Source organism: Acanthochromis polyacanthus, chromosome 22, assembly GCF_021347895.1.
Source record: "Acanthochromis polyacanthus isolate Apoly-LR-REF ecotype Palm Island chromosome 22, KAUST_Apoly_ChrSc, whole genome shotgun sequence".
In the NCBI taxonomy this organism is placed as follows: Eukaryota; Metazoa; Chordata; class Actinopteri; family Pomacentridae; genus Acanthochromis; species Acanthochromis polyacanthus.
The window spans coordinates 19967106-20111284 of NC_067134.1; positions in this window are offsets into that span (position 1 = coordinate 19967106).

Sequence of the window (144179 nt, forward strand, 5' to 3'; positions counted from 1 at the left end):
TGTTTGAACTACTTATAAGCATTTTTGTCATTGTTTTGAGTGATTCTTTGTCTATTCTTAATCATTTAAAGTCTGTAATTGTTGTTCATTTTGAGTCTTGATTTTCTTTTGCATCTCTTTGCTCTATTTCTAGATTTTTTTTCTGTCTTTGCAGTTGTTTAGTCACCACTTTGTGGCTCACTGTGGTTATTTTGAGTCTTTCCTCTATTACTTCTAGTTGTTTTGAGTCTCGTTCTAATTATTTGACTTTGGCTCTGTGTTGCCTTTAAACACGACTGGGGTATGCCGAGTCCTGCACGGTGAAGCTGCATTTGGTTTATCTGCTCGCCCAACCCTCCCTCAAACCCCAGTTGAGTCTCCACATTAGGGCTTGTTTGACTGCACCAAAGGAAGAAGCAGGACCTCTGGACAGCTCGTCCTATTATCTGGGATGCCTCCATGCCTTTAACTCTTTGTCACATTGTCTATTCCCATTATAAGCCTTCAGGGAGCAGGAGGCTGCATCATAAGTGTATGTGCGCATACGCTGGTCTGTGGTTTTAACCCGACTTTCCCCACAGGCCTCTGGAAACACTTTGTCCATCTCCCTCCGTACACGCAGGAGTCATTTTTATTTATTATCTCCTCTGACAGCGGAGGGGAAGACGAGGAGTCAGAGAAAGTGTTTTGTCAGTTCTTAAGTGTCTGACAATCCAAATGAAGTTTAGCAAGAGGGCGTCCCCATATTTTTTATTTATTTCCCAACTTGATGGAAAGACGGGAAGGGCCGCAGAGAGATGGGAGTGACAAGGAGGAGGCTGAACCTCCTCTGTCAGCTAGAAAAGCCCGGCGTTGAGGTAATGGAGGGCCCGGATCGTCGCTGAGTTGACCCCGACCGCTCGTCCCCCAGCGGTCCCAGTGCCGGGAAAACGCAAGCGCAAAGTGATGAAACCCGTAGCCTGCCAATGTGACAGGAAAGCCATCTCAGGAGGGGATCAGTCTCAGAAACATGGCAACTCCTGGCCTGTCAGCCTCAGAGCCGCCCCTCGTCTGATCTTGTCATCGATTTTTGTCAAATAAGAACATCCGGTTGGACTCCCTGGTGGTTCAGCTGCAGCTTGATTAGTGCCGAAACACTTGCTGATTTTGAAATGGATTGATTTGAGATGAATTCACCATTATCCAACCAACACACCAAAATTTTGTTGTTTACAAAAAAAACAGCTCAGCCTCCTTGATTGCTAATAACAGTTAGACTGTAAAAAAATCATAAAAATGGCGGCTAAGATGCAACAAAAACGTTAAATAGTGGAATGCTGTAATGTTCAGAAATTGTAAAAACAGTAGAAATAAATCATAATGCATATTTTTTCTTTTAAATAACAATAAAACAGTATCTTTTGCTCATTTCAATGCAGTAAAACAAATTTTGAAATCACACATGAACATATTTCTTCCTTTTGTACGATCCACTTACAAATTAACATTTTTTTCTGATTACCAGACATTTCTTGTATCTAAACAAATTAAAAACTGTTTTAAGTTTTTGAAACCATTTTTTTTCCATCCTTCATATAAATATCTTTGTTTAAAATGAATAGCAATATTTTCTTATTTAAATACAGTGAGAATAGCATAATTTTATGGTTAAATGTAGGAAAGGAATGAATTACCGTTTGTAAAAATAAAGCCTTAGATATGGACATTAGTCACAGTGCTGGTCTGTTTTTTTAGTTAGATTTTTTTGTAGGTTTAAACATAACTCAGATGTTTTTTATGTGTCTATCTGCTATACTTATGAAGTTATGAAGCTCAGAAATTGTGAAAAAGTACCCCTTTTGTACTTTAAGGGCTTGTTTCTCTGAAAATATTCAAAACACTAAGGTAAAATTAAATACACTATGATTATTGTACATTTACAAAAATAAGCCGAGTTTGAGGAGGTCCGGTGGGAGGGACTGACTGATATTTCATTTAACATTTGCTCATTGTGACTGCATTTGGTGGTTTCCTTTGCATAGCTAAAAACATGTGGACCATAAATTGAGGCAGAAAAGGCACAAATTCACCAGAAATCAGGATATTAAGTGTTTGAGGCTCAAAATTTCAAACATTTCAATGTTCACATGACATCTGTGCCCATGAAGGTGGTTGTAAAGTACATAAATATATGTAAGAATTTGCCTTTTCTGCCCATTTATATCATTGCACATCAACTTTCGGGGGATTTTCCACTCTCTGGCCTCTCTTAGTTAGAAAAAATCAGCAATTTTTGTGGATATTTTTTCTTCGGATCTCTTTTTTTTGATCTCTGAGGAACCCCTGAGTCTTATAGGTGGTATTTGTTTGTTTTGAGGACACATTCGGCTCTGAGGACACATCTGTCCACGGAAATGTTTAGTTACGACCTCGGTCTGAATTCCCAGGTGTGAGCTCACGCCGAGTCCGAGGCCCTGAGTGCCGTCAGGACGCCGCGGTGGGCATCTTCAAACCAGCATGTCATTTTTCAAATTGGGATCAGGGTGATGCAAGTTGGTGATTTATTAAGATAGAAAGAGTTGATAGTCCACTTTGCGTTTAGAAATGAGTGGTTTTCTGCAGGAAACGTGTAGGATATTTGCAAAAACATGCAGAAATGGAATCCTACTCTTGAACCTGAGGACCAGAAACTGTATTTATTGTGAGTATTTGAGAGTTTCAGGTTTATACATGTGATGCATCTTTATGTACGGTGGTGGAAGCAGACTTCACTCGCCTCAGCAGTTACATAAATGCAGTCTTCTCTGTTGTAATTTGTGGCCTCAGTGGGTTTTTTTGTGTTTTTTTTCTCTCCATCTCTCTCTCTTTTTTTAATGCGATGTTTATCCCTGCAAACACAGCAAACAGATTCTGTGAGAGCGACGACAGCCGTGAAAAGCATCGGCGAGCACAGCAGGTACTCCTGAGCTCCGCTGTAACAAATACCTCTTAAAGACTCTTATTTAAATGCCCCATCTGCTTTGACAGGTGCTGTTTGAAATCTAACCCCACGGGGGACAACCTTGTAACTTTTTTACGCGCCTCTTTGTAACCGCGCGAGGAAAAACAACGGGGAGCGTTCTCTTTAGTCAACCCGTCGCACTTTGAAAGAAAAAAAAAAGAAAGAAATGAAAATCCACTGTAGAAAAGGAGCCTTGCGTGTGTGTGTGCGTTGTTTGTGTTGAAGGGGGGTGAAAACTTTAACTCAAAGATTTCTCTCCATGTGGCGACTTTTTCCACTCTTTCTCTCACACAGACCTCGAGGGAGTATAATGGCGAGCGTCGGGTTTTTTTTGTATGTTTTTCAATCCTGATTTGATAAAAAAAAGGCATTATGACAAACAAACGGGCGCCTACCTGCTCCCCTCATGAAGATGAATTACCCGTTTAATAAACACCGACACGCGGAGCAGCAATGACAATTACCTGACTTATTTTTCATTCGGGCGTTTGGATGGAAGACACCTTACGCTGTCATGGATGGCGGAGCGTAAACTGCACGCTTTAAGCTTTAATTACCTTGTTGTTTTTTTTCCCCCTCGTCCCCTTTCGACACGCTGGCCCCTGCACTCAATCACAGCGCTGCCAGCCAACGCTCCACTCCAGAGACCCCCTCAGTCCACCGCAACACATTAAGAACAGATTAATAAACAACATTAATATCTTTTTTTTCACCCTCCTCCTTGTCTTTGTCCCGTTTTTTAAATCCTTTTGTTCTCTCCTCGTCGCCGGGCTTTGTTAAAGGTTCACCAAATACACAAAAAAAAGGCATTTAATTGCCCGCCACCCTTGATTGCGAGCTTGTCACTTTGTGTGCACGAGAGGCCGCCGCCATTAGAGCCTCCTGAAGGATAATTGCTATCAGTGTAATGATCACAGCGCTTTTCATGTATCGGGCTCCTCCATCTCCCAGATATGTGCCATTAAGAGCAAGGTTGTCTTTGTTGCAGCTCATGCTTGGACATAGGCCAACCTCCCCATACAACATATTTCTGATATGCCAAGATATTCTCCTTGGGGGGGAGAAAACGGAGAAAACAGAGACCACGGTTGTGTTTTATCCCATCATCGGCGCTCATCATCAAGGTAACATAAATCTACGCCGTCATCTTCTAGAATCAAACCCTGAGCTCAGGTAGCGCGTTTGGAACTTTGCACGAGAGTAGGGAAGTCTTAATTGTGTTATTTTTCCAACATTAAGAATGCAAGAGGTCTTGGAGAAAACAAAAGCGAGCAAAGAGGAGGAAGACAAAAAAAAAAAAGCACTAGCCAGACATCTTGGCATCTGTTACCATTAATTTACTGCTCACTGCTTTCAATGTGATTTCCTCCCATATGTTTCAGATGTGTCTTTGCCTTCGCCCCCTGAAAACAAACGGCTTTTTCTCTGAATTATTCACTGCAGCTCCACCACACACACCCCCCAATAACACACACAGACACACACTCAGAAACACACAGTAAAAGCACCATAAACAATTCATCCGCGGCTTTATCATTAAAAGATGTCACGCTGACTTTTCATGAGAGACACTCTTGGATTTTGGTCCACATGTCGCATTCGGTTTTGTAAAGAAAATGAAAGTACAAACACACATGACAGGGACAATCGCTCGCCAGCACGAGTACGGGGCTCGACATGCGGCGCTCGGAAAACACCATTTTCCCATCAGATAAGCCTCAGGTGTGTCTTCTTACGCCCCTAATATGTTTAGTCTGAGCTCGCCGCTGAACACAATCCCCTCCGCCGGACCACAATGAGGCAGGAACCGTCCCCGGCTGATAACAGTCTCCGCTGTAATGGCTCCACATTGTTGTCGGAACACAATGAAGCTGCAGCCGTGCCACCCTGACAGCCCGGTCTGACCGGCCTTTGAAGTTTCCACGTCGGGCTCAGATGCCCTCTCGTGCCACCGGCTCCGGCCGAATGATTGATGACGCAGCTCAGGGAGGTCACAGCGAGGGAAATATAGATTTAAGAGTCAGAGACAGACCTGGAGAGTCAGTAATCTTAACAATGTTGCCAAAGTTTATCATAAAAAGAAACATACTATGACAGTTTTGTTGGAAAATGATACAAATCTCAGCTTAAAATCATGATATTTCATCAAAACTCACCAAATTCTGCTTGTCTTAATTTAAAATTCGGCAAAACCAAATCCCCTGCACTAACCAGATTCTGTCAAAAGCCAAAAATTCTGCAGTCCTCTGTGCAAATGTGAATCCACGATTAAATCAGCTGCATCCATCAGTCACATGAGAAAAATTCAGGAAATTTTCGGTTGAGCTGTAGGATGTTTCTACAGAGAAACAAATTCAAATAGCACATAGTCATGAATATTTTTTCCTGTATTTTTAACACCTGTGGACACTTTGAAATATGTTGCACATGTTTGAGCCATGTCATTTGTTGGAAAAATGATCCAAATCTAAGTTTCAAATCATAATATTTCATCCACACAACTTTATTCAACATGTCTTTTTTAGAAATTTGCTAAAAATAAACATTTTGCAATAACCAGATTCTGTATAAAACCAAAAAATTCCACATTTTTGATGCAAACATGAATCCGTAACTGAATAAGCTGCAATCAACAGTCACATGACAGAAATTCAGGAAGTTTTTGGTTGAACTGTAGGATGTGTTTACACATGTCACATAGGACATGAGGATGGAAACAATTAAAATTTGAACATTTTCCAAATGTTCAAAGTGAATATTTTGCTATTTAGATTAGTATTTGCTTCCTTCCTTCTCTCCTATTTGCTCAGTATAAACGCAGCCTGTAGTTCTCCTGAGAAATACTTATATTTTGTTCCATAGCTGAGACACTTGAGGCCTTTCAGTTGCACGCAGAAGTGTAGAATTTAAGTAGTTTTTACACTTGACCCTGTAATCTGCTTTGTGTAAACACTGCCTGCAGTTCAGTTGAAAAATGTCCAAATTTTTGTCATGTGACTGCGCAGAATTTTTAGTTTTTACCACTCTTTTTCATGCAAAGGGTTTGTTTGTTGGCAATTTTAATATCAGACATGTCAAATATGTGGATGAAATGTCACCATTTGAAGATTTGTATCATTTTTGAAAGCAAATTATATATTACAAAAGCGCAAACATATAGAACATTTTTCCAAGTGCTCAAAAATATTGGTGTCTCCACAGGCTGTAGATATTTAATGATTTAAAAACGTCATTTGTGTGAACACTGCCTGCAGTTCAGCTGAGAAATCCCAGAGTTTTTGGTAGCTGTCGGTTGCAGCTGCTTCAGTTACAGTTAATTGGCTTTTTTTCAAGCTGTTGAAAAAAAGTGATGGACATGTCAAGCGTTCAACACAAAAAACAATTAAATTTCATACAGCACAGACAAAGTAAACTTTCCCTTTGTTTTTATAAAGTTTAACCCTTTGGCTGATGTTCCAAATAAACAAAATGTGTTATCGCAAGCTTATGTTAGCTGCACATGAACAGAGAAATAGTTGATCAAGACACACGAAATGAAGAAACTGATAACGAACACATAAAAGAACGACGAGCTGCAAATTACCTGAATCCTTTGCAGCCACTTCCAGTTTTCTTCTACCTGTTTGCCTAATTAGTTTCCTGCATTTGGTGAGATTAATTCAAAGGACAGCAACATGCTGGTGGAGTCAAAATCCTCCAAGTTTGTCACAGTGAGGAAAAATCAAACCCTCCCGCTGGGTAATTTGCTCCAGGTTTGCTCCGAGTCACAGACTCCTGCTGTTTTCAAAAATACATGAAAAAGAAGCTCACAAACACTCAGCCTCGCAGGCTGACAGCTGACGGCTAATGAGCTCGACCATCATCGGCAGAGAAAACCGGACAGCCTCCACATTTCTGCTCCGTTGGACAGAACAGAAAAGGCTTCGGTCGCATGAAATAATGTGCACATCATCAGCATGCACTAAAACGTGACAGATTATCTCTTAATTCTGATGATGCAGCCAAACTTTTAATTCTAAAACTGAACTTTCTGCTGCTGATCCTGTCGGCACGAATATATTTCTTAATATTTTTTGGAGCTGCTACTTTTTAGGGATTTATTCAGATCACATGTTGATACGAAACTATCCTCTAACAATATTTAGATGTACACGATGCACCGTGAATAATGACGAAGCCTCAAAGCACCATTGTTGCTGAAAAGAGGGACAGTTGCAATCACTCACGAGAAATTAAGACGCCATGACAGAGAAAATTTAATTAACACCACTTCCTTCAACATTAGAACTGATAATTCAAGTTGTTGTGTATATATTTTATCATATTTCAAAAAAAGTTCCGATTAATGTATAAAAGAACCAAAAGGCATGACTTTTGTAACAAAGACTGTATTTCGGTAAATTCATCATTGAGAGTTATAGGAGTCATTGTAAGCTTAAGACTACCATGATATCCATGGATTTTACAAGTGTATATAAACTTTGTTCATCTATAATAAATATTCTATGAAAATCAGTTTATCTGTGCACTTTGCCACAGAGGAGTCACCAGCTGTCGTCAATTATAATCACTTAGGACAGGTAATGATGCCATTCCATTCAGAAAATTTGATTAACACAACTTCCTTTGTCAACAAAACTGATAATTCCAGTTGCTGTATGTATATTTTTGACCCCACAGAGAAGACCTATACTGTGTCATCTTTCTATAGTGTATATTCAGTAGTAATCTGTTGTTTTTAACTGTGTACTCGGTGCAGAGAGTGCGTTGTCACTAGTTTGCAGCATATTTTGAAGTTTCTGTCTCCACAGACAAACTGTCCCCAGTGTTCATCCAGACAGCCCTAATGGGAAAAATAGGCATTTCTTTCTTTCTTTCCTCCCTCCTCCTTTGTTTTTTTTTTTTTTTTTTTTTTGGCCACCGATGTGACAGCAGAGACGTCTGGGGCACAGATGATGTCATTTATTGATAAGCTGACGGCCTATCATGCGACAGAATGGCCATGTCACCGTTTTATTTATTTATTTATTTTTTTTGCCCCAACTTATCCGCCCATTTACCGTCAGTGCTCGCAGCCTTATCAAACAAATGGAGATGTATGGAGAAACGAAGACGCAGATCTGATTCTGTTCGATTGGAAACAGAGCGTTTTCGGCGCAGTGAGTCATCGCACTTCCTTTTGATGTGCGGCGGCAGAAATGATACAAATTGCATTTGGTCCTCTGTGAAATACAATAAGCGGTTGGCGTGATGGAGAACATATTCATTTGTGAACATGGAGCTTTAAGCGAAGGGCTCCCGTCCTTATCTGGAGAGACTCATCAGCTTCCTTTTTTTTTGATTTAAAAGAAACAAGGGAAAAAGGGCAGAATCACCGGCAGCGATGGCGATCCGTCAGCAACTCAAAGTGCTCTAATTTACAGATTCACTGATTCCACCAAGATGTGGATTAATTCAGGAAATAAGATTGAAGAAATGGAGCGATACACAGAATTTTAACTGATATATATATATATATATATATATATATATGAGAGAGAGAGAGAGATTTTACTGTGGAGAATAACTGATTTTCCCGTCTATTGAAGTTGTTCGAATTTAGCTTGAAGGAGTTTGACCAGAACTTTATTTATTTTAAGACTCGTGCAAATATAATGAAATAATTTATCCTAACATTGTCCAGCTGTGCTCAGAAAGCTAAAATAAGTGTAATCGGTGGGCTCAACAAAAACATATTAACAGTTTGCATTAATCTTCTTGAGTTATGAGAACTTCTACCAGTTTATTTTTGACCATGTTATTTTTAAAAAAACGGTCATATGTTGTTCAGACATGTTAAGATCGGAGAGGAAACTTTAAATTTTAAACTCAAGCTGAAGAAAATTTTAGTTATAAGGCAATTTCATTAAGTGTCCTCAACTTGAATTTAGTTTTAATTCAACAACTGCAAAAAATTTGAGTTTAGATTACAAAATATTTTACATTAACCCAAAAAATCACGATTGTATGATTAAAATTTGTTTAAATTAGTAAATTTGATTTTTAAATCTTTAATCAAGTGGTAGGAAGACAGCCCTTAAATTTAGTTTTTGAATGTAGAACCATATCAAACTTAATGCAACTTTGCACTTTGCAATAAAACTATGCAAAAATGTGCAAACAGAGCACACATAGCAACCAGATATGTGCACAAAAAATAACTAAAATGCTTGAATAAGTGTATAAACATGCAAAAATATGACAAGCAGTACAAACTGTCCACCGTAGAAGTATTTCCTCTTCAATTTTGAGCTGTTTTCAGTTGTAAACTTTGTGTGTCTGCTGAAAACCTATATCGTGAGGAAACATTTCTCTTTCATGTTGCAGGTTTTTTGTCGTATTTTTTTTCCGAAATGGACAGTAGCATCAGTGGAATTGCAAAAGCAAGCTGTGAGTTTAAATGTCTAATGTAAGATAGAAAATGGAAATGTTAACTGTTACTTCTGAGATATTTGTATAGTTACAGGAGTTTTCACAACAAAATATTGAACAAATGCATTTTTATCTGTATATAATATATATTCCATTACTATTCCCATTGATAATACAGTTTTCATTGTCATATATACAAGTCACAACATAATCTTGTGTAAAGTTAAGGCTGTAAAATGCATTTTTATTTACTTTTGTTTAACTTTTAGCTTTCTAAAGTGCAAAACTGTTGTCAGACGTTTTTTTTTTTTTAAATTTCAGAACTACTTGTGAGACATTTCCTCAAGAGAAAACAGCGTATTGTAGCCATAAACTAGTTGAATTCTCACTGGAAATGCATGTCAACAAATTGATTTGAGTCCATATTATGAAGCAGCAGCAGAAAAGCGGCTGCGGTTCCTGCTGGCGGGTTAATTTTGTGAAGGGCGTGAACTTGTTGACAGTTGCAGGCGTCACCCCGACTTTTCCTCGGCTTTCAAAAGCTTCCCGTTCACTAATCGCGGAGGCATTTAAAGTTCCAATCAATTACATCCTCCACTTTTTATTGCTTTGTTTGTCTAAGGTCATTAATTACAAACAAATTAGGAGAAAAGTCATCGCTGACCCGAAATGGCTTCGCTCCTCGGTCAGTGAACAGCAGAAAAAAAAAAAAAAGGGTTTTGGCTTCAACTTTTCACCTTTTTGACTCTGAACTTGTTTAAGGTTCACAGACTTCAGTAAACTGCTGCGAACTTTAAGCTAAAAATTCAGTCTGTTAATGTGGATTTACTATAGGAATGAGGCTGTAAATGAAACTATAACATCACTTTATCTGATTTCAATTATAGAACGCAATGAGAACAGTGGAACTTTTAGACATCCAGAGCAGATAAAAGTCAGTTTTTTAGCAAGCATGTGTTGCAAAATTGACTCATATTTTACATTTAACACCGGATTTAAAGTGCTATTGCTGTTTTGCAGAGTTGGAGCCTGCATACTTGTAAATAAACAGACTGCAAGTCACACTTTTTTTGATTATTACAGAACCTGTTCCTAAGACAGAGTGTAGTGAGATCATTTTTTAGTCTAACTGTGTAGCTCATTGTTTTTTGGGCTAATATTTACACCCCCTGTCAACAGTTTTGAGACGGGTTCTAATTTATTTGAATGAGAAAGTGTCTCAAAACTTTTGACGGGGGGGGGGTAATTTCTCAGTATTCAGATTTCAGCTGCAGAACAAAGCTGTCTCTTCACATCCATGCCTTAATGTAAAACATGGGTCAGTTTTCAGACTCATGACACTAACAGCAGCGTTTTACTCCCACCGGGGCCCGAGCTCACTCAAATGTGATTTTCTTTGGAAGCTTGGAAACAGGTACGGCAGCAGAGAGTCACTTAAACACATCTGGCCTCGGCGCTTCACGGAGCAGCGACCAAAACAGACGCCTGAATGACCTCATCGAGCCGGAGAAGCTGTTGGATTGACGGATGGGCAGATGGATAGATAGAGCTAGGAGCCACTGCAGTCACTTTGACCCAAGGTAAATATAATGTGACAGGCCAGGGCTTCCCTGGAGATTGTGTAATTGTATTTTCACGTTGGCGCGTCAGAGCCGAGCAGATTCCCCCGGAGCGTCCACACACAGATGGGCAGTGCTGCATATTTTAAAGGTGACAAAACTCAATCTCTCAACATTTTGCAGTATATTTCTATTTCTGTGGATGGAGATTGGCAGCAGCCCATCCCCGTCCACTTTCTGCAGCGTTTTGTGGTTCAGTTGTGTTTCCACGTGGAGCTGCAGATCTTATCTTTTCGTGCAACACAAAGATTACTGCACGTCATTCTTGAAAAATATGATTTCTTCCCCTTTAATTGAATCATTTGAGATGCAGCGTGATGTGGCGTAACTGAACACTTCAGAGACGAAAGAGGAAAAAAGTCTGGGAAACATAAAGTCCTTTTTTTTTATCCATCAGGTCATCACTAGAGCTAGTTACACACAGATAGTGTTCATATAATAAACTGAAATAAAGAAAGATTGTTCTGTAGATAAATGTAAAAATCTGGCACCAAGGATGTTCAGAGAAGGAGAGGAGTATATTCAGGAAGCTGGAAGAAAATGGTGAAAATAGCAGGACAACTTTTTAAAATTATTCTATTTTTAGTTCATTTAACAGTGTAATTTTACAGTCAAACATTGTAAGACAACAGATTACTGTTTTTGAATACACAGATTTTTTTATGCAATTTTACTCATTAAAATGATATCATAGTTTAGAAAATTATCGTTTTTTATTATTTAATATACATAATTTTTTTTCTTTAAATAACTGCAAACATCTAATTTTTTTAAAAATTTAAGTACTGTAAAAAATAGGGTAATTTTGTTCAGTCAAATGTTGTCAAAGTACATCGTCTGCAAAAATGCAATTATTTACTTTTTACACTTTTAGTTGTTTTTAACTAGTTATGTAAATAAATACTTTTGTGATTTTACTCGGTAATATTTGTATTTTAGTTAGCTAATTGCTTTTTTTTTTTTTTTTTACCATTTTAATAAGAGCAAATATTTGTAAAATTATTAAATTTTCCACAGATTCAAATGCGGTAGAAATGATGTAGTTTTACAGTAAAATGTAAAATTTGTAAAAATGTGGATGTTTTGGCAGGTTATTAATATACTTTTTCTGTGATTTTGCAAAATAATATTTGTAATTTAACACAAAGAAAAAATTGTAGAATATTTGTAAAAACATTTATTCACTTAATATTAAAGTTTATACACGGTTAAAAAAAGTGTTTTTTTTTCCCTGCGATTTTAATACTTATATTTAACTTAAAACAGGGGAAATCTTTAAACTAACTGTACATGGTAAAAACATAAATACAGTAAATAACTACTTCATTTGTTTGCCAGTGTGGAATATAATTGAAAACAATGAATTTGGGCTGTTTTTCTGTGCATTTTATCTTTTAAAAAAGGGCGCCACATACCCGTAGACCTTTAAATGTCCAAAAAATACACTAAAAATTCCTCATATGAGATTTTCAAGTGACAAAATCTACAGAAGAGTTGCTTAATCATCACTGAAGATAGAATATTTGACTTTTTAGCACTCTGAAGCATCCGTTTATCATGTTCTCCAATCCAACATAAGGCCACTGTGTACATGAGTCATCCGACACTCAACTTATTGCCTTTTTTCCTCCCTTCATTTTGGGAAATGGTCTGACGGGAATCCATTTGGACAGAAAACCCTGTAATTAAGTGCATTGGTTTGCCCTCTTGCTAAGCTAATGGCTTTATTTTGACAGTGTTAATTGTCATAATTGTCAGAATGGTACCTCTGACACTCTGCTCGGAGATGTCGGGCGAAGAATTGTTGCGCGTTGATGAAAGCGTTGTCATACATACTTCATCTCAACGAGCTAATGCGGCCTGCGTCTTCGCCTCTCCCCGTCGAGCCTTATGGGACGCTACAGCATCGGCTTTCTAATTGCCTCTAATGAAACGCCAGCGAGGGAGGTGATCTACTCCTATTTAGATCTCGCTCTTTAAAGGGAGATGGAGAGACAGATGGAAGCCAATGGATGGAAGTGCAGTGAGAGCTGAGGCAGATTGAAAGTAAAGTCAAAGAAATGCAGGAAGAAGCAAGAGGCCTCTTTTTTTTATTATTTATTTATTTCAGATATGTCTTCATAACGAATGCATGCTAATTAAGGCTTAACCCCCTCGCAAACTGGTGAAACTTGACACAGTGATATGATTTCTCAGTGCACTGCTGCAGGGCTGCCTGGATGCCGGCGCTTGTTAGCAATGGTTGGTGCTGCAATGGAGGCGTTGGGGCAGCAGATGGTGCTGTGCACGGCCCTGCAGATGCATCACAGAGCGGATGGTGCATCACGAGAGCTGCCTGCAGAATGTTTACAACAGTTTGTGACACAACAGCATCCAACAGTGAGGAAAAAATGAGGAAATAGCAGCTGTGAAATGGAGAAATTACAGATTTTTAGTGATTCTGTCTCTAAACAATGGGGGAAAAAAAAGGAAAATTTACTTTAAAGGGACTTTCATGATCCCTTGTGCCACATATTGCTCATGAGATCTCCTTGTTTATCCCAGTTTAAGACATTTTATCTTGCAAAAACGCTTCTAACGGTGTGGAAAAGTGTGAACATAGCACGGAAAACATGGAAAAAAGATATTTTAGCTTAACTGTTGGGATAGGAGATGTTTGTGACACAAAAATGCTTCTAACAGTGGCTGAAAAGGATGGAGGTAGCAGCTGTGTAGTGGAGAAATTATTTGGTGTTTGTGATTCTGTCCAGATATTTTACATTAACTTTTAAAATTAAGATTCTTTTATAATCCTTCATGGCAGATATCCAAGTTTATGGCGCTAAGTCTTGCAAAAGATGCTTCGAACAGTGAGACAAAAGGTGGTGATAGAAAACCTGTAATTTGAGAAGTGACTGAGTTTAGAAATTATGCCTCTAAAAAGGGTATTTAATCTTAAAATTTAAGATAAGGAACTTTAATGATCACTTGTGAAACATATTGCTCCTGAGACCTCCTTGTAAAATGCTTATCCCACTTTGTGACACTTAGTTTTGCAAAAATGCATCTAACAGTAGGTAAAAAAGCAGGAGGATAGCAGCTATGTAACGGAGAAATTACAGATTTTAGTGATTCTGTCTTTTAGTGTGGGGGAAAAAAAGGACATTTTACCTTAACTTTTAGGGTAGGGACCCAAAATTTAGAAAAAATACTTGGACAATGGAAAAAACAGTGTGGAGATAGCAGATCTATAAGGGCGAAATGGCTAGTTTTAGTAATTCTAGCTCTTAGTATTGGGGGGGGAAACAAGATTCTACCTTCAATTTTAAAATAAAAGACTTTACTGATCCCTGGTGTTGCATTTTGCCCCAGTGTGTGACATAAAAATGCTTCTAACTGTGAGAATAAAAGCAGTACTGTGATGGAGAAATGTCTGATTTGTAGGGATTCTGTCTCTTAACCAGAGAAGAATGAATATTTTCTCTTAAATTTGAGGACAAGAGATGTTTATAATCCCTTGTGCCACATTTTGCTAGTTGGAGCTTCCTGTAAAAGGTTCAGGAGTCAAAAAGCTTCTAACAGTGGGATGAAAGTGGAGAGGTAGCAGATATATAATGGAGAAATGTCTCTTTTATGATCCTTTGTGGCACATATTGCTCAAAAATGGCAATAAATGCTGCTCCTCATAGAAACACAACAAGATATAAGTACGATACATTAATAAAAGCACAAATAAATGATAGAAAACTAATGATATTAAGACAAACTCATTGATCAGCAGCTGGATTGAAATGAGGCATAGAAGAGACAATAGAAGATATAATAAAACTCTGCGAAAAATAAGCATTCATATAAGATATAATGCATTTTGAGGATCCTTATCCAGTTGTAAAATGATGTAAAGCAGAATAACGCCCTTTATTTTGACATTTCTGTGCTTTGGATTGCGTGTTCAGCTAATGACTACATCTCCAGACTTTCCAAACACACCCAGAGGCCTGCAAAGGTGCAAAACACGAAGAAAAAACAAAAACGAGCCACGATTTGTCTGTTTTTTAATGAACGTAATTTACAGAATTCGGCGTGTCTCCATCTGCCTGGAGGTGGAGAAACTCGGCCGCGGATGGACTTCTTTTTTTTTTTTTTTTTTTCCCCTAATGAACTTGAAGTTACGGAAGAAAAACTGGCCGAGCAAACAATCGCAGAGGTGGATGGAAAAAAAACCCAGAGGAAGCGTCATCTCTGACTCGGCTGCAATAATCCGAGTGCAATTATTGCAGCAGCCGCAACAACAACCACACCAGCAGCGGCAGTGGCGGTGGGGTCACAGAACAGATAATATGTGAGTTCAAAGCCAGATGAAACCGTGCTGGTAAACAGCACCCGGATTATCCGGAGCAGCAAAATGGAAGGAGAGGCTAAACGAGACGTAGATGGAGAGCGTTCTCCTCGGAGAGCTCGACTCCCCTCAGCTCAGGTCCAGATAAGAGAATTAGAACACGGCGAGGAGAGTCGACGGAGCTCGCTAAGTCTGTTTATTAGCACTTCATTAGAAAAACCCAGATCGCTGCTGATAACCGGCGTCCTCTTCCTGCAACAGATCGACTTTTTTGGTCTCAGATTGTTCCTTAAACGTGCCACGAAAGTGTCAAGAGACGAAGAAAAAATACAGAAAAAAACACACCACTAAGGTTTTTTTTTTTCCTTTTTGAAAGATTGATAAATACGGTGGAATCTCAATTAGGCGTCGGGCACGAACGCAGATATTAAAAATTTGGTCAAGAATCTAATTAGCTGGAGGTAATTAAACAGTCTCACACAGGGTCATTAATCTTTCCCGTGGACCTTTGATGTTTTGCATACTGTCTTGCTAGTCATTAATAAAATTCATAACGCTTTTCTTTGTGGTGTTTTATCACGGCCATTTCTTTCTTCACCCCCTCTCTCTCCCTCTTTTTTCTCCCCCTGCATCCTCCCTCCTTCTTCTTCCACTCTTCCCAGTGCAAGTGTCAACACATCACAAGGGCCTCTCCTCTTGAGTTAATTTACTTTTTGTGCATATTACATTTTAAAGTTGCACGCACTGCGACCCCTCCCACCCCGGCGTGCCTCCTCCACCACCGATGCTCCTCTTCCTCCTCCTCTTCTTCTTCCTTCCTTCCTTTTTTTTTTTGAGAGCACAATTACAGCAGCAGATCAAATTAAATTCTTCTGCAAGCACAGCTCATTTGGAGTGTAAAACATTCCTCGGCAGTGTGCAGCCGAGTGTGCGGCGTGTCAGCGCCTCGCAAGAAGGGAAGAGAAGAAAAACAGAATTGTGTGGCCATTGTGTCCCCCGTAATTAAATCCCCACAATCAGTCCATCTTAAATCAGTCACGCTGTAAATATGAAAAGGGGCCGGGATGAGCTTGAGTACTTACTTGGCCGTCAACACAGCGGGGTAATATATGTTATGTAAATGTGTCGGAGATTATAAACGCCGCAGACGTAAATGTGACGCTTTAAAAAAAAAACCCTGAATAGGTGTGTGTGCAGGCAAACAAAGTCGCTGGCACACGGCGCCCTCCTATATATACCTTCTTGTGTGTTTGCTAACGCGTTTGAGCCACTGAGTGACGTTAATGTGTGGCTAAAGTGTAGCTGAACCCCAGGAGGACTCGTTTTAAACACTGACAGCTGCGAGTCGCTGCGAACAAAACAAAATGCATCAGGCAGGCCTGAGAGGAAAACAAATCCAGAAATAGAATTAAAGAAATGAAGTAAAAGACACAAATCTCAGGTCTCAGATGCTGGAAAATGTGGTTGAAAATGTCTGGTTGTAGATATGATGATATAACGTTGCTGTTAAATGCAGGCTGGGTGAGGTGACAAATTAAAGGAAAACACAAGATATTCACAGTTACAAAGACAATGGTGCAAAAATGTGTATAAAACAATAAATAAACGTACTGATGATATTGCACAAGGGTTAATAATATACCGAGTTGTTCCATAAGTAGAAAAATATTGATGTTGCACGGAATCTTCCACATGATAAAATAAATACAGAAATTAGAATCTTTAGAAAATAATTTATTTTGCTGATTTTTTTTTGGTCTTTTATTTGCAGATAACTTTTAAAATCACAAATGTTAATTACATGTTAAGTGTAAAAAAAACTGTAAAGAATTGTAAATATAAATATAAGAAGTGTTAGTTTGTTCTTTTCTAATGGTTGACTGCAATTTTTTTTATTACTTGCATTTTTTACTATTTGAAAATTTGCCATTTTTAGCTACAATTACATGAACAATAAACTGTTTTTTTTTTTTTTTTTTACAGATTTTCTCAGTTTTGTCTAGTTAAAATCACAGGAAAAAAAGTTATTTTAAACTGTAAAACATTTTTAAAAACAAGTATAAGTAGAAAGAAGAAATACACAAACTAATTAAAAATATTTTTTCTTATTTTACAGATTTTTTAAATCATAAAAATGTATATTAATTTCATGTTAAGTGTAAAACAATTATGTCAAAATCTGTGTTTGGAAAAAAGTTAATTTATTTTGTAATGTTTGATGACAAAATTATTTTATTACATTTTTATACAATTTAAAAATTCCATTAACTCCAGTTTTATGCTATTTTTCAAACAGATTTTCTCAATTTTGATGATTTCTTCTGTAAGGGTATTGATGTTGCAGAAAAACACAAACTGTAATTTAAAAATAAGAGTGATTTTTTTTACAGATTTTTTTTCTGTTTTATTTACAGATAGCTTTTAAAATTGCAAAACATATACTGTGTACATGTTAAGTGTAAAAAAAAAACTACTTAAACTGGAAATAATATAAATGCCAAACATCTGTAATTTTAAAAACTATGAAGTTGCTCTTTTGTTATATTTGACAGCAAAATTATTTTATTAATTTATTTGCAATAAAAAATACCATTATTGACTGCAATTTGATGGACAATTTCTGTTATTTTTACAGATTTTGTCAGCTATAGAATAATAGATGATTGTTTTTCATGATGGTTAGATGTTAAAGTTTCATGATATTTTAACGTATTTAAAACTGCAAAACATGTAGTATTTTATAGATATTTGCCTTAATTTGAAAAGTTGTAGATATTGAGGATTGAAAATGGTCAATAAATGTTTAAAATGTTATTTTACAGATATTCCCTGTTTGGGGGAAATGACAGAAAATATCTACTATAATGAATTTATATGTTGGCTGTAAAAGTCCAAACAAACAACAGAAAAAAGACCAATACTGTGTCCTAAAACATGTCTCCATTAAAAGTCTTTATTTCTACAAAGTTAATTTTGTTGAACGTTAATGAGCAAGTACGTCAAGTTGTAAGACAAAAACAAATTACTGGTAGATTATTGGCTTCAAAGTGCTTCTCCAAACAGGAATTAATTCAGAATAAGTTCCGACATATGTGGCTGAATTATTGTAGCTTCTCTTTTGTGTTGCATACAGTAGTTTTAGTGTTTTAACAGAGTTGGAAGTGGGTTATTTTTACAGGAAAAGACCTCTAAATATGCAACTTCAATACACAGAGCTGAATTTTTAAAGGGATTTTTAAAAAATGACTATACATCTATAGGCTCTTATTACTTTTTCCAAGTATATTACATAGATCTAGCTTAAAATAATCTAGTATGAAACAACAATGGTGCTATAAACGTTATCCTACTGAGTTTTAGGATATAAAGTTTCAGTTGAAGCTGGTTTCAAGAGGTGTTCATTAAATGTTCTGCTCATTTTAGAGACTGTATTTCCTGCTTCTTTTTGATTTCATCAGTATGAGGTGTTATTAAGACTCCAAATTATCCTTAAAACGGAAAGAAACTCTATTAGTTTGTTAAAAGTTTGGATCCTCATGGTGATCTCCTGTTCACACACTACAAACTAATAGTAGATGTTCACGAGAAGCGGCTTTGACAAGATTTGGTCCCAATTAAGCCTCACTGTGCACAAATTTAGCAGATGGAGGGGGGCAAAACTTTCATATTATACTTTGGCTCCGAGGTTTCTCTCTCATCGCCCCAGTCAAGAGAAATTTGGATGAGATGGAAAACTGTGCACCTAATTAGCCGAGGAAAATATCTCTGCGTCCATCGCTCATCACGTCCAAACACAAGAGAGGATTCATAGAATATTTATCATGTTTTACTAAAATGTGAGCAGAAAAGTCCTGGAAAGTATTTTTACTTTCTCTACACCGCTTTGAACCAAGAGTTTTATTCGTGTTTTTGCGAGTTACCAGCTCTTTATTTATCTGACGTGCGTTAGAGTTTTTTGATGAAGAAACCAATTTTATTATACAAATAACGGGCTTTCTGTCGCTGTTTCTTTCTCTCAAATTCTTGTTACAGAATGTCACAAATGAGTAGCTCAAGGACAGTCGGGAAATTCAAAATGCAACCATTTCCAGCTCTGAGAAATGATATAATTTTGCTGATATTGCACCAAATTTTGGAGTTCAGAGTTAATCAGCTCTTGAAACACTGAACCTTCTCTTGATAAGATTCGACAGCAATGCCAGACATGCCAGCTCCTCTTCCTCCTCCTCTTAGCCTCAGAGGTCATGCGAGGAGCAGCTGGGCATGGGAGAACTCCAGTCTGTAACCATTATATCATTTCCTGTCCTGTTTCCTGTCAAAGTCAGCTGCCAAAAGGGAGGGAAAAAAGTCCCTGTAATGGGGAACTTTCACCGGGCAGCAGGGGGAAACCAAGAGGGAGAGTTTACACTTTCTTTACTGGCTGGCATGATACAGGTAGGTTTTGTCTAAAGCGAGATTATCCCTGACTTTCTACCCAGCTGGTGTTCATGTGCCTCCCCAGGCCCTCTGTGTCATCCTCCCTCCTCTCCAGAGATGGAAAAGGAAGCGGCGTTTGGCTAAATATAAACCCGGTGGCGGCCCTCAAAGGCGCATTTCGTACGGGAGGGAGGTATTCGCTTACCTGATAAAACGCCGATTGTCTCGGCCCCCGAGAGCGCGGCGAGATAAAATTATTTTGAGTGGGAGCACAATGGCAGAGGTGCTTATGTTAATCCTGACACTTCTTTAAAAAAGGCGGCAAATAAGATAAGCCGCTGCCTCAAGGTAAAGAGAGGAGGAGGGGAAGGAGGAGGCCACCGTCGTCACCGCCGCCACCGTATTCCTCCTTCAGCCAACTCAATGCATCCTCATCCAAGTTTATGTCACAGGGTTTATTTGCATAATTCACACCTACTCCCTGCTGTAAACAATGTCCTCCCCCCCCGTCCCTGCAGGAGGAAAAACATGGCTGCAGGTTGGACTTTTATTTCTCAAAGGGAGGATTTACCTGGACCTCAGTGGGCGGAGCCTAAGAAGCATGTGATGTGGCACTCATCCCACGATTTTAAAACTTCTCATCAAATTCTTGATAGGGATTTGATATTTGGTTTGTTTATTTTATTATTATAGTTCTAACAGACATCCCCGCTTTAAATCATGTTATTTAATCAAAAATCACTTCATTACACACGCCTCATTTAAAATGTGGTTAAAAATGAACAGTTTGCACTGAACAGACTGTGAAAAATAACTATTAGAAATGTATTTGCAACTCAGACATGACCAACAGTCACAAGACAGAAATTAAAGTATTTTTTGAGCTGAACTGCAGGCAGTGTACAGAACTAAATTGATAGAATTTGTGGCTGCAGAGCTGCTTTGTCCCCTCTGAATTTTCCTTAAGTGTTGGTTTAAAAATCATATTTCACACAGGCACTGTCTTGTATCCATGTTTTTCACTCATTTTCATGAACTGCACTGATTTTAAGTTCTGTAAAAGAAAAAATTAAAGCAATTCAACTCTGTTTTTTCTTGTTTTATGATCTGTTGCATTCTAACTGTGTCATACTGCACAGAAACCTTTTAAAGTTCTCTCTCCTTCTAGTCATGGTTGTTCTGTTTCCACTGAGGTGCAGGACTTTACAGTGCAGTGACAAATCAGCAAAAAAAAAAAAGCGCTCAGAAACTGCTTGAAGTTGGCAGCTTTAATGACAAACTGAGCTTCTGAATTTGCAGGACTTGAAAGGCTGTGATTGCGCTGTGATCTTCTCCTCACCTTGTTTGTGAGCAGGTTATGTAACGCCGGGGGGATAATTCGTTTTGTGCTTTGAGACTCCTGACGTTGTGTTTTGTTTCCTGCTCTGCTGTCATGTTTTAGGAGACCCAGGAGAGCGTCTCTCCGGGGATCGACGGTAACTGAGAGCGCCGGCAGCCCGGCAGGTATTTCCCCACACAAACACTGTTTGTTTTGTTTCTCATGGACTATTTTTGTCTTTTCTTTTATTTCTCTCCCTGTTGTTTTCCCCCCTCTTAGTATTCCTGTTTGATTGTGTGTGTCACAATTTCCTTTTATTCTTATTTTCTCCTTTTCCTGCCCTCCTGTCTTCCTGCCTTTTTAATAAGACAGACTGGGTTTTTATTATTTTGTTTTGAGCAGTCTTGTAACCGGCGTAATTAAACGTGCTTGTTAACAATGGCGGCTAATGAGGAAGACAAAAAGTATTAACAATGGGAGCTGATTAGACAAAGACGGGCTGATAAAACTCACAGTTGGAGCTTCTCTACCTGAAGACACCTGTCCTCGCCACAAAGAAAGTATTTAGAGAACAATTGTGATAATTGGAGCCAAGTCATCACATCCTTTGTCTTCTGGAGCCAAGAATGAAGGAAAAGCAGCTTTTATACACTTGGAAGCTTCTCAGCAGTTCGTCAGAAGTTCTTATTTTTCAGTGTTTTCAGTCTGCTGCACGCAGTGATACAGTAAAACAAATGTTTTTATGCTGAAAATGAATAACCGAGATGTGAGTGAATATCAGAATCTCAATGTGTCACCAGCAGTCTGGAGGTATCTCACTCAGACTGACCTCTGGTTTAAATCTGAGAGGCTTCTTCAGGGTTTTCACCTGGGAGCTGCCCGGTAAAACTGCTGCAGGCTGCTGGGAGCTGAGCTGGAGCTATTTGGGAGCATTCAAGCATTTACCAACAGGCCTGTCATGTATGGATATGTTTGACACGGACAACAAACCGCCCTGGAAAACCAAAACGCAGCCGTGTAATGATGTACAGCAGCGACATGAGCAAACAGAAACACCCACAATGACTGCAAAATTCTGTTTTTCAACAATTTTTTAGAATTCATTATTTTTACAAATACAGGAATAATAGCAAACATTTATGGTGTTTTATTTGGATGAGGCCATTTCATGCATGCTTGGACACACAAAATATTCATGAATATGAAATTTTCGATTTTATCCACTGCATTGCAATGAAAAGACTGTAGGGAAAAAATGGGAAAATTTGGCAGCAGAGGTAAGAGAAATACAAACATTCAAAAAAGTAAAAGAACCAAAAAGTCTGTGAAAATAATGGCAAATATTTATAAAATCATTATATTGTTAGTGGATTTAAGTGCAGTAAATGTGTACTGTCACACATTGTAAATATGTTTTAATGTGGAGATTAGAGTTTTTTTTTAGAAAAAATTAGATTTCCATTTAACATGTAAATGAGTACTTTTTTCTGTGAGTTTGCAAGGTATTTGTAATTTGTAACAGGGAAAAATTAGTAAAAAATAAAATAAATAAAAATATTTACCATTTATGTTATCATCCCTTCAAATGATGGGTAAAAAAAAAATCTCTAAAACATTTTTTTTCCGGTTTAATACAGTAAATTAGTATAACTTTATGGATGAAAGTTGTTCAAGAAGAAATTACTACTTGAAAAAATACATTGTTCTTGTTTTACGTTTACCATGCAAAGTAATGCTTTGATCTATGATTTCAATAAATCGTCTGACACAAAACAGGGAAAATCTGTGAAATAACTGAAGATTTATTTACCTTTTTTCAATGCAGATAACTGCAAGTATCTGAAAATATACATCATTTGTTGCTATTTTAAATACAATCTAAAATGAGAATAATGAAAAAAATACTTTTATGAATATAGTGTGGCTGATGAAGGTCTTGCCACACAACATTGTCAATCAATGTATACATCCAAGTTAGACAACATGCACCTGAATGTAAAACCTCTGCATTTATCAGGATACAATACAAAAATCCTACATTTCATCATTGTAGTATTTTGCCTTCTGATCCTTTTTGAGCATAAGGAAAGATCAGATCAAGAGTTTCACATGTGTAACGATTAATTTTAATTCAGATTTGACTGAGTGGATCAAGGCTAGAGTGTTAACGATCGAGACATAAAAGGTTTGTGGCTTAAAATAAACCAATCAACTAATTTAATGATCAAGGTTAATATAAAAATGTATAATAAATGCAATGAATGCCAAGTCCACGTTGGTGAAGGTAGATTATAGCTGGAGCTAGTAGGAGTAATTTTGATTTTCCACTTTAGGGATACAGCAAACTTCAGTAAAAGGAAGCAGTGTTTGTCTATTGCAGGTGTTAGCTGGGAAATAAAACTGTCCAAAAGCAGCCAGAAAATGAAAAAACAGTGCAGCTTCTATATTATGTATACACGATCTTACAGACTAGTGATGGAGACCGAGAGTTTGATTTTAGAAGCACAACAAAAACAACTTTAGTTCATTACCAAAGAGATTTGCTAGATGAACTTATTGGTCGAACTTCTTCGATACAATACACGTTAAACTGCAGCTTAACTCTGTTTTATGCAGAATATTTGTGGATTTGAACCCAGGAGCTTGTGTAAGGCAAAGCGAGAAAGCCACTTAAATTCTATTATGCTGCAGTTTTCACACTGTGTATGTTAAACTTGGGGAAAAAAAAAAGAAAAGTGAAGCGGCCCTATAAAGGTTATTTACACCGTTAATTTTTTTTTGCCTCCCTGATATGGAGAGAAGAGACCTTTTGAGTGATACAATAGTGCATTTACACGGAGGAACAGCAACCTGACACACTGTAAAGTACTTGTGAAAAGCCCTCAAAATACACCAAGAGTCGGCGGGGAAATGAAGGAGGCTACAGATAAGAGTCGACTTGTAAAACATAATTATATTTCCGTCGCCGGGGCGCGTGGCGTTGAAAGGAATGCATTTAACCTGTGATTCATGCATGGCAAGAAGTTGTCGAGGGAGAAAAAAAGAACACCAGCTAAATTGTGGAGGTAAGAAGCCTTGAATAAAGTGTAGCTAAGGTCATACCATCTTATGAGAATAATTTGATTCGGTGCTAGTCTTCTCTCCTGCAGGCGTTTTCTACAGGGAAAAGGATTATATCTTCCTCTGCTCCCAGAGGATGGGGAAAGGTCTGCTGGTATTAAAATCCTGTGAGCAGGTTCGGGCCTGAATAACTCCACAAAGTAAAAAGCAAAAGGTTGTTTCGTGCCACAGCTCCCAAAACCTTTTCCTGCTTATTTCTTGATTGAAAATGGATTCATTCATTTGAAAATTGCTCCGCCGAAAGAGGTCAGTATCCTGTTGGCTCTTGTTTAAGTTAATTCACAAAGGCTTCGTTTGACTCGGGAGGAAAGTACAGATGAGTATCGACACTTTTGTGTATCGCATGAAAACAAGTCAGGCGTGTGTTATCAGATAAAAACCCGCAGATTTGAATTTTATCTGCTCCTCCCCGTACGTATTGCTTACCTCCTCGGTTTCCGTGTATTTTAGCGCAGCAGTAAACAAGAGTGTGGTGGAGGGGAAAAGGTTTCCCAGGCGCTCAAAAAAATCACATCCAGTTCCTTTTGTCCTGGCAGGATATCAAAGCAGGACATTAATACACATTCCTGCCTCTTCCTTCTCAATAGCTAGTCTGTTAATATCTGCTAGAAATTACTTTGTTTACGCATTTCAGGCGACGGCAGGTTGGATTTTGTCTGTAAAATCAGGATAATAGCAGTGAAATGTGCCCCAAAAAGGCTCTTTTTGTGGTACATAAAATAGAAAAAGTGAAATAAGGACTCTGCAGTAGGGCTTTTCTCCGCTCAGAGTAGATCTTTTTAAGGCTTCAAGTACGTAAGGGTAAAATCAATGAGAATTTTCGACATTTTTGGAAAAATGTCCGTTATCCTTGAGTAATTGCAGCCCCAATTAAAAAAAACTGGATTAAACAAGGCCCCCTTCTTCCAATACATACCTTAGAAGTTCCTCTCTAATCGTCTTTCTCATAACCTTTGCTCCCCTTAAAGGTTAAATGTAGTTTTTTCATTTTGGTGCAGAAGCTTTTCCTTTTGCGCTGTCTAAAACCCATAAAACCTTGAGAACAGGCATTTTTATTTGTATATCTTGCATATATTTTGATTAGCCACAACATGAAAAATGCTGATTTCAAGACAATTTAATATTTTTTCAGGTACATTTTCGGGTAATGTCAGGTAAAGTCACCCCTTCCTCCAGCAAATTGTTGTTAAAGCTGCATTTATACAGGATGCAACAGTGAGCTAGTTAGTACGCAGTAAGCAGACACAGCACAGGATATCTGGAGAATTTAGCACTTTTTACTGGATATCTGGAGAATGTGGTGTATTCCACAGGATAACTGGAGAATATAGTATTATTCACAGGATATCTGGACAGTTTTGTATTTTCGTCAATAGAAAGCATGTAAAAAAGTCCAGCTTCAATTCCAACTGTGTTTTGACAGAATACCAGTGCTTGAAGATATTGCACACTTATGAAATGAAAATTAATTGAAATTAAGTCAACATTTCTGTTGGGAAAAACATCAAACGTGATCTTTGGGCAAACAAATCAATAAAAAAAATTAACTACTTTTTGCCAACTTAAAAATATATTTACCAGCAAACCTCATACTCTCTCCTCACATTCTGGTTCGATATAGATTTTAACGGGCAGGTTTTTGAAGTTATTTTCAGGTAACGCGTCACAGCTGGACTCAATTTCCTCCAACAAACGTCTGAGTGCTTCCAATCAGGCAGATTTACAGTACTTGAACTGATACTCCATCTGGATCGCCTCCACTAAGCAGGTTGGCATCGTTTGAATCAGGGGGAGCTGCTACTGTCTGCCAATCTCCATACGCATTCAAATTTATTCACTGACTGACTTTATCAGCTAAAAATACATATCGGGAATAAAAAAGCGCATTGTTCTCATCAGGAGTCAAGAATATTGGGGGGGAAACCTTTGAAGTACATTTTGGTGTCTGTCAGTCTGTCCTGAAGAGATATTATTGGCACTGTCTGGTACAATATCTGTGAGCTAGATGTGAAAGATCAGAGCGATATCTAGCCTTGCGGGATTTTCCAACCCTGTCGGGACTTCAAATCGAGGTTAACCTCTAAAGCTGTCACCTTCATCTGTCCCCCTCCTCCTCCTCCTCCTCTTCTTCCTCCTCCCAGAGCTCTGAACTCTTGCTGCCAGAGAGTTTCTGCTTAAACTGCAGAGTGCCACCCAAGTTGGCCAAAGTGCGCCCGGATCAAAGTCGTTCATTCTTTGGCTCGGCGGCGTGCTGAAGGTGATAACGTTGCTCTGTTCGCACCCGCACCAGCCTCCCCAGTCGGAGGAGGCATCCTAAGCCCGGGCGCTGCATTTTCTTTTCTCCGAATTGTAATTAAAAGGGAATAATTATTTCTCAGCGGTCGCGGTCCAAACAAACAGACTGACAGCTCTCTTCTTTTTTTTTTTCTTTTTCCATTCGGCCCACAGTTGATATCTCCCTGGTGTCTCTTTTTTTTCCGCGGCTTTCTGAAGCTGCCACTTCTTGGTTGTATTATCTTTGTCTCCAGCCCTGGCCCTTCGTCCCTGTGCTGGCGCTGTTGGCACCGGCCTTGCCCCTGCCATCCCTCTGTTCGACGCTCAACTTTTTCTCGGCACATGAAAGTGGCTGCCCGCTGAGAGACCCGACCACGTGGCCTGGACCGTACCTTTCGCTCCCAAAACTTTCCTGACCTAATTAGCGCCTGAATTAAAAATCGGACAGGATGCATTCATTATTAATTTCCCCGGGTTGGAGAGGCGGGGGGGTGGAGGGGAGAGGAGAAGTCGGGGGTCTTGAAATAGACATTGGACATTAGAGAGAGTGTCAGAGTGCTGAGGTTTGAGTCTCACTTGAATTCAGTCAAAGCAACGCTGAGAGACAATGCAAGTTAATCAACGCACTTTGCATGCAACTCTGTTCCCCTTTTTTCTGTCTCTGCAGCTTTGGATGTGCAGCCTGCCAACAATAACAACAACAAAAAAAGACGGACAGAAAAAACCTCTTGCGTCTCCACATGAAGCTGCATGTTCAGTTTCATGTCTTTAAACAACAAGGTCGAGTTTAAGGAATCAAAAATCTGCTCAGTTAAATACAAAATGTGAATTCTGCCGTGTAGTCTGTGAAATTGATACATCAGGTGTTTGATATAGACCCTTGTAGAAAACAGTTTATGCCGTCTGCAGTTTCCTTTAACGCATATCTATAAAGTCTCAAGGAACCCTGCTGTTTTGGGGAACCTTTAGCACGTAAAATCAAAGATAAGGCTGCTGGAGGAACCTTTATTGACTCAAGAAGAGGCTCCTGGAAAAACTATAAAACTTGGTAATAAAAACTTGTAATATTGTAATACCAGAAAAGGTGTTAATTATGAAATCGCAACGAATAGTTACCACAAGTTCTCTATTCTTAAAATACATTTACATGCCAGTATGTATACAGACACATTATAATGAACTTGTGTGTATTAAAGAGATTTTTTTGTGTGAAATTATGGACAGATGTATTCAGTTTTTCTATGTACAAATATGAAATTTTCTCTTTATTCTCTCTTTATTCAGTTGCTAAGTTTTCATGTCATTTCTTCTTCTTCTTATTATTATTATAAAAGTAATTTTACTGGCAAAATACAGGAAAAATCTGTAAAATTATTTTTCTGTAGTCTTTTCATTTAACAAACAGTTCAATGTTTATAAATATATAATATATATATGTATATATATATATAACAGTTTTATTTCCTAGTAATATTATATATATTTATCTTAAATAAACAAAGGGGGTGCGACCCTAGCAATTTTGCTAGGGTCGCACCCCCTGCGACCCTAGCAAAATTGCAATAAATTTATGAATGTATTTTTGGTCTTGCAGTACCCAGAAAAATGTTTTTTTTTTCAAAAATGTAAATACTATGCCCATTCTGCTGCAGATTTTTACTGTTATTTTACATTACACATGTAAATTTAGTCTATTTTTTGCAATGTTATTTATATTTACGCATATTATAAAAGTTAAATTAAATTTTGCCAGACAGGAACATTTTTACATTTATTCAGCTGCAGGTTTTCAAAGTTATTTTACATTTGATGAATTAATTTACAGTTGATTTCTGTAATTTTAGTGATATTTTCAAGTATTCTAAAAATGTTATAACAGTTCAATTCTTCTAAAATTCTTCATTTTTAGGGTCAGTCAGTTACAGATTTTTTTATTTTATTTTACATTAGATGTGAAAATTCACCATACATTTTCTTTTTTTGAATTTCATGGACACTTTTGTATAAAATCAGGAGATGGCGCGATAATTGAAGTCCTGGATTCTCTTTGATGCTTTCTACCTCCTTTGCTAAGAACCCAGCAGCGGTTATCTTGGGTGCAAAAAGTAGAAAACAGAGGGGGCATCGACTGATTCTTTTATTATCTGACGGATCGAATGAGCTATTTTGAAACCTACGCTCTGTCTGCATGTTTACATGGAACAGTGTGAGTGTGTTTTGAGGAATTTTGAGGAACAGACGTCAAGCAGAGGAGGAGAGTGAAGGTCAAGAGCGCTTTGGCAGACTGAAGTCTAAACTAATTAAAAGCTCTTGAGTTTGAGCTGAAACACAAATGTAAATGACTGCACGCTGGGGTAGATTTAGACTTTGGAGATGTGGATAATTGATTGGACTCGACTTTGTAGTACACGGTGCATCCTGTGACTTCCATAACAGAGAAGATGATTCTCTGTAGTGTTAATCAGCGCATCAGAATCCCTGTTATGTTCATCTAGTCTTCATTCACTGCTCCGATTATTAATCAATCATCCGACCCTGTCAATAAAAAGGTGCAGCTCTTGGAAACTAAAACTGAGATCAAGCCAACTGAACAGTAAAAAGCCCCCAAAAATACAGTAAAATCAGAAAAATATGTAATTAAACTATGTTTTATAGTCTAATGTAGGCATGAAATCTGGTTTTATCTCTTTCTATCCTTGAATATTTAATCATTAAAGATAGCTAGATAGAACAATAAATGGTGTAAATAATGATAAAAACTGTTTTCTGATGGATTCAATTTAAAGATGTTATAAAAGTATGAAAAAATTGTGAAAATAATAGAAAAAAATCTGTAAAATAAAACAATATGACTACATTTTAAAGTCTTATGTCCTTTTTTATTCTTTAAATATTTAATTTAAAGATCTGTAAAATTACATTAGCTGTCATTAAGGGTAGCTAGATAGAATAATAAATGACGTATATAATAGAAAATAAAAGAATAAATCAGTAAAATTGCAGGAATTGAAGTATGTTTACTGTATTAAACTTGTATTTAATAAATGTACAAATGCATTTTAAATCTTTCCATGCCAAAATACTTCAATTATCTTGAAAAAATGGGAAATTTTATTATAATTCTTAGCTTAAATGTGTGTAGTTTTACATTTGGCAAGAACATTTAAAGTCTGTTTTTGTAAATTTATTATATTTTGGTACATTGTACATGTGGGGAAGACGCAAAGGAAGGAAAGGAAAAAAATCCATAAAATTATTTTTTTAAGCATAATCTTCTATGAACAATTAGATTTTAAATCACAGAACCAGTACTTCTTTTTCTGTTTATCGTCACTAATTGCATCAAATTAGATAATTTTGAATTTTGAAGTTTAATCTCTGAATTGAAAAAGAAATTTTATGATCCAGGTTTGTATCAGAAGTTATTTAGGGTTTTTTTTAAATGCTATTTTACATTTGACAAGTGAATTTACTATCAATCAATTATACGTACTTAAATAAATGACTGCTTTTTTTCCTTTTACGGTATTTTCTCCTTCTGCATCACATACCATAATGTCAATGATATTTTAAAGTACTAGGAAGCTAAAAAAAAAAGACAGAGAAGCAAACCAGGCATTTTCTTGCTTTGAAATGTGACAGCACTACAGTTAAACAAAACAAAAACTGCTCCTCTGTATCTAGCAAGCATCCCCTGCTCATTTTGTACCAGATCTGCTAATTTCCAGTCTGTTGCAGAAGTGAAATGTCTGAACAGAGGATAAAATCTTCCAACCTAACAAAGCTGCAGCGCGCCGAGCTTGTTGTACAACGGGCCTCCAGATGGTTTCATCTGCAAATGACGCACTAAATTCTTGCAGTTCATTTAGATAATGTTGCTTTGAGGATGTATTGTTGGTTTTCCTGTGTGATTTCAGCTCAGACACACGAGCTTGCGAAGGTTTCGGTTTGTTTATTCTGATCATATTGATATGCTGATTTAGATTCTACAGATACCTTGCTTTATTCTAATGCCCAATCCTTTTTGTCAGGCCTCTCTGAAACACCCCCGGAGATGGCGTGAAAAACGAGCACAAAGCAAACCTGAGAATTGACGTTTGTCGAACATCAACTCGCATTTTTCCCCCCGACGTTTTTTCTTTCTGAAACACTGCCGAACGCATCAAAGCGTCGGAGGTGTCACACAGGCTGAGAGGTGAAAAACATTCTCCAAGTCGTCAAATCAAGAGTTGGATTCAAACACGGTACACAGGCTGAAAATACCAAAAAAAAAAAACACAGAGCAGCAGAGACACAGGGAGCGATATGTAAAAGAGAAGAGATCAACCATACAGTCATGTCATAGCCCAAGGCAAAGAGCTGCAGATGTAACAAAGACAGGGCCTGCGATTGTCAAGAGGCATGGATAATGATAGCTTTGCATGTAGGGTACAAGGCAAACATCAAGGCCATGCACATCGCAGTGCAGGACTTTAAAGGCTATGGCGAGAAGGGGGCCATGGGAGCAAAAGATGGCCCCAATATGGCCCCCAGTGGCTCCCCGTCTGATGACAGAAGGGCAGGTAACTGGGAACAAAGCAAATTGGATGGGTGCAGCGTGGAGCCAGCGTCAGGGCTTTTCTGGTTTATTTTTCGAGTTTTTGTGTTAGAAAACTTTTGCCGTTTGATCCTCCCTGTCCCCTAGCATGCATCGTGTCTTCTGACTGGACCGTCTCTGCTGCATGCAGCTCTGCAAATGAACACGTGTGGAATATTTTCAAATAATTCTGCAAAAGGGCTTTGTATTGTGTTGTTAAAAAAACAAGCAGGTTTGAAACCCATGTTATTTTATAAAAACGGCACCAAAATTACACCATTTAGCAGAGCCAGAAACTATATAACTAGAAAGAATCATCAGATGTTCAACTTTCCATGAGTCCATGAGTCATGTCTGGCTTCCGTTTTTTTCTGGAGTGAAAATTCACAAAGTCTAACCTTAAAATTATGCTATTGTGATAAATCAAGTTATTTTTTAAAATAAGAAAAATGTAAAAGCATAAAGAACTATTATATTTTCAACTTGATTGCATCATGTTTTTTTCACTCTTGGCAGAAAACAACTAATTAAAGCTTAAAATTCAGTCAAAATTCACTTTATTCTACATGTCTATTTTAAAAATGTGCCAAAAACAAAATATTTGCTCGAACCATATTCTACAAAAATCTTTAAGTTCACCTTATTCTACACATCTCATTTAAATATGTTTACCAAATTAACGACTTGCTGGAACTGGATTCTAAAAAAATATTTGAATTCACTTGATTCCACATGTCACATTTAAAAAATTGCCAAAAATAAACAGTTTGCTGTAATCAGATTCTGTAAAAATAAATAAATTCTGTGCTCTTTGGAGCAGCTGTGAAGGCATTAATGACGAAGCTGCAACCAACAGTCATGTGACAAAGATTCAATGACTTTTCTGATGAACTGCAGGCTGTGTATTGTACAGAGCAGATAATAAACAAATATGAAAACAAGTTTATGATTTAAGTGTTGAAATGTCTTTAGCATGCAGAGACAACATTTTTGTAGTACTGGAATTTTAGTATCATGGAAACCTTGAAAAATGTTTTTAGTTGAAGCGGGTGAAACTAATCCGAAGATTTTTCAATGTTTCGAAAAGAAAGAATCAGAAATTGCATTTTTTTTAAAAATGATTTTTGGTATTGTAGCTGTGTCATAGTGCATAGAAGACATGTTTTCTGAGTTCTCTGTACTTCTTCATCGTTGTTCTGTTTCCATAGAGGTGCAGGACTTTATGTTGCAGAGTTAAAAATGAGCCAGCAGTGAGTTACAATGTGACAGGAGCAAAAAAACAACAACAAACAAAATGCGTAGTAATTGCTTGGGTTAACTCCAGTTAAAGAATATGTAGCTTACCATTGATTCTGATCTGATTTCTGATAGCTGCCACTTTTATGATCAGTTTACACGGTTTGCTGACCCGTCCATCCATCCAGAGCTCCTCCTTGGGAGATTTTGCCAATAACAACATATTATATAGTAATCGGTCACCCTGAGGTGAATCTAAACATAAATTAACATGAAAATATATGACAATAGCTGTGATTTTTCTGTCATTTTTTGATGGGAAATTCATCTCACATAGATTTTAGCTGGAGAAGAGTTTGCTGGAGTAAATTGATTAAAATTAGAATTAAAACCAGGAATGAATGTGTTCAGTTTCAGTATTCAGTGCTGCTGTGTGGAGGTATTTTGGATTCTACTCTGAAAATAATGAGCTGCAATATGCGACTCCACAAGACTCGAGTTGTGTTGGTTTTTGTTTAAAATTAATGCGATCATTTGAGTGTTGAGCTGTTTTTAAAAAAAAAGTTTTTTATAATAAGCAGTACTCGCTAAATGAATAATTAGAAAAATATATTTCTGTGATATCTTTCTGTTGGCGGCATTAACTCTACAAATGACACCGGATACAATATGACTGCACACATCCAGAATGGAAGTGTTTTTTTCCTCCCTGCACATTTGGCCCAGGAAATATGTTTGCTCTCTTCACAGTTGGTGCATTGCTCGCTATATCATAGACTTCAGGAGCAATTAATGAAATTATGATAGAGAGCTGGAGTTAGTTCAGGCAAGCGTGCAGCATTTCCCCTCTGAGTATTTATGTCTTGATTTTTGTGTGTATTTTGGTAAAGAGTGCAACTTTTCACTTGGCGGGACTCCTCTTAATGACCGTTGGCTGCCAAATGTTTCTTCAGAAGCCATAAACATCGTTTTTCCACAGCCTGTTCCTTGAATGTGCACAACAAAAATAAACTGTCTCAACTTTATTCGGCGTCCAATCCAATTAGGAATACTTTGAAAAGTTCATCATTAATTGCCAGACACTGCACTCTTCAGTTGGGGCCGCTGAAGGGCAAACAACGGCAGCTTTTTAAACACTTAGATGCAGAAAAACATGATATGCTAGCGAGCCCTGGGGATGATACAGTGCAGCATGTGACCCCCCGAAGCAAAACAATGCAATTATGGTGTTATAGTGCTCCAGCTATTTGTTTGTGTTGTATTTAATGAACGTGGATGTCATCGGTGATTCAGAATCAAACTTAAAAATGAGCAATTTCATAAGTAGATAAACACAAAGCTGATCTGCAACAGCTGAAAGTGCAACAAAAAGGCCAAGAAAGGAGACTAATGCGGGGATTTTTAGGTCAAAAGATGGGTCAAAGTTGGTCAAAAAGTTATTTTTAGGACTCTAGGTTACATGCAAGTATGTCAGCAATGTATACATAACTTTATTAGCATGCAGTTTGGGTCTTTTCATATTGTAATGCAGTTTTTCTGTGACTTGAACCTATTAAGAACACATTTTTAACCAAATTTAGCATTATTCTCTCAAATATAGTGGTGGAAAAAAATTTCAGACACCCTTCAAATTTTACACAGTCTCAAACATTATCGTAAAATATTTTGGGAAAAATCATTTTTGTGCTTCAAAAGGTGTGGCTGCGTTAGACAGACACGAATAAATACACATATGTATTTTTGTTCATTCTTTACAAGAAAAACTGTCAATCATAAATTCTTGACAGTTTAAATAAGTCAGTGCTCAACATTGTTGGTATCAGAGTCAACAAATAACAGAATGTGCTCTCGAATGAGCTCTAACCCTGGCTGGATGTTAACCACAAGCCTTTCACATTGTTTAGGGTTAATCTGGTCCAATCTTCTTGAATTACTGCTTTTAATTCTTCTAAATTCTTTGGTCTACAGTTAGAAACAGACCTTCTGATAATCAACAACAGACTTTCAGTGGGACTCATATCCAGGGATTGAGCTGGCCACTCTAAGACCTGGACACCGTGCTCCTGCAGCCAAGTTCTACTAATCCTGGATGTGTTCAGGGGCATTAAAAGGGGCATCAAAGCACATTATCTTACTGAAACATCCAGTTTTGACCTCGACAGAACAGTGCACATGCAGAAGGGAGCATGTGGGTTTGGAGAATGACGCAGTACTTGACAGATTTCAGTGTGAGATGACCAACATCAGCAGCACTCATGCATCCCAAACCATGATACTGCCTCCACCATGCTTGACAGTAGGTGCTGTCCAGGCTGGAGATAATGTTTCGTCTGGCCTTCTGCGTACCTCACATTAGCAGGAGGAAGATAAAGCTGGAAACTGGACTCTTCTGACCACAGAATCTTCTTCCACTTCCTGCCTGTCCAGTTCTTTGTGTTCTTGGACCCAGTGATGCCAGGCTAACCTCTGTCTCTCATTGGTCTGGGGCTTCTTGACAGCCTTGTAGAACCTTCAGCTATGATCTTGAAGTCGGCCACATACAGTGCAGGTGGAACACTGGACACCAGTTTGGTTTGACCACTGCTGCTGGAGCTCCTGTGATGTCTTTCGTTGGTTTTCCCTCCACATGCGGTTCAGGATGTGGTCATTTCTTGCTGAAGAAACCCTTGGTCACACAGATCTTGGTTTGTCTTCCAAACTGTTGGTTCGTCTGTATCTCTGCAGAGTGTATCCAGCTGCTGAAGGACTGCATGTGCACTTCCTGCTATTTGGCAGCAGCTGTACTTTCAGAATCAGAAAGAGTTTAATTGCTTACCTTACAGTTGCTTCCAATCAAAATCTTAGAAATGTAAGCAAGTGGAAAAAATTAAATAAAAGTAAGTTGAAAAATAAGTCCTACAAATATAACCCTAAGAAGTACAATATGTCCTGCAATTATGAATTTAAGTCAAAAAAATCTGTTGTAAAACTCTAAATATAAATGGTAAAATTATGTCCTGAAAGTATAAGTGGAAAAATATGTACTAAATATGAAAACATGTAGAAAAAATATGACCTAAAAATAAAAATACAGATATATCTTAAAAAAATAAATGTAAGTGGAAAAAATTTCCAAAAAATATAAATGGAAGTACGATAATACATCCAAAAATATAAACATAATTAGAAAAATAATGACTAAAAATATAAATTTAAGTAGAAAAATAGTTACTAAAAATAAGTCAGAAAATATGTCCTAAAAATAAAAGAATAAATAGAAAAGAATTGTCCTAAAAATATAAGGAGAAAAAATTGTCCTATAATATAAATGTAAGTAGAAAAATGTCCTAAAAATATAAATATAAGTTGAAAAATATGTCCTACAAATCTAAACATAAGCAGAACAAATATGTTGTAAAACTATAAACATCGGCAGGAAAATATCTCTTAAAAATATGAATATAAGTAGAAAAATATTGACTAAGTATATATGTAGAAACATACAAGCATCTAATTTAAAAAAATATCCATTGTACTCATAAAATCAAAATATCATTGTACAATGTAATAAATAATAGTTCTAATAGTGTTGTTGCACTTTAGTTAGCGTTGTCTCAGGAAGTAAATGTGAGTTAACTGCTGTTGTTCATGTTTTTGGCTCCAAGGAAGCCTGAAGTTTTCATTTTTAACCATATTTTGTAGAAACAGAGCACTACTGTTAGACTTTGGCAGTAATTTCTGACAGTGCTGGTTCAAGTGGTTGGTCTGAACTCCCTGGAGGAACCACAACGTCCCCGACACAGAAAGACGCCTGCTGCTGTTTCCCTCCTCGTCTGCAGGGGGATGAAGGCTACAGAGGCAGGAGGGGGTCTGGTGGTGCCCAGCATGGTTCCTGTACAGCCCCGGGCCCCGGTTCATCCGGCGACTGATGGTTGAAGCCGGAGTGACGACTGAGGCCTCGTCGAGACGTCTGGGCCAACAGGAATCGGCCTCACACATGTCTCGTTCAAAGGTTAAGCACGCTATTAAGGGTGTCTCTGAATCGGAGCCGGGCCGATGGCCTGTGGTGTTTTGTCCATGATTAGCCGACTGGCCCGTCTGACTGGCCCACTCATGAATGTTTGAGAGCTGAATGCCAACGAGGCTGTTAGCAGCAGCCGAGAATCAGAGTGGAGAACGCTGCAGCGGCTGTGGAGGTGAAACTGGTCCTGAAATGAGCCAAATCTGTCGCCGATTCACGTCATTTACAGGTGATGAAGAGCCGAATGTTACAGAAAATAATGACTTCTTCTCGCTTTAAGGAGCGCAGGAGGAGGATGGGAGTTTCTTCTTTCACTTTTCAGAAAAGTTTCATGAAAATTCAGTCTCCAATTACCCATCCAGATGTCTTAGACCAGGAATCTCACGGAGATTGTCAAATAGTTATTGTTTTTTGACTAATTTTGTAAATTAAGGATGCAAAATATAAATAATAGCTGTTATTTTAGAGCTTTTCTCAGTTTTTTTGGTAAAAGATAGAAAAATGTTTATAAAAGTTAAATTTATATGCTGTAAAAAAATCTGCAAAATATGAAAAATTCATAACATCCAGCTAATTTTTTTGCCAATAATAATCAATTGTTTTATAATGCAATTTTACACTGTTACATATTTTTTGCATATACTTCTTGTAAATTTTTGTTTTAACAGTTTTTCTTAATTGTTGCAGTATTCCAACATTTTTTTGAACAAATTAGTAAATCATAATGACCTGATCATTACTGAGCCATGTTTTTTTGTAGTTTTCTTATCAAAACAACACTTGAAGTATCTTAGTTCATGTCCTTTATATCGTTAAACAAAAGCCGATAACGTCGTTTAAAGCTGTTTTGATGTTTTTGTGGTCCAGTGATACCTGAAACTGTCTCAGACTCTTAGGTAAGCATGATTAACTCGGGCCTTTATGCTTTATTATTATGATTATTAAGATAAAATGTGCTGCACAGAAATGTGGTTTGAGTAATGATGGGCGTCGTGAGCTGCCGTCATCCTCCTTCAGACGCTGACGTTGACTCATCCTGAGCTTGGGTCTCGGTGTCCAGATCGGGAGCAGACGGCTTCGCTCTCCTCAGCCTCGGGCCAAATTAAAATCGAAACTCTTAATTACTCAGAGCGTTTGCTCCGGGCTGTCTGCGGACCCAAATGGTTTGCATCTCTGACACATTACTACTGGAGTCAGGCGGTCTTAATAAATGTACTTGGAGGCTTTACAGATTGTGTTTGGAGCCAGGTCTGGCATATAACTTGTGGCCAGCAGTCAGAAGCGGCATTGTTTGTCCGCATTCTTATTAGTCACAGAGTGAGTGAATTGACAGATGAGCTTTTTTTCTCTGATTTACATATCCAGTAACCTCTAATGTAGCAGCATTTAAATGCGTCGTTTGGGGCTTTATGTGGTGCTGAATGATAAACAGGCTTCAAACTAGGAAATCAGACACACTTAATGTATAGTCACGGAAGTTTTTAGCTGATTTGGAGTGGTTTTCTGCAGATTATTCAACACGTTTTTTGAGGAATTTCTCCTTGTTTTTATGTTGTGCTTTTATTATTTTCTTCTGCCATTTGCCACAACTCACTACAACTGAGTGAATAAGTTTTCTGTGTGAAAATAATCCACTCACATTGTGCTTGTGTGTAATACTGATTGATTTTACCCTTGCAGCAGTGGCTAATCTTCTATTAGGAGACATTTCAGTCACATTAACACATAATACACAATCAGTTTAAAGTGGAAAAGTGCATGTCTTTAATTTTTTGTTGAGATGTAGGCACTTACTGAACTCCTAGATAGCTTGTGGGCATTATTTTTTGTTTTTTTTTCTCATTTTTCCTCACTCTTGGTTCATTTTTCACTTCAATATAAAATCCTGCACCTCAATGGCCTGCAGTTCATCTGAAAAGTCCCTGAATTTTCATCATGTGACTGTTGGTCGCAGCTGAGTCATGGAAGGCTTCACAGTTGCACCGATAAATGCAGAATTTTTCGTTTTTTACAGAAATCTGATGGCACAAATGGTTTGTTTTTTTTGCAATTTTCCAAGTGACATATGTAGAATGAAGTAATTTGGGTGGAACGTCTCAAGTGTAAGCTTAGATTTTGGTTTATTTTCAAGCCTCACATGTTCGAAGACTGTCAGAAAGTTGAAAATCTCACAATTCATCTTGTTTTCACAGTTTTATGCACCACTAAAGTTGATCTCAGTGCTAGAAACAAACATGGTGATGCCACATATTATAGATAATTTATTATTTATGTTTTTAAATTTGTTCCTGCATTTATTTTCTACCAGCTCAGTGTAAACATGGCCTACAGTTAATCTGAAAAGTCCCTGAATTTTTATCATGTGACTGTTAGTCGCAGCTGAGTCACAAATGGCTTCACAGTTGCAACAGTAAGTACAGAATTTTTAGTTTTTTACAGAAATCTGGTCATGCAAATGGTTGACTTTATTTATTTATGTTTTTTTACAATTTTCCAAGCGGCACGTGGAATACAGTGATTTGGGTGAAAAATCAAAAGTTTAAGCTTGGATTTTGGTTTATTTTAATGCCTCGCGTGTTCAAAGACCGTCGGAAAGTAGAAAATGTCACAATTCATCATGTTTTCACATTTTCTTGCACCAATAAATGTGGCAATTTTGGCGATTTAAAGACAAACAAACATGTCTTTCAATAGAGACGTTTTCATCAGTGTGTCTTCCAGTTATTGATTATTGTACAGCAAAAGAAAAACAAATTTCTAGTTTATTGTCCCCAAATAACGCAACCAATATCAGTTTGACAGTTTCATGTATGATCCAGATTATGAATTAAGGTAATAAGAATTCATTATCCCCGCTTTTCACCAGATCTTGTTCATCTTCTCGCCGGAACCAAATAACCCAAACTCATTTAAATATTTGGCTAAACTGCGGAAATGTAATACATTTTCAGCACCCAAATTAACCCAAATTATCTCATGTTTTATAATTCCTCGCTGCGGCGGCCTCGGGTCCTGCGCTGTCTGCGAAGCATACATCATCGCCGCTCATTTTCCAAACAAATAGGGACAAAAAAATGCTGCATAATAAGGAAAGTTGCGCAGCGGCTAAGCGAGAGTTTACTCATGTGGGACTCGTGATGAAAGCGAGACGCATCTACACCCTGAATTTGTGACAGGACCCCTTGAAAGCGAGAGCCTTTTGTTTATCAATTTGCTTTTAACATCACAAAGACGAGGCGACGTGCGTTGCAGAGGAGCGGTTTGTTTTATCTCGCTTCAAAGCTCCCCCCCTCCACCCCTTCCCCTTTTTCCTCCATCACTTCTTTTTTTATTTTTTACATTCCAGCTCTTTTTTTTGTTCATTTCAAGTAAAGGTTTGCGTAAACATATGCAGAGCGTCGCCCCCTTGAAGAGAGAACAAGTCGCTGTATTCGCGCCTGATTCTTCATCCTGTCTCTTCTCCTTTTGAACGAAACATCCCTCAAGGCTTGTGTACACACTGAATAAGCCTGTTTTGACAAAGCAAGGTGGAAAAGCAACGTATGTAACAAGGCTCTTCTGTGTCTTCTTCTGTACTTCTCTGAGAGGCCCTTTCTTCCTCCGCCTTGACAGGGACAGCTCCCTGCACATTTGATGTCTGCTTGACGGTCAAGGATAATGGTGCGTCGTGGGACCGTTGTCATCCCTGTCAATAGGAGGGCCGAGGGGGAGGAGAGGCTCCCTGTGAAGCTACCTTTCTCTTTTTTTCACCGCACTGCTGCATTGTCTTCTCCGGACATTCCTGTTGGTCACTTTATTCCAGCTCGTCCTTGCAGCGGCGTCGTGCACAAACCTCAAATATGATAATCCCCTCTCTCTCTGTCTTCTTTCTGCACGACAAACTTCCCCCCTCCATCCACTTATTTTTACATTCACGTCTTCTCAATGTCAAACAAAGCCTTGAAAACTACTGATCATTTTTTTCTTTTTTCTTTTTTTGTTTGGATTGAATCTAACAAGGATCCCTTTTCTCTTTGATGTAATTAAGCTCCTGAGGCTTGATCTGGGCGTCAGAGTTAATTTTTTTTCCCGAGCATGGCGGGGAGCTATCAGAAGACTTCAGATGTCAGGCACTCTTTCAAGCTTCACGGCACCTCGTTTTTCCTCCACCTCGCATAAAAAGATGGGAAAAGAAGGGGAAAGGGAGGGAGCGCGGAGAAACAAACGCCCTCCTTCTTCTTTCCCTCGCTGCCCAGCACCTACACCGACACTGCCCGGGCTAATAGACCTCCTTATCTTGACGCGAGGATCCCCCAGGCTCCCCTTTTTGTGCAGACAAAATTGCCCACCTGTAGCCCGAGGACAGAAAAAGAGGGAGGAGGGCACTCGAGGATGCTCTTAATGGGAGTCGGTTTCTGTCGAGTGAGCAACCTGTGTCACCTCCAGCCCCCCGTCACTAATGACATGTCAGAGGACACCCATGGCGAGGCGTTTCTGCGTCCTCCGCTGCCGCCGTTGTGAAATTACCGACGGCGGTTTGTGTGGACGCTTCGGCGGTCGCAGGCAGGAAAGAAAGTGGCCTTCTGGGAGGTAGAACATGGAGGCCGGGTCATATGAGCCAATCTGTATCTGGCTTCTGTCCTCTGTAAAGTTCAGGATTAGGTTTAAGGAAAAGGCTTACAGCGATTTGGACATTTTTACTCACCGTGGGCTCATTTTTCACTGCAACATAAAGTCCTGCACCTCTGTGGGAACAGAACAACCATGAAGGAGAGAGAACTCAGAAATGTCTTCTGTGCAGCATGACACAGTCGTAATCATAAAGTTCTGGAACATTTATGTTAAAAAATTTGATAAAACGTGGACTCAGCATCAGTTTTTCCCTCCAAAACATGATGATTTTACATGCTAAAGACATTTTACTACTTAAGGTTTTGTTTTGTTTCTGTACTTGTCTCCTTTCTGCTTTGTGCGCACACAGCCTGCAGTTCAAACTAATTTTTTTGTCACGTGACTGCTTCAAAACTTCCCCAGAACCATAAAAAAGTTTAATTTCTTTGATTATTTATGTGGGAAATGTGACAAAACCGGGAATTAGCATAAATTTTTCACACAAGTGTTACCCACACTGTAAAAATAACAGATTATTCTACAAACTAATCATATTTAACGATTTAAAATTTTGATTTGTTTCTATACTTGTCTCCGATATGCTTTGTGTAAACACAGCCTGCAATTCAAACAAAAACAAAGCCTGTAGTTCAACCGAAATTTGCACAATGTCGTTGTGTAACTGTTCCTCAGTCCGGTTTGTGCGGACTCTTTAGTGTTTTATTATTATATCAGACATGTAGAATGCAATGATTTTGATTGATGATTCAGATTTTTGGCATGAATTTGGCAGTTTTTTGTGTTTTTGTGTGCAGTATGACAGCTATACTAAAGTTAAAGTTCTTTCTATCTTCAAAAAAAAAATTAAAACCAGAGATGTGCAACATATTACTAAAACCTACTGAAAAAATGGTGATTTCCCATGCAGTGTCTCCTGTCTGCTTTGTGTAAACACAACCTGCAGTTCAATCTAAAACACATCCTGCAGTTCAACCGAAATTTGACCTCGCAAGTGTTGTTCAAAGCTGCACCAGAACCAACACGTCGTATTTTTGACAGTCTGCTTTGTGCAAACTCTTTATTTTTTTAATTTTTAAAGGATGCGGTGCTTCCGGAGTCACAGCAGAAAGAACAGTGGCCTTCTGGGAAGTCCGAGGTAAAAGATGGAGGCTGGGGTCATCTGTATTTGCCGCCGAGACTCGCTATTGTCCTCAGTAAAGTTCAGGATTAGGTTTAAGGGAAAGGCTTAGAGACAAGGCAGCGATTTGTAGTTTTGAAAAAGTCTCCTCTCGCTTCCCCTTCAACTCGGCTGAGCTCGACCCCTCGGCTGACAGACGCTCAGCCCGGCGCTCAAAGCGTAATCTTCAACCTCTAGGTAGCGCCGCTCGAGCTTGAAAACAAAATCTCCATAAGAGAGACGGCAAGAGAGAGATGAGGAGGAGGAGGAGGAGGAGGAGGAAGGAAGGGAGGCTTGTTGGAATAAAGGCACATTAGACAGACAGCTCCTCTCAATTGCTGAAACAATAAGCCCTATTTATCGCCCATTTGAAAAAGGTTTGACGTGGCGCTGAAACAGAGGCGGCTTTCATCTCCCTGGCATATTAAACTGTCACAGTGCTTAACTTTAAATTAAGGTGACACGCCGCTGACTCGGGGATGTCACTAATAGTGCAATGGCGACCTGCTAATAGAAGTACAATATGACACGTTTGCTTTAACTAAAACCTCCGCTGTCAGATTACGGCGGTGACATCTTAAACTTTTCATACATTAACGTGACACTTGGAACAAATGCAATTTGGCGTCGAGAGCGGGACAAAAGAAAGGCGTGTGATTCAGAGCAGTATTGTCATGAGGTGTCTCGGGCATAAAAGGATGACATTTTCTCGTATTAGGTGAATGCAATAAATCACACGTGTGGTAAGCGCCGTGTGAGGAGCATGTGGCCTTGTTGTTGGAAAAGAGGTTTACAGGAGCGCCAGGAAGACGTTGCAGCTGAGAAAACAGCCAAACCAGGGTAAATATCAAGCACACGCTCTCAGATTGAGAGACTATCGCCATTTTTTCTACCCCTTTCCTTCCCTGCAGAGGAGTGATAACTGTGCCCAGAGTCAGGAGGCCTTAACCTTGGATTAGCTGACTTCTTCAAGTTCCCATTGTTTAAAATGTCACACAACATTTCTTGCATTTTAACGCCGTGAATACGTGTCAGCACCGCCGAGGGATTGTACATGCCATCGCTGTGATGAGTCTCATTGTTAACGAATGACGGGAACATGCATGTTTTGATGTATCTCGGAAAGCATATGGACTATAGACAGTTTTTTGTTCCTCTTTCCTCACTGTGGGCTCATTTTTCTATTGTAACATGAAGTCCTGCACCTCTATGGAAACATCACAACCATGACTAGAAGCAGAGAGAAATGAGAAATATCTTCTGTACAGTAAGATGCAGTTATAATACCACAGATCATATAAAGAGTTTAATTTCTTTGATGATGTTGAAAAATATGATAAAATCGACAATCGGTATGTATTTTTCAGCCAACAATGTATACACAGCCTGCAGTTCAACCGAAATGTGTACATTTTTTTTCCTTTGACTGTTCTTCAAAGCTGCACAAGAACCAATAAATTTCACATTTTCGAGTCAGGTTCGTTTAAACTCTTTAGTTTTTCAAATATTAAGTGAAATGCGTAGAATGAAGTGATTCTGATGAAAGGCTCTGACTTTTTTTGCATAAATTTGGCACTTTTATTGTGTTTTGTGCACTGTAACACAGCTATACTGCCATAAATCAAGGAAAAAATTACATTTCTGCCTTCAAATAACAGTATTAATCAAAAGTAGTAAGTTCAACACTTTCCCTATAAACGCTAGAAAACACGGCTTGTCCACATGCTATAGATATTTCACCATTTACTTTTTGCAACCTCTTCACACCAGTAGTTTTTCCTCACACACTACTCTGCACATCGACTTTGCAGACATGTTTCTCCATGCTGAATGTATCTTCCAACAACTTGCTCCTCTGTGTTGTGTTTGTGAACCATGCTGCATTTATATTATTGATCCACTCGGTTGTATTTTGCTCTCAATCTGTTAAGTCAACCTGCGTTTAAACAAAAATAATCCTTGAAATTTTGTCTTGTGACTGTTGGTCAGAGTTGAGTCACTAATAGCTCCATAGCTGCAGCAAGGAGTGCAGAATTTTTCATTTTTAACAGAACGTGGCTACCATAAACGGTTTATTTTTTGCGCATTTTTTAAAACGAGACATGTAGAATAAAGTGACTTTAATGAAACACTGGGATTTTGGGGTGAGATTTGATTGTCAGAAACATCAAAATTTGGATTTTTCATTGAAGTTACAGCGTAAATTCAAACTTTATTCTGTGATTATACAAGATATCTGTAATTTCATAAAGCGGGAAAAAAATCTTCAACATAACAGTAAATTGTCCCAAAAAATACAGTTAAAAACTTGATAGGCAACTGTTTTTTTGCAGTTCTGCTCAGCTGTGACTAGACACCATCTAACATTTGAGAATTTTGGCCTTTTTTTAAATGACATAAGAAGTTTCTGTTCATATTTATCAAAGGTGTGTACAAATATGGACGTTTTTGCTTGTGATTAGTGGATCAACACTAGTGGCGAGAACAAATAAAGCCATTTTGGAACAACAGAAAGAGCCACCGCATTAAAAAAATCTAACTATTCTTCCTGTTTTTACTGTTTCCACTGCTCATAAACGGTGTAATTTCAAGTCTCGCTGGCTGGTTTTGGGGTTCAAGAAGGTTAAAACTTGACTTTGTTGCTCTCAGGCGATGGTGTAAAGCAGGGGAAAAAAAGTGCCAATCATGACTGTTTCACCCGCCGTTGCTTTATCTATATTTTCACTTTCTCATGAATAAATTGGCTAACTGTTCAGTTTAGCAGCTGTTTGGTTGGGCTTATTACAGGAGCACTGGTTAAATGGTCCTGAATAAATTAGGATGAACTTCACTTCCAGTTGAAAACATGCTGTCATGAGTTAGCCATTGTGCCTGGCTCACTAATCCATTACTGCTGGAAAAGGAAAAAAAACAAATTTCCTCGTACTTTGTGTCCGTGGAGGTTATTTTTAGACGCCGCAGTTTCTTCCCACAGGGCTGGAAGGCGTCGCATAGCCTGATTGCACGGCCGTATGATACACTTTAAGGACTCGCCTCCCTCCCCTGATTTGACTCGTGTCCTTCACAACACTCTCTTTCAAACGATCCGCACAAATGGTGACGATTTCGGCCGCCTGCGATTGAAATTTACTTCAATATAGTCTCTTTAGTCTCAGAGACGGGATCCTGATTAGAGCCCTGACGCTGACTCAACAATCTAGGTTTCCAATTAACTGAAGGAGGCCTGGGACGACATGGGCCGCTGCTCTGTTCCCTGCAAACACACACTCGTAACGCACACACAGTTTTTTTTTTTAATATTTATTTTTCCTCACATGCAGCGCAGAAGCTCCCGCCCACACCCACATACATCTGTATTTACATCCACAGGAGCCAAACACCTAAAACATATCCACAATGCTTCGGGCCACCGAAACAATCGGCAGAAAAGGGTTTCGGAGAAGTCGGTTTACTGCAGTTTACAGCTTTCCATTGACCTAAATAAACAGGACGCGGTCAGGAATACGGAGAAGTCGAGAATCAGTGGAGATAATCACCTCACGGCAACAATGGACACTTTGTGAAATGCACAATTTAATATGTAAATATTTGATGCAGGAGAGGGTGTGGAGGGCAAAATAGAAAAGCTTTAAAATGGTTTTACATACACAAAGTTATGTGAAACTCTAAAGCACCGTACACTAAAAGTAGGAAAGTCTTTTTGGGTGGTAACTGCTCCTAATGAAAAAAAGCTCAACCAACCCACTGTAGCTTTTTCTACCACAATCAAAGGTATTTTTAATTACATTGTGATTAAGCTGGTTACTCATAGAACGGACATATTTCTACATAAATACTTGCTATTATCATAAATGCAGCTTTTCTGAGTAGGCAAAGTTCTTTCAATGTTCCTTCAATGTTAAGTAGGTACAAAAATGAAGTTATCAGGCCAATTTCATTTTGCTAAATCAACTTAAATTTAGTTTTAAATCAGAAAAGAAGCAATTGAAATTATACAATATTAAGCTGATGCAACATTGTCTTGTCATGCATTTCATTAAATGGTGGAAATTATTTCTAGCATCACCATTAATGCAACTCTGCACTTTGCTCTAAAACAATCCAAAAATATGAAAGTGGAGCATAAAGCGCCATCACAAATGTGCAAATATCGAACTAAAATGCTGAATTAAGTACACAAACATGCAAAATTTCAATTTTTTTGTTTACCTTTTAGCTGATTTAAATGCCTAACTGAGGAGCAGACCACTCCTTTCAACCAGAAATGTGCGAATATCTCCCTGAAATGCTGCAACAAGTATATGAACATGCAAAAATGTGGCAGGAAATGCAAACTTATGTTGAACTTTTAGCTAGTTTTAAGCATGAAGCTTTGATTGCCATGACTTCAGGCTACTTGTTTTTATTTCAGGTAACATGTCCTCAAGAAAATACTATATTTGTTAAAAAACAATGCTATAAGTGTGCAAATGGGGCACAATATGCAACCAGAAATGTGCATAAATATAACTAAAATGCTGCAACAAGTATATAAACACGTAAAAATGAGGATTTCTGTTTCAATTTCTGTCACTACTAAAAGAAAAATGCAAAAAAACATGCAAATAACCAACTAAAATGCTGCATTTACTATGTAAACATGCAAAAAATGGGACAAGAAATACAAGTTTGTTTAGCTTTTAGCTGTTTTAAGTGTGAAACTGTCACCATGATGTTAGATTACTTATGAGAAGATATCCTCAAGAAAACAGCCGTTAAATTACTTTATATAGACTATAAACATGTCAATAGTAATGCTTTTACAGTTTTGCATAAAAGAAATAAAAAAATGTTCAAATGAAGCACAATGTTGCTGCAAGAAGTATATAAATGTGTAAAAATGTGGCTTTCTGTGTAATTTTTCAGCCGTTTTAGGTGTGAAACTACAGTTGCCAATAAAACTAATGAAAAAAACCTACAAATAAGTAAAATGCTGAACACTAAAAGGATATAAATATGTAAAAATAGGGTTTCTGTTAACTTTTAGCTGTGAACAGCAGTCAACAAGCACGTACCTTCGAGTAAACATAGCTTTGGAATAACTTTTTAGAGTGTCTGAGCTGACTGATGAGGTAAATCCAGGTGCTAATTTAGATTTTTAGATGGGTTTTCAAGGTAATTCTTCAAAACAGGCCGCTAAAGTCTGACTAAATGTTGCAGGTTGTGTTTAATGCACTTCCAGACGAATCGACATGAATTTCTACCTGGCTACATGTGTATATTAAAAAAAAACCCTCAGCGGACTCATCCCCCTGCTTAGCCTAATTGGAAAAGGGGGGGAGGTTAAAGGAAGAAAAAAAGAAGAAGAAGAAACCCCAGTAAAATCCCCTAATTCCTGGATTATAATTTAAAATATTCCAAAATGCTAATCAGGGAATTGCAACCAACAAAGGGATAATAAGACGGTCATCCAATTACTGGCATTTTCTCCCCCCTGTTCGGAGGGGCCTGTGCAGACCTGGAGCCTGAACACCGCTCGCTTTCCTTTTTAACTGAAGACAGAGCGACGCTGCTCAAGCTGTGAGCAAACACGGCAGCTCCGGCTCGGCCCTCCCTGCGTCTGCCTGTCTCACAAATATGTTAATTAGGGTCCAGATATTCACACACTTAATTAGCCAGGGCCTAGGTTTGTTTCATTTTGATTGGGGGTGAGAAAAGGGAAAAGAAAAGGGGTGAGGAAGAGGGTTTTACTCCTCAATGGCGAATTTAAATATGGCCTCAAGGTGATGAGGAGGTATTGTTAACCACTGTACTCAAATGAACTTTTCTCCCCCGTTTTTTCCTTACGGCAGGAGGGCAAATCCGGCGTGGCCGAGATTAGGCTGTCATTTGCTGGCGAGCGTTTCCATTTGGAACATGAAGTGATTGTGCTAATTGAAGTGGCATTCATTACATTATAAAAAATGAGCCACGGCCGGCCCCTGCACCTACACGAGGAGATACCGACGAGGAGGAGGATGGAGGAGCTTCTAAGAAAATTGCACGCCGGCTGCCACAATAGGCATCATTAGACATGAAATTAGAAATTTTGCGGGATGAGCCGCTCACATAAAGGATTTGACACGAGCACTCTGACTTGTGTGATTTAGAAAAACCTGCTTTGCAGGGGAAAAATCACATGTAATGGAAAACAAGATCAACTTTTGGCCTTCAGTCAGAGGGTTTGTGCTTCTTATTTACAAGGAAAAAGTTGCTTTGACTCTAAAATGACAGAAAATAGTAGGTTGACGGAATGTTTTCCTATGAAATAACAACTTAAAAGGTTCACCTGAATGAGTAAATTACCATTTTAAGTGGTGGGAATTGCTTCCTTGAATTATTTGTCGCGCAGATGTGCGCTCAACTAAACAACAATGCAAAAAATATGTGCAAATGAAACATAAAGTGCAACCAGAAACCTGCAAATAACCAACTAAATGCTGCATTAAGTGTACGTGCATGCAAAAATGAAACGAGCAAAGCACAAATGGTGCAAATAAGTGACTAAAATGCTGCATTAAGTACACAAATATGCAAAATGGGACAAGAAATGCAAATTTCAGTTTAACTTTTAACTGATTTTGGAGTAAAACTGCTTGTTTTTACTTTAGTAGCACTTGTGAACACGTCTTCAACCTTAACCAACTAAATGCTGCATTAAGTGTACATGCATACAAAAACGGTACAAATAAATGACTAAACTGCTGCATTACGTGCATAAATACGCAAAAATGAGGCAAGAAATGCAAATTTCTGTTTAACTTTTACTTGATCTAGGTGTGAAACTGCAGTTACCATTATGTCAGACTGCTTCTTTTTATTGCAGTAATACTTGTGAGCTTATATCCTTTAGAAAATACAGCTCTTAAATTACTTTCTGAAGTGGCGAAACAGTTCAATGTTAATGCTCATGTACACTTTACTTAAAGACAAAGCAAAAAAGCTGCAAATGAGTGGCTAAAGTGCTGCATTAAGTCCATTAATATGCAGAAATGGGGTAAGAAATGCACATTTATGTTTAACTTTTAGCTGATTTAGGTCTGAAACAGCTTATTTTTATTTCAATTACACTTATGAGCATATATCTTCAAGAAATAATCCTCAGTTCCACAGAGTAGTAATGCGACTATGCACTGCACTGCACAACAATGCCAAAAATGTGCAAACAGAGCACAAAGTGCAGCCAGAAATGTGCATATAGCTAAATAAAATGCTGCATTTTGTGTATAAAATAGACATTTCTGTTTAACTTCCAGCTGCTTTGTGGGAAACTCTAGTCACCATGATTTCAGCCTGTTTGCTTTGACTCTAAAATAAACAAAATTCAATTAGTCAAAATGCATAATAGCGAATCTTTGCTCCACCCACCCTCAACTAAAAAAACCTACCAGAGGAGAGGAGAAATTCATTCCTACATTTGTGTTTTCAATTTTCTTATTTAGCTTCAATAGGGGGCAGTCCGTTATTCACTTCATCTCACACAAGAATATTATATTGCTCATGTAAATCTCTCTTTTCTTTAAGGAAAAAAGAGAGAAAGAAAGCAGCTTGGCATATTTATTGGCGAGTCGTGCTGAGCTTTACCCCCCTCCAAGATACCACCACCAGCCTCCCCCCCCGTCTCCCACCGCCCCGAATCCCTCACACAAATACAATGACCCAAATACAGTAGGAGGGATGGAGGGTCTAGACGTGGCTCCACATCACCCTCAGGTATTTAACATAAACATATTTCTGTCACTTCAGCTCATTGTCCCTCAGCTTTGTGGCTTTAATCTGATTTTATTATCCCCTACGACGCCGCACACCAAATCAAAAGCGATGTGGGGTTAGGTGAAACATATTGTACGTTTTTGACCCGTAAACAACCCCCTTAAAACACCTGCAGTCAAGCCCATTTGCATTCGTAGAGGTGGCTGGGATGCGAAATGAAATGTTTTCTCTTCTTTTTTTTTTTTTTTTGCAGCACACAGCTTTCTGCACAGTCTTTTAATGTGCTACCAAAACCGGAATACAAGCGTGTACTGTAACGCTGCTCTGCACTCGGAGCTGTATCTGACCCCGTGGCAGACATCCACTGCCATCCGAGCGCCGAGAAAGCCGAGATTCCCTGAATTTTTTGGAGGAATTTGACATTGGTCCAAAACCAATCCCTTGGCTTTGAGAGTATGTAAAACATGTTCTCTTTTTTTTCCCTCCCTCTTTCCCTTTACCTACAGCTGACTGGAGCACCAGCTGGTGGCGAGCAGCCAAGACTGCAAGGCATTTGCTTTTACTTGTAGGCTAACTGCACTGCTGAACTGTTCTGGGATTTACTCTGCATTATAGAAATGGGCTGCAGTATAGATTATTAACAGGACCAGTGTGTGGGCGCACCAGCAAGGGCCCCTTTTTCTCAGAGTTTGCGTAGCTCTCTGTCTTTTTCATCCCTTTGTTGTGTGTTAATTTGCATCTTGTTCACTCTCTGTGCAGCATTTAGTGACAGATCTCACCGTTTGTGCTGCTTAGATGCATTTAAATTGCCTTGAAAGTGAGTCGAACGTCAGATCTAAAAGCCACTAGACTAGACTGTGACAGTAGAAACCAGGAATTGCTCTAAATAGTGGATTTGAATCACTTCATGTGAAATTTAACATATTAGATTTAGACTTTCGTAGACTTTCTTGTTCTGTGATCAAAATTCAGTTTCAGTTATGATTCAGATTTAATTTACTGCACTGAATCTGAATTGCAACGTCAGAGAAATCACATTCAATTTCAGTCTGAGACATTCAGCTTCAGATTACATGATCTAAATGCAAATGTTCAAGTTAAACAGTACAAATTCACGTATAAATCATTCAAGTTTTTTTGAGTTTGGTTGCATTGTTCATCGCTTTGTTGTGCGTTAATTTGCATCTTGTTCACTCTCTGTGCAGCATTTAGTGACAGATGTCACCGTTTGTGCTTCTATGATGCATTTAAATTGCCTTGAAAGTGAGTTTAGCCTCAGATCTAAAAAGCCAACCTTAGATTTGTGCCTCGAACAACTGAATTTGACTTGTTTAATTTGAATAATTGTTTGAAAACCGTCAAGTTAAATCATTGAATTTAAAATTTACTGAAAGTTGAAACTGAATTCAGTTAAAATCCAACTCTCCATAGACTTCCTTAATATGTTATCAAAATTCAGCTACAGTTTGCATCATTCAAGTTCAATTAACTGCACTGAATTTGAGAATCAAATCAGAGACATTCAGCTTCAAATTACATGTTGTAATTCCAGTTTTTTAAATTCAAGATTCAGATATAGTACGGTAAAATAAATTTGAATCAACTCAACTCCATTTCAGTCTCAGACAGTATGTAAAGCAACAATATTATGTACTATACACTGCGTACAACTGTTCTGCATATGCAATATACTACATACAACAATACAAAGTAATGTATAAATCAGTCAAATTCAGTTTTTTTTCTGTTTGTGTGCACAATTAAGCCAATCTTTGGGTGCTAGACACTGAATTTGAATTGCTCAGTTTGAATAATTGTTTTTTAAAACATGGATTTTAAACATTTCATCTACAGTTAAATATATTACATTGAAATCGAATTTAGTGAAACTCCAACTTGCCTTAGCCTTCCATATTACGTTATCAAATTTAGTTTCAAAAGAATTTTCAGTAGTATGAGGTGAGTTTTCAATGACGGCCAATTAGCATTTAGCGGCATTTTGTGCTTCACAGATGCCTCTAAATCGCCTTGAAAGTGAAAATTGGAAGTTTGACATCAGATCTAAAAACCCAACCTTGAAAACTTCTGGTTCTTTTGGTGCCACAAGTTAAACCAAAACTAAATAAAATGACATCCAGGTGCTGAAACCGTTTTATGAAACCTGTTAAACATCCACGCGTTTCACCACTCACGCTGCAGTTTTACAGATTTTCGGTGTGTGTCGTCCTTTTAAACCTCCCAAATCTCTCAAATTGCAGTGAAATTGACCGTGTTTTGAATATATTCGATGACAAAGAACATGACTCTTTTTGAACTTTTTGAAATCTACGAGAGAGGAGCGCTGGCATCAGTTACCACTTCCCACTGTATCTGTACTGCAGCTTAAGAGCTCAACTATAATGAATGCAGCAGTTCAAAAAACAAAAAAACCAAACCAAACAGATATGGCAGCTGCTGTGCTGCAAGTCCAACCTCTGCACTGCAGATAAGATAAAAAAACAAGAATCAGGACGCAGGTTTGTTGTTGCTTCTGTAATTTGAAAAATTGACTTCTTTCCCTCCATCTTTTAGGTCGGGAATATGCGTGCGACGCGATTGGGTGGGATTTGTGTCCGTCAAGAGCGACCCGTTCTTGTCAAACCTCGAGCGTATTTATACTTTGATAGGGCGAGAAAAAAAAATCTCCTGTCAGCTATTCTTACATAAAATATTCTCATTGTTATGAAGAATTGCGCTGAGAAAGCTTAAGCCTCTTGACTTATGAATTTTAAAAGTATCCAAAGAACTAAGAGAGAGAGAGAGAGGGAGAAGAGCAGTCTTTTTTTATTTCCCCCCACTGACCTTAATCTTAAATAGGAGACAGGTAGAGTGATAAATGGACTAAAAGTGATTCCAGTTGAAAAGAATAGGAGCTAAGCCCACTTTTTCAGAGGGCTTGCATGGGCTCTTATCAGCAGCGGGCGACAAACAGCTCCAAACTCCAGGTTCCAGAGGAGTGTTTGGGGCGCTCGCTGCCAGCTGGGCTAATGCATAGATTAGTTTACAAGTTTGGCTCCAATGCCAATTGGATTAAGCCTCATCACGCGGCGGATATTTCCACATTGTTTGACAGTCTACATACGGTCAGGCGCGGAGCATGGCTGTGATGGACTTATGCTAAATCCGTCTTTTTTCTTCTTCTTTCTGTTTATCTAAATGCATTGTGACCGACGGTGTCAGTGGGGTTGAGCTGTTTTTTTTCTTCCCACCGTTGGTTTTACAGCGACACCTTCAGCTCTGATTGTAACCTTTTATTCCTCAGATCGGCCCATCTTTCGCCCTCGGGCTACGTCTTTAATATCAGGCCTCTCGTCACCCCGATCCCCCGCCTTCCTCCGGTTCAAGATCAAAATATCACTGACAGAGACCGTATCTAATGCCTCTACACTGAGCTGTAATCAGAGTAATCACTTTGAACTAGTTCACAGAAAGGCGCTTTATTTCCAAAGCAAAATTGGTTTGGTCTCCTTTAAGACTCTGAGGTTTATTTGATTAAGACCGGAGCCGAGCATGAGAATCAAGGAGGCGGACTTCAGTGGCAGTAATATTTATACGAATCCCTCGGCTTGTAAATCATTTATGCACTTCTTTCCCACTCACGTTTGACTTCCAAAACCTCGGCCGTGAATTAGGTCTTGCAATAATAAACTAACCTCCTGCTTAGGCTTTGTCTCTCAGGCAGATCAGAGGAGGAGGGTCAAGAGCAGCCGGACCTCTAGGGCGCCCCGGGGACTCCCCCCAAAACCCCCTAACAGCTCAGTGGTGGGACCGCCGCAGAGGCCTTTAATTGTTATTTCAGTGTCCGGGCAAACAGAACGGTCCTGATAGCTCCGTAATGAGAGGCAGCGTCCAGAGGGAGCCGGCTGGTGACTTCCAAATACATTGCCCTTGTTAGCGGTGTTTGGCGCACTGCTCCGTTGTTACAGATGTCGGTAATAGAGCGCTAATAGAGATCCATTACCCTCAGGTTGGTCGTGTGTGTGAGCCTCATAAGATTACTACACTCGTGGCTGACCTCTGCCTCGCTCCAAAACTGATTATTTCATTTTATCGAGCCCAAAGGTGGCGGCCGAGTCCGGCACCGACGATTCGATTATCCTCCGCCGTCGTCGCCGCCACACATTCAGGATTATAAGTCTGCTTTGTAATGGAAAATATTAGCGGCGAGGAAGCAGGGAAGGAGCGGAGAACAATAGAATAACAAATTGCATGTTGCCCTCAGGACAGAAGGTAGACAGAAACATTAAATTAATGAGCCCAGAAGAACTTTGTCACAAATGAATCGTGTAAATACATTGATCTTTTCTCCTTTTCTACTCTGTTTTCCTTCCTTTGCTCCCTCCTTGCCAGCACTAATGATTTCTTCCCCTACCATTTTTACATTGCAGAGGAAAGGGGAAAAAAAAACCTGTTCTGTTTTTCACCGGCGCTGCCTCTTGGTAAACACTCTTCTTCTTATCTGCACGCTGCCTTCTCCCTAGGCTATGGAGCAGATTTTTCATTTAGCTAAAAGCTCGGTAAGAGGTCTATGAGAATGATAATCCTACCACGGGCCGCAGCTGGCGTTTCCACTGCGTGGATGATTAGTCGGGAGCGTTTTGCATTCGACCTGGAGAAATTCTCTCAGTGGGAAGTTAGCATCCGCTTACTGTCTTTTTCAGTGGGGCCCCACTCATGGCCCTCACCCCTCCCTCTGCACTCTCTCAAGAGGAGGCTGTTATAATGGATGATGAGGGGGAGAAAATGCAGCATTTACCTCCCTCTCTGCCAGCTCTGCAAACACCGTCACTCCTGTCACTTTCCATGACGCTCGGTGACCTTCGTCAAACATATTTCTAATTGCTTCTGACGGTGAATTGGCTCCCTGCTGGTCCCCAGAGCGATGGAGGGGGATCCCACTTTCTGCAGGTATGCCGAGGGAAGCCCCTCAGACGGCATTAAGGCGGCGAACAGGAGGAACAGGTCATGAATGCACTTATCTCATTTGTCTGACAGGTTTAAACGTTTATTAAAGGCCTCAGCCCTAATTCCCTCAAGCAGGTGTAAGCTTCCGTCGAGGTGTGAATTATATCCAATCGAGCAGATACGCTCATAATATGATGAACGCCCGCTAAGCTTTTCCAGGTGGAAATTGAATAACTCATGGTTTCTGGGCGTAATCCATCCGTGCATTGTCAAAGACAAATAGAAGCATCGTTTCCACTGTCTTCGGCTTCGCTCGCCTTTGTGCAACACTCACCATAGCGGCTGTATTAATGGCATTACACGCCTCTTGAATTACACAAATAAAAGTGCAGGAAATCTAAACTCGGTACGGTTTTTGCGTGTAACGCGGCCTTGTAGGGAAATCCTCTTAAAAGAGCTCCTCTGTTTGCTCACGGGACAAAAAAGCCCAGCCGATGCACTGAGGGAACACATGGAGCTTTTTGCACTTTTGGAGCCCCAGGTCACATCACAACAGGCCCACAGTGGATGGACAATGTTCACCGATGCAACAAACACAAATGGGTATTTACTTTCCTTCCAGCACTATCTGCCACCTGGCTTTAGTTATTCATACGGACATCGCTATTCCTGAGAGGATCCATACAAACAACACACACATATATTCAACTTTTAATCAAGAATTTCTTCATTATCTTGCTCACTAATTTAATTTTAGACCGAAATGAAACGGTTTCTTTATGGAAAATGCTGTCAAAATGGTGAATTAACACTCGTATGGACAGTAAAATGCCTCTTTTGTCTCTGCTGTCCCTCCCCTGAGGTCATAGCCTCCCAATCCACAGATAGAAACAGCTGCATTTAAAATGTGTTATCTACTTTAAGCTGTCATCTTTGAACTTGAAAGAAAACGTCCTGTTCTGCAGAGCCGAATGTGTACACGCCATTGTTAGCCTCCAACTCTGCTCCGAGGCTGGTTTTTACTTACACTTCACAGTCATAAAAGAGGAGAATATAGCCCAATTAATGCAGTAATTACATGCGTAGTAGAGCTATATGTGGAAAAATCTGTGGTACACAATGTTTGAGTTTGTGTCTGAGCTATTTTAGGAGACAAATCAGCATCTGTTGTCAGCTCAGATGATTAAAACTGACCTTCAATTGGGATATTTCTTGTACAAATTGTGATCATTGTGTCTCAGAAGCAAAACTGAAATACAGTCGACACTTTCAGTCGACTCAAATAATTTTGAGGCCTCAACTATGTTATCTGTAGACTTGGCTGAACTGAAAACATGCTAGGATTTTCTGCAACTTGATGAATGTTGTGGAATAACTCGGCTCTGACCTGCAGGGGGAATACAGAAATGTAGCAGCATCAGACTGTTTCACATGTATTAGTTGGTTTAGACTGTCTAGACTTGGTTGTAAATAAAGACACCATTGTCAATCTTCCTTAAAGTGCATTACTCAAAGGCATAAAAGTAGTAGTTGACCTTTTACACAAAGTGCTGGTTAGGATGGTCAAGGTGTCTAGAATTTCGTATATTTCAAATATCCAATGGCGTATTTCAGCCAAAAAGTTTGTGAATTTTTGTCACTTGACTGTTGATTATAGGTGAGTCATTCACAGCTTGACAGTTAAGCCAATGAGTGCAGATTTTTTATTTTTACAGAATTTGATGAGAAGAAACATTTTATTTTTGCATAATTTTAAAGGACACATGTAGAATGCACTGATTGTGTTGAAATACTGTGATTTTAAGCTGACCTGTGGTTGATTTTCATTGAAAATCTCCTTTCAGTTTTTTGGAATTTTTAAAAACGGCAGGCCTTTCAAACTTGGCTTCAGTGTTCAGCTCAGACCAAAATATGAATGAACACAAATCAACAACATGTTCACACTTTTAAACCACCAAAACTTGGTTGTGAGCCGGTGTCTGTGCCTCGTTCTGCACCTCTGAACTGAAACGACTTGTGATCGGCGTAGCAAATGTTTAACTTGAGGGGGAAATTCTTAGGAGTTTCCCCACGACTGTAGCTCCATTGTCACGCCGGGTTAAAAAGCAGAGAAAAACATGCTGGATGAATACAATCATGTGACCAGAAGTAATGACAACCGTGACCCATTTGCACGATGATAATTAGCCATCCATAGCCACGGGGCGGTGACCTCCAAGCGCACATGAAAACAAACCCATTGATTTTAAAGCCCGCTTGTCGAGCAGGAGAACATCCTGACATTTATACCACAGTCTGCATTGTGTAGTAACTTTAAATACGTTGTGTGTATACATATGTGCGGCGTGAATAGCTTCCAGTGTGCGATCTGAAACGCCTCTTTAAGCCCTCCGCGGTGTCTGACCTTGACAAATTTCGAATCACCGCACCAATAAGTTTCCATCAGCTGTAACAGAATTAACCTTAAGGGGCCCTTTGTGATCAGATTGAACATCGGCGCAGTCTTAATTCAATAAAACAACATAAGGAGAACATTATGTCTACTTTTTGATTGCAGAATGATTTCAACTCTCCTCCGGGCGACATTTGAGACGCAACAGAAGATAAAGACTTGTGTCCTGCTCTGTTTTATGGCTGCACTTGTGTAATCTGTTTACGTTTCCGTCAGATATAATGTGAGCTCCTCATGAAGTCACATGAACTTATCAGGCTTCAAGATCGCTCCACCATTTACCACGACGATGTGAACCTTAACAAGCTTGTGTGATCCTTCAGTCTTATCATCTTTAGAATCCTGCTATTGAAATTGTGTTTTAATCAAGTGAAGCAGCAGATTAAAAAAGTCATTTCATTCTTTCATTTGAACATGTTTTTATCTCTGAAGACTTGCTGGCTGGATTTACCTACATTTTATTTGAGTTTAAATGTAAGATTATGCAGGAGTGGACATTTTCTGCAGCTGATTCAGTAAATTGCACAAAAGTATTATTGTTTATGCTTTAAATTGAGTTTCTATGAGTGGTGCAATGAGACGAAACAAGCTGAAGATTACTGAAGATCTATGTAGACGTCTATATTCAGAATCTGTGTGACTCAAATTTGGTTTCTTGCACTAAATTTGAATTTTGAAAGTCTAAATCAAAGTTAGTTGAGAGTGGCAATTTGAGTTTTAAATTTCAGTACAAGAAAATTCAATTTGAAACATTCAACTTCAGATTGCATGATCCAAATCCATCTCTTCAGGATAAACAGCACACAGAATTGAGACTCATTTGGACATTTTCATCTAAAAACATTCACCTGGTGGATATACAAACAGTTTTTTAGACTATACTTAAAAGGTTTTGTAGCTGTTGATGGAGGAATGTCAGTATTTTAAGCTTTACATGCAGATGGACACATTTTATTTCCATAAAACGCACAAAAATCTTCTTGTTTTTGCCCTGAGCTGCAGAAAAGCTTTAAATTACACATCTGTCAATGAGTTGAGAAGCTGTGTGATCTTGAGGTGACATCTCATAACCAGGCCACTTGCTGGGTGGATTTACCTGCAGTTTTTTTAAATATGCACGTCAGATTTTTGCATCTGGTGACCCAAGAGTGTCAGTTTTTTAAAGTTCTCCTGCAGATGTGCAAATTTTACTTCCATAAAGCACACAAAGCCATCCTTGTTCTTGATCTGAGCGCAGAAAAGCTTTAATTTGTGTATCTGTCAGGCGTCCAAACAGTCTTATCAGGCTTGTGTGAGGTTTCAGTCTTGTGAAATTCAGACTCCCAATATTGAAAGTGTAAATGTAAAAGTGCTGCCTTCTGTTTAGTTGAGTATGCTTGTAAGATTTGCAACTGCTGTCAGTTTTTTTAAACTTGTCCCTGCAGGTTAACATGTTTTATTTCCACAAAAACGCACCAAACACGATTGTTCTTGCATTTGAGAAGCTTTAAATCAGACGTCCGTCAGTCGTACAGTCGGCTCCTCTCGCTGCGAGGCCTGAACCATCCTGAACTCGCGGTGAAACATCTTGAAGTCACGTCTTGACTGAGAAGCGAGACGAGATTAGGGAGCAGAAAACCTGGCGCCGTGGCGGTGAGCTATAAGCGCCCCGGCTCGGCTTCCTCCGCTGTCTGCGCTGTAAGTCGCATCGCACCTACCAGGCAGATCGAAAATTCAAACACCGAGTGCCAAGATCTTTATGTGGATTCCCTACTTCCAAATAGCTTAGGATTATTCTCCGTCTAAGCTAATACCTGGTGAGGAAGTAAAGCCTGAAGGATGGATTATTTAATATGGCATTTTTAATGTGTGACACGCCTAATCACATCTCAGAACAGGAATACTTCAACCATTTAACTTTCGTCAAGGGAGGAGAGACGGTTTGGGGGAAGTAAGCCTTCAAAAGAGAGAGAATCCCCCCCTTTTCCCTGCTTCCACCTCACGGAAACCGGCAGCAAAAACCTCGATGACAATGACACATTGTCGAGCCTTAGAGGGGAGGGAGGACGCTGGAGTAACCTCGAGTGCAGGGAAGTTTTATTCCTCCTGTTGTGGTGAAACAGGCCTGGCACGGCGACATGGGAGCCTCTCCTAAGCATTACACATCAATCCCGGGCCGAGACGGCAGACAGATTACTCCTCTGTGTAGCCATAATGATTTCACAATCCTCACATACCGGCGTCTGAATCTCCCGTGGATTTGCAGGATAAAGCCGGAGTTTTCTTCCCCAAAGTTTAACAAGGTGAAGTCGATTCGGCCGACCAGCGCTGCTGAGGGGAAAGCTCGCTTTAGAAGCCGGCGTGGGTTTGACGGGGAGGGAAATGGGCGAGGAGGGTTCAGACGGGCTCGTCTCTCTATCTCCGTCATCTGTCTGTGATCATTAATGGTTAAACATCTGAAGCGTTGCTATTATATGAGCATGGAAAGTTATTAAACGCACGCACACACACTCACGCTGCCCTCGTGTCTTCTGTCTTTAAGGATGGCGCTCTGATAGCGGTGAGGAAATCAATGAAGGGGCCTGAGAGCAGCCGGTCTGGCAGACTTGACACGCAACAGAGGAAGGTAAATTATTGGAACTTTAATTACTTTGATCCGTCATGCATTGTAGCATTGTGTCAGGAAGTCATGCCATGACAGACGCTGAACAAAGGCCAGCGCCGCATTTTCATAACATCTTCACTCCCTTTTCCTAATGCCTGATTAAAGCCAGGGTGTCGAGGACCAGAAGCCCCCAGCCCCAGTTCCTTCCCTCCCTCTCCTCTGCCTCCATGCACTGATTTAGAAACTCATTTTGAAAGCTCTGTTTACCGAAGTCATTACTGAAGTCAGGGATTGAATGCTGGTCTATTATGGGCATCTGCACCACGGCTTTACAAACAAGCACAATGCACCGTGCTATCACCATTATCACATTGTTTGACCGTAATGTATCGCCTCTTCTTCTTCTTCGTTTTTTTTCCACCCATAAATATAAGTCCGTGTTTTCAGCTAAATTAAGAAGGATTTGCCTCCACAATGAAGCCTGTCCTTTTCTGAGTGGCCACACAAGAAAACAATGACAAAAAACCCACAAAGTAAATGAGCGAGAGTGAGAAATTCCTTTTTTTTTTTTAATCATCAAAGGGTGTACAAAATTACTCCTTTTTCCCTCGATTTCATGAATATTCTGCCACTTAGCGTTGGGATGAATCTGCAGGATTGTTCTCGGAGCTGATAAATGGCCAGCATGTGTGGTAATTTAGAAGTGCACATTAATCTCCAATCGTGGCCTAAGAAGGGAATAAATAGGAAGCAGGGAAAAAAGGTAATTGATATCTAGCAAATGGGCACCAAAAAAAAAGAAGTATGCAGATATAACTAAGGCGATCATGTGCGTTATTAATTGCTCAAACTGCAGCTGAACAGGAGAGAAAAGTGCTTTGTTTTAATTCCTCATTCACGCCTTAAGTACGATTAAGCAAAACTGTTGTTTTTGTCCAAACTGAAGGGAATGACGGCTCAGAGAAATTGTCAGCTGTCATCAAGAAAAGGAGGCGCTGCTCTTGACTGGAGCCTTAATTCATTAGTGGATCACGGATTTGCTAACTTCAGTCCTAATCATCCCCCAAGTATCCCACTGATGGTTTATATTTCTGTCTCTCAGCGATTTGTTTTGCATTGTGTTCTGCAGTTTGGGATAATCCCACACAATGTGACCAAATGAGACACTTTCTTGGTTGTAAAGGACAGTGAGGACGTTAGCTGTCGATGCACTGTAGGAGGAAGTGCATGTGCTTGTACATAAACGCTCTCTGTGCACATAAAAAATAGCTTTATTTTGCATAGATTTGATGATAAGAGATGATCTAAACTCATAACTTAGCTGCAGTGGATGGCAGCTGCACCATCAACCTCAGCTGGAACCATTTCTGGTTGCTCTACTGTAAGCATTTGACTGAATTATTCAATCAAATAAAACATGTCATGATATCATAAGGAATGAAGATACAAGTTATTAAAGGCATGCTATTCGTCAGATTTATCCGTTTGAGGATGGCTTTGTTGGAAAACTGACCAAAACCAAGCTAGAAATTGAGATATTTCATTAAAAAACATGCTAGTTTACATATAATGTAAGATAAACTATCAGCACTAACATTAAAAATTCTGTGCTTCTTGGTGCAACTGTGAAGCCATTAGTGACAGAGCTACAGCTAACAGTCACGTAACAAAAGATATAGGGATTCCTCGGCTTAACTTCAGGCAGTGTTTACACAGAGCAGATATGAGACGAGCAAAAATGTAAATCGTGAGATTCCTATAGTATGTAGAGACACTGTTTTGTTTTTAAGTGTTTGTAACACCTGTGGACACTTGGAAAAATGTTGTGCATGCTGATTCCAGTTTTTTCTAATCTTGAAAATGTAAATAATCAACAAATTGCAACTTAATGATTTATGGTATTCTAACTGCACAGAACACATTTCTGTCTTTCAACTCTCTTCTAGTCATGATTGCTTTGTTTCCATAGAGGTGCAGGGCTGTGAAAAATTAGCCCACAGTGATTAAAAATGTAGCAGGAACAAAAATGTGTGGAAGCTGATTAAGCTTGAGAGTGTTACTTTGATATTCTACACTGTCAGGTTTTTACAGATATGACCAAAAAAATTCACAGCAGGCACAATATCTATAGAGAACAAAAGAGCACTCAGAGAGGGCAGTACTCTGCCAAGGCTGTTCATTCCTCCATATGACATCATCAGAAATGCAGCATTTTGTTTTTAGAAATGCAGCATTTGCTTATTAGTTATTGATGATCAGAAAGTAAAAATGAGCCTACAGTGAGTGAAAATGAGCCCACAGTGAGTGAAAATGAGCCTACAGTGAGTAAAAATGAGCCTACAGTGAGTAAAAATGAGCCCACAGTGAGTAAAATGAGCCCACAGTGAGTGAAAATGAGCCTACAGTGAGTAAAAATGAGCCCACAGTGAGTAAAAATGAGCTCACAGTGAGTAAAAATGAGCCCAAAGTCAGTGAAAATGAGCCCACAGTGAGTAAAAATGAGCCCACAGTGAGTGAAAATGAGCCTACAGTGAGTAAAATGAGCCCACAGTGAGTAAAAATGAGCTCACAGTGAGTAAAAATGAGCCCAAAGTCAGTGAAAATAAGCCCACAGTGAGTAAAAATGAGCCCACAGTGAGTAAAAATGAGCCTACAGTGAGTAAAAATGAGCTCACAGTGAGTAAAAATGAGCTCACAGTGAGTGAAAATGAGCCTACAGTGAGTAAAAATGAGCCCACAGTGAGTAAAAATGAGCTCACAGTGAGTAAAAATGAGCCCAAAGTCAGTGAAAATGAGCCCACAGTGAGTAAAAATGAGCCCACAGTGAGTGAAATGAGCCTACAGTGAGTAAAAATGAGCCCACAGTGAGTAAAAATGAGCCTACAGTGAGTAAAAATGAGCTCACAGTGAGTAAAAATGAGCTCACAGTGAGTGAAAATGAGCCTACAGTGAGTAAAAATGAGCCCACAGTGAGTAAAAATGAGCTCACAGTGAGTAAAAATGAGCCCAAAGTCAGTGAAAATGAGCCCACAGTGAGTAAAAATGAGCCCACAGTGAGTGAAAATGAGCCTACAGTGAGTAAAAATGAGCTCACAGTGAGTAAAATGAGCTCACAGTGAGTAAAAATGAGCCCAAAGTCAGTGAAAATAAGCCCACAGTGAGTAAAAATGAGCCCACAGTGAGTAAAAATGAGCTCACAGTGAGTAAAAATGAGCCCACAGTGAGTAAAAATGAGCCCAAAATGAGTGAAAATGTGACAGAAGCAGAAAAAACTGCTTGGAGTACAGATAATTTAATATTCTACAGTTAGGGTGTCAAATTTGTTATATAAATAGACCTTTATTGAAAATTTTGTTAAGAATAAATGTTTTGTCTTTTTTGGCAAATACATTCCACATAAAGCGCGATCATCCTGTCTGTAAAGGTTAAACTGTCCAACACTGCAGTCAAAATTCTCAGATTTACATTTTATTTTGCAGATAAACATAAACTTCAACCCATATAATCTTTAAAGTAAAGAAGTCAGTCCCTGTTGAGAAAGTTTTGAACCGCTGCTGCACCGTGAAGCGAACATCAGCTCTCTGCGTTGAAAACTTCAAAATGTTAAGACCCTCAGAAAGAGGGGGAAAAAAAAAATCATACTTCTCTCTTAATTTGTATTGATGGCCTGGAAGAAACCAGCATGCTTTGCAGTTCTGTGAGGGGGGAAGATGTTTAAGTGGAGATTAATTCAAATTTCTGCTTGCTCAGTACTTGTAAAACTAAAGCAATTTATATTCCTTCTCTTAACGATCCCCCCTTTCTCTGATTGCGGTAATGTAATCTAATTGTAATTATGATACTATCTGAATCATGCAGACCTTAACATGATTGGAGCTACTCATTGCATTAAAAACTAATTTTTGAATAATGATGAAAGGAGCACTGGAAAATGTGGAAGTATTACATTTTTTCTTTATCTCTGTTTTGTAGGGGGGATCTTGTTCTCTCTCTCCCCCCTCCTCCGCCTCCTCACCCCTCCTGCCTCCCAGTCATAGTTCTGGTGTAAATGACAAGGATGGGAAACGGACCACCCCAATTAAATGTATCGGCCTCATCAGGATAGCGGCGAGGTTCACCGTCGTCCCACGAGGTTTTTTAGCTTATCGTGCACGCCTCCCACGCCACGCGATACTCCTCCCCCGTTCGCCTCACCCAACCGGGGGAGGCGAAGGAAGAGGGGAGCTCCTGATAAGAGTGAAGTAAAACAGTTGTACGAGCCGTTTGAAGCAGCAGCAGTGACAGTTTGAAGTGGAAATAAATATGATGAAAATGTCATTTTTTAGCTTCGACATAAGAAGAAGAGATTTGTCTTGATTTTCCCATCAATTACCTCACCTTTTCTTGGCATATTTCAAATTAATTCAAGATTAAATATTTTATTTTCCAGCCATTTTATAACTTACAAACATCAGCTGTCTTATTAAAAATCATTTGACTCTCAGTTTAGACTTGAAATTATGCACAACTGATAGTTTAATCAACTTGCGTCAAATTTTTATCTAAAATCTAAGAAAATCTTTTTGTGTTCAACCAACAACCTACACTGAGTTAGAATCAGCTTTTCCTCAGCAATTAAAGGTGTTTTTAATTAGAATTAATTTTTACATTGTTATTCTTTTTTTTTTTATAATTTTGCTCTATTATCAGTAATTTAACAAAATAAGAAAATTGTCCAATAATGATTAAGCATGTTTTTTATTTTTCATTTTAGTAAGCATATTTTATCTTTAGAATAACGGCCAACATCTGTCGATAAATATTTAAGATCTAGTACGATGGGATCATTTTACTGTTAGCTTTGTGAAAGGTTGAATTACTATTTATAAAACATAGATTTACAGTTTAGCCCCTTTTTTCTACGATTTTACTGGATGTCATCTGTTTAAATACTCGTTTAAAAGCGATGTATCATTTTCTAATCCATCTTTTTTTCCAAAATAATGGCAAATATCTAAATAAACTGGTAAAATGTGTAAAGTAACAGCAAGGTGTTGAAGAAATTACGCTTTAAACCATCTATCTTTACTTTAGCATTTGGTTTCAAACCCATTAGGACTGTGTATGAGGGCAGCTGAGGCCTCAACTTTATGATTTCTTCACATTTTCCCAGTCATCCAGCAACATTTCCAGCTCTTCGCTTCAGATTTCACTGCCGTTCTCTCATTTTCTAGCCGCTTTTCGTCGTTTTTATCCTTCAAATTAGTTCCAGTGGCATCGTTTCTACCTGTTAGTCGGAGTGCAGGTGAATGATCCTCCCCTGCATGGCTTTAAAACCCTCCTCTGCTGCCGTCACAGTGTCTCGGTGCCCATTCGTCGCCGCCACCTCTGCATTACCGCCTCATTTCATACGTTAACCTGTTTACCTCCAGGACTGTGAAAGCTGCCGGGTTATCTGTCCTTCCCTTCCCTCAGTCCTGCCTCCTCACCTCGGGCCTCGCGCCGCCTCTAAATAGGCTCGACGTCCACACTCGGCATGTTTTCGGCCCCTCAAAATGAGATTGCACAGGAGTGGCATTGTGATAAAAATGATCCTGAGGTTTACCGCTGGCAGGTGTGCCACCTTCCTCATCCCTTTAGTGCTGAAGCGCTGCTCGTGTTGCAGGAATTTACTGCATGTGTGGTGAAGCTGATGCAGCCAGCATCACTGTGTGTGCAAATAATATTAAAGTTATACAAGTAAACCTGACATGAGCAGTCTTGTCTGCTAAAAAAAAACAAAAAACAGATCTGACTCAATTTTCTTTCTTTTGCATTTTGTCTGTTTTTGGTTCTTTTGTCTTGTTTTTGTCGAACAGCAGTAAAATAATACCTGTGCATTTTGCATTCTATGTGTAAAAGGCCAGAAAAAATGACTAAAAAGAAAGCAAATAAGAAGAAATTATACGATTGGCCATTGCATGAAGTGAATCTAACATATTTTGTGAAAGAGTTTCCACCAGTGATGAATGTCACCGTGCATCACCTGAGTGACACCTGACTGTAGCATGACTACAGTCACGAATCCTCCTCCAACTCTCTTTAACATGGCCGAGGGGTATGTGATTCTGCCCCGTCTTTATTACCCCTCCTCCTCCAGCCCTAGAAGTCCATCTGTGCTTGTATTTTTTCCTTTCAGTTCGTTCAGCCGTAGAAAACTTGCACAGATCTGCAGCTCGTCTCCGTCTCCTGATGCCTCCTCGCTGCCACCTGGGTGCTCCAGTGGCTCCGAGGCGAAGATGTGCAGGATGTGGGCGAAACTCGGCTCGTCTGCTGAGGGCAACAGACATATTTTCACCAAAAACATGGAAAGACTGGAAGCAAACACACACACCGCCCCGCGTTGTACATAAACGTTGCATCTTGAAACTTCATCAGGAAGTTTATTGAGGGAAAACGTAGGAGTTTTTAAGTTGTATAATCACTATTAGATGTGAAAAATCTGTTTTAAAAAAGACTAAACTGTGGAAATCTGTGGAGTATTGTGACATTTAAATCAGTACAAACTGTAGAAACAACAGAAAATATCAGTGAAAAATGTCTTTTTACATTCACAAATTGCAAAAGAACAAAAACACATAAAATAGAAGTTTCAAAAATGATTTCCCAGTTTTCAAACCTTGATAAACTGAATTTTTATATCAAATATAAACAAAAAAAACATTTGCCTGCTGACTTACATGCAGTTATTGTGTTGTATATGTATATAGTAGTGTTTTCTATAATACTATTCTAAAATAACATATTTTTTTTACAGTTCACAAGTAAATTAATACTTTTTGAAAATTTTACTAATTATCTGTAATTGTAACAAAACTGTGAAAATCTGTAATATTCCCACACTATTAATTTCGCTGTATATTTTCTTCAAAAAGCACATTTTACATTTATGCTTATACTTTCCACTGATGCTCGTATTTTTAGGACATATTTTTCTATATATTTTGTACTTTTTTAGATTTCTAAGACTTTGAATATGAGCAACTGAAATGCTGACATTAATAAAATATTTCAGATTCTGAAAGCAGCAAAGAAGAAATACAGGTTAAAAATGTAATTTGGCAAATATTTTCTCATTATTAATAGAATAAGTTTAATACTGTAAATATCTTGCTACAATTAGACACAATTAGTTATTAATATAATAGAAATAAACATGTTGGTTCTGTAATTGTTCATAAATTTGTTTGTTAAATGATAGATTTTTTAAATAAATACACAATTTTTCACAACAGAAAGGGGAGTTAATGTTTTCATCGGTATATATTCCCTGTAAACATCAATACTGTGTCAAAATACAATTTTTATCTATATGTATATACATTATGGGTAATTTTCTTGTTTTCACACATAAATATCCACAATAAACACTTAAAAGGAAAAACAAAAAAAAATCCTCGTAAAATTTAGGCTAAAAAAATCTTTCATTTTCGGCTATTATGCAGAATTTTTTGGAACCTCAGTTTTGTATTTTTTCCAGTGTATCAAAGAAAAACTGGAAATGCATAACCTGCAAGTGTTTCTGCTTCAAATCAGGCCTCATTAACAGTCTCTCTGTGCGCCTTTTTAGCTCAAAGGTCATGTTTATTTGTCATTTTCCAGGTAAAATCAACTTACCGCCCCCTGACTGTTTGTGTAGCCGCCGGCTAATTCATCTCCTGCCGTGGCGAAATAATCCAGACTGAGAGAAAGGCTCTGAAGTGACCGGTGTAAAGGTCCTATTATGCTCTGATTGGAGGTGTGTCATCATGCCCTTAACATATGGACCCGAGCGTAATCTGCTGCCACCGTGAAGGAGCTTCCACTTGGAATCCAGACGGCGGTGCGGCGGCCGTAGGTGTAATTTACTGATGATACCAATCTGAGCTCATTGTATTTCCTTAAGTACCCGGGAATTAGTTTCCGAGGAGCCGTGGAGGGAGGTTTTATTCAGCGTGGAGGGGTCACAGGAGAGCCAGAGCCTTGATGAGACAGGATGATCAGGTTCTGTCTCTCTTAAGTCTCAAGGGTTTCCTCTCTTCTCACTATTAAAGACTCCCTGATTGGACTCTGGACACCCTGCAGATGTTACCAGCTGGCTGAAAAAAATAAAAAATAAAGTCACGTGGGTTCTCATTGCTTTAAAACTACTAATAAACTTGAGGCCCAGAGAGATGCGCAGGGATCTACATATGCGCAGGCCAATTATTCCACCGCTCACCAAAAGGCAGCCGGAATGATTAAAAGAATCTAAACTTCACTTTGCATGAAGAAACAATATTTGCAAGGAAAAAGAAGAAAAAAAACGGAGAGGAGAATGACATGAGAGAGCTCTGAGGAGGCCTGTTTGTACTTTTCTCTGGCCGGTGATGAAATAAAAACAATTAAAAGTGAGTCCGGGCGCCCCTTGAGTCAATTAATTTCACTCCGGCGGAGCAGTCGGGAGGCCACGCAGGAGGAGAGGTGGGATTGAAGCATTTAAAAAAACGCTGGTTCCTTAGCAACAGCATCCCCTTCCTCAACATGTCAGGAACCTTTGCCCCCCTTCGGCGCCAGGAAAGTTTCCTGAGGTGTCTTTTACGATTGGCCGAGGCCTTCAACTGGCTGTCAGACGCCTCCCTCAAGGGAAGATCTGCGGGAAAAAACACAGGGAGGAAAAAAAAAATCAATTTTAAGCTCACATGCCCCAGTGGGTGCTAAAGCCACTTCGGGGATACTGAAGGATGCCTGAGTTGACAGGATTTGACTTCCAGAGGTAGAGAGGTGACAAACTCCATCAGGCCTGGGAGGGCTAACCTGCCGCCGGATTGGACCGATCTGTCTCCCAGCAAAGGTACCACCGGGTGAGAAAGTTGGAAAAGAATAGCGAGAGGAGAGGAAGGGAGGGGGAAAGGGGGAAAAAAAGGAAAAAGTGGCAGAATTCAGGGGTGTAAATGATGAATTACTTTTCATCAAGTGAAGGGAAACATACTCCGGAACAATCCAGAAAACGGAGCAGGGAGACTCTGACCTCGTGCTTCAGAGCAGCCAATATCTTCATTCAAGAAGACAACCATGAAATTACACAGAAAATGGGATTGTCATGAGCGGGCCCTTGAAAATCTCGGTGTACAGTCATTACGGCGCTGCGGAGAGCCTTCATCCACACATCATACCCTGTAAGAGAAGGGAAGCAGGCTGTGCATCCGCAGGGACGGCCGCCGGGAAATGAGAGGGTCGGGGTTAGTTTAATGAAAAGAACCGTTCTGTATTTCCCTGTTTCTTAAGTTCACGTCCAAACATCATCATCTTGTAAACTGCATTTGTACGAGTCTGTCCTCGAAGGAGTGTTAACAAATGTTGGCTAGGCGGTGTAATTAAAGGGAGGCTGTTGTTTCTCTCCCTCTCTCTTTCTCCCTCTCTCAAAAATAAAAAAGAAAAAAGGTTTCACCAGCAGATGCACGCACGCCGAACACAGCGTCTAATGAGCAATCAAATAATAATTAGGAAAACCAAAGCGGAGGAAAAAGAGCCGGGCTCTGAATGCAAGATGTTCAGGTTCGCAAATAACTTTAAGCTTTGTTGAGATCAGTTAATGTAAGGTCACATTTCAACTTTGAACACTTCAGAGGAACACCAGAGCTTTCATAGGATTTCAAACTATACGTTAACAGTAAGATGTGCACATAAGGTCGCTAATTGTCCCCTCATTAATAGAGGGAGAATGTGGAGCTTCATTAGCATGACAAATTTACTCATTTATGTATATTTTTTAGCAAAAGACCCCGTAACCCTCCAAACTCAGAAGTATCTGGGTTTCTTTCAGCAATATAAAGTCCTGTACCTCTATGGAAACAGAGCAACCATGATTAGGAGGAGAGAGAAGTCAGAAATGTCTTCTGTGTAGGATAACAGTTAAAATGACACAAAGAGACAAAAACAACACAAAACCTTGTGTGACTAACACAAAGAGATAAGTTCCAGGTGTTTTTTTTTCTGCTTTTGTCTCATTTGTCCTCACTGTGGTTCATTTTACTCTCCAATCTAAAGTCTTGCACCTCTATGGAAACAGAACAACCATGAACACTCAGAAATGTCTTTTGTGCAAAGTAACAAATAGACAAAAACAGAAATTACACAAAATGACACAAAAATGACCAAAAAGGACACAAAAATGACACTAAAGGATGCTAAACTGACATATCATAAAAGTGCACAAAATAAAACAAAAGGATGCTTAAATAACGCAAAAATGACAAATAAGATTCAAAAATGAAGCTAAAAAGGTGCAAAAATAGAGATAAAAATGATACCAAATAAAATAACACAAAAATGACCCCAAAAAGACACAAAAATGACCACAAAGATGCAAAAAGGACATGAAAATGACACAAAAGGCAGAAAATTAAACAAAAAGGTGGTTTAATAACATAAAAACAAATAAGATTCAAATGTAGAGTTTTTAACTCTGATACAAGTGTAGCTTTGCAAACTTTTTAAAAAAATAGAATAACCTGCCTTTATAACCTGCTGTCAGGTTTTAGGATTCAGTGGGTTACAGTATTTAAAAAAAAAAAATTCAGTATCTTTTAGCTAGTAATTATACTGCAAACAATAAAAGAAAAACAAATTTACACCAGACTATTTTGAAAATAATGCAACTGTTATCACTTTGACGGTTTCATGCATGATAAAAATGATAAATTCTTGAAATAAGAATTAATTTTTTTCAGATCATTGTCCTCTTTTTACCAGGACAGAAGAACAAAACAACCTTCATAAAGCTGTGTTCAATAACACAGTTTATTAAATAAGTTTATTTTTGGAGATTTTTTTCATGAGACATGGAGAATGAAATCATTTTGATTAAATATTCTGATTTTTAACTTCGATTTAGTGAAGTTTCCTGACTGAACTTCACATTTACACACATAGAAAGTTGAAAAATTCTTGTTTTGACACTTTTTAGCTCTGACAAATGCTGTCATTTTGCACATTTTTATAAGAAAACACGCTTTTCATTCGATACACGGTAAAAATTCTGTATTGAGGGCGTAAGAGATACTTTTTCACTTCCATTGAAACTTGTCCTTGAACAAAATAACCTTCACGAAGCTAATTTCAATATTAACAGCCTGGTTTGGTGTATTTTTGGATGATTTTTAAATGAACCATGTAGAGTAAAGTGATTTTGATGAGATTAAGCATGAATTTAGTTAAGTTTCCTGCACATTACACATGGAGAAAGTTGAAAAGTTCTTGTCTTTTGTTTCTTGCTGTGATAAATGGAGTCATTTTGGTGATTTTTCAAAAAGATAACTTGCTTTTCACGGGGTTCAGAGGGTTAAAAGAGTAACATCATCCAGTTAGTAATCAGCTTTGCCTTGTTGAGGTCACTGTCCGTCATGTCGCTTCGAGGAGTCTGTTTCCTGTCACAGATTCTGGAAAGTATCATACGAAAAGTAGCGAGCAGAGGATCATCTCTCGACTGCATCTGAAACCATACTTTCTCTGCAAATTGTATTTACTCATTTGGAAGTTTCCCACTAAACAAGAGTAAAGATGGTTAAATTTAAACATACATGTTAGATTCTCTGCTCGCAGCTTCAATAAAGAAACAGTGGAGTCTTTGTAATGGTGAAATATAAAAGGATGTGAATGGACAGAAAGAGGCCGAGGACGGCGTGAGATATACGACGGCACATGAACATCACGCTCAAGTTATACATTGAGAACAAGAGACGCTCTGTTTCCTGTCTGACTGTGCTTCTCATTGGGGAAAAAGTTGAGGAGATTCCTGTTTACTATAGGAAAAAAGCCTCCAAATTCTTCTCTCAGAGCAGCGAATTAACGAGACGAAGAAAAAATAGAACGGCGGAGGAGAAGAAGAAGAAAAAGAAGCAGCAGCGATGTGTCCGTGGAAAGTATTTTGAAGGATCTGTAATTTTCAAAGTGCTCTGCATTTAAATGTCCCTTTTATTCCTAAACAGCCTTAAGACACTTTTCAAACTGCTCGATTCACATAATTAGATGGGGCCGACAGATGACTCTCTCACTGTGCCACACAGCCATTAGAAAAGGGGTCATTCTCTCCGCAGAATGGCTACTGTTCTCACTTGTCATTAATTTGCCACTTCAAAGCAGCGCGAGCATGTGACACCGCCGACAAATGAAATAAGTTACACTTATCTCAAACGGTCGCCATTACAGCCGCAAACTTTTCAACTCCAATCACACTCCACTTTTTAACAGTCTTTTCAAAGTGCGCTTTAAGATGTCAGAATGAAAGAAAAAAAAGAAAAGAAAAAAGCCTCTCTGGAAATCCTCTCTGCCGCTGGATGGGGTTTGTGAGAGCGTAAATTCTTTTTTCCTGCATCTTAGACTCATAATGTCACCATCAGGCTGTGTTTTTACGTATTTACAAGGTGGATTTTTGCAACTCAACTGGAGAAACTGGATTTAATGTAGAGCATTTCAGGATCTGGCTGCACAGTGGAGTAGTGGTTAGCACTTTCGCCTTGCAGCAAGAAGGTCCCCGGTTCAAATCCCGGCCTGTGCCTGGGATCTTTCTGCATGGAGTTTGCATGTTCTCCCTGTGCACGTGTGGGTTTTCTCCGGGCACTCCGGCTTCCTCCCACAGTCCAAAAATATGCTGAGGTTAATTGATCACTCTAAATTGCCCGTAGGTGTGAATGTGAGTGTGATTGTCTGTATATGTAGCTCTGTGACAGACTGGCGACCTGTCCAGGGTGTCCCCTGCCTTCGCCCGAGTCAGCTGGGATAGACTCCAGCACCCCCCGCGACCCTAGTGAGGATAAAGCGGTGTATAGAGAATGGATGGATGGATTTTAGGATCTCTATTTTAGCTCGACTACCTTTACAGAAGACACTTTATCTTTTAGCAGCAGCCATTAAAAATACAACAGAAAGCGTGCCTTAAACAACATAAAAGAACAAGTTATGAAAAGTTACATATTTTGAAAAAAAAAACAGCAAAAATGACACCATTTACCAGCACTAGATGCTGTAACAACAAGAATTTAAGCATGTGTGAGTCTCTTTAATTGGGGAAAACAACCAAATCAGAATCACTTTATATTAATGTCTATCGTTTAAAAAAATTGCCTGATTTATTACAGAAATTAAAATTCTGTTTTCCTTGATGCAACCAAGACGTCCCAGCTAACTTAGTCAGAATTAAAAACTGAAATAGTCCTTGAATTTTCAACTTTGCAGTCATTCTGTCCACAAAATGATCCAAATCCCAGCTGGAAACCACGACGTTTTGTTTAAATCACTTTGTTTTACATGTTTCAATTTGGAATGCACCAACAAATAAGGAACTCAACTATACTTTTGCATGTAAAGGTAACACAGAGGTTCTTCTTTTAAACACGAGTGAGTCAGTTTATTTGGGACAAACAACCAAATAATATTATGTTAGATGTCTTATTGGAAACAAAAATGCCAAAAATTAATCATTTGCAAACTGATGCAGGAAAGATTAAAAAATTCTGTGACTCAGAGCCAGAAAAATGTAAAAAATGCCAACAATGGACCATTTGCTCAGGAAAAAAAAAAAAAAAATTCTCTTATTCAGATCCAAATCTTGGTTAGAAATCATGATTTTTCATGAAAACCACTTTATTCTACATTTTTCAATTAAGAATTCACCAGAATTCTAAACCAGATTCTGTTCAAACACACTTTTCAGCTCCAATCACACTCCACTTTTCAACAGTCTTTTCAAATTGTGCTTTAAGATATCAGGAACAAAAAGCCTCTCTGGAAATCCTCTCTGTTGCTGCATAGGGTTTGCGAAAGCGTAAATTCTTAGTTTTTTCTTTCCTTAGACTGTGATTTTATGTATATACAGGTTGGATTTTTGCAGCGCAACAGGAAAAGCTGAATTTTTTCACCTTAAAAACCATGTTAAGGTAACAAAGAGGTGCATATTTTGTGCAGGTTTAAAGACAACACCGATTACATTGAAGTAGAACTCCACCACCTTTATAGAAGACACTTCATCCTTTGCCTCACTTCGTTTTATTGTCCCTTCAGGGGAAACTCGCCCTGCAGCAGCCATTAAAAATACAACAGAAGGCGTGCTTCAAACAACTTATGAGATTAAGCTGCTGAAGAACACTGTTGCTCATTACGCACTGATTAAAATTAGTTTATAGCTTCTTTTTCAGGGTATGTAACGTATGTTTTACAATGTATGTCAGTCTGGTCTAAATATTTAGATCCAAATATCGTTCATTTTTCATCTTGCCATCAATTATGATAATACTTAAACAGTCTGAGGTCCTGAAATGTTATATTTAAAAAGAGAAATGTCTATATTACACCATTTATCAGAGCTAGAAACTGTACATTTTCAACTTTTGAGCATGTGTGAATTTGTTTCATTGGTAAGAAACGACCAAATCAAAATTGCTACACAAAAAATGCAACAAATTAACCATTTGCTCAGACTTCACTCAGGAAAAAACTAAACATTTTGTGACTCGCAGCCAAAAACTTAAAAAACAGACAATTTTCATCTTTACTTTCAAGAAAATGATTTGAATGTCAGCTTACAATTGTGACTTTTAATCAAAATCACTTTATTCTACACATCTTTGTTAAAAATTTTCCCAAAATAAACCTGTCAACGCAAACCAGATTCTGTGAAAAACAAAAGAATTCTGCGGTATTTGATGCCATATGACTTTTTTGGGAAAAAAACTACCAAATTTAAGGTAAAAGTGTGCTATTTCTTCAAAATCACTTAATTCTCTGTGTCTCATTAAGAATATTTAGATTAAGCATTTGAAAATTATTGCTACTTGGTGCCATTAGTGACATTTTTGGTTGAACTGCAGGCTGTGTTTACACAAAGCAGAGAGGAGACAAATAAGTAAACTCATTAGAAATGTAAGCAGTGAAATGTCTGTAGTGTGTAAAGTCACCTTTTTTTGTGTTAGTAACACCTTAGGGAAAAGTGCATGCTGAGTCCAGGTTTTATCAACATGAATAATCTAAAAAAAATCCACTTTTTAGATGATTTATGGCATTGTAACTGTGCACAAATCATATTTCTGAGGTTTCTCTCCTTCTGGTCATGGTTGTTCTGTTTCCATAGAGGTGCAGGACTTCATATTTCAGTGAAAAACGAGCAGGTCAAGCAGGTTAAGGCGTCTTTTGCAAAAAAATGCACATGTAAATCTCAGTAAATTTGACATGCAAATGAATCTCTGCATTCTTTCTGTATTATAGAGGAGTCAGGTCAGGCAGATTTTGCAGTTAATGTATCTCTCAAAACAGTCTCAAAACACTTTTTTGATCGAAATGATTTAAAGTGTAAGTTTCTTACATGTTGAAATGTGACTTTACAGCAACTGATTTAAACATGCTGGAGGCCAGAGGGTGGTTATGTGCAGAAGTTTTTTCCAAGGTCAGAAAAGGACAAACAAATGAGCTTACAGTGGGTTAAATATAAAATACTGATAGTCTGAAGGTAATTCAGTTCACTTCTGTTGAAGAATCCAGTACAATGGCTGTCTGTGCGGGATGTGGGTTCATCAGCATCCCCTCCCTTTGTCTTTACACATAGCTCTTTGTCAGCAGACCGAGTTTCAATCCCGCCAAGGTTTCCTCTTTCCTTTCCAAAATGTTTGAAACGCTATCAAAGAGTTGGCGTCGTCATCAAAGAGGTGAACTTTAAAGGGTTCCACCTTTGCCGCCGCCTCCCCTCCACCACCTCTCCTGCCTTTAATCTGGCAGGGGTTTGGCAGTGGAAGGTAAATAAGTGTGAAATGGGACATGTGTTTTCCATCGTTTCCCTTTGTCACACATGTTCTCCCCTCACCATGATTAACATTCCACCTACTCCAGGTCGCCTTTCTTGGCGATCGGCGGGCCTCGCTGCAGGTCGGCCTGCCAAAACACTCCCCGGCCACCTGGAAGTACAGCAGCGTTCAAAGCCGACACATCCTGTCCATCTGAAATCCATTGAGCCTATCAGAAGCCCCCCCAAGTGTAGGATGACAAGATTCTGGCGCTGGTGTTTGTTCTGGAAGACCTTGCTCGTTCTGATGGACTGTTTATTGCTCTTCATTAGACAGTGGGTAATTATTTGAATAATACGCCAACAAAGATGAGTCCTCCTTGAAGTCGGAGCTGCGGCTCTGATCGCTGCCAGCGGCAACGTCTTGAGAACATCATGAGACAGGAAATAAAGCAGGGGCAAAAAGATAAACAATCTTTCTGAAAACTGCCCAGTCCTTCAGTCACGAGGCTTTTCTCTTTCCCTCCTTCGTATGAAATCATCAATCCTTCGCCAGTGACTGCTGTCGTCATAGAGCCACTGCAGATCAGCTTCATGGCCTGAGGCTGGAACCAGACGCTGGAACAGAACCAGAGTCGAAAAGCTACTGGTGCCTGTGTTTACTTATTTGTTTCAGCTTTTGTTTTTTCATGTCAGTCACGTTTGACATCGTCTGCACTGTAGAAAACTAAAAATTAGTGTCAAAAAATGGCAGAAATCTGTCAGTAAGAAGTTTACAAGAGATTGCAACATTTCAAAACTGTCAAACAGTGGAAAAATGGTACTGTAGCTGAAAATTCATTATTTTTTAAAAATACAGTTAAATATAATTCTGTGGTCAGACATTGTAAAAATGCAGATTTTTGGATGCGGACATGTACAGTTGGGGCCTGCATTCCAGTCAGCATGTAAAATAAAATGTCTAAAATTCTGCTTTTAATCTGTAATTTAACTCAACAGGCATTTTTCAGTGCGTGCAAAACATCGTATGTATTAAAATAATGGTAGGTAACAACATCAGTAAGACAGTGACTTTTTTGCAACCTTAAATACAGTAAAAAAAAGTGTAATTTTACATTAATTTGACATATATATATATATATATATATATATATATGTATATTTACTGCGTTTTAGTTTTTATTTTTCTTCCAAATAATGACCAACATCTGTAAAATACTGATATTTGTAGCTGTTTTTAATATAAAATGGTGTAATTTTATTGTCATACAACATACACACGTGGACAAAATTGTTGGTACCCCTCAGTTAAAGAAGGAAAACCCCACAATTCTCACTGAAATCACTTGAAACTCACAAAAGTAACAATAAATAAAAATTTATTGAAAATTAAATAATCAAAAACAGCCATTACTTTTGAATTGTTGATTTACATAGTTATTTAAAAAAACAAACTAATGAAACAGGCCTGGACAAAAATGATGGTACCTCTATAAAAGATTGAAAACTATTTGACCAGAGTGACATGATTAACTCAGGTGTGTCATTTAATTGACATCACAGGTGTTTCCAAACTCATAATCAGTCAGTCTGCCTATTTAAAGGGAGACAAGTAGTCACCCTGCTGTTTGGTGAAAAGGTGTGTACCACACTGAACATGGACAACAGAAAGCGAAGGAGAGAATTGTCCCAGGACATCCGAAAAAAAATGATAGACAAACATCTTAAAGGTAAAGGCTATAAGACCATCTCTAAACAGCTTGAAGTTCCTGTGACAACAGTGGCTCATATTATTCAGAAGTTCAAGACCCACGGGACAGTAGCCAACCTCCCTGGACGTGGCCGCAAGAGGAAAATTGATGACAAATTGAAGAGACGGATCGTTGGAATTGTATCCAAAGAGCCCAGAGCAACCTCCAAAGAAATTAAAGGTGAACTCCAAGGCCAAGGTACATCAGTGTCAGATCGCACCATTCGTCGTTGTTTGAGCCAAAGTGGACTTCACGGGAGACGACCAAGGAGGACACCACTGCTGAAAAAAACTCATAAAAAAGCCAGACTGGAATTTGCAAAAATGCAAGTTGACAAGCCACAAAGCTTCTGGGAGACTGTCCTTTGGACAGATGAGACCAAACTGGAGCTTTTTGGTAAGGCACATCAACTCTATGTTCATAGACTCAAAAACCAAGCATACGAAGAAAAGAACACTGTCCCTACGGTGAAACATGGAGGAGGCTCAGTAATGTTTTGGGGCTGCTTTGCTGCATCTGGCACAGGGTGTCTTGAAAGTGTGCAAGGTACGATGAAATCTGAAGACTATCAAGGCATTCTGGAGAGAAATGTGCTGCCTAGTGTCAGAAAGCTTGGTCTCAGTCGCAGGTCATGGGTCTTCCAACAGGACAACGATCCAAAACACACAGCCAAAAACACCCAAGAATGGCTGAGAGAAAAGCGTTGGACTATTCTAAAGTGGCCTTCTATGAGCCCAGATCTGAATCCCATTGAACATATGTGGAAGGAGCTGAAACATGCCATTTGGAGAAGACACCCATCAAACCTGAGACAACTGGAGCTGTTTGCTCATGAGGAGTGGGCCAAAATACCTGTTGACAGCTGCAGAACGCTCATTGACAAATACAGAAATCGTTTAATTGCAGTGATTGCCTCAAAAGGTTGTGCAACAAAATATTAAGTTATGGGTACCATCATTTTTGTCCAGCCCTATTTCATTAGTTTGTTTTTTTAAATAATTATGTTAATCAACAATTCAAAAGTGACGTCTGATTTTGATTATTTAATTTTCAATAAATTTTTATTTATTGTTACTTTTGTGAGTTTCAAGTGATTTCAGTGAGAATTGTGGGTTTTTCCTTCTTTAACTGAGGGGTACCAACAATTTTGTCCACGTGTGTATAAGAAAAGCCATGGTAAAAGTACTTATACCTGAAAATATTTGTTTTTAATGTGGACATTAAAGACAGATTTTACTTTTTTTTGGTTTTACAGTCAAGAAAAAATATATAGTTTTTTTTCTGTGAATTTACTGGACATTATTTGCAATTTATCTCTAAAATAACCATTTATTTATATACTTAATCCGAATAATTATGGGTTTTAAAAGTAAACATCTCTATTTAAAAAATTCTGATTTAATTGTTGTGAAAATGGTGTAAATTTATAGTCAAATGTTACTGTAAGAAAAAAACTATTTTAAAAAATAAATCTTTGGATATGAACATTATTTGCCATTTAAAAAAATTTTTTTGGTTAATATATGTATGCACATTTTTTTACTCGATATTATCTTTAATGTACCAAAACAGTAGAATAAGGAAAAAAATGAGTTAAAAAAACAAACATTCTTGCAGCGTGTGTAACCTTAGATGTCTAAAAAAAAGAAAACTTTGGTGATTTTGATTCTTAAACGGCACTGATGAGATTATTGCTGCAGTCAGTCTGTAAAAAGAGTGGCCATTTGACATCTTCTGTTTTCTTTGACACGTTTAACTTTCCTGATACAAGTGAGGCCGTTCAGTTTTCCAAATCTTTTCCACATGAGGCCATCAAAAAACACCTCACGTCCATTTGTATTGTTGGTTTTTCCCTCCAATGCCGGAATAAGAAATCCTCTAACATTCTCATTATTTATGTTAAAAGCCTGAAGCGGCTCGTTCAGTTTACATAACCGACTTGTCATTTTAACACACCTTTATCTGTCGACATTTACACACGCTATTATGCGCGTTTTGTAGCTCAGGCGTCCTTGAAAGCGATTCAGGAGCCGCTTGGGTCATTATTTTAAAACGCAGCCACGTTCTCTTCCGTTTGTTTGGAAGCAAACTGCGATTCCTCCGCCCCCGAGAGCTTACCTCCGTGTTTTGAGTCCTTGTACCTTGGCAGGCGGGTCCAACCATATGGCAGAACTAAGTGTCGATTATCAACCGATCTCATATATCACACACATATCTGATAAAGCCGGATATTCATCACTCGTGTAGCACTTTGGGTTTTTTTCCTCTCCCCCTGCTCTCACTGTTAAGTAATGACAGATGAACAGCCTACCTACAGCTCCACTGATCCAGAAATATCAAATGTGTTTTAGGATGCTGCCAATAGTCTGTCTTTTTGTCATTGAGGCCCAAATGTTACACGGAATCTGACACACAGTTGGTTTTTCACTTCATTATTCCTGATAAAGCAGCAGCATCGGAGCATTCATCAGAGACTCATGCTCCCGAGTGAGATCAAATTTGAATTTCTCAGGAGTAAAATGACGAAAATAAATTCTTAAAATGTGTCTAAAACAACCAGTAGGTGAGAGGAGGTGTGTTTTTTTTAAATGCAAGTCCTGTTTCCTGATATGATGTGAAATATGCAGCTTCGGCGCGTAGATTAGAGCATATATTATCATATGTCATGTCAGGATGATCAAAAAGCTTAATGAACGACACAGATATGATGATTACCTGACGATGTGCAGCGTCTTTGTGCAGCGGCAGAAAAGGCTGCTTCAGTTATTAATGCGCCACTTAATTAGTCATAATTTTATACAACTAATTTACTCAGGATGCATTAAATAAACATAGATGTCTAATTAGAATACTGTGTAAAACTTGTTGGATGGAACACACACACACACACACACACACACACACACACACACACACACACACACACACACACACACACACACACACTCATGTTCATTATCAGCGGAATACCTCAGCAACTGATACCGCCTTGAGCATAACAGAGCCGGGCTGATTTGCATACACAAACACTCCTGTGCTGTGTATACGTACCGACGGCATACATTACGGAGCGTAGACGCTGCTCTGATACCTGGATCAGCAGCAGAGGAGGTGATATTGCAAAGGTCAAAAGGTTAAAATTACAATATCAAGGCGTCACGTTTGTTTTTGGCTAATGCTGCACTGAATTAGCTTTGCTGCTGCCTTCTGTTACTAGCCGCTATTGTCAAGCTTAGTATCTTAGCTGTTTATTTGCATTAGGTAGGGGATTCTCCATAATTAATAACTAATATTTTGAATAGTTACAGTCTGTAACATGTCAGAAAAGGGTATAAAATGAACAGAAACCACAATGAAATCACATTCTAAGAAGCTACAATCAGAGAATTTGGATTTACTTTCTTCATGCTCTGAACTCCAAGTAGTTTCTGGGTGTTGTTTCTGTTCTTTTTTTTACTCACTGTGGGCTCATTTTTCACTGCAATAAGAAGCCCTGCACCTCTATGGAAACAGGAGGGCAAACGTTCTGATGGATGAGTGACATCGAGGGCAGTTTCAGCCGTTTTGTTCTGATGGAACTTGTTTGGTTTTGTTGGCGATGTTGTGTTCTTTGAGTCATGTTCACTTTGCTGATTTAACAAGAAAACCTCCTCTAAATGTGGGTGACATAGTGATTTATGTAGTAATGTTGAGGAAAGCATTTTACTTTTTGTTATTTAACTGTAGTTAATGCAGCGAGTCAAATCTAGATTATTGCAAACTCATTGCAATCGTTGCATAAAAATATATATTTGCAGTAAGACTTGACAAAACACTTCCAGACACGACACGCGAACATGTCATGACTGTGTTTGGTGTAATGCATGTGTGATATAAAAGCAGCTGCTGTGGATGATACAGCTGGACGTTTCAGAGAAGTGCCCACTCACTGAGGTTTCCGTCCACCTTGAGTGAATGTGGTGTTTTGCAGCCCGTGGCGGCGATCAGCAGGCAGCAGCCGGCAGCAGTAGGACAGTACATTAATGAAATGTTAATGGCTGAATTAAGACCGAAATAACCAATCTAGCCCGGGGTCCATTAGCGTCGGCGCGGCATGCTGGGGCCGACGACGACGCGGCAACCTCCATCCAGGGCGAGGACCGTGGGGCCGGGCTCCCATGCAGGTAGATGGACTCTCCATCTGCGTGACCTCTGCACGGCGCTGCTGGGAGGGCGTCAACAAACCATTTACAAATGAAACAGGAGGAGGGCGGACGCTCTGATGGATGAGTGACATCAAGGGCAGCGTCGGCCATTTTGCTCTGATGGAAGTTGTTTGTTTTTAGTTGCGATGTTTGTCGAAAACTTTCTCGACGTTGCGGTGAAATAGTGATTTGCTGTTATATTATTGGTCACAACACAGAAACACAGAAGTCAACGGTTAATTCTTTGGCTAAAATACAATAATCTAACAACAGGGCTGCAGGTTACTAATATTTTATCAATTATTTGTATAGTTTGAATTTGTAAAATGTCAGAAAATGCTAAAGAATGAACAAAAAAACTCTATAATCACATTCTAGGAAGCTATGATCAAAGAATTTAGGGTTTTCTTTCTTAACCCTCTAAACTCCAATCAGTTTCTGGGTGTTGTTTTTGCTCCTGTCACATTCTCTCTACTTCCATCCATGATTAGAAGTAGAGAGAACCGAGAAATGTCTTTGTTGCAGGACGATGCAGTTTTATTGTCATAAAACCATAAAATCATGAGCATAAGTGGATTTTATTTCATTATTTGCTTTGCAGGAATTTGAAAATCGTCCAACCAACACGTATAATATTTTGCCAAATCTGTTACCAATACTGCATCTCAACATATTTCTGATACTTTACTGTTTGCATTTTTGCAACCTCTGCAAACTCTAACTCTACAAAGATGTTTCACCGTGCAGAATGTATCTTCCACCGACTTGCTTATACCGTTGGTAAGCCATGCTGCATTTAGTTTATTGATCGAGTACGTTTTATTTCATATGAACCAGGTATCTACAAGTGTTGCCAGTAGTCGCAGCTTAGTCGTATAATTTTTAGTTTTTTAAAATGTCTGGTGCGAGGAAATGGTTAATTTTTAGGGAATTAAGAGCCACCAGCGTCCATATTTTTCATTCTGTGCTGCTCAGTTGTGTTTCTAGCTGCTTGTCTAAGGCTTCAAGCTGAGTTTATGTCCGTGGACAGTGGAACAGAACACTTGAAATGCTCTTTTTTTGGGACGTCTAATCTGATGAGATCGGCCCTAAATTTAAAAAATCAACCCTCGAGGATTCAGACGTGTTTGCAGCGCTGGCGACCTTTGTCTCTGTAAAAATCAAGCGAGAGGTCAGAGCCGTCTTCCATCCGTCTAAATGAATGCAGCTGGAGATCACTGGGGTTTGATCTTGATTTGGAGTTTATTTAATTACAAGTATATGAATGCATGTCTTGGTTTGCGGTAATGCTGTTATTCTACATCATGGAAAGTGTAATTGAGACCACACAGGGCATTACGGGGCAACATTATGGCTGCCGAGCTGAGTGATGCGTCTGAGCTCGACACGCTGCTCCCTGTTTCTTAATTAGAAACTTGGATCACAACGTCGACCGACAGTCACGACGGCGTGTTTCGTTTCCGTGGTTCGGAGCGGGGGGTGGAAGTCTGGGACGGCCTCTGAGCTCCGGCGTACCAAAGTATGTCAATAAATCTGCTGACAAACGTCCACAGACGCTTGACGAGGAAAAGTGAAGAAGATGAATTAGAGCTCTTAACCTGGTAATGTCCTCTAATTGGGGGAAGCTGTAATTGGTTTAAGCATTAATCAGATTTGAGCCGGTCGTGGTTTAAGTGTCGCGGCTTCCTCTGGAAGTATGAAGACTTTTGTTGTTGGGGGAGTTTAAATATGCACTTAATGTACAGGAAATTCATCTCTTCAAACATGTTTATTCTTGCCAGGACTTATATATTACTGGGATTTTATTGACACGGGATTTGAATAACGACTAAATGGGGCGGGCGATTGCATTATCTGTCAGGATGATCTTTATAAAGTTAATTTACAGACCCAAATAACCCCAATTTGTGCTTAAATGGCTTTAAAGGTGCACTAAATTAGACCTCTGATTACTAATCTGGTAGTTTTCAGGAACAAATCAGGTCGGACTGGAAGAGAATATTTGGTTAAAGTTGGAAAAAGATTGTCGTCTGGGTTGAATATTGAAGAAAAAAATCAATAAGTCTCTTTACTTAAGTGCTCTGAGGCAGCTAAATACATACATGTCAACTTAAACAGAGTGCCTGTGAATTACACAGTTTCCGTTTGAATTACTTGCAGACGTTTGTATAAAATCATGCAGATTATAAAGAAAAATGAACATCTGTGTATGAGAGTTCAGTCAAGATTACCACATTCATCAGGGCGTTGGATTTAGGACGAACAAACGTCATCGTACACTGTAAAAACAGAAGTAAAACTGTAACAATCCGGCAGTAAAATACTGTAAAATTATGGAAACTATTCATATGGATACCACATCATTAAGATATGATTTTTCATAATTAAAATGCTTTGTCTGTGCTTAATTTTACATGACATCATGCATTTGTTTTTGACTTTTTTAATGTTTAATAATAGATATTTACATGTCAAAACAATGAAATTACCTACAATAGATAATGATAATAATAATAATAATCAGTACATCATGATTGATATATTGACAGATATTGTGAAAAATGTTATTTTACATTTTACTTATGCAGTTTATAGGATAATTATCATTTACCAAAGCTGTTTAAAATTACAAACCAATGTTTCCTTTCTGCTCATCATCGCTAATTTGATCTAATTTTAGAAATAAATTTACTGTATTAAACTTGAATTTAACAGTTTCATTTATTAAATAAGCAATACAACAGTAATATAATTTTTCTGTCGAAAAAGAGAAAATCTGTAAAAACTCAAGATTTTATTGTGATTGAAAGTTACACGCTTTTATGTTTGTTTGTTTATTAACATTTGACACATACATTTAAAATCCATTTATGTAATTTCGTTATTATTTATGTCTATTCAAGATTTTACATTTAGTTTTCTAGAAACAGAACTGTAATCTGTTATGATTTACTTACGGTGTAATTTATTTGCTTAATATCCTTCTTGTGTAGAGGATTTTAAAGAAAATATACATTTTTTCCTAATCTTTCCATGATTTACCCTATCTATAAACACATGTAAAAGTCTTGGCATGTGCGACATATGCATAAAAATGGCAAAGTAGATCTAGAAAACCTGCAAATGTTTTGTCTTTACCAGCTCAGAGGCAAAAAAAAAAAAAAAAATCAGTTTTTTTGAGATTGAATAGAATTTGAATTTGAAATCAGTTCAGTTTTAGTGAAAATATGTTCATTTTCAATTTCAAATCATTCATATTTTGTTTTATTTTACACAAAAATCTAATCAAATTCAGTAAATTTAATTTGAATCACAAGAACTGAATATGAAAGTCAAGTGACAGTTGGATTTGAATTCAATTTCAAAATATTCAAAGATTCAAATCCAGTTTTCTCAAACAAATTAAATTTCTTTAGTTTCTAGTGGCACATTTCTCAGAAAAAATCTGCACGTGAATACACGGTTTAAATATCTTTATTTTTGTCGCAGAGCAGCTGAAACAATGAAAACACTCCCAAAAGTAAACAATAAATAAACTTGAATTCGAGAAGTTGTTGACCACAGTTGTGCACTGAGAGTTTCCTGCTCTTCTTCTTCCTGTGCTTCTTCGACCCGTTCATCAGTGAGATAATCTGCCGAGCAGCTCTTCCTCTGAGGAGCCTTTCCATAATTAAAACTCTGATGTACAGTGTCTTGTCTTGGCTGCAGTCGGGGATCAAACCTGTGAACGACACGTCTCTTGCTACTATTTTCAAACGTCTCGGAGCAAAGCGTCAGTCTGGCCGAAGCAAAGGAGAAAGTTTTCTTCCTTTTTTTGCTGCATAATGCACAAGGCAGCTTTCACTATTGTTTAAATTCACAGCAGTGGCTGCCAACAGTGGTGTAATAGATGTAACATCATACTGGCTTTCAGGAAACAAGACCTGGGGAGCGCTGAGTGTGGAGAAAAATCATATAGATGGAGAAAAAGGTTGTCACCTTCACCTTGCGTACTTGTCATTCGCCCAGCGTCAGGTCATTAAATTCACATTAGGCCTCTCTGAGGGACCTTCGGATGCTGTTAGTGCACCTAAAGCTGTGTGGCAGTAAAAAGAATCACAACTTGTGCTCTCTGCGGTGGCAAAAACACACACATAAAAGCAGCAATGCGACACTTTGCATTCTGACACTGGATCATTACGGCCTCTCTTGTCTGTTTTTTCCCCTTTCGCCGGGGTCGATAATGGAGACCGGGGGCATCGAGGAGACGTCGGCCACGTCCATTTGTCCATCCTCCAGGGGAACGAGCTGGATCCGAGTCAAAGTTTTAGATCTCTGCCACTGAGATGGCATTAACTCTGGGTCTCCTGGGCCGGCTGCGTGAATCATTTATTAAGAGAAAACCTGCGACGCCCGTTTCAAATGTCACATCACGTTAGGCCAATGTCCCCAGATCATTCATGGTAAAATAAAAAAGAAAAAAAAAGGGAAAAGGGAGCTGTGGTTGTCATATGGAGAACTAAAAATCTGTCACAGCTGTTTCAACGTGCACGAGCCAGGAAAGAATGAGAGAAATGGAAAATAATCAGCGACATGACGGCTTACAGCAGCAGGTTGTGGTTCTAATAGCCTCTGTCAGGAGCTGATTACATGAACCTTTCTGTCATTCTGCACCACTACTCTGCATTCATGTTTTGAAAGAAACATATTTTGTCCCTGAAATGTAGATCTGTTACCTCATAGGAAAGGACACCAGTTTAAAAAAGCCGTAAAGTCCAGATTAGGACAGTTTAGGCACCAAAACCACATGAACAGATTGAAGAAAATAGCACACTTTGGTCGGCACTTTCACTGGTTAGAAGCTTTAAGTTGAGGCACCAAAACTACATGGCTAGATTTTGGAAAATATAATTTCTTTTAAGACACCAGCCTTTCAGAATATTTTTAAATTTTTTCTTCCATTTTCTGAGTTCTAGGGTCTTAGGTTCCGCTCTATTTACTATTTAATTTGTAAATGAAAAGGACCGACAGTAAAACACTAGAATAAATTACAAGGATGTGTTGGTTTGAAACATTTTTGAGCGAACTGGCAGAAAATGCATCACTTTAGAATGTAATGTTTGGCAGACAGGGCTGCAAGCTTTCAGCGAAGCGTTAGCCAATAAATGTATTCTTAATTTTCCATTCAGGTGTAGTAAAAATGTTAAGAATTGATTTAATGCAATAGGAAGATGCATCCATCTGTAGAAATGTAGTTTTAGTAGGTTACCAATGAACAAAATTCTACCTGCAATCATGGCGAACGTGAGTCATTGCTATATTCTGAAATTGCTGCATTAAATTCAGCTAATTAGTATTTAAATGGCTCCAACATAAAGAATGGCCCCAAACATTGAGCTCAATTCTTTCTTGAGAGCAAAGTCTGGCTCCCACAGTTTATTTTTGATTATTTTTTTGTGACTTTTGATGAAATTGGATTTTTGGTTTTGTTGAAGAGAATCGTGATTTTAAAGCTTCTGTCCGGAGTTTCCGTTTGTTTTCAATTTATGTATCATTTTTTAACAAAGCTTAAATGTGTTAGTCTAGTTCGATACTATAATATAAAGTTAGTATAACGCGATATGAAAATTTATTCCTGAGCTCCGCCTTCCTCTCATAGACCCCCATGTTATTCCAAAAAGCGCCGGTTGCTGCCGACCAATCAAGTTCGAGCTTCAGCTTTGTCATGCTGTCAATCAACGGTTACGCGCACAGCAAGCAAGCCCATGCAGAGGTGGGCGAGCTACGCACTACGCAACCGCGCGCACATTTGTTTTGCTTGTGGAGGAGAGAGCATCAGGGATCAGCAACTTCCAGAAAAGTTACCAATCCCACGGCTTGTCAGGCCAAGAGACTGCAGGACGTTTTTTGGCTCGGGGTGCTCGCGTCGCTCCCCGACCACGGCCTCCATAGCCCGCCTGACGGCTTCGTTTAGATGCCCGACCTCTGGAGGAAGATGTTGGGGCGTCTGGGACATACTCTTCGTCAGAGGAGTCATGCAATTCTGAACTCTAGATAGAAATAAATAAACAATCTAACACATATACACGCGTAAATGCACTAAGTTTGATAAACAACGTCATCGAGAGGGATACACGAGTGTAATCACATATTGAAACTTTACTCGTTAGTCCTAGCAGATTCATGTTATTTTGGTATTAGGACAAGTTAGACTCAATACAGCATTCTAACGTAATTCCTTTATTATTTACTAAATGTACTAAATGTAGAAGAGGGGAAAACAGCAAAACAGGCCATATGCTGCAGCACTCTGGGCACTTCTCTCATGTACTGCGCGCGTGCACAAATAAAGGGGCGAAATCAGAGGGAGGGAGGGTGGGACCAACAGCGTTTTGGGAGACGCTGCGATTCAAACTCCGGACAGCAGCTTTAAACTCAAATTTCCAGATCAGGACTGTTGAAAATGTGATGACTCTTACAGTTCAGGGAAATTGTGAAATCTTGGTGATTTTTATTAAAAATAGTGTCCAAGATGGCTTCCCTGTTGCGTCGAGGTGCTGAATTTCATGTTTTTTTTTTTACAGAATCTGGTTAAAACAAACAATCTATTTTTGACAAATTTTTGGAAGCAAGAGACTCAAATTTACATTAAAAAAAGCTTGTCACAGATGAGTAGTTCATGAACCATTGGAAATGCGATGATTCTTTCAGGTTTTACAGTTTTAATGCTGTCATTTTTGTGATTTGACGTTCAGAGGGTTGAACTCCAGAGGCTGGGGTTCATAACTGAGACACAATCAGAGCATTATTTCAGTAGCTGGGTGGCAGCGGTGACCTTCGCCGTGTTCGTCTGGCCACGTCTGACATTGGCCACCCCATTTGCCTGCATATTATTGTTTATGAACAGGAACTTGGGGGGGTTTATAGGTTGGCGTTGGAGGGACAGCTGCTGTGTTTGGCTGTTGACCAGAGGCCTAATAACAGTGGCATGAGAGGGACATTACCTGGAGCAGCTGCCCTGACAATAACACGCCCACACAGCCACTAATATTCATTTGAACCGTTGGTCTCGACTCATTTGAACTCCAGTTTGTCACCTTTGGCCACATCGTGCGTCTTTCCACCAACGGCGGCTTCGATTTGCAGCTTTTTATTGTCGCTCTCACGCTGTTTTGGTGCACAAGTTTTACAAGACGCCTCTTTTCAAACTGTTTCGAACGCTCAGTGTGTCGGTTTTTATCCCTTTTTTGCTTCTCATTTCTCATCTTTACACATGAGTTGATCGCAGCAGCTCGATTCTCTCCCTCCTCACCCTCCACCCCCCCCCACCGTCCTGCAAGCAAGACAGCTGTGAAAACAGTGTGGAATCTGTGCAGCCGACCCGATGCCGCATCTTCCAATTTTAACCAGATTTTCCAGGGATATTAGAGGAAACAAAAGAACGTTTCCACCGTTCAAAGCTCCGCCCGAGAACTTTGATGCGAGATTCACTGTGAATAAAAAGGAAGGAGTCCAGGCGGCGGCGGTGAGTAAGGGGGGGGGCATTTTGGATGGCTTCCTTACGTTTAAAGTGAGGTGACACTTAACTGCTCCATAAATTTGCATTCGTTATTGCCGTCTTTAGCATACATAATAGGAGCCCCCCTCCTTAAGATGTGGAGATCTGAGACTGAGGAGATCGTATGTTTGTCATGATAAGGCTCATTCCGCACGCCTCTGACAGACACGAGAAGAAGAAAAACTTTATTTCAGCTCGCTCAGGAGTTTCTAAAACAGTTTGCTTCCACCTCTCTCACTGGAAGTCAGACATTTTAGCAGCATATGTGGAAATAAATGTGAGGCGTTCACCGTGGTGACGACAGCTGCTGCATTCAAGTGACAACATTAAGACAAAAATTGCAAAATATCATTAATGAAATGCGATAAATGAAGCAGGAATGTTCTCACCTGCTTCGTACGAAACGTGAAAATCTTCTTCGTGCTTTTACATAAATCAGAAGAACCACTTTTTACAAGATGCTTCCATGTTAATTATCCGCAGCAGCCGTTACTACATTAGAAAACTACATTTTCTGCAAAAAACGGTTTTGTGAATTAACCAGTTGATTCAAATAATGCACTTTGTGTGGTAGCTAGATGTGGAAGAAGTGCAGCAAAATAAAAAACAAACTCCATTACAGGTCAAAGTTTTGCAGCAGGTTGGCTGAGTTGTGAAGTTATCGTTTGATTTCAATATGGCAATTAGAGATGTTAGCTGTTAGCATTGAATATATCTGTCTGGCTTAGCTTAGCTTACAAGAAGACACGAAAAAATACTTTCTATTCTTTATTCTGCTTAGCAGGATTTTCAGTTTTATTTGCAGAAAATAGCAGCTCATTCTTTAAATAAGTAAGTTTTTAAGATAAGAGAATCCTTTATTACTCCCCACGTCAGGGGAAATTCACAGTGTTACAGCAACAAACATCTTTCAGAGCAGCACTAAACCATATGTACAGGATTGAAAACAATTATAATAACAATATGTACAAGATATAGGCAGTTGTTAGCATCTGTAGCCCACATAAAGTGAAACCAGTGAATCTGTCTGACTGTATTTGAACCAGGTGCATTCTCCTGGTATTTCCAACCATCTGATAATAAAAATGTATGTTATTCTCATGTAAAATTTAAAAAATTAAATTAAGTTCTTACTCTTTTCATTTTGATGGAGTTGTTTTTGTGCTTTTAAAAATTCCTCTCTGATGGTATTCCACTCAGTACAAGATTATTTTTTGGTAGGGACAGTTCATTTATACAAAGGAAAATATGTTTTTCTGTGAAAACCGGACTTTAGTGCAGTTTGAGCTTTGATAATTGAGGCAAAAATTTCACCCTGTGATTGCAAATTGAGGTTTCTATTGTGTTGATTTTACATTAGGTGCATTAGTTACAGCTTTTTGAACCTTTACATTTATTTTTTTGCGCACATTTTGAATAAAAAAGTAAAATTCTAATCAACCTCATGAAGTAGATTAGCTGAATTTGCTAAGAAACTAATTTTATTTTAGTGTAAAAACTTAAAACCTGCATAAGGTGCTTTTAGAATGAGCAGTTTTACCTTCTCTATAGGTGTGTTTCACTCATAACACAGATTTATTGTACACAGTTCGGCAGAAATGTCCAACATTCAGGCATTTATCCTTCTCTTTTACACAGACAAATATCTCAGATTGTCTTGTATCAGGTGAATGATGTGATAAAAGTCAGTAAACCTGCAGCCGCCGTGGAAAAACTCTGTCCTCTCCGCTGCCGCCGTCTCATTTTATTCCAGCCCATGTATAAAACACAGTGTGGGAATAGGTTTGACTGATCTATCCCATCTAATATGCGACTTTCTTTCCCTTTTTTTTGCTCATAAGTTGCAAATGGCTTCATTAAAACAAAAGCACGACCATAGGGAGCACATAAAACATGCTGCAGCTACCTAATATGGTATTTATGACCACGGCTAAATGTAGAGTGAATTAAAGTTTAAAGGATTGCAGTCAGGTAGACGTTTGTGGAGGAATGTCCATTAACAAGATGAAAGAAGAAGTGTGCGAGTGCGTTATTCCCACTTGGCCGCCGGTGGGATGTCGGCGAGGCGGAGAGAGAGACGGCTGGCTGGACGTGGACACCTCACAAATGAAAGATCGACTGACGGGGTCGCCCTGTGTTTACAGAAATAATTAAAGTCATCACAAGCGACTCCTTTCCGCTCGTCGCCTGGAGAAGTTTCACCTGCAAGAGAAAATAAACCAATTAACAGCTGATGAACTAAGGTGTGCTTATTAGAAAACCGGTTCAGGTGGAAATAATCAACCAGTATTCGTCTATTTCTCACCAAAGTCACCTCCAGTCCGCGTTTCTCTGACTTATCATCTGCACAGTAAACACAACTCTTAATAAAATCCAGCTGCAGGCTTCTTTCTCTGCAGATTTTCTCCAACTTTAGTGTCTTCGTTGATGCATGAATGTGATATTTAGTAACTTACAGTAAGTCTGTGCTGCTGCAGCCCCTTAAGTGTTCACAGATGGAGATTTTAAAGTCAACATAGTTTCAGTTTCACTTCAGCACCTCAAAGTTTTCTGTCTTGTTCCAGCAACTTTTCTTAACTTTTTTCTTTATGCTGTGAAATAATTGATTCAAAAAGCTCCTCTAAACATGTTTTCGCCTTAACATGAGGAATAACTCAACTATTTTGAAGCAGAAAATAGAAAGAAAAACATATTTTGGTGTTTATTCCACTTTATCTCTTGGTTATTTATGCAAATTATTGGCTGTTTAATGAAATAATGCCTCATTTGTGCATTTTTACGTACAATTTCTGAAAACTTGCAATACAAAAAGTGATAGATTCATTATAAAAGGAAAACATCTGTTTATCATTCAAAAACAATCCTTAAGTAAGCTTTTACTCCACTTCATCACCGCTTACAGACAATAACTTTCTAACTTTATGCTATAATCTGTATTTTAGAGGTTGGTTCATTTATCAGTCACAGCTTGATTTAGCGAATAGCTTATTCCTAAAAACTTTGTGAAATTTAATTTTTGTTGTCCTGAAATCACCAAAATGTTCTTTGATGCTAACATTTCATTAAAATGAAACACAAAATTTGAAGCTAATTTCTATCTATGTTCAGGGAATGAATGCAAATGAGTGCATAATTAGTTGGATGGTACCTATTTTGTACATTTAAATGTACAGTTTTAGAATACTTGTAATACAGAAAGTAGCTGCCTTATTGTAGGTAATATATTGGGGAGGTTTCATGGTGAAATCTAGAAGTTAACATATATTTAAAGATTGTTTTCTCAGAATATTTTTTTCACGTTGCCACTTCAGCAGCATCAAACTTTTACTCTGATCAATATTTAGAACGTTTGTTTACGTGTCATTCATAGGCTGATTTATAGAGCATTTAATCCATTCAAACATACCAAAGATCTATTTTTTTTTCTAGCTGTTGGGTGTAGTTTAAGATTTATTGAGCGATATGAAGAGATCCTCTAGTATGTCGACAAAATGAAACTAGAAATTTGAAGCTGACTTTATCTAATATTTACAGTCTGTTCTGGAGATGAATGGAAAGCAGAGCATGTTTGCACAGATAATACCCCATTTGCATGTTTTAAATTAATCATTTCAGAAAATTTGTGATACAAAAAAAACCCATTGCCTTAATGTAAATAATCAACTGCAGAAGTTTATTGACAATATCTATGAATTGATTTGCATATTTACCTGCAGTGTCTGTTATACTTTAATAGCAAAGAAATTCAAAGATATGTCGTTGTATACTTCAGGATTTTTGTGTTTTTTTGTTAGTAGATTAAAAAATGTTATGGTTTTTGTTGTTTTAGAAGCTGTGATCAGTTTTTCATGGGAGAAAGAGTCCCATTTTTACACCAAAATACGTTAAAAATGTTAATTTTCCATGAAACACATCACCTAAAACTTGTTTTTATTTTCTCTCGGTTATCCTAAAACTGATTGGGTTATTACGTAGAATCCTTGGATGTATAAATCTGTAGGGTCTTACCTTTAATTTTTAAATTATTCAGGTAAATCTGCGTAATCCATAACACTAGACATTGTTACGGTTTGATTTAATCAGGTATATTTGTATTTTATAGAGTTTATTTGGATTTTAACCGTAGTGTTTGAATTACTCAGGTAAATTCACATCATAAATAATACTGTAACTTTAATATTTAAACTCGTCAGTTTCTCTCCTGGATGTTCTATACAGTACTGGATGTTAAATTTACATTTTCTTTATTAAAACATGAAACACAAAGGTCTTACTGTGTAATTATCCCATAAATTGGACCTGCTTTTCTCTATTTTTTGGGTATTAATTAGTGACATCTTGAGACAAATTACAAAATATAGTCTGTAAAGTTGTTTGTTTTTTTCTTTTAGTCATTAGAAAGCAGAATATTTGTGTATTTAGGATTCAAACCACCACTTGTTGTGCAGTAAAGTGATATTAGAGTTTAATCTGGATAAACAGGCAGAGTCTATCAGTGTCAGGAGCACTTAGGTGGGCGAGTCGGCTGCATTTCCAGCGCCATGTAAATACATCTCCCAGAGCATTTTTATACCGATATTAAATAATTTATAATGCGGATTCATATATTTGCATGTATGTATTCAGACGGTTATAGGGTGAGTAGAAATAAGCTCCAAAGACACCAAACAAATTATTCTCCTGCGAACATATTCATGTATTCTTCTTTATATTAGAGTTTGTTTGCCTCACGGCGATCGGCAACTTGGTGTTCAAAGTTGACCCAGTTTGAGATTTACCAGTACAGATGGGATCAATGTGGAAGAAAAAAAACACTCAGTACTGCAAGAAAACACAATTTTAGCTCATTTACAGAAGCAGAAATGCTGCTTTTGGATGAATCTACCAGGGACACGCATGCAGAACTTGGATGACAGCTTTATTCCGTCCCAGTGCTCCTTTTGAAAGCATTATATTTCATTTGCATGTTTTCTACACAGGTATGAGTGTAAATATTTGAAATGGCCACAGGGATCATGCATCTTAGATACAGTGTCGGTGCACAGCTGTAATGGCTTACATCCTCGGCTCATCCCGCGAGGCTCGCCCACCTTTTTAGCTCACAGATGGGCAGGAAAAAGGTTCCCGTTCTCTCTCTTCATGTGACCTCTGTTGAATGTAAAAATTTGTGACACAAAGTGGCGCGGTTTCATATTTGTTTAGCGGTGAGCGGCTCGACGCGGCGGCATAATGGCACGACTCTGGTAGCCGGATCACCGGAGGCGCTGCATCGGGGGACAACCTGGGATCACCGTGCTGCTGATTAATGCATGAACCATGTGCTCACTTTTTTTTGCAGAGACAGACGGAGATGTTAGCTGTAGAGACATGGGACAGGAAGACGTCCTCCTTTCTTCGCGATGCTTTGGGGGGGAAAAAACAGACGTGACAGGGGATGGGGTGAGGCCCTCACAAAGACATTACACATTCTGGTGTCATACTCGCAGCAGCTACCTGTCTGTTTGAGCCATCTGTGCTGCCAAACGAGGAACATGGTGGCAGCAGAAGGGACAGTAACCTGTTAATGCTAAGCTGCCACCCAGCTGGAAAGAAATCGGGGAACCTCAGGTGGCTGAATGTAGCTTTTTAGGAGTGGAAAACAACCGACGGACGCTCACATGCAAGCTGTAAAAGGAGAAGAAATATTGGAGTAAAAGGAAATAGTTCATTTTGACTCTTTTTCTTGTCAGTTTTGCATGAAGTTAAGTCTTTTGTCTATGCTGCTCGAGTTGAACGGGCAAAAACAACAATCTTCAAGCTGCAACCTGTTTTCTGAGTTTTGCTGAAGATTTGGGTCATGCAATAAGACAAATCTGCTTTCCTCTGTTAGTAAATTTAACATTTTCTGATGATTTTGGCCTCTCTTAATGCAAAACAGTTCCCCCGTCACTACTGTATTTTGAAGGGGCATCATCACTACATCCTGGGCTGAGCTCCATCCAACATGATTGTAATTGTTTTCAAAAACCTCTCTCACTTGCATTTTTTTTAATGAATTTTGGGATTCTTTTAGATTAGTTTGCACTTTAATATGCTGAAAACGTAACAGTGTTTTGCTGACATGAAGAACTTTCTCTGTGTTTGTGCTCCTGTCACATTTTTACTCATTTTTCACTGCGATATAACGTCATGCACCGCTATGGAAACTGAACCACTCCTGTGCAGTGTGACACATTGAGAGTGCCATAAATAATCTAAAATCTATAGTTTTTTACATTATTTATTGTACAAAAAACAAAACAAACTTTAAAACAGCCTGTAGTTAAGCCAAAAACTCTCTGAATTTTTCTAATGTGACTGTTGGTTGAAGCTGAGTCACTGATAGTTTTTCCATTGTGATGAGGACTGCAATTTTTTTTGCTTTTTACAAAATTTTAATAGTACAAAGAGTTTATTTTTGATAATTTTTTTAAAAAGACATGCAGTGATTTGAAAATTTCAAATTTCTAATAGTGTGTCATAGGTGAGTAGTTCATGGACTGTTCAATATTCAAGGATTGTTTTTGTTTTTATAAATGTTTGGTTGATAAGGCTGTCATTTTGTAACATTTTTTTTTAAATTCTATGATCACATTTTCAATTTGTTTATATACTTGTCTCCTATTTGCCTGAAAAGTTTTCTTCTGTCACTTTACAAGAGTTGTTTCATGCAAACTGTTTATTTTTTGCAAAGTTGTAAATGACACGATGATGAAATATCCCAAAAATATGCTTAAATCTGCATCAATTTTCCAACAGAATGGGACAGAAATGATGAATAATTGATGGCTAATTTTTCTTTTTATTGGTTCTGGTTCTTTTTAAGGCATAATGTACCTTTTAAACCTCTGAAGCTTCTCACTTGTAGCTTCCCTTTTAAGTCAAGAGAAAGAAAACAACAAACAAAAAGGCCCTTCCTGCGATCGCCGTGAAATGTCGTGTTTGCGACCGACGACATACATTAAGCATGAAATCTCATAATTAATGCAGGAGATATCAGCTGAGTGTCCTTCCCAGGTGACCTCAACATGGTACGACAAGCCGACAGCACAAACAGATCGCACATCACGCCAGCCTTTGTGTCTTAATACTCAGCTAGTGGTGTTTTCGGACAGAAAACCGATTCTAGTGGCTTCAAAATGCTGGAAATCAACCATTTTGAGTCAAACAAGGAGCTATAGACGTAACATGACGATTTTAGTGCGATATTCTGATTTTTTCCTCCTTTTGTTTACATGTGGATAACAGATTGCGCCTCTAAGACATGAAATATGGAAGTGGGGCACATGTACCTAAATGATACCCCGCACAGCAAGCATTAGCTTCCACCGAGGAGCTCCTCTAACATGTGGACTCAGATGTTTTCCACAGAGAGCGCTCATCAAAGTGGCAAATCTGTCTGAGAAGGAGTTCCGCATCCCTACGTACGCTGCTGTCTGCATAAGGACTGTTTTCGTTTGTGCGGTGTTGATTTAAAAAAAACGATATCTGCTGGAAATCTGAGCCCTCTGAGCGTCCTTCTCCCTGCTCGTCTTGACGGCGCTCTCCTTAAGCAGGCCGACTATCCATATTTGAAGGCGCCACCGGCTGTGAAGGTAAAGACGGGAATTTGTAGTGACAAGGGGAGGGCATCGGCACAACGGAGGTACCTCAGGAAAGAGACAACCTCTTCCAGCGGAGCCAAATGAGCCTTGTCAGCCGGCAGTTGGTGCAGTAATTATAAAGGGTGCGTTGAATTTCCCAGGGATTCCAGGAGAACGGCATAATGGATAAAAGCACTAAGAATTTTATAAGACGAGATGGAGAGAGAGGAAAAAAAGAGGGGGAAAAGAACCTTTACAGAAGAAACAGTGGAGATGCTGATGATTTTTATGAATATTAATGTAAAAATGAATGCTTTAGGAGTATAAATTTACTGTTATTTTACAGATTTTCTCTGTTTTCACACAAACTAAGTATTCATTTACACGATAACCTTAAAAAAACTCGACCCATGTGTTTTAAAAAGGTAAAAATGTGACTTTATGCAGGTACTTCATAGTAACGTTTCTGTAATTCCTATACAAAAGGGTTTTTATCATGTTAATTTTATCATGCTAATTTATTATTTTGTATGTACTATTTCTGGCAACCTTAGATCCAGATTTTTATTCTTTAAAGCAATTTTTCTGCATTTTATTACTATTTTCTTATTATTTGTGACACCTTTGCTGCCAGATCTTCTCTCTTTATTTGTTTGTTTATTTGTTTGTCTATCAGTTTTTCTACATTTTGGTTTGCATATTTTTCTGGCATCGTCACTACCAGATTTTTACTATTTAATCATGTTTTTTATGTACTATTTCTGACATCATAGTTTTGTAATTGTTTCTGCAGTTTCATTGTCTTTTTCCATAGTTTTTCAGTACCCTGAGTGCTAGCTTTTTGATTTCCAGCACTCTTTTCTGGTGTCATTGCTGCCAGATTTCGTAACTTTTCGCCAGTTTTTCTACTTTTTTCCAGTTTTTTTAACTTATTTTTTGCACCCTTGCTTTCAGATTCAAACATATTTTTATCTATAATTTTTTACAGCTTATTATTTGTGGCACCTTTGCTTTCAATTTTTCATAATTTTTGCAAGTTTTCTACAGTTCAGTATATTTTCTTTCACTTTTGTTGCCAGAATTTCACTATCTTTTCACAGTTTTTTTTATTGTATTTTTCTGACACACTTCATGTCAGATTATCACACTGTTTTGCAGTTTTTGTACAGTTTTTTTTGTAAAATTGTCACCATTTTTCTATACAGTGTAGTGATTAAGACGCTCTCTGTCGATCCTGTGAAGCAGCAACAGAAACGGCTGCAGTTTCCCAAATTACCAGTTAAACTGTTGCACATTTCCTCCTGTAATTTGGAGGATAACAGTTGCCCCAGCTCGTCCAACCTTTTCCTTGTTCACTGCTCTTCCAAAAACAGACAACCGGCTTCTATCTGCTGTGATTACCGTATTTTTTTTTACACATTACCACAACTGATAGATGTAAAGAAGTGATCCCGGTGGGGCCCGGCGGAGTCCCTCTGTGTCAGCCATCATTAAAAATGCTGCATAATTGAGTTTTGTCATGTTCCTGAATCAGTTATTTTATCTCCTCTGGCTTCTTGAAGTTGTTTCATTTTATCAGCGCGTACCGAAGGTGTTTTTTTTTTTTTTAAACTGATGAGGTTTTGGAATAACATAAAACGGAATGGAGATGTAAGGACATGGTATGTTATTGCTTTGGGAGCAGGGATTTGCAAGTGATTGTATCATATTTTAATAAAGACACTCCAATCATTGGGAGGCATATGCACACGGATGACAATTACAAGTGGGGAAAATACAAAAACCTACCTGTGCACCGTTGTCTTGTAGCCAATTTGTTTAATGCCGTTGCAGAATAGAGGACAAATTGGTTCCGTTGGTATTTTCTCATTGTTTTGACTGGAATGAGCTCTTACGCTGAGCTTTTGCAGATTAGATTGCCGTTATTAAGGTACAGCGTTGCTTTATATTCTTATTATTCGACAGGATGTAATCACGAGTGAGTGATTTTAATCTGAAACTTCAGGTGTGAGTGTGTAAAACCTGCCTGCGCGGAGGTTTTGTTAAGTGAATTTGAGTTTTAAAAGCCCCTCGGAGGACAAAGATGCCTCCCTCGCATGTTAATCGTCGAATTTAAAAGGTGGGAAACATCGGAACGTTTCAATTCTTAAACATCTCTGGCAGCGTTTTGCTTTGAAGCAGCCGAACACGGATCTAATTCTGGTGTAACGGTGTGTTCCTCCCTCCTCCTACAAGTATCTCCCCGGGCCAACGCCGCCGTGAACATGGTTAAAAATGAATTAAAAGGAAGCTCGCTGTTTACCTAGTTGCTAAGAGGGCAGATCTGAAGCCCTTTTCCTTCTGGGATTTTGTTGTTTATTTACCCCGCGGACGTGTTTGAGTCTGGCAGTGACGTCTGCTCAGGTATTCGACAAACCTGTTCTCTCCAACCTCGGCAGCTCGTCTTGTCCCTCAGCGACGTCCGTCCTGATTTCTAGTGACATCGGAGTCAGTCCTCAGTCACTCCGATGCCGTCAAGGAGTCGGCTGAGATGAACTGACGGCGGATGGCCTATTTATACCCCCGTCACCTGATCTCTGCTGCCCCACAGGCCACGAATATTTAATTGACAGCAGCATATTCTGAAACGTGTGATTGGCCTCCAGCCTGCAGGGTTATCTGCTTTTATTCTACCTCCACGGTGCACTTCAGGTTGATTCATGTATGTGACGTGAAGATGTGTTTATTCTGCGCTGATTAGCAGCCGATAACTGGTTTACAATCACCACAGTCTGTCCATTTCACGCACTCATTCATTCTTCAGCAGGTTAATTTGCCTACAGTTTGTTAAACAGTTTTCTTTCCATCTTTGCTTCATCCAGATCGTTCATCCATCAGCTCAACAGTTTGTTTTTTCCTCTCCTGTCACGTTTTTCATCTCATGATACAGCCAGGTCCATAAATATTTGGACACTGACACAATTTTCAGCATTTGGGTCTGAAATGAAACAATCAAGTTGTGCTATAAGTGGAGACTTTCAGCTTTAATTTGAGGGTATTTACATCCAAATCAGGTGAACGGTGGATGAATTACAGCACATTTTAGATGTGACATTCACCCTTTTAAAGGACCAAAAATAGTTGGACAGACTAACATAATCATCAATCAAATTGTCGCTTTTAATATTTGGTTGTAAGTCCTTTGCAGTCAATGACAGCCTGAAGTTCAAGTTTTATGCTAACTTTACTCCTTTTCTTTAAATAGGGAATTTAATCATGTTAAATTTCTGATTTTTCTCCACATTTAATACAAATTCTAATTTTTGGTGGTATTTTTGTGTTAATCTTGGAAGTAATAACCAGCAAACTTCTATTATATGTTTGTCTTGTGAAGGTGTTGCTGTTGTCAAGTGACATTTTAGGTTTTTGGAAATTGGACCATTTCTTTTCTGCATTTTTAAAGCATTTTATTTGTGTCTCCGTTGCTGCCAGATGTTCTCAATTCTTCTTCTTATTTTTAACTTGCAGTTGAAAATGTTTGGTAAATTTTGTCACATACATGTTGGTTGCAGCTAAGTCAAACATGACTTTTAAGTGAAGCCGAGGACTAAAATTTATTGTTTTTGACAGCTCTGGTAGACAATTGTTTATTTTTGAGTGAGATATATTGAAAAAAGTGATTTAAGGATGGATATTGGTAATTTTTCCACTAGAACCACACATCAAACATAATTAGTTCGAGGAAAGCCCTAAATAACCGAATAATTCCTTCTTTTTTTGTAGTTTTTTATACTAATAAATGGTGTCATTTTGGCATTTTCCCCCCAAGCTACCATGCCACTCACTGTGGGTTAATTTTTTTTAAAGTCCTGCACCTCTATGGAAACAGAACAACCATGAAGAAGGAGAGAGAAGCCAGAAATGTCTCCTGTGCAGTTAAAATGCCATAAATCATAAAAACAAGTTGAACTTCTCTGATTATTTACTTTACAAAAACATGAAAAGAACTCAGATGAACGTTGTACAACATCTCTCCACGTTCCCACAGGTGTTACTGATTGTTCTGTTGTGCTTGGATCCGCAGAATTAACCTCATAATCGAGGTCAGGATTAATAATTGCATCCTGACCTGAGAAACTGAGCAGCTGAGCAAATACAGCTTTATGTAAGTGTGCTTATGTAACAACAAGTCTGCAGGAACCTTCTGATCATTAAAAACCAATCTGTGTTGCAAAAAGAAGTCATGAGAGGCCTGAAGGCGCTTGTTTTAATTTGTTAGATACACCAGGATTTGTCACGGTCATGTTTTAGTGAAGGCAAATTCAATTATTGCCAGCCGTGATGTCAGGCTTATATCATGATCAAACTAAGTGCCAGAAAAAAACAGAGGTGTATCTCAAATTTCCACATGAATAAGAGTGTAAAAGATGCAGATTTTCAACTCAGAATCAGCTTCAGTTTGCTGTATTTTGATTAAGTTACAGAACTTACAGATTACAGAGTGTCTGCAAAGGAACGAAACATTTAGTCACATGTCTCTGGAACTGAATGATATGGTATTTTACTTACTTTATTTATCAAATTGATAAAAGTCTGACAAAAAATGACAAAAAACACCAAAAACAAGACAAAATATTACAAAAATGAGACACAAAACAGCAAAAACGAGACACAAATGGCAAAAAAATGAGACAAAAGACACAAAACAAAACCAAAAAAATTAGACAAAAAAGGCACAGAACGACAAAAATGAGATGAAAAATGGCAAATAAAGCAAAACACAAAGTGACAAAAAAACGCAAGCAGGACAAAAGGGAAACACAAAGCGACAAAAATGTGAAACAAAATGACAAAAACCTGAGAAAAACGACAAAAAAACGACAAAAAACAACAAAAACAGGACAAAATATTACAAAAATGAGACACAAAGGGACAATAAAAACAATGAGCAATCTAGTATTTTACTTTATGATCAAAACAATTAGTCACAGTCTAGAAGTTATTTTAAATTCATAGTTTTACAAATATACAATTTACAGTAAATGTCTGTAATTTTTACACTTTACAAAGTCGTCCCACAGGCTGGATTGGACCCTCTGGCGGGCCGGTTGTGGTCCGTGGGCCGCATGTTTGACACCCCTGATTTACATGGTAATTTATGTAAACAAAAGGTGACTATATTTGTTTTACTACTTCCATTTTTAATTTGTTTCCATACTTTTCCTGTTGTTCTCTGTAAACATTGCCCACAGTTCATCCTAAAAGTTGCTGAATTTTTTTCACATGACCAATGGTCCCAACTGTGTCACTCAAAAGTGTTCAGTTGTGTCAAGGAGTGCAGAATTTTTTGCTTTTTACAGAATCTGGTGAGAGTAAACTCTGTATTTTTAGTACATTTTTAACTTTGACATGTAGAATTAGGCGATTTTGATGAAATATAGTGATTTTAAGCTTGGGTTTGGTCGACCGTTGCTATTTTTACAGCTTGTAACTCTGCTAAAATGTGTAATTTTGGCAGTTTATTCCAAAGATAACATGCCTTTCAAACCTGTCATGGGTTCAGAGATATAAAAATGTCTTTATATTTATTCTTTCACCCATTTATTCCCTTCTTTTTCTTTTAACTGTTTGCTTTGTATTGTAAACCCCCTTTCCTACTTTTCTCATCTGTCCATCATTGCTTGCACATTTTCATTCCTCGGTTTCCACCAATGTATTTCCTTGTGTTCATCAATGAAAATTCCTCATTTTTCTTCTTTCTTTCAAGCCAATCAACTTAGCATGAGTCGTCCTCCCTCCCTCCTTTTTATATATTAGTCATCTGTTTATTCGTCCGTCCATCCGTCTACTTGACTTTTAGCTGCTGGGTGGTTTTCAGGAAGCCCCTCAGCCTTGGATCTTTCCCCTCCAAACACAGGAAAGGTGTTGACCGACGTTGGACAGATCGGGCGCACCGGCGGAGCGGCCCGAATTCGCTGTAATCACATTTACTTGGCCCTTATCTGCGTGTTTGACATTTTGTCTCAGCGGCCCGACAACCAAAGTGTGGGCCGAGCTGAACCGCGAGTTGTCAAAACTCGCCGCTCGGCCCGTGCCATGTTAAACAGCCGCCATCTGGGCCCGCCGTAAACACTCGGCCCCTGTAATCAGCCCCACATGTGGCTGCACATGCTGCCGTGGACGTCCGGGAAGCTGTCAGGTCCGTGGTGTGGAGCATATACAGCGTCAGGATTACGATTTGATAAATATTTGAACTTCGGTTCTCCTCCTATTATAATTACGGCAGGTTTCAAACAGGCCTTCCCTCCACCCCCCCCCAACATGTTTGATCTCAACGCCGTCCTGATACGCAGCTTAAGATGGGACATTTATTCAATAACAGCTGCACTGCGAAAACCTCCAGCAGCTGGCAGTTAAAAGAAAAGCCCTCCTTTGGATACGGTTACACCGCGAGATATCATCAATCTGTGATTTCGCTGCATTCCAGCAGTTATTTCTGTGATGAAGCGGTTCGACTTACCTTTCCGTTGAAGCCACTTTCCCTCAAACTGCCTCGTCTAATTGCGCTTTAGTTACATTTGGCAGAGGAGCTTTGACAGCACCTAAAGACGGGCTGTGACCCCGCTGCTTTGGGTGTAGCTAGCTAGCCGAGCGGTTCGAGAATCGTGGCCACAAAATTTGCAGTAATTCGTGCTGAACGCTTCATCTTTGTTGTGGCGACGACGGATTCTGGTCTGTTTTCTACTCCTGTGGACATCAATCCTCCTCCATAGGGTTTTTTGTCTAATATTGCTGATAATTCAGGTTTCTTTTATTCTGAGTTTTGCTAGTTGCTCAGTTTCAGTGAGGAAAAATCAGACCAAAACCTGCTGGTAGGGTTGAAAAACATGTTATTTTGTTTAAAAATCATCAACATTTGAGCATTCACCTTTGCCAGGAACTGTGAAAACAGAAATTTTTTTTGATGGATTTTCAACTTTCTAATGATTATTGAAACGATCTTGTCTGACTTTCACTTTTATCCTGAAGATGAACCAAATTTAGCCGTAAAACTATGATATTTCATAATTCTAAATCACTTCATTCAACATTTTTGCCAAAAATAAACCATTTCCACTGAATGGAGCTGGTAAAAAAAATAGAAATTCATGTGGCATGGAGGGAATTTTTGGTTGAACTGCAGGCAGTGTTTATACACAGCAGAGAGGAGACAAATGAAAATGTAAGTAGTAAAATATCTGTATTATATAACAAATAAATAATTTTTGTTTTTGAGATTTTGTAATAAATAAATAATGAATAAATAATTCTATAATACAACTGAATACAACTGAATATTAGCTTGAAATTTTGTCAAATCACTTTATTGTACATGTCATTTAAAAAATAGTGAAAACTAAAGACTTTGCTTAAAACAGATTCTGTCAAAACCAAAAAAAATCTGCACTCATCTGCACAACCAAGAAGCCTTTTGTGACTTGGTTGCTCCTAACAGTCATGTGACAAAAATTGAGAGATTTTTTGGTTGAACTGCAGGCAGTGTTTACACAAAGCAGATGGGAGACAAATATAGCAACAAATTAGAAATGTAGAGTAAAATATTTCTTATTTTGAGCATTGGTAGCACTTATGGACCCTTGGAAATATGTTGTACATGTTAATTCCAGTTTTTTTTTGAATATTTGTCAAAATAGGAAAGAAATTCCAACATTTGTCATGATTTCTGACAGCTGATAGCTGCTGTTTTGGACTTTTACTAATTCCTGCTGTCAGAAAAAACGTCTTGCAGCTGCACAATACACATGCTGTGTTGTATCCTCGTTTTGTTTCGACATGCAAAATCTCGATCTGAGTTGCTGAACAGCAGCGTGGAATGTGATGTAAGATGGCGGATTATGAAACAAATTGAGACGCGTTGCAGTGATAAATTTCAGGTGGCAGCTTGATAAGCTCATTGTGTCACTGTTTTTTCTCATCTGCGAGCATTTGGTCGAGTGCCAAGTGGAATAAAGCGTCAGGAAGCCGAGTGAACAGAGGGGCGAGCAAGCACTTCCTCACAAAGATCTGCTCGAGACTCAGGAACAAGTTTAAGGTTAAAATTAGGTCTAGAGTTTGTTTTCTGTCATGCATCGAGGGCACCACATGGCCGTCGCGTCTGCCATTTGTGTTACTTTCCTGAGTTATTGCGAGTATCATGGGTGTTGCGGCGAACAGAAGGGAACAAAGACAGTGAAATGAACCCCTCATTGATCTCCGGATTGAGAACATCTGCCCCAAACCTGAGGGGGGTTGGAGGACTCGGCGGAGTTGTGGGAAGTTGTATGAATGCAAAGCAGCAGAGTTCAGGTGCAAAACAACATTTTTTGTCTCTCTAACACGAGCATACAACAAATTAGAGGAAATAGAGCACTAGTAGAGTGCTTTAATATGCTGTTTTTGCATGTTTTTTTCTCACGGAAAATAGTTTGTGTTTCAATAATCTGTGCATTTGTTGCTCCAAAGCAATTGTAATCCAACATTCGTCATCTCAAGAAAACAATTCACGATGACCGGCTTTTTCAGTGGTCAAAACGGTTTTACTTTCCTTCATCTTCTATCTACTGAGTGTAAACACTGCCTGAAGCTCAGCTGACATTCTTACAAGAAGGTGTTTTCAAGAGTACTCTGAAAATCAGTTCTAGAAAGATGTTTCCCCATGCTGGATGTATCTTCCAACAACCTCTGTTTGCTGTTTTTGAGCCATACTGCATTTAATATATTGATTAATTATGTTTTATTTGGATGTCAATCTATTTGCTTTTTTTGCAGTTCGGCTGAAAACTTCTTGAATTATTGTCACGTGATTGTTTGCCTCAGCTGAGTCAGTAAATGCTTCACTGCTGTGTCAAAGAGTGCGGAATTTTTAGCTCTTTACATATTCTGGTTCGAACAAATGCCTTATTTTTGGTGAATTTTCAAACAAGTCACGTCAGAATATGAGATTGTAATGAAATATCGCAGCTTTAGGCTTGGATTTAGTCAGTTTTCCCAAGATAGCTTCAAAAACCACTGGGAAGATAACGGTTCTATTTTTACATTGTCTTGCTTTGACAAATTGAGTAATTTTGGTGATTTTTTTATGAAGATAACACACCTTTCAAACATGCTAGTGGGGTTTCAGTAGATTAACAGAAATCATTTTATAACAGCATCCATTTTGCTTTGCTACAAGCTGTCACAGATGCAGTAGTTAGTATATATGAAAGTGTATTTTAGGTGGTTAAAACAGTCAGCACAGACCACTAGTTTAACTTTATATCATAGCATGCTGCAGGTATTAAAGAAGGCAGCTGTTATACAACATATTCCTGTGTGGTACTGCTTGAAATACAATGCTACATGTCATGTAATGTGATGATAAGCTGCAGCTTCAACCTTTCCTTAACCTGCTTCCTGCTGAAATTATCTCTCGTGTATGCTTCTGACCCTGTTCTTGTTCTTATCCCTACTTCCTTCGCTCCGCTATTATTTGTTTCCTGGCGAGGTTCATTTAACGTTTCATCTAATCTAATAAAGGATGTGATACATGCTCTGCAGCTCTGTGCACCGGCGCCTGTCGACCTGAGTGTTTGGATGTTGTGTGTTGGCTCCTCTCTCAGCCCAAACCTATACATCATCTCCGGTGACGGCGTCTCCGAGCGCCGGACCGGCTCCAGCTGGCCCTCGGGGGTCAATGTCTTAAATGAGATTTCAGCACCACTGACCCGTGCTCTGGTCCTCTCACCTTTTGCCAGGAGAACAGGAATGACCTCCGACCTCGGGATCTGTGAGCGGCTGGCGTCCTCCTCCAAGTGGCGACCCGTCAGCTGCAGCCGAGCGTGGATAAGCCGCCCAGACAGAGTGTGGAGGTGAGGCCTCGGCGTGTGGACGAGCACAGAGGTGTGAAATGAAGAGTTCACTTCCAAAAAGACACGTTATAGGAAGACGGATACCTTCTCTTCAAAAGTAAAGCAATTAAAAGGATTTCAGGTTTTTAAATTCTCTGTAATGTCTTCCATGCTCATTCTGTCACTCTTGTATAGTCTGTAGATTTTTTCCATATTATATTTTATATGTTTTGATCTTACATCCTTTCACTTCATCCCCTAATATTCTGTGTTGTCTTATTGTTTACCACAACAATAAGACAACACAGCTATTGCATATCCACACTGCTGTAACAACTTAATTTCCCTCCAGGGATAAATAAAGTCATCTAAGTTAGCTAGCAAATGTTGTGTTTTACAGGTGCAGAAGAACTTCATAATGAGCTCAGAAATAACTGGATAAATACGAAATATTGACTATTTTACAAATCCCAAAGTCATGAAAGTCCTGGCAGCACGTCTAATACATAATCATTATCCAGTAATATAAAATACAAAATCTATGAAAAATTGCTATTAATTTTTGTAAATGCAGCAATTTTCTGCAATTAAATTACATTTTCCAGACTTAAAACTTTGTAGCCTATTTTTTACATGACATCAAATGTGTTTTTGTGGCTTTTTAATAGTTAATGAAGGATATTTACATGTGTGAAAACATGAAAACTACCTATAAGAATAAGATTAAAAAAGAGAGATAAAATAGAATGTTTTTAATCTGAATGGAAGTTCTGGTCCCAGATTTTGCTTAGAAAACAAGAAGGAAGTCCCTATTAGAAATGCAAGAAGACACAAAAGAGGACTCGAGCAGAAAAGTAAGAAGTAATAGTGGCAATGATTCTGAAGCAGTGAACTTATATGATGATATTGCACTTGGAAATGAAATATCACACATGGAGTTGAAATATTGCACTTGATACTGAAACTTAAGCCTCTTCTTGTTCTCTTTCAGGCCCAGACCTGCTGGACTTTCTACGACAAAGGTAAGAATACAGTTTTTTACTGTAGTATATAAAGATCTGTTTGAGGCACTTATATTTTTGTGACCCAAAATACCAAATATGTCTCAGTTTGTCTTCCTAAGCTGCACAGGTTATCCAATTTCCATCACAGTTTTGCTTTCTTCAGCTAGATGAATGCAATCTACAGCGATATTAGCGTTAAAAATGAACGCTCCACTCACAGAAAACTTCAGAAACAATCTGTGGAGATAAAATCATTGTTTTAGTAAATTTAACATCAGAGCATGTAATTTCAGTGTTCTTAAAGCATTTTCTGGGCACATATCTGTCTGTGCTGCAGTAGATTGTAGAAGCTTCTCGATGCTTCAGAATGCTTTAATTTGCTTTGTTGATCTTGAGCCATTGCAATGAATAATTGAATTTTGTTGAAATTATTAGATTGGAATTGAATTCAGTTGCTCAATAATTGTTGTTAGTCATCACTGAAAAATGGCACCTCTGCTGACTGAATTTTCAAAATTTTAATTCAGTGCGAAACATTGACTTTGAACCACTAGAACTTGGATTTGAAAACTAAATATGGAAGTCTACAGAGAGTTGGGTTATCAGTGGATTCAATGTCAAATTATGTTATTCGAATTCAGCTTTTTAGAATTAATCAGTTGAGCAATATAAATTTAACTTCTTACCAGTGTTTTTTACTTACCTTAAGTCCGACCCGTCTTTCGTATCTACTCACAGATTCCACCATTACTACAGTGGAGGTGAATTGCACTGAATTTAAGCTGCGTTCAATACAGAACAGGTTCCAGCATGTTGGTGTGCGTCACGTTGAGGCTATAATGCGGTCGAATATGCAGCATTTCCCAGACGCTGGCCTTAGCCTACATACTGTACTGTCATACTGTACGGAGCAGCCTTTTATGTGCATATGTGTGTTTCTTTCTTCCTGACGTCTTGCAAGTGCTGTATGTATGTCATTAATTGAGTCTCCAGCTCCCTGGAGTGGTTAGCTCGACTCGTAGCGGAGATGCTCTTCACACACCAGCCCTGACCGCCTGATGATTATGCTTGATCAGTGTCAAACACAAACTACTGCAGCGGCTGCTTTGAAAAGGAATATATTGTGCACTCGGGCTCTTTCAGACCCTTAGCGCTGTTTTTACAGAGCGTGGTGATTTATCCAATTCACCCAGATGTGAGAAACATAATCTTTTTGGGCTTTATTTGGCGATACAAGCAACACACAGGCTGCATTTTCATTCCTAATTTTAAGACAAAAAGAGCTACTACAAGGGATAAAAACACCTCTAGTGAGGGTGAAAGCATGCAATAAAACACCTCCAATCACTAGCCATAAACCACCTGGGAAACATACGCTAAGAGGACCGTAGAGCGAGTCAACACCTTGTTAAAGGGCCATAAAGACTCCATCATTGTTGCAAAATTTTAAGAACTAGAATGTAGACAAGGAGGTGAGTTCATTTGTCAATTAGGCCTTAAGTGAAATGCACATTGAGGTTGCAGCTTCAGAAGTCTTTGTTCGAGGTGGAGGAGCTTGTTTAGAATATCACTTTTGTTTTGTCTTTTATGAATGTGACTCCACATCTTCACAAAGAGGAATCTTGAAGCCGTGTTGGACCATGTTAGCTTGCTTTTTTTAAAACAAGACTGAACTCCTTTTGAGATGTCTGAGATCCAAAACCAAACCCAGAAATAATGACCACGTTGAATATATGCTGATAAACAGTTGTCCTCAGAAATTTACATATTTTGGCAGAATTTCTAAATTTGTCTGACCACTAATCTTAAATGAAAGAAACATGTTTCCCTTATCAAACATATTTTCTAAAAAAAACTTGCACAATATTTCACAAATTTGCCAAAATATGTAAACTTATGAGCACAACTGTACACACAAATCATTTTGCATTTATATTTTTGCATGCTGCACCTTTTCAAAACAGTATATTTTGCAAATGTTTTTGTCACCTCGCTTAAAGTCTTTTTAATACTTTATTGAATAGTTTTAGTGGTGGAAATGACATATATTTAGTGTTACATGTTGGTTCTTGAATGTGTTTGGAGCTGCTGTAACAAAAAACAAAATAACTTCCTGTAAAGGATCCATAAAGTGTCATCATCATCACCAGTCATGTTTCCTTAAAAGTGATCGAGCGAATTTAAAGCGAAACTTTAAAACTTAGCAAAATATATTCAAAAAAAGCTAATTATTCTTGTTTCTTTTAGCTGCTTTGGAGAGAATGAGCCATCTGCGTCGAGTCGTCACGAGATAACGCCACAAACATACATTCCTAGACAACTAAATTCTCATTTACATTTCGAAGGAAATGTGATTCTGTTTTGATACAAAGACATTTTCAGACTTGTAACGTAGTAGAAAAGCTTCCCAGTTTCAATTGCAAGCTTTTGTTTTAATTATGCACTGCTGTTTGTTTTATTACTGCGCCAAGGAGGCGGAGCATCGCCAAAGTTATGTGATGATCTGCGGTGGTTTGTCTGTCTGTCTGTTTGTCTGTTAGCAACATGAGTCAAAAATGGACAAATGGAATTGGATGAAATTTTCAGCGCAGGTCAGCAATGACGCGATGACCACCTGAGTAGATTTTGGCGCTGATGCGGCTTATAGTCTGGATCCACGGATTTGCTAAAGATTTCTGAATCATGGCAGATAGCAGCAGTCTGGTCCCCTGCCTGCTACATATTTAGGTCACGTGATTCTGTATCTGTACATAACATACACATGCATAACACTCGCCTGTGCTCAACGAAAGGTCATTTTATTTGTGGGTACATCTATATTAAAAGGACACATGCTATCGTGCCATGATTTCTGCCACACTTTTACCAAAATTTCAGCCATCGGAAATGATACAACAACTGAGCAGCTTTGGTGGAGTACTGCTCTCAGTGTTTCTCTTGTTCATGCTGTTGTGATCAGCTTTGTGTTTCCTCATTTTTTCATTCTTGCTTTCCAAAACATACCTGAACTTAGAGTGACTTTCAAAGTAGTGTTTCCATCTTGAAAAAGTCATAAACCTCCTAAAAAATATAGATATAAATATTTTTGTTTTTTGCTAAAGTGGACACACTTTTTCGATTGTTGTTGGTTCCTTGAGCTTTTTCTGAAGTGATACTTCAAAATGCACATTATAGAAATGGCTGCTTTTGATGCAGGACTTTATCTCCAGAAGGAGCAATCCATCATCCTCCTGCTAAGTCTCTTGATTTAAGTGGAGTTAAAACAATGCAGGCGGCTGCAGCAATGAAATACAATCCAGGTAGTCCAGTCTGAGTAACAGATTAATGCGTTTAAAGGCTCCACAACACTGTTTACACAACGATTTGTAATATCCTGCGACAGAAAAGACATCATGGCTGCTGCTATTTGACCTCTTGTCACTACGATCTCCAGATTTCTCGAGGGAACATTAGAAATGCTGCGTTCAAGTTACAAAGTCCCACAGCAGGAAAGTGTTTCTGCATCTATTTCGTTCTGGGCTTAAGTCAGTTCAGTTGCAGCCTCAGACTTCTTGTTCAACCACTTTACACTGTTTTCCGGTATGTAGTTTTGGAGTTTATTTGCATTTGGTGCCCAATAAATCTGTTAAAGCTTCAATTTTGGGGTCAAACTGCAAGAAAGTGCAGAATGAGTCACTTTCTTTAGCACTTTGGCGGATCTTTCTTGACTTCCTGACGTGTGTGTCCTGAAGTTGGTTTAAGAGAAGCAAGAGAGACAAAGTGAAGGCGAGTTTTATTTGTTTTCCAGGGGCATCCAAGCCAAGCGAGGCCCAATCAGGGGGGTGTTTCTCGTGGCGGGGCGGCCCTCACCGCTGAGCTGAATGCGATAGGGGTAAATATTTGTATCTCAGCGGTGGACGAACAGTGCTGAGGTCAGTCGTCTGGAATCCCTGGGTTGTTTAGAGACCACTGTTGTTACAGTTGGGCTTTTTTTGGGTAAAAAAGGAGGCATGAGAGAGACTGGCCAGACTCCCCGAGGGAGATAACTGAGCACTAACACTAAAACAAAAGACAGTATATTGAAACAAGTGTGAAGTCTGGGAAGAGAAATATGCATCTGTGACATGCAAAAAACCATTGTTGTGGTATTTGTGCAAATTACTCCAGTACGTGTAGATAAAGAGGTTGTTTAAGCTTCTGAAACTTTAGTAATTTCTGGGCGTTTTTAGCTCCTAACACATTATTTACTCACTGCAATATAAAGTCCTGCACCTCTATAGAACCAGAACAACCAGAATGAAAAGTAGAGAGAAGTCAAGTGTTTTTCATGCAAAATGAGAGCTATCCCAGCATAAATTATGAAAAAATGAAAACAAAAATTGAATTTCTTTGATTGTTTGTTTTGCAAAAAACAAGAACCAACATGGACGCCATTTGTCCAAATGCATAGAGGTGTTAGCAAAATTGAAAAAAATAATGGTGTATCTCCATGTTTTACATATTTTTTATATTATTTATTTATTTATTTTTACAATTTTTTTTGCCTTTTTCATGATCTAATTATCCTAAATGACTTATTATTGGAAACTTTTTAAAGAAGACAATATCGTGATTTTAAGGTGAAATTTCGCTAAGTTTACTGGAAAAACTGAATCACACATAACGAAATGAAGGAAGGATTTTTTTGCAGTTTCTCACTCTGATAAATGGCGTAATTTAAGTTGCTTTTTAAAAACAGTTAACAGTTTAAAACAGTTAACATCTCTGTCAAATCTGCTGGTGGGTTTTGGGGATCAGAGGGTTAATAAACCATAAATAGGAATAATTTCCTAGATATAAACAGCATTTAAATGTCACTTTGTGTCCATCTGTGTGTGCATGGACAGTTGAGGCTTTTGAAGGTGCTGTTTCTCCCTTTAGTCATGGGAAAACTTTACATAGACTTTGTCCCATGAGTAAATAAAATGAAATTTTCTGTGAATCACAGTTGTTCAAAATTAAAAAACAAGACATTACCCGTATTTTTAATGGGAAATCTCACAGAAAATAAACATTTTCAGTCATTTATGGTGAAAAATAGAACATTTTCTGTTTTTAATGGTAAATTCATGGTGTAAAAAGTGAATTTGTTTTGTGAACAACAAATAGAACCTTGCTGCCTTCTAAAAAACCTTTTATCAGAGTCTCATGATGGTCAGATTGCTGCCCTTTAATCACGAGGAAACAAACTGATGACTCCAGCTCCAGTTTATGACCGTAAGGTGAGCTCAGGCTGAGGCCTATGAGAGAAATCACCTCTACTGTCGGGGAGAAATTGCAGCTGTGTGGTGCTGTTTGATGAAAACGAATCAGTGCGACTAGTTCTGCCTTGTAGGGATGGAGAAGTGAGCGACATTAGCGGGGGTGTCATGTTTGATTGGGGTTTATTAGCACCGCCTGTATTGTTCTTGTTCGTCAACAGACTCCCAGGTAATGTGGTGATAATCGCTGCAGAAGCCTCCATCTGCTCATGTGGGGGGAGCTGCCCTCGTTTCAAATCCATTTTCCCAGGTGCTGATGGGAGGCCGCGGGGTGGAGGCTGGATGTTGGGAGGGAGCGGCGGTGTTTCATTTACCCAGGAGTGTCGGTGCGCTCGCATACCAGGTCGTCTCTGCTTGTACCGGCTAATGGTTCAAAACCAGCTGGCTTCAATCGGGAGCTGGGCTCTTGAGTAATACATTTTGCACTTTGGCTCGCGACCAAGTGTTTGGCATTTCGGCGCTGCACGCTACGCTGAGTTTATCGCTCAGGTGTTTGCAGTGAGTGCCATAAAATCCATAAAGGAGCGTCGATTGCAGGATGTCGTCGGGGTCAAGGTGCAGAGGAGCTCCATCCACAGCCTGACTGTTTGTGAGAGGCAATTCTCCACGCTTGTAATTACACGTCTTTAATTGATAACGCGGAAAAACTGCATTGATTTGGTGTCAGCCGAAGGAGCGCGGCGCCGCGGCCTCTAATTACTTTTCAGTTCTGCAATGTCAGGTTCGGTTTCCGCCGTCACATCCGTGGCGAGGATGCAGCTGATGTGATCACACCTGAGCGGTTTGCTGTTCTGTCCGCTGCGTTTAAGTGAGAGGGATGAAAATATCAGCGGCAGCAAGCAGTTGGATGCTGGAGATGTGAAGAAATCCTGGGAAATGCAGTGAAGTCAGGGTGGAAAGACTCGCTGAGCAAAATGTGCTTCTAGCATTGTGATTGATTGACTGTGGTGCTTCTTACTCACTTAAAGTTACACTAGAAAATGTGAATATATCAAACTGATATATAGACTCAAAGAATTAAATCCATAAACGAACAGGAAATGGAGTCATTATGCAGACTTTGTGGTAAAAAAAAAAACCCAAAATTTTCTCTTAATTAACAGTGGGCCTGCTGTAATTTTTTTATTCCTGTATTTATAGTAAAAAAAAAGTCAATTTTCAAGTATTTAATCTACAGTAGAAAATCTGCAAATGTTGATTAAAATAGCGGAAAATGTGCTTGCAGCCCACAGTTTGTCAGCAGCAAAGCAAAATACTTATGCATTAAAAAAATTGTGTATTTTATTGGTGTATCTGTAGTGGAAATTAGGATATTTCCTGTTATTTAATGGTATAAATTTAATGGTTAAATGTCAATAAATACCTCGTTAGACACACTTTAATGGCATGTATACTGTGGAAATAAGGGCATAAAGAACATTAAGGACATTTTCTGCTTTTTAATTTTTAATTTGTAAAAAGAAAAATAAACTTTTGTGATCATTAAATGACGTAATTATTGTGAAAAATAATATTTTCTGTGATTTAATAGTAAATTTACAGTGCAAAAAAATGCAAATTCATGGAAAATGAGCATTTTAAAAAACAGAACATTTTTTTTTACCCTTTTCTCTGGAAAAAATTTTCGTGAATATTATACTTGGAGCAATAAATCTGTACATCTGTTAATTACTGATGTACATAGAGCACTAATAGCTTCACAAATAGTTTTCAAGCAAACATTATTTTAATAACGTACATATCTTTCACATCTATGTTGAAATAATAGACTAAAATAAAACAGAAATGTGTTGATTTTTACTCTAAACTGTCCGTTAACATTACAAACAAACATAACATGATGATAATCTGAAATAATAATGCAGTTCCAAAATGTAAATAACCAGAAATACACCTGTGTTTAATGGACTGTGGACAATTTCTGCTCGACTGCACATTCATACAGCTGTTTTTTAGAGTGCATCGAGGTAAACATCAGAACATCTTGGCCTGTTTTCATCAGAATCCGACTTGTTTAGCGTTCACCGTCGTGCTGCAGAATCCAGACAGAAAGATGTGAGAAGAAATGAAGGAAACAAACAGATGAAAAGCAGAGGAATTGGATCAGGCTTCACGCCCTGTTGATCCCCCTGTTCCCTGCTGCCTGTCAGCCTCCTGGTCAAGCTTTCACTGTAGATTTCCTCTCAGGCTAAACCAAGGCGAGCCGAGCTGAAGGCTTGTTACCCGATTCTGCATAATGCCGCTAATTTCTGGACGTGTTCGAGAGTTCTGTCGCTGAGGTGACGACAGAGCGGGACCAGCTGGATTCATAAGGGACTTTATGAACAGCTAAATGGTTTTAAGGTGGAGGGAAAATGCTCATAATATCCTGGGAAAGCTGGCTGAGCTCTTTGCTGTTAATTTGAGCAATTGTCAGTTGTAATATCGTGTAAAAACAAGGATTTAGTGCGACAGGAGGGAAAATATTAGTAACTTTATTCATCTTGGATTCCAAATAAGTGGCTTTTACATCTCACTTAGCCTTGCCAATAATGTTGTGTGATTGTTTTAACCTAGTTAAAGTAGCTGCTTTGAGGTTTAGAACCAATAATATTGGGTAAAATTTGGAGAAACTCAGTAACAACATTGAAATGACTCAATACAAAGCGAAAACTGAAGGGGTTTTGATTTTTAGGCCTTTTAAAACTCACTTTCAGCCTCTGAATCTGAGCAGTTTCTCAGTGTTTATTGCACATTTTTGCTCACTGTAGGCTCATTTAGATAAAGTTTTGCACTTCTACGGAAACATAACAAAAAGTTGCAGCAGTATGACAAAGTTAGACTGCCTTAAAACCTAAAAACAGAAAGAAATGTCGTGGTATTTCTTTGATTGTCGCTTTAAGAAAACAGCTGTTGCAAATACTGTAAAAAAATGGCACCTAAACACTTTAAATTTACTACTTAAACATTTTTACAACCTTTACAAACCAGCCGTCACTCAGCTTCTGACAGATGTTTCACTGTGCAAAATGTATCTTCAATGGTGGAGCCGAGCAGCGCAGAATGTGTTATTTGTGGTGAATTTTTTGGTCTTTTAGGCCTTTTAAAACTCACTTTAAGCCTCCAAACCCCACATTTTTTCCTGTCTGTGGACTCATTTTTCCCTGCATTGTAAAGTCCAGCACATCTATGGAAGCAGATCAACCATAAATCGAACTAAAAAACAACTCAAACATATATTATGTGCAGTACAAAAAACTTACAGTGCCTTAAAACATAAAAAAGAAAAAAAAGTACAATTTCTTGTGTACCTAAAAACACTATAAATATTTTATGACTTACATTTTTTACAACCTTCAGAAACTAGCTGTTCACACCCCTATCAACCCCTTGGAAGTTGTTTCACCATGAATAATGTGTCTTCCAACAACTGGCCCCTCTGCACACCATTTTTTGAGCCATGCTACATTCAGTTTTGTAGGTATGTTTTCTTTTACTGAGTCTCTTTTGTTGTCTTCTGTTTGTTTTGTGGAAACACAGCCTACAGTTTAGCTGAAGACTTTCTGAATTGGGTCATGTGACTTTGTTTGTTGCAGCTTCTTGTTGACGCTGAGCAGCGCAGAATTTTTTATTTTGTAGTAGTAGGTTTATTTTTAGTGAACTTTTTTGTGATTTTGAGAAAATATTCCAAGTTTGAGTAATTTTTCTTATAGAACCATGCACTATACATGTTTTTGCAGTTTTTGGATGATAAATGGTGTTATTTTGGGGTATTTAAAAAAAACATGCTTTTTGAACCTGACAGCAGGTTGCCTTGGTCATTTTTCACGTATTTTGCAGCTTGATCTGGACGATTCGTGTTACCATTCCCAAACACAAAGACACATGATATGAGGCTGCTTTTGTTTGTGTGTGAGATATAAATTTGTTGTGAATATATTAATGCCGTGTGTGTTTCCACGTCACTTACAGTTTTGTATCTGTGAGCGATTGTGTGAGCGGCACTAATAGAGAGATCCTGTCTGAGCTCGACACAAACAACGACGCTTAAAAGCGATTTAATGTGCTTTTAATTAGATTTTAATTGTATTACCTGATCTTAACGAACCTCGAGAGGGAAGCGAGATGAAGCTGTTGTGTTTTTTTTTTTTCCTTTTTTCTCCCTGTAAACTGTGATTTGCATTAACATGATGTTTAACAGAATCTAGAAGATGTGATCTGCACAAAGTGGCATGAATAGGAGTGAGAGTTTTGACTGTGGGGGAGTTGAACGGGGAGCGTTTGTGTGATCTCTCGGCCTGTAGATGGAGCTACACTCTGCACTTCTTCTTTTTTTCCCCTCCCTCATCCTCCTTCTGCACACAATAAACACATTGTTCTTCCCCCTTCACTGACTCACTCCTCTCTCCTCCAACAGATTTGGTATTTATGTTAATGCACACCTCTGTGGATCTCTTGCCTCCCAGTGGTTAGATACCCTGTTGATATGTGGCTTTGTTTGTGTGCGAGTGTGTGCGTTGTGGGTGGATGCGAGCTCGAGAGGGAAGCTGGAGGGGTTGAAGAGGGTTTTTAGGGAGTCAAAGGACAATTCCTGAGACTTTTCATTCCCTCCAGAAACTAGAGAGAGGAAGGAATAAGAAAAAAGAAAGAAAGAGTCCTGGCACTAGATGGACAACCGAGCTCTCGATAAACAGCTCTAATGCGGGTGTTGTCGTCTCTCCGAGGCCAGCAGGATTGGAGGGAAAGAACTTAACAAGGCCGGTTATGAAGTGCTTCATGATATGAGCCTGCACACTCAGCAGGACCGCAGGGACCAACATATACTGCTTGTACAACACAGAGGTTTTAATGTGTGCTCTGGCCAAAATCTCAATTCTTAGCAACCGAGAATGGACTCAAGAGCTGGTTTACAACAATTCAATGGTAGAGTCTGTGTTTTGTCCGTTTTTCTGATCTAAAAACAGGATTCAGAACATCACGGGCAAGAATGAGGCAGAGTTTACATGACAAAGATGTCAAATCAAATTACAAATTACAAATATTGCCTGTTTTGGATCTGTGGTCTGAAATTTTTTGGGGCGTTTTTGCATCTTTATTCACAGTGAGAGTTGATTTATGATGTGGACATAATTTACAGTTTTGATGTGGTTATTTATGGCTAACATGTTTTCACATGTATTTTAGCAAAACAGGGAAAATGTAGTAAGCAACGGGAAATTGTAACCTCCATTTTTCACTGTCCTTCCTTCCTTCCTTCCTTCCTTCCTTGTTGACTTCCTTCCTTTTATCCTCCTTCCTTCCTGCCTTCCTTCCTTCCTTTCTTGTTTCCTTCATTGTTTACTTATCTACCTTCCTTCCTTACTTGTTTACTGCCTTCCCTTCTTCCCTCATTCCTTTCTTGTTTCCTTGTTTCCTTGTTATTTGTCTTCCTTCCATGTTTCCTTTTCTCATTAATGCTTAAATTCCTTCCTTCCTTTTGTTCTGTCCCCGTTTCCTTGCTTTTTTCCTCTCTCTCAGCTCCTTCAGTGCTTTTAGTGTCCATCTTTCTAAGCTGTATATAATATCTGATGTGATATCATAATATTTAAGGACAGTATCGGGCTTGGGAGGATAAAGAACGGCATTACGGTGGTGGTAATTTTCGCCACTCAAACGGTGTGTGAAATAGAGCTACAGTCAGGTCATTGTTGATCCCCACCTCTAATAGAATAATCAATCTTGCTTTTGGCAAGTCTGTGGGATTAATTATTAAGGACTAAACATTTACCAGCTAAGCACAGCACCTCTGGCTTCCTACCTGCGTCTTCTGTTCGCCGCAACTTCCAGAAGAAAAAACCCCGGCGTGAACCGATTATCTCCACGCTTATCTGCCAACAACAGCCACCTCTGTGTCCCTGCACCTTTAAAACAATAGTATCTTTCCAGTTTGTCAGTCACAGATTTATTTCATGTAGAACACTCACAGAAGGAGGATTAACGGTATCTACTTATACGCATGTGATAAACTCTTATCTGCCGCCTTCCCCAGAGCTCTCTGTGCTGCACGTTGACCTGTTTTTCTTTTTTCCCTCCTTCTCCTGCTCTGCACCTCAGCGATTTAATCATTTAACCATGTATAATCTGCGCTGCTTCCCAATTTGTTAAATCCTCCGGCGGCAGGCGCTCTCCTCTTTGGTTTTTTGCTAAGACCTGCAGGAAGTTTACACATGAGGAAAAGGTGAGAGGGAGGTGAGGCGGTAATGGATGGATTTCATACAGTTTGATTTGTATGGAAGGACAAACACACTGAGAATGAACTGCAGCGTTATTAGGCGGCAGTTTATAAATGTGTCAGCGGCGAGAGTTTGTAAGATTTAGCAGGTACATCACAATGCAAAGACGACACGAGGGTGAGAGGAGGATATAAATCTGCCCTCTGTGTGTGTTTATCTGTGCAAATATCTGCAGCTCAATCCACTGGATGTGTGGTTTTTGCTTGTACACTGTAAAAAAAAAAGGTTTTTGCTACCACATTTTCCTCAGTTAGTTCAACTGTAATGTTGGGTGCACTTGGAATAGCGAACGTTAAGTTATTCAGGCAATATAGAGTAGATTTCCTGGTTTACTCAAGTATGTATGGGTAGCCTTTGCAAAAGTGCACAGAGAAACCCAAAGACAAACTGTAATTTTATAATAGTGATAACTTTTTTGCATAGCACCGTTTATATAAATACAGATTGTTAATGTGGATATTCTTTATGTTTTTTGGGGGGTTAACATCATCAATATTAATTTTATCAGTTATTACATGTAATTTAGCAAAACAGGGACAATTCATGACATGATAGTAGTTTTTTTTAGAATAGAATGCAGTTAAAAATTACATTTTCTTACAAAATGGCCACCATGACAGACACTTTTGTCGCGATTAATGACCTCCGATGAGCGCTTAACATGCAGAGAGTGAGCTCGACTTGCTTAAGTTGTGTGAACAATTTACACAGTTGAAACTTAACATTTCAGCTTTGATAAACTATTCTTCAAAGCATAGCCTGAAAACCTAAAAATGTAACCTAATTCAATTAACTGTTAAGTTGAACCAACCTTTACTTCTGTGTTTGTACAACTCAGGATATAACTAGAAGCTTGCGAGTCATTTTATGTTGAATTTAGGCTCGTACGACTTGAAAAGAGCTTGTTGATGGAACTATTTTCAATTTAAGGAGCTCAGATACAGCTGAAACATCTCATCCTCTTCTAATTTAAGATAATAGGGCCGCAAGACGACATAATATTTGAGCATACTTTTTACAGCGTGCTGTACATGTGTGATGCTCATGGTTTACATCCAGCAGGTAAACTTTCGGCAGCTGCAGCATCCTGTACGCTAGGCAGAGGTTTACACAGCGTAAACGCATCGCTTCCCCCTCATTTAGCGTGATGTAAACCGACCTCGTGGCCAATGGGACGGCGGGCTTCATCCTGTAAAAGCAGGATACGTGAGGTTACCTTTGGCCCGCTGCTCTCTGGGTGGCACTGCCATGAAGCGTCCTGGGGATTAGCCCGATGACAGCTTGTATCCATTAAGGTTACGGGGCAGCCACAACGTGAAGTGCTCACATCCTCTCACCGCCTCTTAAAAGCACATTTTTCCTCCTGTCACAGGCTCACCTGGGTGAAATATTTTGAAGTCTTTCTAAATATTCAGAGCGTTTGCTTACTCCAGCTTCGAGTGGGTGGTTCTGCAGTTTCCAGGAGAACGCCGCTGTCACGTAGAGTTACAGACCATTTACTTCTGTTTATGTCTCATTTACATTTCCGCCAGTGTTTTTCCTTTATTTTTTATTTTTATTTTGCAACGCTTGCTGTATTTAATTACATTTTTTTTAGCATATGCACGCTTTTGTGTTTTTGTAAACTCGACAGTATCACCATGAAAAACCGAAACCAGTGACAAGGACTGCAGCAAACACTTGTCATGGAACTTCATTGTACACAGCTGGCACAGAAAAGAAGACAACCGCTTCTTTTCTTTCCCAAAATACCCATGTGAATGTTTCTAAAAAGATGCACTTAGTGTTTTCTGATCTGCCCAGTTAGGATCTAGTTAGGTTTACGTGGTTAATCCTGAACTTCTGAGCAGTTTCTGAGTGATTTTTTTTAGTTTTCTGTCACATTTTTATTCACTGTGGACTCATTTTTCAGTGCAATAAGCATATCTAGTTGGAGAGAAAACTCAGGAATGTCTTCTTTGCAGTGAGACACAGCTATAATGACAGAACACATTAAAAAAGAGAAAAGCAAAAATTGAATTATTATTTTACAAAATGACAATTAAAATTCTTGGAATCAACATGTTCAACATTTTTTCAAGTGCCCACAGGTGTTACCAATACTGATAAAAGGCAACACAACATACACACTATATATATATATATATATATTTTACTATTTGCATGTTTTTTAGTTGCTTCCATACTTGTCCTTTTATGTGCACTGAGTAAACACGGCCTGCAGTTCAGCTAAAAAAAGTTGCTGAATTTTTGAAATCCAGCTGTTGGTCACAGATGAATCACTAATAGCTTGAAAGTTGTGACAAGCAGCACATAATTATTTGCTTTTTACAAAATCTAGTTGGAGTCAAACATTTATTTTTGACAAATTTTTAAAGGAGACATGTGGAGTCAAGGGAATTTGAAATATCACAGGTTTATGCGTAGATTTGGTTAATTTTCTGCAGATTAATTCAATAAGAAATCATCAGAAAGCTGGAAATCTTTGATTCTTTTTGTTTTTATGCTGTCTGGCTTTGGTAAAAGGTGTAATTTGGGATATTTTTTTCGAATACAACATGCCTTTTACTCCTGATGGTGGATTTTGAGGTTGAGAAACACTTGTTTAAACTCAGGTGATCTATTGCGGGTGTTTGCAGATTAAGATAATCAAAAATCACTTTCATGATTTAAGGATTTTGCTCAGAGCTCATGCATTATTCCTGTAGACCACCTTTCCCTTTGCACTTTTACTTCTCACGGCATGTGAGCTGTAGAAATGTGAACCTTCACTCTGCTCCTCAGAGAAAGTGTGGTATGAATCCTGCATGCATTAGCTTATAGCTTCTCCCACTTCTCTCTCTATATATATATCATAAAAGTCTTTGTTGGCATTATTCTCACTCTGTTTCTACAATTATCTAAACAACGTTTCGCCTTTTTGTCCTCACCTCCATGCCGCCTGACTTTAGAGTTGTGCACATACATATAGCTGTTGAACCAGTGCCAACTTTAGTGTTTACAAAAATGGGCTTTGACCTCCGAGTCTGTAAACGCTCGAGGAAAACCTGCCTTTATTTTTAGTTAGATTTTTCACGCTCTTCTTTGCATAGACAAAATCTCCCGCAAAAGCGCTATAAAAGCCCCCCTGATGGGAATATGTATATGTAATATATTCTGAACTGGGGCTTTAAGTTGAGGCTTTCTGCTCAGTGTGTGAGGAGGAAATACACCTCTTCTTGTATCTCAACAGTGTGGGTAGCAAAGGATGCATGTAACCTCATTCCACATCCGACATTCAGTGACAAATACATAGTTTGGGGCAAATTTCCATTTCATGTTCGACTACACCGCACATCTCAAATTAAGAGCGCGGCATTATCATCGACAAGGAAATACATCGCGTTAATATTCTCGCTTCACAGTTGCCAAAGAATTAGTTCAGATCTTCGCATAAATTAACGGTGGCACAGTTTAAAAATCGGTAGCTCAAGGCCATGCTCTCAGAACAAGGCAGTGAGTGCCGTGCCTTAATTCACCATTTGTTTTGATGTCTGCGTTCGCCAGAGTTTGTTTCCAGAACGTTTTTATATATGCATTTTTATGGAAGGAGAGGGTGGGGGGGGAGAAAAAGAAGAAGAAATCTCATTACCTGAAGCTCATCATGCTGTATCTCGAGTAATGCAGTGGATCACGTCTGGAGAGCGCTCAAGCAAGAACGCAGAGTTTCTCTTATTTTGGTGCTATCAATCATCTGAACGTGCCTTTTTTTCCCCACAAAGAAGTCAGAATACACTTTTCTTGCTAGAATTCACCCACAATGTCATTTATAGGTGTCATTTATAGAATTAAACCTGTTGATGAGTGTGATTTTAACAATTAGAGGACAACTTTGTGTATTTTTTTAATAGCCCTTGATGATGGATTTTAGTGGTTTAAGTGGATTTCTTGTTAGCTTGTCACTCTTGTGTTATTTCAGTGTCTCCCCTTCACCTCAGAGGTGTTGAGACTCGCTGTATCCCCTGTTTGCATGCGCCAGGACTCCTCAGCTGTGCTGCCAGGTGCATGGCTTTAGCAGGGCAGCGTCTCTGTGATGATTTACTGGGGATGAAGAGCTCTGGGGGCCTCGGGGGCTCCTGTACGAAGCCTCTACGCTGCCTGAGAACCAAGCGAATCAGTCAGGACAGCGCTCTCTGCAGCGGTAAAAGCAACAGACGTGAAGATGTTTAATTTTGAGCTTATCTGCGAGAGAGACAATTTCTTTTGCGGCACTGCAGGTAGCTTAGAGATGCTTACCGGGTGGATTTTTGAATCACGGCCACTCATAGCAGCGAGTGAAGCTGTAACTTTAAAGGTCCCATGTGGTGCAAATCCAGTTTTATTGTGTTTTGCATGTCTTAAAAAACTGGAACGTGTCAAATGAGAGCTGTGAGAATATAAAGACACTTACTATTGCTGCTTCTCAAGACCTCTATCAGCTAAATTTCCTCCCAGTTTTCGAACCTAGTGAGAATTTTATCCATTTTCTCCTGAAAAAATGAGGAACCAATGGTTGTCAAGCATGAAAATGACTAATGCTGCTTCTGTGTGAGCCATTCAGAATAAGCAGCTACCTCTCAGTCCACCAAGAGCTGCTTTCTGCTAACTCTGAAATGTTTTAGCTACAAGCAAAGCAAGCCAAATGCTCTCCTGAGGGAACACAAGAGTATTCATGCACTCCCAACATCTCAGGAACTGAACCCTCAATGGATTACTGTTATTATTTATGGCTACATCATCAAAACAATCGAAAATCCTTGGTGTTAGCATGTTGTGCAGCGAATGTGGCTAATGGCATGCCCACAGGGACATTCAGAGATGATAGAAACTTTAATTTAAGCTAATAAACAAGGACTGGGTGTGTTCTAAGGACATGCCAAACTTTAATTAATATGCAGAAAATGGAAGCATTCAAATGTTTCCCGGCAAAAATTCACAGCTGAAGTCCACTTTTTTATACTTTCATACAGTTTTAAGACAGTAGATTCACTGTTGTACCAAATTTGCAAACTCTTGGTCCGTGACCTGTGCACCATATTTGTAGTTTTGCTCTTTCTGAATTAAATTTGAAGCCTCCCTATCGATGCCACGCTTGCCTCCTGGACTCTCTGTTTCTGTACCTGTCATGCAGCACTAGTTTCCCGTCTTTCAGTGCCAGGAGGAAGTGCTCTCTCCGGGGCAGCCGAGGATTCTCTTCCTGTTGCATTGTGTTCAGGCCTTGACGCGACCTGTTCGTATCACTGAGCCCCACGTCGCCGCGAATCAATTTCCCGTCCGCTGAAAACCTTGAGTATTGTTGAGTTAGCAAGATGTTTTGTGCAGAAATGTGTGTACGCTGTGACGGGCTGTCAAGGCCTCTCAGTTCATTACTGTAACTGGATGAGACGTCGGGGGACTCGTTTGGTTTCTTACTGTTCTGACTCGAACAGCGAAGGTGGATGAAACCTGCTGGGCTCAGAGTTCAGAGCGTTACACATTAAAAAAAAAGAAAAAGAAAAAACACGGACATGTCAGCGATCTTTCAGAAGACAAAATATTTAACCGGTCAGTGTCTTCAGAGGCTTTTTATTGTAGACACGCATTGGCAGTTTTATTGTGTGGTGACTTCAGATGCCTTGTCAGGTGCATTTTAAAGGAAACTCACAAAAAAAATCTGCAGGAAGTGATGCTAACGAGGCTTGTTTGAAAATTCGTGCAATAAATTGCAAGACTGTAATAGAAAGAAAATCTGGAAACAAAATTAGTTTCAAAAACAGGCAAAAAAGAAGAAAGTATCAATTTTAGAGCATTTACAAAGAAAAATAGAGATAAGTAGTTGCTTTGAACTGGAAAAGTTCAAATGGTAAACACTTTAACATTTGAAAAGTGTAAAAATGGGGACAATGACCACAAATATCTGTAAAATAATGGTAATAATGGTATCTTGGTATCTTTTGCTGATTTAAATACAGAAAAACTATTTTATTGTTAAACATTGAGCTTTTTAAAAAAAACTTTTAACATGTCAGTGATTACTTTTGTGTGAAAACTACGTATAAAACAGTAGTTTTTATTTCTATTTTTGAGATATTAATGTACTTAGTTTTTCTTGAAAATGTCTGCAAATATCTATCTATAAATACGTAATTACATATTTATCTGCTTAAAATACAAAAAAGTATCATTAGTGTTTTTATTTGTCTTTTTATTTAACTGTTGACATGTTAATTGTTACTTTAGTAATGTAACAAAACTAATTATAAGTTTTATTATTTTTGAGTCATTGATGTACTTAATTTTTCTTTCAAACTTCTGCAATATAATTGAGAAAAAAATATTTAAAATGTCATTGCTTTACATTTAATAATAAATTAAAATGATTCCATTCAATTTAAACCTTTTTTCCTGGAATAGGTCATTAAAAATAATTTTAATAATTCGTAGTTATCAACAGAAATTACACTTTTTAATCATGATGTTTTTTATTTTAGCTCTAAATTTTGGCACAATAACATGCATCAGGAGTTCTAGTTGTTAATGATTGGTTGTTTATTGTGTAATCTGGTGTATTTACTCAGTTGTAAATGTCTTTTTGACTGTCAAAGATTAAAAAAAACCCACAATGCACATTGGTAGAAACTGTTATGATGAATCTGTTTTGTAGGTTGCAGCTTGTCTTCTGGTTTGTCCTGACTATGAAAGTAGCTGAAGTTGTGTGTTCTGCCACTGTTTAGCCTTTTGTGTTGATATATTGTGACACCAAACAGCAGTTCTGTGCAGCTATATAGTAATGGTAAAAATACACCTGCAAACTGCTCCGCTGTTATTTTGTTTCGACGCCGTTGTCTGGCTCCAGTTCTTATCATAATAATGGGCAGAACTGAGCTGCGTTGTGTAATATCTCAGACCCACACGCTCCTGTACGGTTGCTGTTATGCAACTCATCCTGCAGGAGCTCAGTTTCTGCCGTTGCATCGACGTCAATCTGAGGGATTTCTTCACTTGAAGGTGCTTCCTGAGTGCGTGCAGCAGCTACCTGAAGATAAAAACCAGCCAAACGTGGCGGGAGCTGGTCCACTTCAGAAGGTGTTAGAATGATATTCTAACGTGTGCGTTGGGGTTTGAACAGTTGGATTGAGGACATGTGAAGGTTAAGTAAACAGCAGATCCTCTCATGTAGTGATTTTACTGAGTGTTTGTGGTCGGCTGCACCTCTCTGGCCTTCCTTCCTGTTGCTGTCAGTGAATAACCGACCGCCAAGCCGACACACCACGACCGGCGTGTCAGGTGACGTTACATCACATGTGCATTCGTGGTGTGAAACCGCCACAGAAAAGGTGATCAGCCACAATCCTGATGGCTCGCCTTGACTTGTACAAATGGAAAGAATTCGTCTTTTCTCTGCTGTTTTTAAGAGATTGAACACATGAAAATAGATATTTTTAAGATTTTTTGGGAAGATTTTTGCTCATTTTTTGAAAATATTTACAAGAATTTTCTTGCCACATTAGGGGGATTTAAAAAAAAAAATACAACTTTTGAAGAAAACTTTTAAGGAATTATTGGAATTTTCTTCCTGAAAGTTTTGCAAATTTTCAGAAATTTGGGGATTTTTTGCTGACTTTTTGGATTTTTTTTCAGACAAGGAAACAGTATTTTTTGGTGCCCGTAAATGAGGACAACAGGAGGGTTCAAACACAGCCGCACTGCAGATATTTTAACTTTTTGGCAACTTTTCGCAACTTTTCTACAAGTATCAGGAATCAAATTACCAATTTTTATACCATATAACCTGATGTTGATTCAAAAAACCTAAACTAACTATACCTATATCATAATTGGTGTCTAATAGCTAAAATTCAAACCAACGCAGTCCAAATCAGTGCATTAAACTAAAATAAACATGGACTGTATCGCGTGTGTTACTAGTTGCAGAAAGCAGCCGACCATCACTTTGCATCACATCTTTGTAAACGTCAGCATCAGAGGCAGCGGTCTGAGGGGAACACACGGGCGGTTTCGTTGTCTGTTTTCATTTCTTAAGTCGATCAACGAGCCATTCTACCCCCAAAAAGAATTTCTTTTTTAATTATCTCCACTTTCCTCCCCGAGCTGTTGGCCTGTCAGCGACTGGAGCTGCAGCCTCATGCTCGGCTGAACATCCCTCCATCCCTTAAAGTTGGCCGAGGCCTTGAACTCCTCTCTGAGGGGCCTGACAGCACTTCATTGCTGCTGCCCCACTTCTGATGGACTTAAGTCCCTCCTGGGCAACACGAGAGAAGTCAGAGGAAACAAACTCTAAATAAACAGGGATACTTTGTAGACGGACTTTACAGGAAGTTAGCACAACTTCTGGATGCTTTCATATTTGGGTGAAATTAATTTTAGATTATTTTCTCTTTGCAAACAGCAGTTATCAAGTTAAAAAGAACGACATGTAGCATCTCAAATTTACCAAAATCAGCCCTTTATTAAACTTATGATATTTTTCAACTGGAAAATGTATCAGTTGCGCTGCTGTATTTGTGTTTTAGACACCTCGATCTGAAGTTTCTAGAACTGAACCAAATGACTTTATAATATATAATTATATGGTAAAATAAAAATATCAATGTAATGTACAATAATATACCATAATTTAAAATAATACTATGCAATGTAATGTGATATTATACAATGTAAAATAATACGCTATAATTTTAAATAATACTATAAAATATAATTTAATGTTAAATAGTATAATATAATAAAATATAATGGAATATGAAAAAGTAATATTTTAAAAATTATGTAAAATCTTTGGAATAATATAGTTTAAGTATAATATGTAAAATAAGAAATCATAATAAAATCTGATAGATGTTGCAATATAATGTAATTTAGAATAATATGTAAAAAAAAAATAATGTTGACTAATAAAACAAATAATAATATGTTAGAATAATGTAATATAATGATTAGAATATAATATGTAGAATGATAATATAATTTAATTTAATGTAGACTATTAAAAGAAATAATAGCATTTTATTATAATATATAAAATCATATTGTGTTAAATAATGTAATGTATTGAGAATGTTTTTCGTGTTTAGACAGGAAAATAATTTTACTTTCATACAAGCACAATTTGTAACAATTTTGCTTTCAATCTCAGGCTTTAAAATAATCAAAAATCACAATATTCAAGGAATTTTCTGGCCTCAAAAGACCTCATAGTTACTCTACTGATACAAAAACACTAAAATGTATTTAATTTCCTATTTTCAACTTCTCTTTTACAATTTCTGACTGATAAATAGCGGGGGCGGCATGGCTCAGTGGGTAGAGTGGCCGTCTTGTAACTGGAAGGTTGTCGGTTCGATCCTCGGCCTGTCGTGCTCGTGTCGAGGTGTCCCTGAGCAAGACACCGAACCCCTAATTACTCCTGATGAGTTGTGGTTAGCACCTTGCATGGCAGCTTCCGCCATCAGTGTGTGAATGGGTAAATGTGACATATCATCATGTAAAGCACTTTGGATAAAAGCGTTATATAAATACTACCATTTAAATCTTGTTTCTTGGTGATTTCTAAACGATAATAAGCTTTGTAACCTGCTGTTTTAACAGACACAGAATCTTTGTGTTTCACAAAATTTTTTTGAGTACAAATGATTCATATTTGGCTTTTTTTTAAAAATGATACTCACATATAATTAGCTCAAGGACCACAAAAAAGCTAAAAATCTGGTGATTCTTCCTGTTTTTACAGTCTATTGCTCCGATAAATGAGGTAATTTTGCATTTTTTTCCCCAAAAATAACACGATTTTGAAACCTAATGGCAACTTTTGAGGTTCAGAAGTGTCTGAACAATAGCAAAATACACATTTTAGACAGTAAGCTCAACAATGCAGTGCAGATTTCTAAACACTTGCCACTCATTTCTTCCACCTGCTGTGACGGTCTTTTGCTTTCATCGTCTTCGCCTAAAACCTCTCTTTAAAGGTGTAACTCGGTTCGGTGGGCGGCGTTTCTGTCAGGTTTTTCTGCGACGTGAGCTCCGCCTCTGTGCCACGCCTCGACGCTGGAAGTTTGATCATCTTTTTGTGGCTGGGGGCAGGGCGGGGCGGAAAAAATTACCCGAGTGTCACCCCTCTCCCATCGCCGCTCATTCAGCAGGAGAACCTCATTTTGAGGCACATTTTCATGCAAATAACGGCGTCCCGTTTTTTTTCTCTCCCCCTAATAGCTTCTTACAAATGATGTGCCATTACAAGGAGGTTTATTTAAACAAATTTAATACGTCTTTAATCAACCCTCGGCGAGCGCCTTTCAAAAGGTCACACGCCACATCAGGACGGCCTCAATATAAACCCCCCCAGCCCCTCACAGTGCGGTATTAGCTCGGCGACGACAAGAGAATTATTTCACGGACAACTCATTTGAAGCAAATCTTTATTTACATTTTTATTCAGTTATTAAATTTTATTTCATCAGGCGGCATAGAGGGCGGAGGGGGGGCTCCTTCCTGCTTTCACCTCCACATTTCCTCATGAAGTCATCTAATCTGAGAGCAGGAGGGCGTGCACGAGCCTTTAGTGTCACAGCTGACACCCTTGATCTTTTGTGTTGTGCACAGAGAGACGGATACGAAGGCGGGCGCTGCACACAATAAAAGAGCCCAGGAGCTGTTTAGCACTGTTCATAAAAGTATTACACATCATTTTTTTATGCATTTGCTGTTCTTTTAATGCAGCAAACAAAGAGAGAAAATTGCTTTGGGTTTGCAGGTACACACGCAAAAAAAGTGCAAAACAAATTGCACAGAGGTACAAATATTCTTTTTTTTATTTGTTTTTTTAACCATCTGAACCCACAAACTCGACAACACTTACAAAAAGCATGCTATCTGTGACATCATCGCAACAATTAGAGCATTTATCAGAGCCAAAATCTGTAAAAACAGAAAGAATCAGTGGAGTTTCAGCTTCCCAAAAATAGTCTAAGCATTTGTGACGTGCAGGGAAGGACTGAATCTAAGCTTAAAGTCATGATATTTGCAGTGAAATCACTTCATTTTACATGAGAAGTTTGTGTTGAGAAAAAAATGGGAAAAGGTAGAAAGATATTTGTTACCTATTGCAAGATTTTGAAGAGTCAAATTCTGGACTGTTACCAATTTCAACCAAATCCAGACCTGAAATCATGATATTTTCAGCAAAGTCACAATATTTTGCATGTCTCATTTAAAAATGTGTCTCATTTAAGGTTCGTGTTGAGTCAAATGGTAAAAAGCTGAAAAGATTTGAAGGTTCTTTCGTCAAAAAAAGTATTTTTTTCCCAATAAACTTTGTCAAATTCTGGACTTTAACAAGTCACACATTTTACTTTCAATTGTATCCAACTAAATTTTGGCTTGAAGTCATGTTTTTTTTTTTTATCAAAGTCTCCCTTAAAAGTTCTTTAAAAAATAGTAATAATTTGCTCTAGTTAAATTGTGTAACAAAGAAAAAAAATCTGCACTTTGTAATGCGACTGTGAAATTTATTGTGACTCAGCTGCAACCAGCAGTTATGGAACAAAAATTCTGACATTTTTTAGCTGATCTGGCCTCATCTGCAAAGTCTGTAATCAAACCTAAGCTTAAAATCATGATATTTAATCAAACATTACTTGTTCTACATGTATCATTTAAATACTGGTCAAAATGTATGTTTTCTCTAATCAGTTTCTGTAAAAGGCAAAACATTCTGCTTTTCCGATCACATCTGTGAAGCCTTTAGTCACTCAGCTGCGACCAACCATCACATGACCAAAATTTTGGAGGCAGGCAGTGTTTACACAACGCAAAAATTGGATACATATGAAGGAAATAAAAAGAGAAAGTAGTAAAATATTTGTTATTTAAGAGGCCATGACTGACTCAGCTGTGACCAACAGTTTTGTGACAAAAAGTGAGCAGTTTTTCGACTGAACTGCAGGCTGTGTAATCACAAAACAAACATAGAATCATATTAAAAATGGAAATAATCCAGTAAATTCAACATTTGCTTTTCTTTTTTTATGTGTCATGCTGCACAAAAAGACATGTTTGAGTTCTCTGTACTTCCCCATCATGGTTCTTTTGTTTCTATAGATGTGCAGGACTTTTTTTTATTCCAATGAAAAACGAGCCCACGGTGAGGAAAAAATGTGACACAACGCTCATTAGCTGCTTGAGGTTACAAAAAACACAATGCAGATAACAAAGTGTACCCAACACTCTCAACTGCTATACACAGCTGTAAATGACACGTCCATAACATCACTTGTCCTTGTTCTCTGACGTTCTCCTAACTCCTGTTCTGTTGTTTCATTACCGCGACCCCGACCAAAGTCAATAAACAAACCCATTTGGATCCGGCGTCGACGCTGCGGCGCTGAGATATTTCAATATGCAGGATTGGGAGTGTGCAATATCACCTCGGTGTTATGGGCTGTGACCCAGAAGACGACTGTGGCGCCGCCCACAATACACTTTGCATATGCAGAGGTATCGTATTAGGCCTTCTTTCCTCATAAAAAGTCCTCTGCTTTTTCATTAATGCATGCAGGCTGTGCTTTATTTAACTATGTGCATTCTACAGCTGGAGATCTGTTGTTTGACATCTGAGTCATCAATACTCCGTTCATCTGTGTTTGGAGGAGCGTTATACCTTGGCCGAACCTCACACCTCGGCATAATTAAAACCCCACGTGGTGTTTAGTTTCACTTTTTTTTCTTTTTTGGGAGGATGAAGTTATTCAGGGTCGAGCTGAGCATCTTAATTTTTCGGTGGGGTTAACCCTTTCCGCGCTAATGCCTTTTTCTCAGGGTGGCATTTACACAAAATGAATTGCTTGCTTAGACACAGCTAACTAAATAAAAGACAGCGGGGGCTGATACTATGAAAAATGGATTTTCATTACTGTTTCATTGATTCTAGTAAATAAGGGCCCCGGGCCTGCACCGCAAAGGCTGCAAAACGGTAATAATTTAATCTAAGGTGACACAGACCAAAATGTATGTGGACAAAAAATCATCCCTGAATATTAAACAAGGGCCCCGAGACAAGAGAGACGAAGGCGGGGGGAGAAAGTGTTTGCGGGCGCATTTAAATGTATGCAGATTGCCGTCCAACCTATTTAAAAACAAGAATTAGGTATTCCTGTCATAAATCACGTTTGCCGCTACGGATATGCCTTGTTATGTCGGTGTTTAACGGAAACCTGAAAGGTTAAAGCACTCGGTGCATTAAATTGTACAAGGATAATTAATACTTTTCTCCTGGCTATTTATAAAATATGGAAAATAGAGTCAGCTGAACTGTGACAACGTTTGAGGAGAGGAAGGGAAATAATAAAAAAAAGGAAACACAAAGGATGTCATGAGAGAACAAACACCTTCTAGGCTGCACGTCCAGCTCCACTTCTTATGTTTTGTTGGTACAAGCAGGTTAAAGCAAAGACTATAAGATCTCAGTTGACTTTTAGTGCAACTTCAAGTGGGTTTTGGTATCAGATGTGTCAGCTAATGTGACATTATCATGATTTTAAGCTGAGATTTGGTCATTTTTGCAGACAGAAATGGAAATCCTCTTCTCGGCTGCACGTCAAATTGCACCTTTTATGTTGCCAAAAGCAGGTTAAACAAAATAATATTTCTGTTTAAATTGGCTGTAAGTGCAAATCCAGGTGGATTTTTAAAAGTTTGAAGTAAAAAGTTTAAAAGTGCAGGACCTTATATTACAGTGAAAAATGAGACCAAAATGAGCAAAAATGTTGCAGGAACAAAGAAAAAACATCCAGAAGCCGCTTAACATTCAGCCTTCACGATGTTAACGAGCCAGAAATAGTTAAAACACAACAAACCACTAGATTTTTAGTGCAGGACAGACCTAAATCACAATATTTGGATGAAAAATCACTTTATTCTACATGTCACATTTAAAAATTCACTAAAAAATGAACTCTTGGCCCCAACCAGATTCTGTAGAAAACAAACAAAAAATCACTGAAGCCTTTTTGTCAATGTGGCATCTACACAAAAGGAATTATTAGTTTAGACTCAGATAAATACATTAAAGACATTTGTATTGGCTTTTGGTGCAGTTTCAGTGACTCTGTGCCCCTGAGGGAACCAACAACCAAATAAACTCCACCGCCTGACTCTGTTCTCTTACATGTGTCACTAATTAGCAGTAAACTAGTGCAAATTTGACAAGTCTGCTCTGGAGGTGTTGACCTCTGGATCGCGCCGCTGTCATCTTCCGTCAAACCTGGCACCTCGGGGAGCGAGGTGTTGCATCTACCTGGCTCCGTCGCACCTTCTGCCGACACGCTGTCAATGTCTGGCTGTGTCAAAGCGACGACTTCGGAGCTCGTCGGACTTTACAGTGTAAGCGATCGACCTGCGAGGCTGTTATGTAAAGGGAAAAAAAACAAAAACAGTGGGTCATTTGGCAAACAGCGGCCCTCCATATGAGCCAAAGGCGACTTGACAAGTGTCCGGGCCCATTACGCCGTGTTAGTCCGCTCTCCGACTCCTGCTCCAGTGGTTATTACGCGCCGAGACGATCACGTCAAAGCGGGGTGATAACACAAAAGCACAACATCTGGAGCGAGAGCGAAAAGACGCCGTTGAACCGTAGCAGAGGTCCGCTTCATCTGGGTAAAGGTATCAGCTTAACAGCCTAGATTATGTCGCTTACATGCTCGGTGAGCTTCTGTCTGTGTTCAGGTTAATTCATGCGCCTCGCGGTCTTTTCTTTTGCTTGGGTTTTTTCACGCACACACTGCTTAGTCACTAGCCGACCTTCTGTGAGCAGCACAGGAGAGAGGAGCAGTTAAACTGATGTTTTAGTGAACCGTCAAAGCCGCTCACGTCTGTCAAACGCCGCTGACCTTTTCCACGTTTTGCCCAAAAATCTGAGCGCCAGCTTTCGTTTGTATCATCCTGATGAGGCTAAGTCTTGATCGGAACGCCGCATTGGAACTAACACCGACTCCTCTGCCTAAAACAGAAAAAACAACAAACTCACACACACACACACACACACACACACACACACACACACACACATATATTATGTGAGAACATTACACCCAAAAACACAAACTAATAAAGGATATCTGCCTTTAATTCTCTTAATTCTGCAACTGGCGGGTGCTTTTATTTTGACACACACAGAAAGCGACACGATAGTAGATGCGGCAGGAAGTCACCAAACACACTTAACTTCACACTCACGGTCCTGACAGCATAACACTTAACTAGACTAACTAGGCTGATTAAACCACAAAAACACAATAAAAGACAAACACTAATAACACTGGAACACTAACATAAAGCACAGTAATGACATTTAAACTCCCATAGTGCATTGCAGCACAACAGTTCAGTCATAGCGACCCGCTCTGCGATCGCTACATTATTTTAACTATTTTTACAGTAAAATAAGCATTTTCTAGCCTAAAAAAATGAAAACAATTTTAAAACTATATGAATGCTGATTATCTATTGTGTATATTGAATTCATCCTCGCTGATTGCAGTAATGGTGCAATAAATGCACGCTTTGCTGAAGTAGATGTAAGAAATTCAGTAAACTCAGCAGCACAAGTCCTACACTGTAGTGTGACTGTTCCTGCATGGCAACTACAGTTAAGTGTAATGCTCAAAGCAGAGCGTGACATCAGCGTTATCACTGTAAAGTCTAGCTACTCGTTCACATGGCGACGGCGATTGTTGCATCTGAGAAAAATTGCACTCCAGAAGCTGTATTCATAGGTTTCCATTTTAGGTTGTCTACAACGCCGTTTCTGTGTAAACGGGAGGACGAAATGCAACAAAACCTTTGTGTTTCATCCTAAAACTGTTGTCGTGCAAATGGGGCCTACAACTCTCACTATGAACATTTAATTTTGCACTTTTTCATAGCACAAACTCATGTGAAAGTCCGAGCACTTGGACTTATTTTTCCCAATTAAACTTCTCCTGACTCCATTTACCATTTGTGTTGGCTTCTGTCGCATGTTTCCTCACTGTCAGCTCATTTTTCACTGCAACATAAAGTCATGCACCTCTACAGAAACAACAAAATCATTACTAAAAGGAGAGAGAACTAGTGACTGTACATACTATAGATCTTTTACTATTTAGATTCTTTCCATGTTTGTCTTGTCCTGCAGTTCAACCCAAAAGTTCCTGATTTTTTTTGTCACATGACTGTCAGCCACAGCTCAGTCAATAATGGCTTCACAGTTGATCCAAAAAACTCTAAATTTGTTGTTTTATAGCTCAGATTTTGGCGATTTTTACATTACAATGTATAACTTGTCTTTTAAAGCCGTGTCTCAGAAGGTTAAAGTATAACCCTTCTTAAAGCTGTTTTCATAATAACAGCGGGCTACAATTCATTGACGCTTCTCTTAACAAGCAAACAAAGACGTTGGTTAAACCTGTAGATTTAAGTAATATGTTTCCTTGCTCAGTTTTTATGTGTTTACACCGACATATACCACATTTGAGTTCTTGAATTCTGCTCCAACAACATACAATAATGTTGATTTCTTAATGGTTAAGCTCATATCTTCCATTTAAATCACCCGGAACCAGCAGACTTTGTGTCTGAGTCTTTCCGAACGCGTTCAGACTCAGGAGTTAATCCCAAATTCAGCTCACTGCTTGTGTGTTTAAATCGTGTTTCTGAAGTTCATAAAATATTTGCTGCTTGCTTGCAACAATTAGCACAAGACAAACACAAGCCAAATTGTTCTTGCTTCTGCCTCTGGCCACACTAATTATTCTTATTAGCAAATTAAGTTGTTACCTTGCCTCATTCCTCTCCTTTTATATATATATATATATATATATATTTAGGAGTGGAAATTACAGCGCAGGAATGGATTTGGCTTTTGAGCCTCAAAGAGTCCAGATAAAAAGCAGCATTTTGGAGCTGATTACTGCCCAAAGCATGAGGAAATCTGATGTTTTTAGATCTCGTAGCTGCATTTTAACGACTGGAAATTCTTTGCAAGTCCACTTATAGGAGCCAGTTCTCTGGTACATCACGTACTGAAATGTGGAGTCCAATATCTTGGTGGTTTGTGGTGCAGTTGCATAAGAAAAGACTCCCTGTGAGGCCCCAGGTATCCTCTTATGTCACAAGCGCTGGGAAGCTTGCCAACCACAAGCCTTATATTGGGCAACCTCGGCACGTGCAGTGGGAAATCACACCTTCCTCAAAACGGTCATATCTGCTCCGGTGGAAACACCTTTTCTTGATTTATTCAGCACTTTCTCGCTGCGAGGCGAACGGAACAAAGGTTCAGTTTCCCCCGAAGGCTCAGAAAGAGGCTCTGCGAAATGTGTGCATGTTTAGCAGGTATAATGATTTACTGAGGATTCACTGTCGGCACTTCGCAGCCAGAAATTGAATATTTTCTTGGCATTTTGAAAATGAGATGCACAAATGCTTGAGAGCACTTCACTTTGAGAAGTAGAAAATGCATTTTAATGTAGTAAAACCGATATTAAGAAACCTGAATACACATTTTTACCTTTTAAAATTATAATTGACCCTATGACAAACTGAAAATAATTTGAGCCTTTAAAGTTAACCTTTGGTTTTTTTTTTTTCTAATTTTAGCTCACTGTAGGTTCATTTTTCACTGTAATATAAAGTCTGTGGAAACAGAACAACCACGAAGAAGGAGAAAAAAAATTAAAAATGACTAAATCTTGCAAAAGGAAAAACAGAGTTGAAAGTCTTTGATTATTTATTTGACAAAAATTGGGAAAATCAACATGTACAATAACTTTCCAAGTAGAATTAAGTGTTACCAACACTGTAAAATAAAATAAAGTAGTGACTGTCTGTAATGCAGATCATTTTCTGTTTCCTTTTTCCTCCCATGTACGTCTGCTAGTGCTCTGTTTAAACATTGCCTGAAGTTCAGCCCTCCAAAATGTTTTATTCTATGACTTTTAGTCACAGCTGAGTCACTTGTGGCTTTACAATTGCAAAAAAGAAATGCAATTATTATTTTTAAAAAAACAAAAGACTTTTTACAGAATCTAGTCAGAGTAAATAGTTTGGGTTTTTTTGTGAATTTTTCATTTTGGCATGCAAAATAACATGATAACAAGCATTGATTTGGTACATTTCCTCAACAGAATGACAAATCACAGATCAACAGTTTATAGGCTATTGGAAAGATATAGATTTGCAGATTCTTTTCAGTTTGAACAGTTTGTTGCTCTTGTGAATGATGTAATTTTGGCACTTTTTAAATTTATAAGACGCGTTTTAAACCTGCGAGTGGATTTTGAGGATTCAAACATTTCTTACCTCCAGCTTTTTCCTGCTAAAAATCTATTATGTGTACGATTCCTTCTACTGGAATTTATTTTTGCACTAAAATTTAATCAAATCCTATTGTTTTTTAAATGATGCGGTGGGTTTTTGGCGTAATTTACATCATTGAAGCCCAGATGCCTTTGTTACTATAACCTAAAAGACACACCTTGGAGGCATTTCACAAACTCCATCCTTTGGACCTTTCATTTTTAAATTTTCAATCAAAACACCCGTAAAATAATAATCTCTGACACTATGAGTTCTCTTTAAGCTGCCCAGTTTTGTGCTTTATTCACCGCCACCCTCCTCGAACCACAAACCGTTGTTAAAAATCACTGGAGCTGTTGATTCCACAAGAGTTTTTCATGAGGGATCTTCCTTGTGACTCCGTCGCGAGCGGCCAAAGTATGTAGGGCAACGAAGACGTGGCTGAAGGCCGGGAGAAAGAAAAAAAAAAACACTACTATGCTGTTTCATGTGTGAGATTCAAAAGGCTGGAGCAATAAAAATTTAAAAGTCATTTCTTATGTACATATTAAACCTGCAGCAGCCAGTTCAGCCTCCTCCACAATGATACTTCCACCACTAATGATTCGTGGACTCGCCTTTTGCTTGCAAAACAAGCAGTTTGTCTGTTGTCTGAGTGTTTGCTCTAATTGGTGATTGGCAGCTGAAGGACATCGGGATGGAATATGCGATTAAAAAGCAGCGATGCAAATGCAAGAGTTGGTGCAGACAAATGAAAAGTGCTGCTCAGAGATGATCAGAATTTGTAGAAACAAGACCTGATTGATGGATGTGTCCATCGCTCAGCAGGACAGGCAGTGAAGATGTAAAGGTTGCACAGAATAATGGGAATGAAACGTGAAATTTGAACAAATCAGAGAATTAAAACTAATATTTTAACAAAGAAATTAATTGAGACTATTTGGACATTCAAGTGACGGTTTTAGACAAGAAATACATGTGAAAAAGTCTGTTTAAGTGGCAGCATGTAAACACTTTTATGTAAATATTCCCTGTTGTTTCATTCAATAACTGTGATGGAGGGACTCTCTGCACAATATTTTTCAAATGTGAGGTTCAAGCAGCAACAAACAAGCAAAAAAGTCGAAACTAAACGCAAATCTATCAAAAATCCTCATTGACTGTTAGTAATAAACATGTACATTATTCGTGACTATTATTCGTACCTGCTAGAGATTTTGATATTTACATTTTTGTTTGTTTCCATATTTGTCTCCTCTCTGCTCTGTTTCAACACTGCCTGCAGTTCAACTGAAAAGTCTGAGATTTTTTGTAAAGTGACTGTTGGTTGTAGCTGAGTCCGTAAAGGCTTCACAGTTACACAAAGGAGGGCAGAATTTTTGTTTTTCACAGAATGTTGTTAGAGCAAACTGTTTATTTTTGATTAATTTTTAAATGAGACATGTAGAATAAAGGGATTTTGATGAGATTTGATTACATTTTCTAACACGCCACAGATGAGTCCTAAGTCGTAATTGAAGGGAGTCACTCTTGCTTTGATAAATTGTGTAATTTTTGCGGTTAAAAAAACAAAAGTGCATGTCTGAAACCAATAAATAGCAGGTTTGTTGCTGCAGTCATTAGTTTATTGTCTCTGCTGCTAGGAGAACATGGCTTCTATTTACACTCCTCAGTTTTTAAAGCAAAACAGACAAAAGTTCTGAAGTTGTTCTCTCCAGTTGCTGCTAGTTTAGTGTCTCGGTCAGTTATTTTGTTTTCCCTGGACTGACTAAGGTTAGTGTCACATTTGGTGCTGTTGGATGACCTGACTGGTGCTGGAAAACCACCCAAATGCTTATACATTTTGGCTGCGGGAGGCACGTTTGCCGGCCTTTCCAGCTGCTCTGGCAGAACGCTGACCGTCATTTGGATGGACTCCTCTGAATCTGTCTGGCCTGAGAAGCAGCAGAAGGGGTTGGTGAACTCTGGAAATGACTAGTTACTGTTTTTGGGAAGGTGTGTTTGCTGCCTTCGCTCATGACTGGAACAGCTTTTATGTGTTGCTGTCAGTTTGCCCGAGCCCAATTGGATGACTTTTCATCTTGTTTGTTGCAAACTCGGTAAGTTTAGTGGTGGACTGTGTCATTACTTGTTTCTTAAATGTCCCCAAAAACAGTCATTTACTGTTTGTACATAGAAAATATGAGGGAAGGTGCATCCAACAGGGACCATATCATCATGAATCAGTCAGTGATTCCCACCTGACTGCCTCAAAATCAGCTTTTTATCTCTTTAGAATAACTTATAAATATAAAATAACTGTATATTTGAAAATATGTTGGGTTGTATGGCAGTTTTCTGGATTCTATCAACCTGGAGTTGTGCGTTCTTTCTATTAGCTGGTCTTTTAGTTCCAACAAAAGTGCAAAAAGTAGGTTTAGTATTCTTTAATTTTATGTATCTGACATCATGACATCCATGTCTCTTTAAATTCTTCTGCTGTACCTTAACTGCTGTTTTTCTTTACATATGAATAAATAAATAAAAGAAGCAGAAGGACAAAATCATGTATTACTTTCAGGGAAAATGGGAAACTTCACTTTGCTTAGAATTAGGTTGCAGCAATGCATACTGTTTGTTTGAGAGGAATCAAGTTTAGATACATCTAGCTAACATAGTGGCACTAACAGATAAACTTAATTTAATCGTGTTACCAACTGATGAAGCAACTCATTTAAGTTGATTCAACAATTGTAGTTTTTCATCATATGGTTGTTTTTCGAGTTACGGGTCTTTAAAGTACAGAAGGTTGGGCTGAAATTTCGCACTTTTCGTTGATTTTTTTCATAATTTCTGAGCCTCATAACTTTTTAAGTATAGCAGATAGACTCACAAGTGTTTTAAGGTTAAAAAATACATTTGAGTTCTGTTAAAAACTGCAACCAAATCAATTTTCTATCCACTCCAGGAGTCACAATCTAAAGACAAAGTCATTTTTAGTCTGTTTATGAACACAGGGAGGGCTAACGGTTTCAATGGGAGGGACTTGCATGCACATTATTCACAAGAAATCAATCAAATCTAAAAAAAAAAGAGAAAAGTTCTCACTTTGCCCCATTGAATCAGGTGATTTTTTATGTCCAAGAACATTAGTATATTTAACGAAGCCATGCACATTTTTGCCTTTATACTATAAATATTTTCTGAGTTACAGACGATTATTGTTTCCTGGTGTTTTTGAGCCCTCGTAACTTTAAAAAGAAAATGCCTGCATCAATTTTTAGGGCTGAAAAAACACTTTTGATTCCTGGGAAAAACTGCAACCAGACCAGTTTTAGATCTACTCCAGGTGTCACAATCTAAAGACTGAATCTGTTTATTGTCCATTTTTTCTTTAACCATGTTTGAGCATCAATATTATGGGATGTATCATAGTTTGAAGAGTAAAACTGCAGCAGTTTATGGAAACAATCTTTGGTACCCTGGATGAAAACTTTAAAAAAGTGCATTCTGGGTAAACTTTCAAGGCTCATATCAACATGTGTGACAGGTAGTTGGTCAGAACAAGTTCTAGACAATAAAATTATCTTTTTTTTTATCAGGCTCTTCTTTAAGTCATGATCCCTTCTGTGCTAATTTTGACACTTTTCACAGAACTCAGGTGTTTTTTCAGCCCTTAAAATTTGATGTGTTTATCAACTTATGAAGCTACGAGGCTCAGAAATGATGGGAAAAAAAGGAAAATGCTGCATTTAATGGGCCTGTAAGCCAGAAAATACTCATAGTATGAAGGTAAAACTTTGCATGACTTTACTAGATATAATAAAATGATTGCACATAAAAAGTCATCTGTTTCTGAGGGTGTCAGATGGGAGCTTTTTTCAGATTTGTTTGGTCTTTTTTGCATTAGTTTCTGTCACATTTACACCTTGTTTCCAGAAGCTGTTGTTCACTCTCCAGTGTCGCTTGTTGGTTGTTTATTAGTGAAACGTTTTACATCGTCTGGTGCTGGACCACATGAAGAAACAGTGGAGTCTGTGTGTGTCCCGATGCCGTTAATCCCTCGTGTTTTTTGGGTTGTTTCCTGTTGTTTTAGATTGTTTTCACTCCCAACAAAAACCTCACAAGAGGAGTAGGGAAGATCCACATTTTCAGGCGCCTCGGTGCCGTTATGTTCTCGCTCTCACCTGGCCAAACAAACGGAAACACTGGAAGCTCGCTGGGTGTGAGTGCACCCCGAGCGGTGTATCTTTGCACTCCAATGACAGAGTGGACTGCAGATGCATAAAACCTGGCTGCAGTCCCGCATTAACATCGCCCTGGCCGCTGATAGATGGTCTCCGGCTGCATGTGCAATGCGTTACGATGCCTCCCGCCGCCGGTGCACAGACACCTGCGTGATTGATGCTCGCTATTTAGCAGCGGGAAAGAGGCAAGTGCACCTCCGCTCCAGGGAGCGTTCGCCAGCACCTTGTACCGGACAGCTGTGGGTGGCCGACGGGAGGGGGAGGAAGTGAGGGATAGGAGGCAGAAAGAGGCACGACGAGTGAGAGGAAAAAAGGTGAAAAACTAAGAGGGAGAAACTGAAGGAAAAAATGAAAGAGAGTTTGAGAACAAGAGCAAGCGACCCACATCTGTTCCTCATTATCCTCCTGGCCCCTTCTCTGATAATCGCTCCATCTGACATAACTCACAGCAGACCTCACTTTGACTACAGATGGGAGCTGATGGGAGGGAGGTACGAGTTATTCAAGGCAAAGTTCCAAAAGGTACGACTGCCACCTAAGTGCCTCTGCAGAGGAGGGCAGAATTTATAATTTTTGCAGAATCCAGTCAATGCTGACTGTTTATTTTTCACGATTAGATACATACAATAAAGTGATTTTGTTGAAATATCCCGATTTCAAATTTAAGTATTTTGTCATACGTCATGTTTCTGACTATCAAATCCTGCAGTTCAGCTAAAAGTTTGCACATTTTCCTAACAGGACTGTTGGTCACAGCTGAGCCACTGATGACTACATAGTTGCGCAAAAAAAACAGAATTTTTGTTCTTTTTTCAATCAAACAGTTTATTTTTGAAACGTTTAAATGAAGCATAATGTAGAATAAAGTGATTTTGATAAAATATTATAATTTAATTTGTTCAATGACTGGAAAGCTTAAAAATAGCAAGGCTCATTCTATTTTTACAGTTTCTGACTTTGATCTCGCAGATTTTTGTAAAAACATAACAGATTTCAAAACCACTGACATTTATTTGGACTCAGAGGCTTAAATAATAGACCAGAGACAAAGCATTGGTGCCTTTGTGCAACCAAGAAATATTTCAATTTCTGTTTGTGCACCTTTTAACAGCCATAAAATTGAATTCAGTTTGCTGTTTGACTGCATTAAAACAACCATAAATATGTTAAATAATATGTAGACATATTGAATGAAGTGATCTTGGTGATTTATTATGATTTTAAGCTGAGATTTGCCTAATTTTCTAGACATAACAGCACATGACAGATGAGTACTTCAAGTTCTGTTGGAAAGCTGACAAGACACAATTTTTTCTGTTTTTACAGTTTCTTACTCTGATAAATCTTGTAATTTTAATGATTTTCTACAAGATAACATGCATTTTAACATGCGTTCAGAAGGTTACATCATACACCAACAAAAAAAACTGGTGCTTGTGTGAAACCAAGACATTTTGCAATTTGATCGTATTTTGTTGTAACCTTCTGTTTGTCATTTTTGTATCTTTAAACACTGTTAAATTGAATTCACTTTGCTTAAAACGACAGCAAATATATTAAATAATATGTCGCCATAATACTTGCAGAACTGGACGTTGCAGATGAGTAGTTCAGAGTGTTGAAGAGCTGAAAATACATCAATTTTTTCTGTTTTTACAGTTTCCTGCTCAGACAAATGTTGTAATTCTGGCGATTTTCGTACTCGACCTCTGACATCTGCTAGTTTGTTTTGTGTTTGCCCTCACAGTACACCTTCAACACACTGCAAGTTGTGTTTGTGCCTTTGTCCACATCATGATAAAAAACATCACAAACTTGCTCCAAACAAGTATGCGAGGGTGTCCCAACAAATAAGAAATTAGACGGATGCAAATGCAGATGCAAATAGTGTGTTATTATAATCAGATGCTCCTCAGATTCTTGCAGGTCATTGAATTCTGGAGGACGAGCAGGGGGCTGTTGAGGCCTCCGTCTGCACTTAATCACGATGTCTTGAAATGAGATCCACAGTCGCTGCGAGGAGCCCCCGGGGCCCGGCGGCACTCTGGTGGACATGGGAAGGTCAGGCCCCTATTGTGCTCCTCCATAGTCAAGTGTTCTTTTTTAATCACGTCGCCGCTCTCGCTCAGAGCATCGCAATCACAGACTTTAGCCGAGACGCTGCGCTGTCTGACCGCAGCAGCTCCTGAATATGCAAAGCTGTCTTTTGGTGTAATTGCGGCAGGTTAGAGCATCTTCCACCACCTGTAGCACCACCTCATTCTGCAGGTCACACCCAAATATATCAGATTTTCACAATTTCAGCTTCCATTTAGGCCTAGAATAATGCAAGCATTTCACTTTATATTCATACGTTAGAGTTTAGATTTAATTTTGCACAATATTGTTTCACTTTGCCACATTTTCTCTTGCCAGAAGTGATTAAAAAGACATTTTGTCATGTTGAACAAGTGTGTTTGACCTGTAATGACTTCAGAAGCAGTAGAACAAAGTAATTGCTAATTGAGCTGAAGCTTAAAAATGTTTCATATTCCATTTTTTGTCATTGAAACTGAGAAGTAAAGGCATCGGAATTCCAAAACCTGACAGCTGGTTTGTAATGTATGATATTATTATTTTTTTAAATTGCCCTTTTTTAGTCCTTGTTGATTTCTAACTCTGTTCTTGGAACTTTTACGTCTCT